The sequence below is a fragment of the Sceloporus occidentalis genome, unplaced genomic scaffold (assembly GCF_023333645.1).
Source record: "Sceloporus occidentalis isolate IW3139 unplaced genomic scaffold, rSceOcc1.0.p SCAF_24, whole genome shotgun sequence".
Taxonomy (NCBI): Eukaryota; Metazoa; Chordata; class Lepidosauria; order Squamata; family Phrynosomatidae; genus Sceloporus; species Sceloporus occidentalis.
The window spans coordinates 12,012,734-12,156,912 of NW_028317004.1; the positions used below are offsets into that span (position 1 = coordinate 12,012,734).

General features: G+C 39.4%; 1 protein-coding gene across 9 annotated transcripts; it reads left to right on the forward strand.

Moving 5' to 3' along the window:
• The first annotated feature begins 56,605 nt into the window (after positions 1 to 56,605).
• Positions 56,606 to 117,660, forward strand: LOC149300633 (SWI/SNF-related matrix-associated actin-dependent regulator of chromatin subfamily A member 2-like). Of its 9 annotated transcripts, none has more exons than XM_089485212.1 (34): positions 56,606 to 56,830; positions 57,455 to 57,587; positions 63,032 to 63,338; positions 63,792 to 63,802; positions 64,275 to 64,376; positions 65,516 to 65,765; positions 72,617 to 72,743; positions 73,309 to 73,482; positions 74,870 to 75,043; positions 75,177 to 75,344; positions 77,634 to 77,687; positions 78,391 to 78,521; positions 78,654 to 78,711; positions 79,970 to 80,070; positions 80,245 to 80,392; positions 80,859 to 81,022; positions 81,744 to 81,810; positions 82,305 to 82,415; positions 83,201 to 83,443; positions 83,862 to 83,975; positions 84,286 to 84,393; positions 84,680 to 84,766; positions 86,623 to 86,669; positions 87,023 to 87,189; positions 88,354 to 88,517; positions 91,314 to 91,541; positions 100,787 to 100,864; positions 103,601 to 103,819; positions 109,256 to 109,473; positions 114,627 to 114,732; positions 114,877 to 114,978; positions 115,431 to 115,563; positions 115,946 to 116,088; positions 117,625 to 117,660. In XM_089485212.1, exons 1-34 carry the CDS (start codon positions 56,606 to 56,608, stop codon positions 117,658 to 117,660), a joined length of 4,698 nt encoding a protein of 1,565 aa, XP_089341338.1. The 9 variants fall into 9 exon arrangements, with proteins under 9 accessions (XP_089341338.1, XP_089341336.1, XP_089341333.1 ...); XM_089485210.1 differs by lacking the exon at positions 63,792 to 63,802 and adding an exon at positions 63,584 to 63,609 and having other exon boundaries at positions 63,032 to 63,335; XM_089485207.1 differs by lacking the exon at positions 63,792 to 63,802 and having other exon boundaries at positions 63,032 to 63,379; positions 64,293 to 64,376.
• The last annotated feature ends 26,519 nt before the right edge of the window (positions 117,661 to 144,179 follow it).

Consider the following 144,179-nt stretch of genomic DNA (forward strand, 5'->3'; position numbering starts at 1 on the left):
CCACTGCTTCCCTCTAAAACAGTCTGCCTGTGCCACCACTGCCCATAAAACAGCCTTCCTGTGCCACTGCTGCCTTTAAAACAGCCTGCCTGTGCCACAGCTGCCCCTAAAACAGCCTGCTTGTGCCACTGCTTCCCTCTAAAACAGTCTGCCTGTGCCACCACTGCCCATAAAACAGCTTTCCTGTGCCACTGCTGCCCGTAAAACAGCCTGACTGTGCCACTGCTGCCCCTAAAACAGCCTGCCTGTGCCACATCTGCCCCTAAAACAGCCTGGTTGTGCCACCTCTGCCCTGAAGCAGCCAGTCTGTGTTACCACTGCCCCTGAAGCAACCTGCCTGTGCGACCCGGTGGGCAGGCAGATCCGTGGGCCGGGCGGCCGGCAAACTAACAGCTGCAAGCGGGATCGGAAGCCCGAAATCTAATCTAAACGGCCGCTGGATGCTGAAATTAAAAATGAAAAAAAAAATAGTATTGAAGCAGTGCCGGCCGGCGGCATCAGCACACAGCGACCGTGTGCGATGGCCGCCTAGTGATGGGAGCAGCGTGAGGGGTGAAAGCTCCGCCCCCTCGCACGGACCTTTCACCCCTCACGCTGCTCCCATCACTATGCGGCCATCAGATTGCTGGAAATCTAATCTAAACGGCCGATGCGTGCTGATGCTGCCGGCCGGAGCTACCTTAATACTTTTTTAATTTTTTTTTTTTACTTAATATGGCAAGCCGATCCAGCATATTAAATACAAAATTAAAAAAAGTATTAAAGTAGCTCCAGCCGATGGCATCAGCACGCAGTGGCCATTTAGATTAGTTCACCCTCCTGATGAGTGGAACCCGGGGCCTTTGGGGTCTTTAAGAATTCTGCAAATACTGCATTTCTATACGAATAAGTAATATAATGCAGGTAGATTCATCACCTCAGGAGGTTCTTACTAGAAAGAAGCCTGCAAAACAAAGGACAACATGGACATATGTTGTCCTGCATCATAAAGAATCAAAAGCTATGCCCAAGGTGCAAAGCTATACTAACACATGATTTAAAATGGAATTTATGAATTACTACATATATTGTTTAAGTGTGATTATACGTACAAGGGGTAGAACATTTGTTGTCAAAATGGAATTAAAAAACATCAACACAGTAAATCTAATTCTACAGATCATGTATTCACATGTTTTTTGACATAGCATCATTTAGTACAAGCACTTTTTGTGTAATCAATATTACTTTCTTCACATGACAAAAAGATGGTCTTTGGCACATTACAGCAATTAATACTCGAACTGTCAGGATTAAATACAGCAATATTCTTAAACACTCAAGACAACAAAGTCTGTAAAGAATACCTTTCAATCGTAAGAAAATTTTCTGATTTAACTCTGTTTTTTGTTCCTTATTGTGTAGGAAAAACATTTTGCTGAATTAACCTCATAATCCCTTTACTGACAATGACCATATGAAGACACTCTAATGTTACTAAGTCTTTGTACTCTGCACCTGCTGCCTCACTAGATTTTGTTCTGCTTTTTTTCTTTACCAAAGATGAAATTTGCCCCATTGGATTACATTATTATTATTAATTTATTTATTTATATAGCGCCAACAATTTACACAGCGGTTCCTACAATTCATACCGTATTTGCTCGAATTTGCAAATGCTCTGAAAAATACCCGTCGTCTTATAATCGGGGTCATCTTATAATTAGACCTCAAATAGGTCTGATTATGAGACTAAGATCCAGATCCCCCGCAGCGCTGCAGGGGACCTGGATCCTCCTGTCTTATGCCCCCCCATTTAACACTCCCCCCCAACTTACCGGTGCGTCTGCTGGTATGTAGTAGGCAACTTCCGCTGCAGCCGGAAGGAGGTGCCATTAGCAGCGGGGGTTGTCTGCATCCGTCGCGCAGACCTTCCCCGGCTGTCAGAGATCAGAGTTCCCCGCACCGCTGCGGGGAATTCTCTTACAGCCGGAGGGTGTATGCGCAATGGACACAGACAACCCCCACTGCTAACCCCACCTCCTTCCGGCTGCAGCGGAAGTTGCCTATGCGAATCGCGTAGACACCTACCCGCTGCCCCGACTACATACCAGGAAGTCAGACACACCGGTAAGTTTGGGGGATTTGGAGTGTTAAATGGGGGGCATAGGGCATTTCTGTAGGCAGAGTGTTCTATGATATGTCTTTTAACCCCCTTAATTCCACTCTGCCTCCAGATATGCATTTTAACGCCCTTTATGCCACTCTGCCTCCAGAAATGCCTTATACCCCTATATGCCACTCTGCCCCATAATATGCCTTTTAACCCCCTAAATGCCAGAGTGGCATATAGGGGTATAAGGCATTTCTGGAGGCAGAGTGGAACATAGGGGGTCAAAAGGCATATCATGGGGCACAGTGGCATTTAGAGGGGTAAAATGCATATCATGGTGCACAGTGGCATATAGGGGGTATAAGGCATTTCTGGGGCAGAGTGGCAAGCCTGGGGGCAGGTTGGAAAATAAAAGGAAATAAAAACAAAAACTTTTTTTTCTCAATCATAGCTTTTATTTTAAAAAAAATAGTTTACATAGTTTACATGAATTAACATTTACTAGTAAAACTTTTCTCCTATAGGGTTGTCTTATATTCAGGCTTTTTCTTTTTTTCCTAAATTAATATTCAGCTTTTAGGGGTCGTCTTATAATCAGGGCAGGGCTGGCAGGGCAGGGCCGGCCCGACAATGGAGTCGAGTGGGGCAACTGCTCCAGGCGGCACTTTTGAAGGGGTGGCACTTTGCTGCCCCAAGCCCTTTTTTTTTTTTAAAGCGGAAGAGAGAGAGAGGGGCGCCGAGTGGTTTTCGCTTACCAAGTTGTCAGTACCCGCTCGGCGCCCCGCTCTCTCTCCTCTGCGAGCCCTCTAGCTCGGTCTCGGTGCCGGCTTGTAATGCTGAGGGCGGAAGATGACGTCATTTCCAGCGCTCAGCATTACAAGCCAGCACCAAGACCGAGCAGGGAGACTCGCCGCAGGACTGCTAAAAGATAAGTACAAGGGGGGGAGAGGAAGGGTAGATAATGGGGGGGCGGCAGGGTGGGAGAGGAAGGGTAGATAATGGGGCATTTTGTCTTGGGCCGGCCCTGGTCACTGGGTTAGTAAGCCCTTTCTCTGGTATATAAAACATTCCCCTGACAGTGCCACAGAGCTTTAAAGTGGTGCTGTGTTGGAAGTGGAAAGTAAATTAGCATATTTGGTAAAGGTGATACATTAAATGGCTAATTGATGTACATTAGGCTGCGCAGAGACCTGAGTAATACTGAAAGCTTGCAATCTAATGCAATTCAGTAAGTCCACACATGTCTCACCCTTAAGAATCTTGTTCAGTGTAATGCCATGCGTAACCTTTACAACGAGAGAGCAAAAGCACCCAACACGCAAAGCCAGCATTTATGACAAGTGATAGGATTATGTTATAAGAAAATGAAAATTAGATGCAGTATTAAGCAGTTCTAAGGTATCCATGAATGTTCTGGTGAGCTATGGAAAGCTGACATTGAAACCTTTGATCCAGTAAAACTCGAGGTTAATTTGTGTTTTGCTGTGAAACATAATACACACTCAGCGTCTCGGCTTTGGAGGTTGGGGAATTTGACTGAAAACCATTACTCTGCTCAGAGGTTTGTATTCAAACCTTAATTACATCTGTGCAAATATTTATTTGCTTATGGTTACAGAGTATTTTGTGTGGTTAATTTGCATTCCCTGATGGCATATTTCCATTGTAAACTCTTTGATAAACAAAAGTGTGATTATAGAGCTAAAAAAAAAAAAAGTTTAAGGGGCAAGCATATTGAATAGAAATACAAATATTTGAACTGATTAGTTGGTATCAACATGCAAAAAGGGATTGTGTGAAACATCTTTTAATATTGTACTCAGATTTCACTACCTTTTTATGTTTTGTGTTTTTGTAGTACTGCAATAGTATTCTACTTCTATAATATAGAATGTTCTCAGTCATCCATCCTCTAGCTCAGACCTGGGCAAAGCACGGCCCGCGGGCCACATCCGGCCCGCTGAATAGCTCGGACCGGCCCGCAAAGAGTGTCCTGGTGACTCACCAATGAGTCCGGTGTCCCCCCCCGCCCCGGTCACTTACCTTAAACTCCTGTGTTGGAAGCGTTTGTCTCGGGTGCCGGCGCTTTACGCTGGGCGCCGGCATATGACGTCAGACGCCGGCGATCAGCAGTGAAGCGCCGACACCCGAGACAAACGCCTCACGCTTCCAACACAGGAGTTTAAGGTAAGTGACCGGGGCGGGGGGGGAGATCCTGAGAAGGGGGGGTTAGGGAGTTAGAGGGGAGATACTGAGAAGGGGGGTTAGGGAGGGAGGTCTTACTGTGTGTGTGTGTCTTACTGTGTTTGTGTGTGTGTGTCTCACTGTGTCTGTGTGTGTCTCACTGTGTCTGTGTGTGTCTTACTGTGTCTGTGTGTGTCTCACTGTGTCTGTGTGTGTCTTACTGTGTCTGTGTGTGTCTCACTGTGTCTGTGTGTGTCTCACTGTGTCTGTGTGTGTCTCACTGTGTCTGTGTGTGTATTACTGTGTCTGTGTGTGTCTCACTGTGTCTGTGTGTATCTTACTGTGTCTGTGTGTCTCACTGTGTCTGTGTGTGTCTTACTGTGTCTGTGTGTGTCTTACTGTGTCTGTGTGTGTCTCACTGTGTCTGTGTGTGTCTTACTGTGTCTGTGTGTGTCTTACTGTGTCTGTGTGTGTCTTACTGCGTGTGTCTTACTGTGTTCATAGCTTATTCAGTTATTGTAATAAATATTTTAGCCCATTTTTTAGCTCAAAATATTTTTTCCTTTTTTTTCTCCTCTAAAATCTAGGTGCGTCTTATCAGCAGGTGCGTCTTATAGAGCGAAAAATACGGTATGCACTCCGAAGCCTTGTTCATTTTGTTCACTTCTGTGCTGTGCTAATAGTTATTCAGGCCTTACTTATTCAAGCACCTCTACCAATGACGTAGGCTTGAATAACTTTATTAAACAGCACATAAGTTAACAAAATGGACAAGGCTTCGGAGTTTGTAGTTTGTAGAGGTCTGGCCCTCTAAAACCATTCCAATTTCTCATGTGGCCCCATGGGAAAATTAATTGCCCACCCCTGCTCTAGCTTGAAATCATGCCCTATGTTTCTACCACTCTCTGCCAAAATTACGGTACTTTATTAAATCACTTGACAAATAGTAAAACACACTTCGACCTTATCCTAACATTCGTTAGGATTCATTAGTTCATTAACTTTGATCTCAAACTACCAGCTTGTTAGTCTATACTTGTATATAATAATAATAACAGAAAGATCAATATATTTATCCATTCAGTGTAACAACTATGAAAAGTAGAACTGAAGAAAGAAGCACACCAAGGATTTCATGAAGTACCACCAATCTGTAAGTAAAGTTGTTCTTCAAAAGGAAAAAGTTGTTTGTTATGTTTTAACATATTAATCACATATTCAATAGGTGGGCTCCTGTATATTGGAGCCTCAGCCAAGACCTTTGGATTTGAATCCTAGTGAAATTTGTAATGCTTCCTAACAATTCCTAGAGCCTAATGTTTCTACCTCTCCTGCTGCTGCTCCAGTGGGCCTTGATACACCCAGACCCAGGTATATATCTCAATATATATATATATATATATATATATTATCTGAAACACTTCCTTTGCCTTGGATAGAAGCTTAAATTATCTGAATATAGGTAAGTAACTGTCAGGGTTACTAGGCAGAGGAGCCCAAAAGGCGAGGAGGCTGGGTGCGTAGTACCAAGGGGTGAACCAAACTCATGTCAGTCAGGAGAAGGTTGGGGCTGGCAGTAAGGTTTACAAAAGGTACATCAAGCCAAAATCCAGAAGGTCAGACCAAATAGCAAAACACACTCTCTGGAGCAAGAGAACCCTGCAACTGAGCAGAGAAGAAAGGGTAGGTCACTCTATATAAGGAATGCCTTAATTACCAGAGCCAGGTGAAATAACGAGGTTTCAGTTAAAGAGGCGTGTACAGTGTGCATGCATGTGTGTATGAATGAACAGAAGCTGCTGCTGTCAGGTGCATGAGGTGATGCTCATACACCTCTCCTCAAGGTAAGGGAGGCAACTGGCGGTGTGTCATGCGGCCAGCAGAGCATCATTGTGTAGCAGGGTGCACAGGATGACACCCTTTTATTACTGAGTTGTTTGGCGTGACAGGCAGGCAGTGGTGACAGTAAAATCCTTATCTGTGTTTGTGTGTACTGTATGTTGGATGGTACATAGTATATGTGTAGTTTGCATTAAGAGGTATGTGTCCCTGTGTAAATATAGTTAGAGCTATGTTCCACTAACTACCGCTAATTCCTCAAGTCCTAGGTATTCATCCATTCCCCCCACATGGGCTTGTGTTCACTGTCACTGGCTGTGCAGGAACATATACCTAGCTGGTAAGAGGACTGCAGCCCTCAGACATCAAAGAAGCACCCTGAAGTCCAATGACTAACAACTCTATGTCAGTTTAGGGGCCTCTAAGTGCCTAGTTTTTTTCCTCCCATGTGTTGTGTGCTATGTGTCATATTATGTTATACCCTACATTATACGTTTACCAATTGTGCTGATATAAATAAGACAGTGTTAACCAGTGTGCCGGTTGCCAACAGTCTTGTCTAATGTCCCAACAAATTGGCACTTCATTGGTTGCATATACTCAGTGCCAGTGTATTCCAGTGAAACATGTGCAGTAGCCAGGCCTTAAATTAGCATGTGACATCACGAAAGAAAGTAGAGGAATATGTAATGTTCCTGTTTTTGTTATCTTTTACATTCATTGTGATTTATTTGTGCTGACATGGAAAAATATGTAAAAAAAAGAGTCCCATTTTGTATAAGTGCTCAGGGGCCCCCAAGATCCTTAATCTGGCCTGGCATAAGAGCCCCCTTAATACAGTTTGCAGGGTGTCCAATGTGTTATGTCATCGGTAAGGGTGCTGTTTATCAAAAACAACAGATTAATAGCATGCGTTCGCACTAGTCTGTGTGGATAACCATAAAGACACACACTATTGTTATTTAACAAATGTTAACAAGAGAATATCTTCTCATCCCTTTCATAAGCAAATTCCAAATTGCCTATGTATAAGAAAAAATGGGATGGTATTAAAACCTCAATTTTTTTGTGATGGGGAAGCAAACAAGTCCATTTGTAATTACTCATTGGCATTTCAGAATTAATTTAAGCTTGCTAAAAATTGCCAATACCTTTAAAATGACATATAATCATAATGGTAATAAAATACAAATAAAAAAATGTATGTAATATCTGTGACAATCCAAAACAGTGTATATGAGATCTCACCACCAAAGAAAGAGGAACTGGTTCTGCCCAGATAAAATTCAAAAGTTCTGCTATGAAGGATTGGTATGAGCTCAAGCTTTATATGTAATCTACAGGAACCACTCTTCAAATCAAAATTGGCAAAATATAGACCCTTTTAAGGTTTCTAGAAATTGCTCAAACCATACATTATCTAGAAAATAGAGCTGAGCTGAGCACAGACACTGGACCCTGGACAGTAGAATAGTTTCAGAAAGAGATACTGTATGTAATTATTATTTCTTCAAACTTACTAATGACAGATGAGCAATGATTGAGTTCCTTTTGGAAACATCAGTGGCTGATTACTCCATGGTCTATCTACTATGTCATATGTTTAGGTGTTACTTCAGTTTTCCATATTACCACAAGGTGGGAGTAAAAGCACATGCTATCCCACAAAAAATAAATCCCATCTAGAGTTTCACACATAAAAACAAGGCAAAGAATGTATAAAGGAGACATAAAAAGGTGTATATATATATCCATTGAATCAGAGTTCAAAGAAGGTCATTTAAGGTATCCATTATTATGTATACATCTATATTTTGTCCAATACACCATATTTTAAATTGGTCACTACAGCTTGCATTCTTTAATTCTAAGTATGGTATGTGAGGAAGAGGCTCCAAATTATGACATTTCTGGGACTTTACAGTGTTTCCTGCTGACAGGTGTCACTAAACATGTAAATTATTATTATACTAATTGTATGTTTTGCTAAGAAATTGTTGCTTTTATTACAGGTAGTTTGCATCGTCCTGATGACCTGTGTAAACAGTTTGGGGATTTAGATCATGATTTATTGATGGCCAGTCTAAAACAGTTAATTTTTCCATTTCAACCATTCTTTTGGATCTCTGCTGTGGATCATTGTCCTGCTGGAGGACCTATGATCTTCAACCAGTGTGAGCATTGACAATTTATCACAAGTGAGTCTAATTTCACAGCAATTACATTCTAGTTCAACATACATCCCAAGTGTCCCTCTTTATGAGGACAAGACTCTTTGGGATCCAAATCCCCCTTGTCACCCTTTTCCCTCTTTTTGTATGCCTCTTTTTGTATGTCACAGTTGTAGCCCTAAAAGTCACAGTAATGTGTATATAGGATATACTAAGAAACATGTTCATATGCTCAATGTGTAAATTATGTGTAAATAAAATACATGATTATTTAAAAAATTAGTACCTGTTACTACCAAAATCCAGTTGCATATTGTATCCCTTTAGACAAAAAACATGTTAATATTGCACAGGTATAAAAATCTGTAAATAGCCACAAAAATTCTAAGGTTTTTTCAATAGAAATAAATAACAATTGCAATACATATGTGAAAATACACCTTAAACACAGTGTTAAACATAATGGTAGTTTAGGGACAGAAAAAAGTGAAACACAAATGTTAATGTCTATTCCTACATAAAAAAAAGATATAAATTGCAATTACCTCACTAAATCAAAGAAGTTGTTAAAAGCTTGTGTTTTCTTCTTTTCTTGCAGCTTTTTAAAACCCATATTCATATACAACCTCTGAAGACAGGCTTCTGTGCTGCAATGTAGCTAAGGAACTCATTACTCAAACATACCATGAACATCTGACATTTTAGAGACATTTTAGAGGTCAGTAAAATGATGCAACACATCAAGTTACCTTCCAAACTATCCTTTCCTAATAATGGGGAAAAAATGTGATCTAGATCTAAATTAATCTCTGGTATCCGACATGAACCTTCTAATAATTGTCAGCGTGTCAGGCAACTCTCATTTTGAAACTAGTGCCCTCTTCCACTTTCTTGTAGTATCTGTTCACCCTTGTGTTCCCTCATTAATGACTTCCTATGTTTTTATTAAAGAACAGACCTCTGGTGTCCCTAAAAGCTTTTTCTATGTTGGCCCAACCTTCAATCGTTTTAACTAATCATATAATTCAAAAATACTTATTGACATCTTCTCAATAATTTAGTAATTATCTGATGCACTCATTTTATCAAGTAAGCATCAAGAACATTTTACATTGCAATGTATCGTCATTGCATACTTACAAGACATATCTCACTCTGCATTATATTGTGCAACATATTTTCTTCCTTTTTTGTCTGATACTTCAGACATGTAATGAAATCTTGTTATTCATAGAGATTTGTGAATGCTGTATTCTCTTTTTTTTCTAACATGATTTCTGCACCTGCCCTTCTGAGCAAATACTTGGAAGTTTGTATATCTCACACATATATATATATATATATATATATATATATATATATTTCAACACATCTGTCTATCCAGGAACAGACTATGGAAATAGGCAGTGACCAATAAATGACAGGAGTTGAAATACTACACCCTTACACTTATGCAGCATATAGCCAAATACATTCAGTAGGTGACTGCACACTAAGACATTGGATTGGTCCTATGTGCCCAATGTCTCTATCTATCTATCTATCTATCTATCTATCTATCTATCCTCTGCTTGTCTATCAACCTATCTGTCCTATTCTTTATATTGTCACTTTTCTCCTGTACCAGTTCACACAATGGAAGTAAACCAAGACACAATGTTATATCTTTCTTCCTTCAGTCAATAATGATTCATGCTTCACGTAATTGCTCATAAGTTTCACTCTTGAAAATGACATCTGAAGCCGAAAGGCTCAAGCAGGACCCAATAAACTGGCTAATTAATAGGCTAAATATAAGCATTGCAGACTGAACAAGCCCCTTTAAATTCAATCAGAACACACAGATTGCTATTTATTTAAAAAGAGGGAGTGTGACAATAAAATCATAAAATGTCTGTTTCTTTGGTGAATATGTAATTAATTCCCAAGGCAAATGTATTATAAAGCGTGGGGAAGTATCAGGAAATAGGTGTGAGGAGGGAAGTATTGTAGGTCTCTGAAGACCATGAAATACAAGGGGCTCCAAGATTCAGCCTCCCTGCCCCAACCATCTACCCAGGTTGATGCTGGCACGAATTACGGTATATCTACTGCTACTGACTTTAGTAGTTTCTATGATGTATGCCACGTGTTTGTTATGAACTTATTGAATTTTTTTATGTAAAATTACATCTGAAACAATATAAATTCACAAATCATATAAATATATATATGTGTGTATATATATATATATACATATACATATATAAACTGTAGACTTATGCAATCAGATTCATACAAACTTTAGTTTTTATCAAATGTTGCCTATTTTGTGCGGTCATATGAATCTCTGATAACAAGGAAGGCCCCCAACAAAGCAAACAAAAAAAAAATGGTAAAACCTCAGACTTTTAGTTAAGATTCATTCATTTGTTTGCCTGCTGTAGTCATCTCTCCCTCTCACTCATTTTCTATGAGGGTTGTCAGTTAATTAGAAGATGTTACTTTTGTAGGGTTCAGCTAGACCTAAACAAGCTATGATTGGCATCTTGGCAATGTTCCCAGAAAATGTGGTTAAGGTTCAAAGTGAGTATTCATAAGTTCAATAAATCTATCAGGTGCTGCCTCTTAAGTATTAGCAAATGCAAACATCTCAGGAAACAATCAAGCCCAGGATGCAAGAGGTTATATACAAAAGGAAAAAAAAGGCTATAGTTAACCATTTTTTTATTCTGTGCATATTTGAATGTTCTGACCAACTTTACAGTTAAAGTGTAAAGAGGTCTCATTGATTCAGCCATGGAAAAATGAGATACGACTCCCCAAACTAGGGGTACTTTGACAAAGTGGTGGGTTAAACAATATATGGCCACATAGTGTGACTGAATCCCCAATATTTATGCCTTAGATAGGTATTTTTTGAATGACGTTTATTGGGTATGCATTTAATTATTACTTTGTTTTATGTATTTATCAATCCTTTTATTCTAGCAGCAACCCGAGAGTCTGAATGTGTATGCCTTTTATGCTTTTTAGGTTGTACACTCCTCTTTTTTGTATATTTTCATTAAAATATTTCTTTTATTCCTCCTTTATCAAAAAAGGGAAGTTTATGAAAGAGTTAAATGACACTTCGAAAAACCCAGCAAAGAGATTTGAAGCTTCTCTGCTCAGAATACATCAAAGGGAAGAGTGACATGCCGTGCCCTAGAGCTCTCTGCAGCATACTTTTTAGGTTTTAGAAAATTCATTCTCCAGCTTATGGTGATTACATGAGAAAAGATAAAATGCCTGCTTTGAGCATCGTTTTGGAAGGAGATGTAATAAAGAGCTTTGGCTTCCTATTGCTCTGAACTGGGATGCATGCAGTCTAAGGATATCAGAACTGAGTTTGAACAGGGGTGCATTTTCTTGTTTTAAGGGAATAATCTAAAAGCTATATTTATTTACTTTTTCTTTTTTACAAGATAACCGGTTTTAGTTGATGCAAAGCATAGGTTTTTATTCACTAAACAGTAAGTCTGTATAGCGAGTTGTGACAAAGTGAAACATTTCAACTTAAATTAAGTATGCATTATGGAATGCACAGTATTCATCCTCTGCTATTCTTTAGTCCATTAATTTTGGGTTGTTTACTTACCATTCTGAATCATGGACCCTGACTGCTTAAATTACCCACTACCCCTGCATTCCGGCACTGGTGCCCCTTACACAATGTACTGGCCTTGTTACAGAGTCTGTAAGAGTAACCTATGCCATATGTCCGATATGCATGCCAGCAACTCTGGTATGCACCGGAACCCTGTACCAGCTCTTACAGTCTCAGAATTGTCCTGGAGTAGATGCAATAACCTATGGTTTTATTGTGGGAAATCTGGGCATTATATTGGATATTGCACTATTCCACCTCCCAAGTCAGAGCAAATGAGAGAAGCATCAGGGCTTTTGAATAAGCCTACTTCTATTGACTATTGACTGTCAGTGTTGGGTGAACGGAGCACAATGCAGACAGACACCCTAAATAAGGAAGGGCCAGACAAGGAAACGATTCTCCCGGAAGGGTATTTATTCTGATAGTTTCAGGCAGGTAGTAAACAGAATGTAGGTAAAACAAGCCAAGGTCAAGGGTAGGAGAGTATCACAAAAGTCCAGTAGTATAGCCATGGCCAGGGATTGGAGTGTATCACAAAAGTCCAGTAGTATAGCCATGGTCAGGGAGCGGAGAGTATCACAAAAGTCCAGTAATAAAGCTATGGTCAGAGATTGCAAAGTATCACAAAAGTCCCGAAGTATGGCCGTGTTCAAGGATTGGAGAGTATAACAAAAGTCCAGTTGTAAAGCCGAGGTCATTCCACCCTGCCAGCATGGACTATGTAATATTTATACATTGTCATTGTGATGGTAGCCGTCTGAGACTTTTGGGCATACAAGGATTAATGTGTGTTTTGTATTTTCAAACTGATGTTCCTTCTTTGTATAATCCCTTTATGTTTATTGGTGCTGCTTCCTGTCTGTACTGCCATTATCTGGAGCTGATGTTATTAACCCTTTGTTGTGGTGTGAACTATTGTATCCCAGGATGTATTTCATGTGTTTAAAAGTTCTTCCCCTGTATAATCCCGTTATGTTTATTGGTGCCGCTTCCCGTCTGCAATACCATTATCTTGAGGTGATGGTATTGATCCTTTGTTGTGGCGTGAACTATTGTATTGTATTAATGAAATGCCTGAGTTAATCTCCTTATTTTAACTTTCCTTTTGTATACAAAGTACTTGGTTGTTTGTAGTGTTTTACCCACCCCTTGTTTTCCTATATAACCTTGTATGCCTTGCAATAAAGAGAGAAGTCTTCCCCAAGAGTTTGGTGTGCGTCCATTTCTTGGGAGGGTTGCGGCAGAGTCTTCGGATCTGTCAGCATTGAGCTTAACACTTGGCAGCCTCTGTAAGGGCTGTACTTGGAGGCAGAGGGATCAATACCTGCCTTCCTATCCAGTGGTTAAAGGACTCGATGCCTACCCCAGCTCAGGTCAAACCTGCTACCGTCTACTGACCCTTCAGCCTCGCTCCAGAAGTTTACCCTACTGAGACCAGCATCCTGGGGGAGATATAGTCACCGACTTGACCCCGGTCTCAGCAACGCTCCTTTCTGGACGATACATCCTGGGGGAGAGGCTGCTCCAGGTATCCGTATCGTCACAGTCATGTCTACCTCCACCCACTACTGGCCACCGTCCCCTTTCAGGAGCACACTTTTCTAATTACTTGGGACAGCTGAGCCATGTCACCCAAATGTAGCCCTGCTCTAATATGCCTGCTCTGCCCTTCAATCTGGACCTTTTTATTGTGGTGTATTCATATTAGCTGTTTCTCTGCTTCCTGGCCCTGTGCTTTTTTCTGTTGGATTCTACCCATTTTGACCTGACTTATCCTGATCTTGGCTACTTATTTGGCTCATGTGATATCCTGGTACTGACCTGGTTTGTCCTGACCTTGATCTTGGCTTCTGATTTGGCTCATGTTCCTGTAATCTCCTGGTACTGGCCTGACTATGTCTGCCTTGCCAGAGGGCTCCCTGTTGTGTGCTCTGCCGTGAGTACAGTGCCCTACCGGTGGGCTACTAGACGTGTTCCAACCATGTGCTCTGGTCTGTGGCCCCCTATCCGAAGTCTGTATCCTGCCGTGACGCATCTGCCTTTATCATGCTTTTTGACCAGTCCTGTTTCTCCTGTCTGTACCTACCTACCTACCTACCGGGGATTCGGACTACACCATGACTGTGAGACCCCTGGACGGAGGATCGGCCGGACGGCGGCAGCAGCAGCAACAGGAGGGGATCTCCCAGTCTGATGGCGAAGTAAGCCAGGGGCCTGACATTGACCTAACATTTCTGCACCTTCCATTATTATCAGGACTGCCCTAGTTGCCTCGTAGCGACCAAGTGCTCCATTTATTTCCAACTGTGAAGAACCTATGCTGTCCTTGCATAAAACTGCTGCTTTGGCCTATGCATCCAAGCTCTTTGGTTTCCTATTTTCTCCAAACTTCTCATCAGATTAAGAGATGATTGCTCTGCAGGCCAATCAATATACAGGTCCTTCTGCAGCAAGTTCTACAAAGATACAGAAGGAGAACAAGAGAAGAGTCCAAATATCCATCCTGGGTGCCCTGTGCTTGAGCCTTGAGAGGGGATACCTTCATGATCTGCTGGGATTTGGACCCTGACTTCTTGGTTTGCTGGTGCATTCTCCTCTTCTGAACGTCACCTGGAGGTTTCATTGCTTGTTGCAAAGGCATTATGTTCTCTGCCTGTCCCCTCTCGCTTTCTCTATCTGGTCAGGTGATGTTATTGCTTATGAAGCTCTTGGGTTATATAAATCCCATCCTCCCAGCAGCCAGGCTTGGTACATTGTGCTAGCTGCCTTGTATTTTTGGATTTGCCTTATGTTTTTTGTGAATTTGGCTTGTTTTTTCAGACCCTCCTACTATTCTCTAGTCCATTGATCCCAGGTTGTTTTCTGACCATTCTATATCATAGACCCTGAGTTTGCTCCAGTTATTACTACTATTTTGCCTGCCTATAACCTGTGGGAAACCTAGCAAGGCCTCTGTTTGCAGGAGCTTTAAATATTAAAAGGATTTAACAAAGTACAGGAGGAAAGTTTTTTTAAAAGGAAAAGAACAAGAGGTCATAATCTAAAACTAGAGAGTCAGAGGTTTATATGTAATGCAAGGATGTTTAACAGGCTCCCATCTGTAGTAGAGGCTAATATAGTGAGGGACTTTAAGGCAAGACAAAGGATTGATTAAGGCATGAGACTCTACATTATATTTAGTGGCCACACTAGATAGGCCAAATGGTTTTTATCTGCTGTCAAATTATGTGTTTCTGTGTAAGGGTCAGTACTGCAGGTGAATATTATTGGGATATACTGCAAAAAAAAATAAAGTAGGAAATATCCAATTATTTAAATTGTCTCTGAACTCTTAATTACTTAAGAAAAACACTTGTATTTTAGAGGTTACAAACTGATTCCTAAGAGTGGCATTGTCTAGTGGCCTGATTGAGGAAAGAGATTTTAAGTATCAGAGAGGACTGGTGTCTGTAATATGTTTGGAAAGAGACTTACATTCCAAAATATGTGAAAATTACAGATATAGGTGTCACCATTAACCTTATGTTAAATATCCTTATTCCAAAATGGCAGCTAATCTGTCATCTGAATATTCATTTTTATATTATATTAAAAGAAGACTGTTATAATAGTTTAAGGGCTTAAGTGATTCTGTTTTTGCCAACTGGATAAAAAGTATGTATTTGGTGCATTTTTTTTGAATTTTTCTGACATTCTAATTCCAGTGAGTTAACTAATGAAAATTATGCTGTTACCTTATTCTTCACATTTATTTGTTGCCTATCTTATCATTTATTTCAATAGGACTATGCCTTTGTTACAGATCAAGCAACAAGAGCACAGGGGTGATGTTGGAACAACTCACAAACCTATTATTGGGCTTCACAGATGAATAAAGTTTCAGAGTCAGCATTGAAGTATGACACAAAAGAACAAAACTAACACCGTGGAATAAAAAGAAAACGTTCAGTATAAAGAAGGTAACTCTTCTGGAGGTGGCATTTCTCAATAGCCAGGGTCAAATTTACAGTGTAGATCCCACGGACTGGCCTGCTAATAAGCATGCTTTCAGCTCACATCTGTCAAATGCTGTAGGTATTCACACAAGTATAATGAGAGATTGAACAGAACCTTTAGAGAACATATTACCGTATTTGCTCGATTATAAGACGACCCCCCAAATCTGAATATTAATTTAGGAAAAAAGAAAAAGCCTGAATATAAGACGACCCTATAGGAAAAAAGTTTTACCAGTAAATGTTCTCAAAGAAAGTGAAGCGTTTCTGGAGGCTCCGCCATTTTGCTGAAGTACACTGGGAGGCCTGGTTCAGGACGAAGCTTCCCTTTTCATGGAAAGATGTTTCTTTCTATTAAGTATAACAGAGTAATACATTTGAACGATGCTACTAATGCCCTTAATCCTGCACATGCACGCACAACATTAAAAGCAAATATACTACAAATGAAGCCATTCTCTCTCTACCAGAAAGTGGGTAGAATCTACTGGTGACTCATAACTGCAAGAAAACTGGTAATACTGCCCATTCAACTAAAGTCACTTGTAGTTGCTTGGTATAACCCATTAGATCACAAACTGCACGCAGAAGGTACAAACTTGCAATATACCTATCATGATCTATTACACTAAAGAGAGCAGTCTCTCAATAGTTCCTTGATTTAACTTTCAAGCAATTATAGGATTTTACCGAATAAATAAAATGAATAATTCAGAATTACACACTTCATTTGAAGCCCAAAGTTAATATTAAAACTTGAATTTAAATCCTTGGTTCAGAACCTGTATTAAATATTATATATTGAAACTGAATTGAGAACATAAATAAAGTAACAAGATTTTTGGAAATGCATGAGAGATTGTAATATAAAGTACACCACAATGAAATATTCATAGCTCAAGCTTTATGGACCTCTAGCACTTGATGATTTACCGAATTTTCATATGTGCTGGACTGTAGAGATGGAAGACAGCATTAGCATGCAAGTGCTTCCATACCAGGTAACGATAAAAGGAGGAAATATATTAAAGACTTAATTGGAAACTGCAAGCAGATGGGATGTTATTAAAACTTTGGGTGTAATGGTAAATACTAGACATTTTTTTGAAATGGGCCAAATTCTGTTTCCTGCCCATTCGTTTTGGATGAAAATCGGGAGGAGGGCTATTTAAATTCGGAAACAGGTTTTGTAATTTGTCTCCTACATTCACTCTCATTCTCAAGACTCTCCGCGTCTTGCAGCCCCGGGGGAGAGGATGTCAACGGAATCAACGCCATTTTTGTGGAAGTTCAGAGGAGGTTATCTTCAGGCAAAATGGCAGAGCTTCTGGGCACACTCTCTCCCCTGATCCACCAATATGGTGAGAGAATGTGACCAGAAGCGTTACCAGTTTTGCAGAAGTTCACCAGCAGGTCATGTCTGCATGCAACTGAAAAAGGAAAATGGAAGACTGAAGAGAGAGAACAAGAAGATGAAGTGAAAACGATGCTAGAGAAGAAGCGGAGCTGCAAGACATGGAATAGGAAGCAGAGAAGGTAGGGAGACATTCATAGAGTGATTGAATGAGTGTAAAAAAAATTTTTGTATTCTGTCCTATACATATAAACACTTTAGGCCTGAATGCAAACAGAGTGCTAGGAAAATGTGTTAGCAATCACGTGACGTAACTGATAGTGGGCTTTTATTTGTAATGCAAGTGTATTATATGAATGGTTCAAGAATACAGAGCCTACAGCACCTACAACCATCCTTTGACTTCAATTAGTGCTGTATGTATGCTACTTTATTCTAACAAATAGACCTATTTTAGAAGACTTAGAAGCTGTGGTTTTGATTGCTCTTTGGTCAGGGAAAAGTTTAGATATTTAAGACAAACAAATATCTAACAATGAGAATGTGAGAGAATCTGAATGAGAGTGTGAGAGTGAATGAGCCCACAAAAGACGAATCATTTGGACTGTAAGGGATTTTCAAGTAAAGCATGGAGAGAAAATGGGCAGGACAAAACAACAATATATTTCTAAACATGCACGAAGACATGGTAAAAATTAAATGGCATATGGGCAATGGAATTCTCATCCTTTCTCACAGGCTCTTTAAAAGGATACATTGTAAAAACACGCAAATCTGGCCCTACTTGCATGGGGTAGTTTATTTGGTCAGCAGAATGATTACATACTTTCTAAGCAAAGTGATTTAATACAATTACAATTATCTAAGGTCAGAGTCCCCTTTAAGAGCTGGTGATGTAATTTGTGGATTCAGGGAACAGAGGAAGAAGTGGAGTGTTGTGGTCAAGTCCTAACATAAGCCCTTTAAATATTGAAATATTTTAAGAAATACCTAATTTCTAAAATTGGGAAAATGTCAGAACAGATATCCATACAAGAGAAGTCCAACACTATTATGAAATGGGAATCCGATTCAGCCATCTTCTATCCGGTAGAAGTCTGGTATTCCGCTTGGGCTAATGTCAGAAAAGCTATGCATTGTATAAATCTTCACGAACAGTTTTTCAAACTATTGCATAGATGGCACTATGTTCCTTCTACTCTATTTAAAATATCAGGAACTAACTCCAACAAATGTTGGAGGTGTAAAACTGAAGTAGGAACAGCGGCTCACATTTGGTGGAACTGTGATAGATTAAATAACTTAAAACTTGAACTTATGAATCTTTTAAAAAATGTATTTGGAACACAATGGAGTCTTTCTCCTGAATCCTTTCTATTTCATATAGATATACTTCTTAAAAATAAATCAAATCTTTATTTAGCTATCAATATATTTGCAGTGACTAAAATCTGTATCGCGCGTAATTGGAAGTTAGAAGTAACATAGTAACATAGTTCATAAGGTTGAAAAAAGACCAAAGTCCATCAAGTTCAACCTATATACATATTGTGTCCCTACTGTGTTGATCCAGAGGAAGGCAAAAAAACCCTTATGAAGCAGATGCCAATTGCCCCATACCAGGGGGAAAATTCCTTCCCGACTCCAAATATGGCAATCAGAATAAATCCCTGGATCAATCGTTATACCCCTGATAGTCGTCAAATTTGAATGTGAATACAATCTGGTTGTAAGTTAGTTTGCCGTCTGATGAGTGAATGTTTTTTGGTTTATTTTAAGTTTTAGAAGCATACCCAATTTGGATATTGAGGAAAGATATAGGATATATAAGTAAATTTGTTTTATTGAGAATATCTCATGGACAATTTTGATGATGTGATGTATTCTTAATTTTTTTTTTTCTTATGGAATGTATGTCGAAAATATTTAAATTTAATAAAAAGAATAAATTTAAAAATAAATAAATAAATATTGAAATATGAAACTGAACACATGACATATTTAATTGGGTGCAATTGAAAACGCTTGGTTGATAGCACACATTTTGTTTTTCTTTCATCACAGTTTGTTTTCACTATAAAATCTTGCACTAGACAATAGTATAGTTTTTTAAATTTTCCCATAAAAATGCTAAAATCAAAAAGCTGGGTAAATTACTCATTTAGTCCTTTTTGTTCACTTGACATGAATAGCACTTATCTGGCTTTTCCATGTGGAAATGTAGATGCTATCTGTGCCTTCTAGATTCCCGTGAGGAAACATAAGGGGGCACGGCAGGAGGAAAAGAAGAGAAATTCTTGAAAAGTAAATTGTTATTTTTTTTATTGCATTTCCTAGGCTAAACTCCAGTTGTGTTTCCATTCTAATTAACAGCATTTCTGGGGTAATGTGGTAAATGCTACCAATAACCTATTCCTGTTGATTGCTCTATTTTCATAGCAGCGCTAGAATTGATCTCTATAGATAACCCTTGCTGTCTTTTTGAAGATACTTCACTAAATGCTTAAATATGTTCATGCCAATTATGAGTGACGCACTACTGATCTAGGAAGGCCAATGTATTGTTACCATTATTATTAATTATAATGTGCCAACAACTTTAATAAATCAGATTGATAGCAAGTACATGGAGTAGCCTATTTTGCAATCAATCTAGAGTAGATAAGGGATAATGGAAACACTGGGAAAAGAAAAGATTTCCGGGGATGAAGGAACGTTTCTATTGCATTGTCTTACACATCACATCTCTGCTCTCTCTTCCTTCTAAGCTATGCGTATTGAGATTTCCTTGTCTCTTCCTGAAAGTGTTTATAATACTACCGTTTTAGTATCTCTGATCTGAACTCTAGATGTGTGCATTTGGATTCATACATAAACTCAGCAATTCGTACAAAGCCCCAAAAATAGGCCAGACCCATCATGAATGGGACAAACATGAAGCAAAAAGCTCAGAAATTTCATAGGATGTTCGTTGGTCCATATTCACTTACACTCTCTCATTCTCGTTCACTCTCTCTCTCACACTCTCTAAAGTCTCTGCCGACCACTTCCGCTTCTGCCGACCACTTCTGCTTCTGCATTTTCTTCTGCATCTTCTTCATCATCTATCTTCTCCCTTCTCTTTTCTATTCTATCTTCAATCCTTAGTCTGCTATCTTCTTCTTTCTTGGTGACTTTCGCCAAAATGGCGGCACTGCAGTGATGTCCTCCCTGATCTTTCAATCGGGGAAGAGGACATTACAGCAAGCGCTGTTATATTGCCCTCAGTTCACATGAGGGCAAAATAACGCGATTGCGGTGACACCCTCTCTCCCGTTTGGAGGATCGGGGAGTGTATATGTCAGGATTCACAAACCAGAATGAGGCATGCATGCAGTTAAATGACCTCTATTAAAAAAAATAACAAAACATAAGCCAGAAACGTGGTCTAATACAATGACAGGAGTCATAAGCTGAAATATGTAGTCAAATGAGCCAGGATCAGGATACCAGATGTCAGGAACGTAATCAGGATCAGGAACCCGGAGAAGGGAAGACAGCCAGGATCATACACAGAGAAACCACAGTCTAAAGGAGTAGGCACAAAGTAGTCAGAGCACAGCAAGGAAGGGGCTTGCTGATTAACAGATAACCATGAAGACAGAAAAGGAAGCTTCTATGACTGAGCTACGGCATGACATGAACTTCCGGTGCTCTACCATAGAACCCCCGGCAGAAGTACCGGCCAGCAGCAGCGGAGGCTGTCTATGCACATCATGGAGATGTTCACCGGCTGCCAGAGAGGAGGATCCAGGTCACCTGCAGTGCTGCGGGGGATCCTCTTCTCAGCTGCTACCGGACACTGCACATCATGCCGGTGCTCCGTCATAGAAGCCCCGTCGTGATATGACCATCACGCAGACGCCCACCGACTTGCCCCATTTGACACCAGGGAGTCTAGGGATCCATCGGTAAGTCGTGGGGGCATATGCGGGGTATAAGACATATCAGGGAGGCAGAGTAGCAAATAGGGGTATATAAGGTATATCTGGTGGCAGAGTGGCATATAGGGGGTATAAAGCATATGTGGGGGGGCACAGTGGCATATAGGGGTATAAGGCATATCAGGAGTTGGGGCAGAATGGCATATAGGGGGAAAAGTGGCATATCAGAGAGGCAGAGTGGCATACAGGGTGGAATAAGGCATATCTGGGGGGCAGAGTGGCATATAGGGGGTGTAAGGAATATCAGGAGTCGGGCCAGAGTGGCATATAGGGGGGCAAAGTGGCATATCAGAGAGGCAGAGTGGCATATAGGGTGGAATAAGGCATATCTGGGGGGAAGAGTGGCATATAGGGGATATAAGGAAAATCAGGGGGGCGAAGTGGCAAATCAGGGAGGCAGAGTGGCATATAGGGGGGGTATAAGGCATATCGGGGGGGCAGATTAGCAAGCCTGGGGAGCAGGTTGGCAAATAGGAAATAAAAACAAAAAAAATTATCATAGTTTTAATTAAATCTAAAAAAATTGTTTACATGTGAATTAATATTTACTAATAAAACTTTTTTCCTATAGGGTCGTCTTATATTCAGACTTTTTCTTTTTTAAGTTAATATTAAAATTTGGTGGGTCGTCTTATAATCGAGCAAATACAGTATATTTTTGACTAACCTCTGCTGACCAACTGCCCCGCAGAGTGTGTGTGAAATGTATAATTGTAATTGGGTCCTGGAAAACATTGCCAATGTGGCTATTCTATCTGGAGTTGGCTTCTTTATATTCTGCTCTGATTCAGTGATATCAGAGTATAAAAAAACGTTTGCTGCTACCCGGCGCTTCTGCTGGGGCTTCTATGATGGAGCACTGGATGGTAATGTCATGCCGGCACTCGATCATGGAAGCCCCAGAGGAAGTGTCTGCAGCAGTGGAGGTTGCCAGAGTGGAGGATCCAGGTCCCCTGCAGCACTGAAAAAACCTTGTCTTATATTCGTACAAATACGGTATATATTTATATTAGAATTGTGCATTCAGATTCGTACAACTTGCATATTTACAGATTTCCATGAATCGGATGAAAACAAAGCAAAAAACTTAAAACAAAAATAATGTCTGAAATTCGTGGGCCCACGTTTACTCACTCTCTCACAATCCCATTCTTGTTCACTCTCTTCTCACGTTCTCTAAATGTTTCCTTAACTTCTTTGCCAACAACTTCTGCTTCTGCCGAACCACTTCCACATCGTCTTCTGCATCTTCTTCTTTATCATCTCTTCATCTTCAATCTATCTTTTTCCACATCTGCACAGACATAGAGAGGACTTCACCTAAACCGCTGTCATTTGCCCTCACTTGAACTCAGGGGAATATGGCGGCGCTTACTGTGACATCCTCTCGATGATCTTCCATTCGGGAAGTGCAAGCGCAGCCGTATTCACCGCCCCTGGTTGGAGGATGAGGAGAGGGTGAGGAGAGGACATCACCGCAAGCGTCGACATTTTAGCAGAAGTTTCCATCTGGTTGTGTCCGCAGAGATGCAGACAAAGATAGCAGATTGAGACAGAAGATAGAAGGTGAAGAGAAGATTGAACACAAGATGATGATGAAGAAGAAGGTGCGGAAGAAGATGCGGTCAAGAGAAGCGGAAGTGGTCGCTAGAGAAGGTAGGGAAACATTTGGAGAGCATGAGAATGTGAGAGAGTAAGTGAAAGTGTGAGAGAGTGAATATGGGACCTGGACAACGAATTTGCTTCCAGAACTTAAAATGCCCGCAAATTTTCAGCTAACCAAATGGTAAGGGAACAAAATTTGTTGCTGGAAAACGAATGATCCAAACATGAACTGAAAAATCCTAATACTGTGTAGGTCCCCATTTTGCCGCAAAAACAGCCCTGACCCGTCGAGGCATGGACTTCACTAGACTTCTGAAGGTATGCTGTGGTATCTGGCACCAAGACGTTAAGTCTAGTAAGTTGTGAGGTGGGGCCTTCGTGGATGCATCTTGTTGTCATGTCTTCTCCAGGTAAGCGACACACATGGCCATCCACGTGATATAAAGACAATGTGATTCATCAGACCAGGCCACCTGTTTCCATTGCTCTGGGTCCAGTTCTTATGCCCACGTGCCCATTGTAGGCACTTTTGGCAGTGGACAAGAGTCAGCTTGGGCACCCTCACTGGTCTGTGGCTACGCAGTCCCATACGCAACAAACTGTGATGCACTGTGTGTTCTTAGTAGACTTTTGTATTTGGAAGAACACGAAAACAAACACTGTTCAAACCGAATAACTAACGAATATGGCGGCGGAACAACGTACACAAAGACGAAGGCGCAAAACACGAAGAATCTTTGTTTCTTCATGTTTGTCTTTGTAAATATCTCCTAGCTAATATCCCTGGTCTTTTCCCCTATACAAGTCACTGCCTCTAACCTATCTAAAGTCTATCTTAAGCATCTGCCCTTCATTGGTTGATGCCAGATGACCCCCCCCCCCTGCTGGCGACCAATAGAGTCGCTCTTACAGATCTTTAAATCATGGCGACAATGCTATTGGTCACCCCAGGCCAAGTTGTTCCGAGGTGTACTTTGCCCTGCCCTTTGCCAAGGCGACTAAAATGATAATCCCCGTTCCCCCAAGGCCAAGTTGCTCAGAGCAGTTGTCTCCCCTGTTGGAAACATGAGCACCATGAAGACCGAGTAGTTCCTGTGGCTACATCCTCAAGAGCAGATGTGAGGTTAGGGCATGGCATGTTTGAGATAGGAAAGTGAGCAAATCGGATGAGAATTAGGGTCTCCGGTGAAGTCAGGTTTTTGGGAGACAAGGGAAAGAGTAGGAGGCCATAGGAGAGAGGAAGACAGAAAACAGTGGTCAGAGGATTAAGGGGGATTAGAGAAGGTAGTGAGAGAGCACAATACAGTAGCCTACACCACCGGCTGTCAGTGTTACTCAACTGTTGATTAACGAGCAGGCCTTTCTTTCCCTGGGTCAGGGTTACTCAGCTGTTTGATAACCACCAACGCCTGTTTTGGGCTATTACCAGCCCTCTTTCTACTCAGTCCAGGCTACTTAAGCAGCAAGGCTTATTACCTCCTTGCCTTTGTGTTGTTTCCAGATACCAAGTCCATTTCCTGCTATTTAGTATATTCCTGTGTATGATCTGGCTTGGCTGACTTCCCTTCTGGCTCCTGACTATTAGTTTTAATTCTGACTTCGCTGATCTCCATACTCTTGACCCCGGCTTGTCTGATTACCTAGCTCTGGCTAATATAACCCTGGCTAGTCTCTTGGGTCACAATATATATTTTTATTATTAAAGGTGTTTTGCATCTCTGTCTAGTTCCTGGTCCTTAACACCGCCCTCCCTATCATCAGGTCTGGGAGTGTGAATGAGATGGAGACCACCGTACGAGAGAGCAGTGTGAGAGGCAGTGTTACAATAGGTTATCCAGGGTTCCGTTAGAGTAAGAAGGTGCAGGGAACTAGAGGTGAAGTGGTTGGTGAAGTGGTTGTGTATTGCTGTTAGTGTGTTACTTATAGAATGTGCATTCCATAGAACAAAGGTAAAAGGAGGGCAAGAGTGGCAAGGTATATGGATGACATGAGGTGTTAGAAACCTGGAGTGGCAATAGAAAGAGAGTGGTGAAATAAGGTAGGCCCAGGATCAGGGGAGATATCCCCAGCTGCTAAAAGTAGAAGAGAGAGTGAGAGAAGGTAGGAGTAGGACTTGTGGGAGCGGAAAAAGTGTTGAAAGGGGGGGGGGGGAGTGAAGGTGAAAAGTGTCTGAGATCAGAAAAGGGGAGAGAACAATTGACGAGGGAGCAATACAGATACAGTGTAGTGGTGCTGGATACAAGTTCTATTGACAATAGAAGAAATTGAGGGAAATTTTGGCCATGGTACTTGGAGAACAATGGTGATGGGAGCGAAACAAATTCAAAAATCAGCATTGTAGCAGTTGATGATGGACGAGACGTTTTGATTGAAGGGGTGCTTCCATGTTCCTCTTAGTCATTGCTTCTAGCCCTTTGGTAAGCTACTAATTAGTGGCACTTAAAAAACTTGCACTTAGACATAATGTGGCTTATGTCTCTAAAGTCAGTTCAGATATAAGGGATGGCTGCTTTTTAGGTATTTACTAGACATGTACAAATGATCTAAAAAATTATTCGGACAAAATTAGTTGCTTGGTGCCCACATTCACTCTCTCACTCATGCTCTCTACATGTTTCCCTACCTTCTCTGCCCATCACTTCCGCATCTTCTTCTTCTTTTATCTTCTTTCTTTGTCCTCATCTCTGTGGACATAAGCGGGCTGGAATTTCTGCCCAAATGGCAGCGCTTGCACTGCAAGTGCTGTAATTGTGCCCTCACTTGAACTGGGGGCAATATGGTGGCGCTTTGCGGTGTTGTCCTCTCTGCCGGGCAGAGAGGGCTCATGCATTTAGAGCAAAGATCATGCATCCAGTTAAGGGCAAGGCAAATTTAATCTCACTGACCCAGAATCCACACCTGAGAAATTATACACTACATAATTTATTTGTGAACTTCAAAATCTTTTTTCGACATGCTAGCGCCTTAATATAAAGGAATATTGAAGACCCCCACCCTGAGCATGGTGTGTTCCATGTGAAACAGTATGGACAGTTGCATTGCTACACGGCTGTTGTTTAATACAAAATTGTCTTATGCATTGATGTAACATAAACAATATGGAATGGGGATACCAACCTTGAGTAACCATGCTGAAAATCGCTACTGTTTGAGCCAACCCTTTCCATTTACAGGCACTCCAGCCTTATAGCAGGCTACCTAGTAAATGTCATAGAGAAGCCAACTAGCTGCTTCAGGAGGATTATTTATTTGTGACCATGCACCAGGGCCAGCATCAAAGTCCACCAGAGTCCAATACAAACCTGAAGACAGGGCCCCCATTCTGTCCTCCTCTGATTGCTTGCATTGGGTCACCAGACCTTAAATGAGGTGCCCCTTCTGAAATGGTAGAATGTAACGACACACGAGAACCATTCGGGTCATCTATTCTGCCCATAAATTTGTCTTTGGTCTCATCTTAGATTCTTAGTACTTTATGCCCCATCTTAGATTCATGTTTACATTTCCTCAATGTATTCACCTATACAACTATGAAGATGACAGAAACTCCCAGAGATCTAACCCTGAAAGGGTTCAGTTACATAAAACAAATAAACTCTTAAACGGCCTCTTTTAGTTTGTACGCCTGCTTTTATGTCACATAACAATTTAGCATTCACTCCAAGATCACGGGATGATTCATGGTGTGTCTATAGCACATTTGTGCCTAGGGGCACCTTGGGTGTAAACAGAGCCCCTATCTTTATCTTTGTCCTATCTTTAGGAGAGAAGCCAATCTCACAAATAACACAAAAGGTGACATTTCTGCTTAATCTGGTGGTTCAATGGAAACAGATACAGGAGTTCCCAGTATGCCAGATGTGAGAAACAAAGAGAAGAAAGTGTATATTGAAGGAAGTGGTCTTACTCTACAGCCAAAAGTTGTTTCTAGGATATAGTTCCACCTGCTGAAAAAATGCGTGGAATTAAAAATAATCTGACTCATATGAAAGTTGGCTGAAAGCAGCTGCCATGCAAAGTTAACAAGTGCAATGTTCTCTTCAGCCCAGAGGCGTATCTACCGAAAATAGCGCCTATGGCAAGCACTGAAATTGCGCCCCTGTCCAAATATCCAAAACCCATTTATTAGCCCCTGCTGCCCATATATATATATAAATATTAGACTATGCTGCCGATAGCAGGTATAGATCAACACACAAACCCAGATCAATTGAAATTCACTTGTGTTCTCAGCACTGACGGTATATATCAAATAAACAGAATCAGACATACAAGTCCTGTATTTGCAGGTATACAATAATAATATATGAAACGTAGCATCGCAGGTATAGATCAAATAAATCTGTGCCATCTTTGTCCCATATACACCCTGCCTGTGCCATCTTGGTCCCCAAGGCTCAAACCTCCTGCTAGTGCCATCTTTGCCCTTCCACAATTATACATCTATGATACACACAAACACTTTTACAGTCACTCACTAATTCACACTTTCATTCAGACAACTCATCCACACATTAACTCATGCTCTCCCTCATTCAGACAATTCATCCACACATTAACTCATGCTCTCCCTCATTCAGACAATTCATCCACACATTAACTCATGCTCTCCCTCATTCAGACAATTCATCCACACATTAACTCATGCTCTCCCTCATTCAGACAATTCATTCACACATTAACTCATGCTCTCCCTCATTCAGACAATTCATCCACACATTAACTCATGCTTTCCCTCATTCAGACAATTCATCCACACATTAACTCATGCTCTCCCTCATTCAGACAATTCATCCACACATTAACTCATGCTCTCCCTCATTCACTCATGCACATATTAATCCACTCTTTACTTATATCACTTTCTAACCCCTCTCCCTCCCTTATCACTCCCTTACCCCTCTCCCCCCTTATCACTCCCTTATCACTCTCTAACCCCTCTCCCTCCCTTATCACTCTCTAACCCCTCTCCCTCCCTTATCACTCTCTAACCACTCTCCCTCCCTTATCACTCTCTAACCACTCTCCTTCCCTTATCACTCTCTAACCCCTCTCCTTCCCTTATCACTCCCTAACCCCTCTCCCTCCCTTATCACTCCCTAACCCCTCTCCCTCCCTTATCACTCTCTAACCCCTCTCCCTCCCTTATCACTCCCTAACCCCTCTCCCTCCCTTATCACTCCCTAACCCCTCTCCCTCCCTTATCACTCTCTAACCCCTCTCCCTCCCTTATCACTCCCTAACCCCTCTCCCTCCCTTATCACTCCCTAACCCCTCTCCCTCCCTTATCACTCCCTAACCCCTCTCCCTCCCTTATCACTCTCTAACCCCTCTCCCTCCCTTATCACTCCCTAACCCCTCTCCCTCCCTTATCACTCCCTAACCCCTCTCCCTCCCTTATCACTCCCTAACCCCTCTCCCCCTTTGTAGTTCTCACCTTGGGGTCCAGCGATGGGAGCACGAGGCTTCTGCCTTCTTGCACTGCTGTGGTGCCCGCTGCTTCACTGCTGAGCGCCTTAATATGACGTCATATTTCGGCGCTCAGCAATGAAGCAGCGGGCACCAGCGAGCGGCTTTTAAACGATGTCTTTTTTTTTTATGCGGGGGAGAACGAGAGGCGCCGAGTGGTTGCTAGGCGCCCCTCTCTCTCCTCCGCATCAGAAAAAAACAGTGTTTAAAACCCGCTCAACATGAAATGCCAGCACCGGGACGGAGGTAGGGTGCTCGTGGAGGAGAATGAGGGGCGCCGAGCGGTTGCTAGGCGCCCCTCTCTCTCCTCCGCATCAAAAAAAACAAAAAACAAGACAGTGTTTAAAACCCGCTCGCTAGTGCCCGCTGGTGCCCGCTGCTTCACTGCTGAGCGCCGCAATATGCCGTCATATTGAGGCGCTCTGCATGAAATGCCGGCTACGGGACGGGGGTAAAGGGCTCGTGGAGCATCAAAAAAACAAACAAAAAAACAGCGTTTAAAAGCCGCTCACCGGCACCCCCTTTCAAATGGCGCCTATGGCACGAGCCATAGTTGCCATACCCTAGATACGCCGCTGCTTCAGCCCGAACATTGTTTTCAGATGCCAATACAAATGAGTATCTTAAAGGAGAAGCAAATGCACTGAGAGTCAGGTCTACCATCTATGATCCAAAAATCTTTAAGTGGTTATATTGTTTGCTCCAGAAATACTGGACCAAAATCAACAGAAAGGCCTAAAAACAGTAAGTGTTACTAGAGCTGAAACACCAAGGATGAATGTTTACAACAAATATAATTGAGAGCCACCTGCAAAGATTGTTATTACAAAAAACAGCTTATGCCTATTTAGGGGAAAGAAGAATATAGGGATACAGAAACCAGAGCTTCATCAAATTATTGTCAGAAGCCTAGCTTTGTGACTACTTCTGAAAAAACCACCCGAACCACAGCCGGGTCCACTAAGCAGACTTTGGAAGGCAAAGAATAAGACCAAATGATGGCGGTTTTCTGTTATTGCCTTGTGCTGGCATGCATCTATGTTTAAATAAAGCATTTAAATACTCTCTCTCATTGCAGATGTTTATATAGGACAGATAAACAAGTGAAAATATCCTTTCCCACACCATTTATTTTCAGTTTTGGAGTTGACTGTACACCTGTTAGTCATCAGTTCAGTAAGACAAACCACTCTACTGTACCTGGCCAAGCCAGTACATTAGTACCGGACATATGCCCTGATGGTGGCCGTGCTATGCACTATACAGGCCTAAAATATGTAAGCAAGCAGGTGCTGGTTATGTTATTGAGCAAAGTTCTTCTCTGAAAGGTTAAAAAGACCCTCAGTTTATTTCACAGATTCCTTTTAAAAAAAAAAAGATGGGCATCCCTGGGCTGTGTCCTTTTCGTCCACAAGGTGTCACTGCAGAGTGTCTAATTAAAATGCAATGTAATTCTTACCTAGAATAATGTTACAGGAAATATCAGTTGTGGGTCAAAGTTTCAATTTACTGACTTCACTTTGTGTTAATATGGTTCTGCACTAGAACATTTCCCCTGGGTTGAGCTGGCCATGTATTATGTACAGCTCAATGAATGAGGTACCATTCAAGAATTCTCCCTTATTTTACAATGCACTAAACAGCACTGTCCAAGCTCTTCTTGCAGGAAATCTTCAATTCCCTTGCAAACTTACCTGCAAGCTGTCACCTTAGTGGATAAACCCCATAATATATAGTTTATTCATAATATATTTTTTAAAGAGCCACTATATCTAAAAAAAATATTAAAGGGACACTACAGTGTCCAAGGCCAGATTAAGGAGCTTTTGATCCTGGAGCAATTTCACATGAAGGGCCCCTTCTCTGGATTTCCTCTGCACACACATACTGTACAGTATATACACAAATACATAAACACATATGCACAGAGACACCATATGGACAAAAGTATTTGGACACCCAATCATCACACCAACAGGGACTTTTATGACATCCTATTCTAAATACATAGACATTAATATGTAGTTGGTCGCCCCTTTGCACAGCTTCCACTATTCAGGGAAGACTTTCCACAAGTGTTTCTGATGGAATTGTTTCCCATTCATCCAGTAGAGCATTTGTGAGGTCAGGTGCCAGGGCCTCTTCATCATTGCCACTAACACTGGTTAAGTTTACTCATTAATGTTGACCAACCAGGCTCTCTGCTGTGCAATCTTTAATTTCTGGACAAGTTTCAACTACGTGGCAACTAATTTTAGAAATAACTAATTTGAACAATTTTTTAATGACTTAGATCAAAGGTATTTAGTTGTTTTGTCATAAAAACATCTCTAAATACAATTATGATGAGGTTGTAATAACATGGAGCAAAAATAACCCTTGCGTAATTGTAGGACAACTTTAGCAATAATTATGTGAAGCTTAATTAACAGCCTCCGTTGTTGCACGCCACTTTAATGACATACTGCATTAAGTAGGATACACTATGTGATTTATTTATTTTTTACATCTGAATAGCTGTGATTGCAGCCCACAAGGAAAATATTTAAGATTTATTTTTTTCTAACAGTACTTAATGTCAAATGAACAGGTATTACCCACATCTTAGAGCAAAGGGGTTTTTCTGGTGCTGAATACCATAAAATTTGAAAAGAAAGGTATGATCTGACTATTAATCAACACGTATTGCTGTTAAACTGAATGTTTGAATGAAAGTGACAAATTGTTATTGCACTATATAATGAATCATTTTTTTATCATTAGAGTAGGAAGCCCTCTTAGTTTTGAAGATTCAATGCACTGACATCATGAGTAGTTGGATCTGATGATAGAATTTATCAGTAAACGCTGTATGAATGTTTATCTCGCTTGGCATTTACAAAACTTAAGTTGTACCCATAAACAATTAGTCTATATAAACACAGGCATGGCTGCCAATGAATAAGAGCTATACTTGAGTGAAACGCATCAGGTGAGGTCTATCTGTCCACATTATGGTGTTCGCTGAATACTCCAAAAATAAACTTCTATCATTGGATGAATGTACTTTCTGAGTAGGAGAGTGCTTTGTTTTCATGCTTCATATTCACATTTCAACAGGATAAATACAGTCTCAATTACCTGCAATACCGATGAACTGTTGCCTACACATCTTTTAGCATTATTAAAATTAGCTACAGCACATGTATCTTGCTTCTGGATCAAATGTACCTGTTTGGAAATATTTGGTGTAAAAGTAAAGGACCATTTTAGCATGATGAATATGAGTTCCCTGGTAGCTAGTGGTAAAACAAGTAAAATTAATTAATGTCCACAGGGTGATCATGTTGGCGAGAGTGGTCGATTGGGTCAGAGGGCCCGCACATAAACTGTGGGTTAACTTGGAACAGAACACATCTCGGATCCCCTTGAGGGTGCTCCCTTGCATAAGTAAAGTGCTCTGGCCAAGCAAGGCCCATCCAAGGGTATCGCCCACACTAATGGTCTTAGATAAGCTAGCCATAAGACAACAGCTTACTACCTACCCCTCCCCGCTTCCCCCTCTGATCTCTAACCCTGATTTCCCTTGAGGAATGTTGATGTTACCTGCAAGGCATTTATTTTTAAAGCTACCACAGAATTTAGCACAAATCACCACACACAGGTATAAAAACATGGAAAGAATTGGTAGCATTAACCCCACTTCGACCCACCGATGCTCTTCCCTATTTACGACTTAAACACTTGATCCTCTCACTACCTGCTTAGGAGAGATATCTCTATCTCTATCTATTTGCTCAGATGAATCCACCCACTCAGAAAGGTGCTCTTGCTATACAGAATTTTTAGGAACGTACCTAGTAATTTTATACTGATGTATGTAGATAATTGTAGCAGGGAGCTCCCTCACTGTGTCACAGTGGTCCAAAAGATTTGATATTACAACCCACTGTTCCATCAGTAACCGCACACAGGAATCTGCATACAAACTGTTATTACTCCACCGATGTTACATAAAATCTACCCACATACACCTAAGAAATTCTGGAGATGTGAGGAGGAGACTGGTACCCTCATGCATTTTTGGTGGGGCTGTATAAAGATTACCCTATACTGCTCAGTAATCCATGACATTGCCAAAGAGTTAACGGGACTAGATCTGGCTTCAGAGTTCTTCTGCATCACATCTCACTGTCAATGAAAAACCCTGATAATCCACATACTGAATACAGCCAAACCATTGCAATTTGGGTTGTCGCACGTACTCTTAGTAAATACATTACATTCATTTACATTACATTCATTTATAAAGCGCCGGCAGATTCCCCAGCGCTGTTACAGTCAGCAGAACAATTTAGAAACACATACAATAACACACACAATAACAAACTGGTGCAAAGGAGAAGAGGGTCTTCTCTTGCGAGCTTACAATCTAATCGGTGGTTGAGGGGCAAGTGAGACAATAGGGGAGGACGGCTTGGATGGGGATGAGTTGATCTGGTTCCGATGATGTGTTGAAGCTGTTGATTGTTCAGATGGCTTTGATTAGGATAATGTTTGGGAGTAATGGGAAGGAATGTTGCACGCTTCCCTGAACAGGTGGGTTTTCAGAGAGGTTTTGAAAGTTGCGTACGAGGCAGAAAGTCTGAGGGAACGGGAAGGGAGCGGCGCGGGTGAAATCCTGAATACGGGAGTGGGAAGAGGTAACAACAGTAGAAGATCTGCAGGTCGTGAGAGGAGCGAAGGGGGCGGGTAGGGGTGTATTTGGATAGGAGGATAGAGATGTAATGGGATGCAGAGTTGTTGAGGGCTCTATAAGTCAGGATCACAGACGGACATACATCTTCTCTTTTATGACAAAACATGACTGGTAATGTAAGATGGGACATGTGTTGTACCAATATATTAATATGTTTTATTGATTTTGAGAACACCTGTATGTGGAAACTATGCAAAATAGAAGAATTACAAAATTAATTAACGTTCTTCCCTGGAGTCTCCTCCTTTCTCCCCATTGCCTGTCTGAGTCTACCAGAACCAACAACAAACGAATTGAAATTAAGTATTTTCTTGGAAGGCTGCAACAATTATTTTTTGTACAGAAATATTCAGCAGCTTCTCCATTCCCATATACCGTATTGGCTCGAATATAGGCCGCACTTTTTCCCCCCACTTTAAGTCTTTTAAGTGGGGGTGCGGCCTATATTCGGGGCCTAGCGCCCGACGCCCGGGACATGCAGTCCCGGGAGCCGGGCAGGCAGCAGGGTTAGGATACAGATCCCCCGCAGCGGTGCAGGGGACCCGTATCCTACTCTCTGATACGCTCAGACAGCCTCCCCTGCCAGCACTTTCCACGGGGGGGTACCGGCACGGGAGGTTGTCTGAGCGCATCGTGCGGACCGTCCGCACGATGCGTTTTACCTCGGCCCCCTCCCCCCGACTTACCGGAGCAGACTCCCGAGTGTCTTGCGGGGCCGGCGGGGGACATCTACGCAATACGCGTATACAACTTCCTGTGCTGGCACATCCGCTGGGGGGGGGCAGAGGAGGACAGTGGCAGCATATTCCGGGGGGGGGGGAGGGGAGGAGGACAGTGGCAGCATATCTCGGGGGGAGGACAGTGGTAGCATATCTCGGGGGGGGAGGAGGACAGTGGCAGCATTTCTCGGGCAGGGAGGACAGTGGCAGCATATCTCGGGGGGGGAGACAAAGTGGCAGCAAGTTTTTTTGGTGCTTTTTTTAAAGAAAAAAACTTTTTCTTTAAAAAAGCACCAAACTTTTAGGGTGCGGCCTATATACGGGGGCGGCCTATATCCGAGCCAATACGGTATATATAAAAGGAATGTAACTCCCTGTTATTAAAATCGCATGGACTTCTTTCGTCTCTCTCTTACTCTTTTTTTCTTTTTTCATCCTATCTCACTATCCTTCTATCTTCTCTCTATTTTCTTCTTTCTGCTCTTTTTCCTTTCCTTTTTGCTGTATTACTACATATCCTTATATTCTCTTTTTATACTCTCCCACTCTATCTCCTCTAACTCCCATTCCCTCTCTTTCTTTTCTGGCTTCCTTTACTTTCCTTTCTTTTCCTTTCATTTTTCTTTCTGTCTTTCTTTCTTTCTCTCTCTCGCTTTCTCTCTCTCTCTCTCATCTTTCACAATTTCCTCTCACCCTCTCTTCCTTTCTTTTCTCTCTGTCCTTCATCTCAGTCTTTGCAATCTCCTTCTTCTAACCCCTTTCTCCTTCTTTACTTTCTCTCCATTTCTTCTATCCCTTTCTTCCCTTTCTTTTTTATCACCACCTTGCACCAAGCACTGTACAGCAGACCCTTTAGCACTCCCACACACACAACACTTTCCTACAAGCCCTCCCTCAGCCTACACACAACACTATGCAGGTGCCCTTCCCCCACCCGCTCACTACACTTGTAGTCTATCTCTTCTCTATGTGCGCAACATGATCTGTTCATAGATGCCAGTGCAACAATGTTGTAATCTCCTCATACTAACTCATTATAACACTGGTAAAAACTCTGGTATTTCAGATTGTAGACATGACCCTCCACAAAATGAGCAATCTTTTGTTTGCTTGTCCATGATATGAGTAACTGTCTATAGAAGTTTGTCTGAACCAATGAACAGTAGTTTTAGAAAAATAATTTTTAAGCACCCTATTGAATCTAAATATGTTAAAATATTGTTTGTCAAGCTCAATGATTACCAACTTCTTGCATGTTAATTTTTATCTCGTAGCCTGAGAACGGGTCAACTGATCTGATTGACCTTGTGAAGCCATCTGTATTTAGTTATAGAAAAAAAAAAACAAAGACACATAATGATCTGGTTTCCTCTGTCACCTAGCTCCACTCCCTCTACCATGTCCTACAAACTGCTGCACTAATTGTGAGAGCTTGCCTCCCAGACACTGCGCAAGTCACCATTCCAGCAAGCTTTGCATATACTCTGTGTGTGGGTTTTTTTCATATGTGAAACCTGAACAATCACTTTAGTATGAGACACAGCGACGAAACCAGACACAGATTTATGCACCTGGTACTAAGACTGGGCCTGTAATTACATTTTCTCAATACAGAGATATATAAACCCATGCCTGCTTTTTTACCTACTCCTGGTTCGCTGTTACGCTACTTTGGGCTATCTGGATTAGCTTTGCTTTGAATTTGTTTATCAAGTTTAAATGGCTGCTCACATTTAATCTTTTGAGTCTACTTTTACATCTCAGGATACTGTTTGTTTGCGTGTTACCCTTATAAACTACTCCTCCTGATCTGCAAATTAAGATACATTTTAATGTTGTGGGTTAGGTGAAGGTACATGGGTATAAATGACTGCATTGTTCTAACGATATAATTGTGTTAATTAATTTGTTGTAAGTACCATCTGACTACACATCTTGAAATATATTCAAATCTTTAAATTAAACAATGCGAAGCTCTTTTCTTGAAGTTGACCAAAAGAATTTTGGTTATCCCCTAAAGATCTAGATAGTATCAAGATAGTAACAAGATACTCTCTAAAACACGCCAAAATATATGATTAAGAAATAGTTTTCTTAATCAATGCAATCTACCATTCTTCACCAATTTCAGGTCATATATTTATCTTAAGTGTATATTATAATGACACTATATTATATATTTTTCCCAAATCTGAAAACTACTTCCAAGTTCTGAATAGCAAATGTTTGACCCTGTTTCTCCGTCTTGGATATTTAATTATTCTACTTTATTTGGCTGGTTACAGAGTACTTGTGTTGGCAACACTGGTATAATTTTGGGCACTTATAGTGTCAGGAATGCAACAAGAAACACACGAGCTCCAGGTTAAAATATTGGGCTCTGTCACTCTCTACTAGAAAAGTGAACTTCAACATGACCTTGGGTTAACTTTTATTGTCATTTACATCTAAAGATGTTTAAAAGCAACCTACACTTTAACCTCATGCTATAGCACAAAACACCTATATAGATTTTCCATAAAGATCCGTTGTCAAGAAGAATTAGCATATAGTAAGTATCTTCACAGTGGTACAATAAGATCTACAGGTGAATTGTAATTAAAAAGGGAAATGGTCTTATCTGAGATCTCTGAGTCATTGGCGTTAATAGTTTTCCATTATAAACAATGCATTTAAAGAAACAGACTAGTCTCCAAAATAGTGGTTCTACTTTTAATGGATGTTGGAGTTGATATTGCCACCTATGCATTTTATTGTATGCAATTTAGTACGTGTGTTCTTTAGTTACTGGACTTAGAAAATGAAACTTCTTTATCCTTTTAGACCTCCACTGGCTGCATCTACTGAATGCAGTGAGCATTTGTCAGTACACTTTTTACACACTGTCAGTATTTTGGGGACTAGACTGTTCTGTTCCCTATGGGCTTGCTTTTTCAATTGTCCCAGGGTACCTTGTAATAATAAGAAAGGTATAAAAAGTGATTCTTGTGAAAAGTATAAAACAACTTCAGATAAACTTTTTATATAAATACCTCTAGTTTAACCCTTGTTATTTAGTGCATAGGTGCATATGAGCCTACATCAAACCAACCAACAAGTAACACTAAAAAAGTAGCACGTTTTGTTGCATGGTACATTGTTACAAAAAACAAATAGGATAAACATATACAAACTGAAACTTGATTATATATACCTTGAGACACCCATTGTTACATACAAACCATACAATGCAATTTTGTTGTCTGTCTGTTCTCTAGGCCTATTGGTCTCCATTGAGATGGAGAAAGACAATGCAGTTTCAGCAAACAAAAATATATTAGGGATCTCCTTCCTATTTTTTTACACTGCATGTATATAATACGAGCGCCAGTATAAACCTGGGGAGGGGAGGGTGTTAAAGCCATTTAGCTTTTTCTAGCAGACCCTCCTAGTAATCTTCACAACCGTTTACAAACTTTGAAGCATGTCTATATTATATCTATATGGTACGAAATCATATGGCTGACAATGCAATTACTTGGTTTGACTAACACTAATGGAGCTTAGTTGTAGAGCAATTAGCAAATTGTGGTCAACAGCAGGGGGTGGAAAGCAAAATCTTCATGAAAGCCTCATGTACAATAGGGAACTTCAGGAAACAATGAGAAACAACAATTTCCTACAAGCTACATTTCCAGCAGTCTATTCTACAATTGTCTTTTTGATCAGACAATTTAAAATGGAATAAAATTTTGATACACTTTCAGACATTCCACTACAAGTGGGGAAAAGGGCCATGCTGTTGTGTGCTTTACAATGTATTGATTGATTAAGGTGCATTCAATATTATTCCTAGGGAAGGCACTTGTTTTAAAGATTGGATTAGACATGGGTCCCTATCAAGAGCTGAAGGCATTTAGGAGAAAAATACTATATTTTATTTACACAAGTTACAAACACATTTCAGCCATTTCTATACACAGTGTTGTGACTTTTAGGGCTGTATATCACAGTCATACACTCACACTCTGGAAAAGAGGGAGAGCAGTAGAAGAAAGAAGGCCAGAGAGATTTAAGATGGACTGTGCCTCCTAAAGGGGACGTTTGGTGGGTATGTACTAATGCATGTGCTAATGTACATTCACTGAATGCAAACGGCTCACTTCTAAGACTGTAAGCACTGAGCAGTTGTAATACACTAAGCCCCTGCTGATAAGTGACTTGTTTCCTATTCAAGTGCAATGAGCTGGATAATTGTGCCAAGGGGTCACAATAAACAAATAGTCCCCATTTTCAGAGATCAAAGCTTTGCTGACCCTTATAATAGACTGCAGAGTGAAGCTGTGACAGTGACAGACCTCCGGGGTTGCCTGTAGCCTGTGTGCGGTTGTTCACAGCTCCTCTTGTCCAACTATGTAGGAGTTGAGGTGTTGGCACCCTCTGCACGGAGGAAGTGGCGGAGCAGAGGAAAACTACAGGCAGCAGGATTAAAAATAAAACCAAGGAGGCATAGGGAGGGGTTGGCAAAAGGATTCAGCGGGAGGGGAAGAGGCCATGATCCGGATAATGAGCTCATGACCCGGCTGCCAACGAGGGTGGCAGCCCCTCTGAGTGACGGGGTGTCTGCAGCAGTGACAGGCAGGCTGACTGGGTGGTCAAGAGGTGCCGCTGACCACTAAGAGCGGCGGCAGCTGCATCGCTCTCACTCCTCCTAGTGCCTCTGTGAGGGTGACAGAGCGCAGGGACAGTGACATACGTCGCTAAAGCACGACAGGGGACAGCAGGCTTTGCTTCTCCGGTAAGAGGAAAGGGGAGATTGGGATGGGAATGGGAGGAAGACCGGGTAAGGGCATGCCATGCATCACCTTTTGTTACCATGTTGCTTTGCCAGCCCTGCTCCCTCCCATCGATCTCCTCCCTGTGCCATTCGAAGCATGTTGCAGGCTGTACGGATACCTGATATACATTCCCCAGATGATCTCTGCCTCCCTTTGCCCTCTGCAGTGCTGCGGTGCATCGCTTTAAACTTGCAGAATTTAACCCCTAATACGATGGACTTTCGAATGCATGCACTTTAGGACAGGGCTGGTAGGCTGGTAAGTGGCACGGGCATATGCAGTGCATTGCTTTATACTGGGATGCCACAACCTGTTCTAAATGGATGTTTAACGTGTAACTGGTCCAGTGTTATTCAAAATAAAAAACAACATATTAACCATTTAGTTGCAAGAAGGATTTGTAAAGCTATTGCTTTAAACGCCCCTTTGGCACTCAGTGGGCGAAAGACTGCTTGATGGCAGATGGCATTGCAGGGCAGTAAAGCTCCAGTAACTGCATGATGCCCATGCACTCTGGAGCTAAAAGGGATCTGGAAAATACAGCTACGCATTTCCTTCTCTCCTTGTTGGCAATGAAGTTTTCTGGGAGGAGACAATGAACTTGGCAGATTATTCCTTCCCATTATTCTGTATCAAGCTGAATCTGTAGGGGACCGGTATAGGCTTTGGTTACAAATTCTTCTCCCAGTATACAATAGAAAGGACAGCTAGAGGTATGTATGCTTATTATATGTATCTAAATCGAGTCCGTCACATGCAATGTATTAAATAGATGAATGGAAAACCTGCATACATAAGAAATAACTGCAAAGTTGTGACACTATGATGAGACGGAAAGTGTAATATTTATGGTATTGTAGCTGTTTGATATTGCAGCGATTTTAAATTCATTTCAGTCCATTTTAATAATGTATACAGTGATCTTCTGTTTCCTACATATGTTGCCTTCATCATGTCTGAATCCCTCTCTGCTGATCACTACAATGTATTTACTTTTGAAGGTTGTGTGCCATATACAGTGTCCTGCTTTACAATGCTGGGGCTACTTACTTGCATGTCTTATAATAATCAGGACCCTTGCGTTGGATTTTGCAACTTCCACAGAATATATCTGTAACATTTGAAACGATCTGTCTTTAAATTCACCTTTAATATTTGCTTATGCTTTTATACTGTGTGTGCGCAGATCAGTGACAGTTTGCCTTAAACGTTGCCAAGGTAGCAGTCCATCTGATGGCGAAGTACAACTCCCATGACTCACAATCATCCTTTTGTTCTCGATAGGGTGGCTGGCGGTGCTAGGGGGAAAAAAAGCTTCAGCAGAAATCTGGGGAGCTACTTGTTGGATATGTTTGGGAATGCAAATAGGAGTGTTTTATGTAGGGAGAAGATTTAAAAACAATATATTCTCTTGGTATACATAGACATGCCAAAATGTCGCTACAATGTCCTACTGTAATAAACATTTTGAATGAGTTATTCGTTTACAATTTGAGCCACACTTTCTTTATACAGATTATATTGTTGTTAAAGATTATTTGAAGGTATTGAGATGTTTGATCACCTGCCCGAATGCTGCCTTCTTGCATCGGTCATGGTGATGTGGTGTGTGCAGCGCATGTTATAAACTCTGGCAGCCTTGCAATGGTTGCATTTGCTGTGCACAAATATCACGGGCACACGAAGTGCCGCCTCGCCTCCCGAAGCCCAGTTCTTCAGCCGGGTTGTGTTGTCCTTGTGCCTGTACAGCGGTGTCAGTGTGTGTGTCGGTGGTAACAGTGCACAGGCAGGCCTGCAGACACAGGCTGAGTTTGTCAAGCAGAGCAGAATCAGGAAGTCAGAGGGAAAACACACAGACATGTTTGATCACGATGACATGACGGAGGGGAGGAGGAGGAGGAACAGGAACAGGGCCTGAAGCTGTACCTTCACACTCAGAAAATACACCCACACATTTAAGGGCTGTTGTGTCCCCCCCAAAACACCCGGATCTGCTGAGCAGGTATGTTTCGTCAGCCTCCCCACCCCTAGCACTGACTCCTCGTCGTATTTTGCTGCCCTCTCTCCCCCGCAGCATGGCAGAGCTGCCATCGATCGCCTGTAAAAACTTTCCGGAGAGAGGGGAGGGAATAAACATGGCTCTCGTTGCTTCCTCGCCACTAAAACCGGCTTAGGGGCCCCCTAGTACATGCGAAAGCCCGTGGGATGCTGTGTGCATAGATGTGGCTGGCACGGAGCAGTCCCTGCAGTTGGTGAGGGGGTCCCCTAGCGCTGCCCACCCTGTAAATGAACAGCGGTTTAAAAACTTGCCATGTTTAAGGGGGGGGGGGGCAACTTATTAAACTGAAGCTCCGAAAGTCACGGAAGGCGGCGTATTATTCGTAAGAATAACATCTGGAAGAAATCCTACTCGGCCTCAAATGACACAAACACATATATCGTATATCACACAAAATGTATCCCGTATGCTGATCGTAGGTCTCTCCCGCAGCGCGTTTTTATGACGTGTTATGCATGTTGTGTTAAATGTATGCTTTATAAATGACTTTAGTTGCCCTGCTCAGGGGCTGGTTGCCCTGGGCTCGCCGGCGAATAAAGCCACAGCTGGCTTAGAGGGGTACATTCATCTTAAGCTGCTACAAGTGATATGTGGAGTCACATGGTGGCTATATCCACCCTCCATGAATCGGTCACCTAACCTTAGAAGGGGGAAGGGGCTGTTTATCTGTATACTACAGACTGGAGATTCGGTGACATTATCACATAAATTATTAGAGTATATAAATTATTATTCATTATCGTATATAAATTATTATAGTGTTCGGTTACTCTGGAGGAATGTTAGCAGGTCATGTGAAGAATAGTGCTGCACTTGACAGAGATCTTGAAGTAAATTTTTTTTCTTTCTATAGTTTTGAACTTTATAGTTCTGAGCCAAGTTTATGGTTCTTTACACACTGTAACCCATTAATGTTTTTTTAAAATTATATTTTACTCTTCAAGAAAGCAGTTTCAGCATTTAGTCATTAATGTCCCTCTTTCTCATCTAGTCTGCATACAGAAATATGGGGTTGTGGAGTTTTTGTTAAATTAAGTATATGTTTGGGGACTAAAATTTAAATAGTGCGCAAAAACAAAAACAGTCAGCAATTTTGCTTTAGAAACTTTCCACAGAGGGTTTTTTAATGGAGGGCTAAAAATCACCCTTGAACACTGTATCTACATACATATGCCGGGGCATTAAGGGTCATTGAGCTGTATATAATATAATCAATTACTCTCTGTTACGCTGACAGAGCCTTTCATACGTGCCAGCACTGACATTGTAAGATGAAAATGCTCAAACGTGTCCATGGGCATTAAAGTATGGCCACCAAGTTCTATTACACATCATTTACTACAACACTGCAGGCATCAAAATAGTGCATCATTAAAGGGGAACTTTCTTTTTTCTAGTATTGCATTAGAAACAAGTTTTGCAAGTTATTGGGTTGTTTTCTATTTTTATAATGTTTCTAATGTATATGTAAGTTACATAAAATGTATCCTAGTCATTTGTGTATGGTCTTTTGCCCGATCTACTAGACAAGCATCATAATCCCTTATTTTACTACCTTGCAGTAAAAAAAATAGAATGGCTCAGTTATAATCACCTATACATTGGCACCCTGATTAATGAAAGTCTAAGGAGGAAGAGAAGTAGAATTTCTTTATTATTGCCATCAGATCAGTGTGGTGTTTGACCAGGGAAAGTAGATGAACGTATAACATGGTATTCTCCAGGCCTGCAGATAAAGGGACCTTATTGGAACAAAATTTTTTTAAAAAAAGAGTTGATCAATGTTAAACTACATTACTGTATACAGAAAATAACAAATTTTTTTCCCCATGGAATTTCCCCTTTAAGTGCATTGGCTTGTAACATTGTCTTAACTTTCCTATCAAGTATTAATCTCTATGGTTTAGTTATGCATGTTATATTATTTATGTTATTATTTATTATTATTATTATATAGCTATCATATTCTGCAATGATGTACAATAAGTTAATGGGACATATCAAGTAGTGCGTCCCAAAATAATTTAGGCTTATTAAAACAAAAGGTGAGAAGAGCTCTGCTCACATGAACTTTTGAGGAGGTAGGGTATAACGTATACAACGCAAGAATTTCATGTGTAAATGTTTGAGGTGGAACAGCAACACAACTGTATCTCAGTGTAAACATTGTTTAAGTGAATTACAGTTGAGGCCAAATGTTTATATACACCTTGGCTAAAAACTTCAAACTCAAGTTTTCACAACTCCATACATTTCTTTTGGCAAGTCAATTAAGGCATGCACTGTTCACATCAGATATAATTTTAAAACACTCAATTGCAGCCTTCTTTTGGAATATTTTCTGCTTCAATTCACTATTCAGCAACATTTATGATGGATTGTATAGGGGAAAGCAAGCACACGTGGGTTAGGATGGTGGTTGCACAATTGACATTGAGCGAGGGAAGATAAAAGGTTTTAAAATGATTTGAGTTTTGGGAAATGTGTAAAGATCCAGCGGCAAGGCAATTAGTGTCACAAAAAGAGAAAGATCAGGGGTAGAAATGTCTAAATGCCCAATGTTTCCCAAAGGAGACAGTGTAAAGTGAGAACCGAAGGGATCATAGAACTGAGCCTTGGGATGTAACAAATGTAGAGAGGATGAGTAACTTAGGATAGTGAAAGGTCCAGGAGGATTACATAATAGCTTACATTGAAAAACAAGACACAAATCCATCCAGTTCAACCTTGCTATTGAAAAGTGGCCCTTGGATTCAGCAGTGAATATATTGATGGTCACTTTACTAAGAGTGGTCATAGTATTGTCAAGAGCCAAATCGAGTAAAAAGCTGAAATCGAGAACTTTAGTTAGCTAGATGTTTACAAGCCATTCAAGAAGCTTCGAGGTACCGTATTTGCTCGAATATAAGAAAAGGTTTTTTTCAGAGCCTCGTCTTATATTCGGGGTCATCTTATAATCACATCTCAAATAGAGGTCTGACTATAAGACTAAGATCTGGATCCCCCGCAGTGCTGCAGGGGACCTGGATCCTCTTCTCTGGCAGCTGGTGGACGTCTCGTGATGCTCTGGTAGAAGTGCAGGGCAGCAGCAGAGGTTGTCTATGCACATCACGGAGACATCCACCAGCTGCCCCCGCTAGACACCAGGTTGTCTGGAGCACGGGGGGTTTGCAAGTCTGGAGATGCATTGGTAAGTCTGGCAGAGTGGCATATAGGGGGTATAAAGCATATCTGCGGGGCAGAGTGGCAAGCCTAGGGGTGCAGATGTGCATAACTGGGGACACAGGTTGGCAAATAATAGGAAATAAAAACTATGCATTTTTCTCAATCATAGTTTTTATTTTTTCCTATTGGGTAGTCTTATATTCAGGCCTTTTCTTTTTTTCCTAAATTAATATTCACATTTTGGGGGGTATTATAATTGGAGTCATTTTATAATCAAGCATATACAGTAAAAGGAAATAGAAAGATTGGGCGATAGTTTTATAAACTGGTTGGATTCTGGAAGGGTATTTGCAAGATGATACTTGTGGCAATGGTGAAGGATGGTGGAATGGAGGAGGAGAGACTGAAGATGTTAGGGTAGGGGCAAGACTGGATAGGAGATTGGCTTAGATAAGAGGTAATATGATCAAGGGGACAGGTGGTTGGGCAAGAAGAAGAGCACATATAACTCTTCTTTAGTGAATGGAGACAACTGAAGGGAACAAAAAAGGAGGAAGGAGAGTTGAGAGTGTCTGAAAAGGGAAAGGGAATGTGGACCCGAGAGAGAGTGCGTAGAGAGGTTTCATGTTTAATTGTGTAAATTTTATCTTAAAGCAAGATGCAAAGTCAGAGGCTGTAAGACCTAATGGGAGGGATGGTTTAGACTGGGTGTAGTAATGAATTGGGGGATTTAAGATGACCAGGAGATACGGGATGTCAGACTCCCTTTGCAAAAGCTCAATACAGAAGTGATATTTCTGTTTTTTGGATGTACCAGATGGATACACTAAACTACAAAAATAGTCATCTAATGAAATAAAAGAGGGGTGACCTGTATTTGTAACTTCTGCATTCGAGACACTGTTTAAAGAACTGGTTTTATTACTGTGTATAATTTTGAACAATAGAAAAATATAGTAAGGCAGTGAAGCTCGAAGCAGGATGTTTTTCTCTGTAGTGGGATTTGAAGATAATGCGGGAGTGAGCCGTGGCAAAGTTATGCATTAGGGGAATAAAAATAAGCATGTTAATTATACACTTGATGTTTATTGGCAATATCCTCTGCGGAGAAGTGTCTTGGAATCAAGACAATACACTTTTGCAGCTGGTTGCAAAAGGCTAGCGGGGTTTTTCATGCCTAAAAAGTTCACAGAATTAGATTATGCTATTGCTTCTTTTGTAAATCCTTATTAAAACATACGGTGCCATGACAGCACTATTTCTTAAGAATGACATAAATTTAGGTTTTAAGGGAAATAACATCACAGATTAGCTATTGACTAGCCAGCAATGGAGGGAGGTTATGGCTATAACGGAAAGTGTGGAGATTATGAGCATGCAGAAGTCCATGTTCTTTGTCATGGCCGTTGAGGAGATTCTCCCCTCGGCAAAAGAAAACCCAGCTATATCTGCATATACAACTAAATATGACTTCCAGGTACTCCATATTGAATGAAAAAATATAAAACTTAAGTGTTCAAGAAGCAGTTATAATCAAATATAAAAAAAAACAAAAAAACTGGAAGCCCAAAAATATCAACAAGCTATCAGTGCTATTGATGTGCTGACGTAGTAGAGGGGCTAGTCTTCTGGTACATAAAAATGGTTGGGACTCGGCTGCCTGCTAGAGGTTTTCTATATCAAACAAAAGACAACTATACTGTATTGTTAGCTTCTTTGAATAGGGCCTTCCTCGCCTTCTGTTTCTATAGGTCCAAATTGTTATGGCCTGTTTAACCCCTGTACAGTGCTGTAGAATATGATGACATTATATAAATTAATATCTAATAATAATGATGTTTGTGAAGCTGTTCAATCCAGACACTTAAGATGCCTGTTCTTGCGTTTCACATCAGAAACAAGGGGGTTTATTCGCTAACAATAAAGTTGGCAGTAGAGTTGTGGTTGCAACTACCTGATACTCTGATATTATCTATTGTGAAGGACCAACACTATCCTACAAGAAGGGCTAGACTGGCTCTGTGTAATGCATAATTCATTGGATGACAAGACTTACATTATAAAGGGCAAGCCAAGCTCTTCCTGCAGTGGGGTTAGACTTTTTTTTAATGTATAGAGAAACAATGGAGGGAATAGGTCCAAAAATGTTACCGAGATGGAGCTCTATTTGTTTGAAGCCTAAGAACTACCTTTGTTTAATACCTTTGCATCAATAATGCAAGCTATGTATTGCACATGGCTTTTGTAAGCGTAAATAAGGAACACTACAATACTAGCTGGTCCGTAAATATGGAATACGTTGACCTCTGTGCCAAACAACCGTTGGTAGCTCTAGCCTAATTATTACACTACATTCTATGTTTCCCTTTAATCTCCAATTGATTCTTAGTAGCATAGTTGCATGATCATACATGTCGTACAAATACTCTTTTACAGGTAGATGTAACTGAGTACATTTTCTCTATTATGGATTTTCCCCCTGATGCTTCAATTGCTTTTCTGTCTGAGTACCTAGTTTGGCTCTGAAACAGCACAAACAGCCCTTCCATTATACCTAATTCAGCACTTCATCATCCTCCATCTGCATTGTCCTTATGAGCCTTTTTACACCTGTATATCTAGAGCTTTTAAGATGTTTTTTTCCCCAGCTCTTTAGCACATACTAAGAAGTGTACACAGCATTTTTGTGAAAAAAAATAGAAGGAATGGTTTAATGTACTTTAAGGGCAGAGACTGGGGGGGCATATTAGTATATTTCAGTGTTAGGACAAAGGGTCGGAGACTTAGATGTAGCATAAGGCAAGCAAAGGAATTTAACAAAAAAATTAACATAAATGTGCATACAGACTAACACACACTTACTTGAATGCTCTCTCACACATGCATTAAGAACCAGTTACCCTGTTAAGAGTGAATAAGTAAAAATAATCTAACCTCTTTGTGACCGTTAGGCCGTACAATTATGTCCTATAAAACATGGTTTATGCGTCCAAGGATGTAATAATAAATTGTATGGATTTCACCCCCTCCGCTACAAAGGAGGTTTTCCTGTGGTCTCCCCAATCAGCAGAGCCCAGCATTGCTAGCTTCCAGCTGCCTGTAACGATGCTGTGTGTGAGCACCGGTTACACCGGAATACAGGAGAATGCCCTGACAGCACCGGAAACAACATTAAAAAGGTTCTCAGACGATCTATCTAGACCCTCCTAAGACCACTGATGCCCCCAGCAATTTAGGATAATGGAGCCCTGCTTACTGAACACTCATTTATCAGCAGCAAAGGGCATATAAGTGAAAATATTAAAATAAATAAAAATGTGTAGTATGCAGGGGACCATTTTGCTCCCATACAAAATTAAAAACCTATGCATGTGAGATATTACTCTACTCTAATTTGTGGAAATGTTAAGTAAAATTGGGGGGGAATTCAAATCCCTTTTCTGTTTTATGACATTTAAGTCATATTAAATGAAAGCATGTCCAAAAAAACATGGTACAAAGAGAAAGCGCTTTCTGCCCTTAAAAAAACAATATATAATTTGTGTGGGTACATTATAGATGGAGAAGGGGATTTGTGTTTGAACAAAGTAAAAAGGCAAAAAAGCAGCGTGACAGTAAAACCCTAGTCACGAGGAAGTGAAACAAAGGACAGATGAGGCCAATGAACATCACTATCTATATGTATATATATAAAATAGTAATTAGTAATGCCATGGACAGTAAATGTTAGTGATGTCAGTAAATTACTGAAATTGGCAATCGTGATCATATTACTATTTTACTTGATTGTATTATGTTCATTTTTTATCATTTGTGTCTGTCACTTTATGTCAGTGGTGAAAAGGTTTAAACATATATATTTTCAGAGAATTCATTATATAAAGCACCATGAAGTCAGAGCATATAATGCCATAGACAATATGGTAAATATATTTATATCTTGTTGTCTTTATGGGTCACGTTATATGAGTTGTCATTTCTCTTGGGCAGTTACTGTCTTAAATGTTCAAGTCTAACAGAGAGCCCACACCTCAATCATTCCTCACAGGAACAGTATAAAGTACGTACTAGAGTTCGACCACCTGCTGCAGGGAACTCTGGCCTTGGACCTGGTAGGATGCTTGTTTGTTTTTGAAGCTATTAGAGGCAGAAGGTGTTCATTTGTGCACCCAAAGTAACCTGTAGACAGACCCTTTCATACAGTGGTGTCATCTCTTGCCCAGCTTCCTTTAGTAGCTAAGCTATATGGGTTATGACGAACAGTTTGTTATAGGGCTCATGGTGGTTTGGAGGAAACCTATAGGTGTTGCTGTGACACTTTTAAGGAAAGCCTTGAGGCCTTTTCTGTCAGTAGTAGAATTCATGAGAAAGACGTCTTGATATATCACATAAAATTATGCTGTGGGGGCTTTATTGTTGGATCTCTCCAACAGCTATGCCAGGCATAGAAGACCCAAGTCTGAGGCATTCTGTAATAATTAGATATTGCAGTTTGAATTACTTTGCACCACATAGTCCTCTGAACATCTAAAGTTCCATGTGGCTTGCTCCAGGATGTTAGGTGGCAGGCTTCGCTCAACATAATCATGGAGTTTTACAAGTAGGAAACTCATGTGGGTCCGTGGACCCTGTGCCTCTGGTGAACATAAAGGACCAAAGCCACATCCGCTCTTTCAAGCTCAGCCTTCTGCCACCTTCAGTGAATTGGAGAATGCACTCTGCATTTTAAAAGCATGCCCCAGTGTAGGGGCTTTGTTATGTAGCATCCCAGTGAGCAGTTTGCTCATACCTAGGCTATTGGGCAGGTAGCAGATTCTACATCACTGTGGGCTGAACATTTCCCAATAGTTTTTTATTTATATCACACATCATTCAAGAGCTTTATTATTGTTGTTTTTATTATTTTTAGGTTGCATATTTTCCTACATAAGTTCACTCAAAAGCACTTCACTATTCAGCTCAAGGTGAATGAATTGGTGCATGCTTGGAAGGTTAGCCATCCTGCTAATTAGCAGACAGTGCCTTTAATAATATACTTGATTTACCAAGGACTCTGTATGCATGCCGTTAAGGAGTGATTAGATCCCAGACAGTGAGGTGAGCTTAATGTTTAACGCTTCATGAGGAGCATGTGACACGTTGTACTTGCATGTGAAATATTAATAAGATTTAATGTAGACAAAATAAAGATTTGGAAGCTATGTAGAGTAGTATCCAAGTATGGCATCCAACATACAATGATGCATTAAAATATGGGATCAGGGGCATACCTAGAGTATTTGGCACCCGGGGCGGATCCTGTAAGTGTCACCCCCCCCCCACCAAATGTAAAGACATCTACAAAATTATGTTAAGAATATTTATTGCACCAATTTGTAAACTGTATTTCAACTGTAAACAACAAGAAATCTGAAAAAATTAATTAATAACTTATAAGTAAAATAAATACGTTTAAATAACATTTACTGAACATATAATAGTGCTTTCTTTAATAACCCTCCAAAAAAAACAGCGTCCACATTGCCCACATTGAACCTGACCAGCACCCAAATTACACACACATAGGACGTGCCATCTTTGCCCCCAAACAGCCCAGCATGAGTCAGCATTGTTCCCAAACAGCCGAGTGTACGCCATCTTTGTCCCATGAACACGCTACCTGTGCCATCTTTGTCCCACAAACACCCTGCCTGTGCCATTTTTGTCCCATAAACACCCTGCTTATACCATCTTTGCCTTTTTGACAAATCAACTATACACCTATGATTAACACACTTTTACAGTCACTCACTAATTCACTTTCATTTACACAATTCATTCACACAATCATTTATTCTTTCACACAAATTATTTACACATATTCATTGATGCATTCTAACAAATTCTTTAATTCTCTCACTCATTCAAACAATTCATCCACACATTAATCCATTCATTTTCACTCTCTCATTCTGACTCTTTATTTCAATATTCTTGCTACCCTCCTTTCTCCCTATCTACCCATTCTCACCCCCTTCTGCCCTATCTACCCATTCTCACTCCCTTCTCCCTATCTACCCCCTATCCCCCCCGTCTCACTCCCTTCTCCCTATCTACCCTCTCCCCCCTTTGAAGTTCACTTACCTTTCAGGAGTCCTGCGGTGGGGGTGCAAGGCCTCTGTCTCCCATCTCTGCCACTGTATGGAACAGTATAGAGTGATGGGAGTTATGATGTACTTTAGAGCATAATTATATAATGAAAAAGACATTGGAAATGGTACAGCATAACACCCATCACTCTCACACATTTACCAATCCACATTTACCAATCCACACTTACCAATCCACAGATTCCACACATACCAATCCACACATACCAATCCACAGATTCCACACATACCAATCCACAGATTCCACACATACCAATCCACAGATTCCAAACATACCAATCCACACATACCAATCCACAGATTCCACGCATACCAATCCACACATACCAATCCACAGATTCCACGCATACCAATCCACACATACCAATCCACAGATTCCACACATACCAATCCACAGATTCCACACATACCAATCCACATTTCCCAATCCACATTTCCCAATCCACAGATTCCACACATACCAATCCACAGATTCCACACATACCAATCCACTCTCACTGTCACTCTCACTGAACGATTTCCTACCTTTCCTCTTTTCTTCTTACAGCAGTAAGCTCCTTTTCTTCCTCTTCGCTCCTCTTCTTCTGTCTTCTTCACTCCTTCTCATCTTCTGTCTTCTTCCGGGTCAGAGGGCACTGTGGGCGCGGCTTCAGTGTTGTGCGCCGGGATCTGACAACAAACCCCGGCGCACAGCAGCAGTTGCCGCGTGGATCGCGAGGGAGCGGTATCGGAGGTCTTTAACAGACCTCCGGCTCCCTTGAGTGATTTTAAGCCGGTTCAAGGGAACCGGCTTAAAATCACTCAAGGGAGCCGGAGGTCTGTTAAAGACCTCCGATACCGCTCCCTTGCGAGCCTTCTCCTCCAGCGGCGGACATTACTGTCCGTCTCTGGAGGGGTGCCGGGTGCCGGCAAGTTGGCACCCCCCTGATCAGCGGCACCCGGTGCGGACCGCCCCCCGCTAGGTACGCTACTGTATGGGATGTTTGTACAGTAATGTCCCCCTTTTTGTAGTATATCAGGCTATGTTTTAATGAAACGATCATTAGAATACATATTCTGTTTTTTTTCCAGGGTTTATAACAATTATGCATCACCATGAGTCGCAAAGGTATTTTTGTTTTTACATATTGTTACAACCAGTATTACCATTTATTTACCTGAATTTTGTAACAAGGATTCTCTCTGGGTGAAGCTGAAAATTTTTTTCAATGGCTTCTTTATTCCATAGAAAGATATAAACTACATGTTTGGAGACTTTCCAGGTTTTTTCTCTATGTTCTGTTTTTGCAGTGTGACAACTATAGAGACAATAGGAATACAGTATCCTTGTTAGTATTACAGAATGGAGTCTTGAATATGAATAGATATGATTAGAAAAGGAACCCCCACCATTTTACTTAAAATTACTGATCTTATTAAGGTTGTGCTTAAAACTGTTCTAGTTTCTGCACAACATGTTTTTTTTTTTTATGTAGCTGTGTATTAAATATGTGCATGTGTTCTAGCTCTGTTATCTTAGCCGAGTCTACTAGACCATCACCTTTACATTTACCCATGTTGCTTGTGATAAACAATAACGGGTCTTAATCACTCGGCCAAACACTCTCTTGAATGTCTATGGAGGAACAGACATCATTAGAATTGTCATAAAGAATCAGCTCAATGCAATGTCTGAGCAGGGAAAGTCACCAAAAATATCACATGACTGCCAGTGATGGCCAGTATATAAATTAAGTTTATTAAAACCAAATGAGATAAAAACTATTTTTTTTCTCAATTCTAGTCTACAATATGGCACACAGCACGGTATTTCATGCTCAAGGAGAAAACAACTTTTTTTCATGGGGCCATTAAACAAAAGAAATCATGGCTTAACAAACGCCGGGCTGCCATCATGAATCCGCATGTTACTTGACCTCGCTGGTTGCCTCATGGCACTTGCCTCTCCACACCTCCTTTAGGAGTCTGTGACTGTGTATACTGTAGTATGTGTATAAATATATAGTTCTAGAGTCAATGTGTGTGTAAATATATAGTGCCAGAGTTGGTATGCCTACTGTATTGTAGTTCAAGATTCAGTGTGTATGTATCCATAGTGTTATAGTGTATAACTTTATTTATGTATATTGCTACCCCGTGTGTGTGTATGCACATGTGTATAAGAGTGTGGTACTAGCATGTGTGGTGTTTATGATACAGTATGGCATTAGCATGAGGGTGTATGTCTGCATATAATGTGTGTATTAGTGTATGGTGTTGGCATGTGTGACATGAGTGTAGAAAGTTAACGTGTGTGTTGCTGTAAGGTGTTAGTGTTCGTGATCCGAAGATGTGTGTCTGTTGCGGTATGGTGTTAAGAGTGTGTAAATATACGTTAGTGTATGGCAAGGCCTGACAAACCCCAGGGGCCAGGAAGATAAAACCATGATTGGGGAAGAAAAAAGTTGAGAAAAAAAACAGCTGGCTCCTAACTTTTTTGATCCAAACCCAATTTGTTGACCCCTGGTATAACATTTAATCCTTCAGCATATGTAATTTGTGGAAAAAATCAATTGACCCTTCCATTTAAAAAAATAATAATTCTTTAACTTTACTCCTGGTGGACATACCCCACTCCCCCTACCAAGTATTTAACTAAAAAAAATAATTTTAAGTAATGGTAATATATAAGTTCATTTGTGATTCTGTTGGACAGTGACATGTTGATTCTTTATGATTACGTTTATTAATCACTTTGAGAGTATTGTTATTCTGGTATTTTTTGGTGCCTTTTCTATGACAGATACAAGTTTATTGCAAACATATGCAAAGTTCCTCCTGCATTTGCATCGTTTCACAGATCACAGCTGCCATACTTAAGTCACCCACAGTTAACATATACGGTAGGTGCCCACTATTACAGGGAATAGAAATACACAGATATTTAAATTAAACATTTAGCAACCTTAGTAGGTAGACATTAATCTGCATAGATCAGTGTATAGATATGACATCATAATAAAACAGAGTATGATTATTTGGTAATGTTTTTAAACATTAGGGGCTTTTTTTTATATGTGTAAAGCTGAATTTGGTGGTATATGGCAAAAGTTGGGTAGCTACTTACTGTCCTGCATCTCACTCCGGCTTGCTGTATCAATTATTTTTTTCATGGTACATTATTCTGCAGGTTGCCGATCACCACCTATAGTGTTACCATGTAGCACATGGGATATATAAACTCACAGAAGGAACTCAATTACTTAATCAAGTTTATATAGCGCTCATGATGCAGAAAAGCACTATGGTCAGCATAATGTAAAAACTAGTCACATGTAGTCACAATCTAAAATGGCAATATCGTAACCTCGTTATCTCCTAGGTTGTTTAACTTTACAGGGAGAATAACTTAAGACGGAAGAATAATCATGGATTGGTCAACCATTTGTATGTCTGTTTTATGTTTTGATAATGTATATCTCCAGCTTCCCAGAGCCCTGCATAAAGGGTTTCTATGAGAAATCCTGTGTAGGTCTACTAAGCTTCACCTTTCAGTTCTTTGCTGATGGCATTGAGGAGGTGCTTGATATACAGTCAAATTGGACATATAATAATAAAAAAAAATTATATATGAATAACGATCACACCTCTTCTTCTGCTGACAAATGAAAATGCATTTCACATTGTTCAAGTGTGTTCTTTGTGCTTTAGGTGATAGTTAAAGTAACTTTGACTTTGAAGTCATTTTGGTAGGGTTTTGCTGGTTTCCCTAGGTTACATGAGGATAGCTTCTGAAGAGCCAGGGGTTTTATAAACCTCTGCGGTTTTATCCAGCTGCGTATGAGCTAGAGCAATGAACAGCAGGAATCTGTATTTGCAGTGCTGTCTGAATTGGGTTCTGAGTTTAATGACATGAGTTTTTTATTTCAGCTGTAGGCTCGGCATACCTGTCGAGATGTCTCAAATCCACAGGGACAGCATCTGGCCAGCAGAGGTTTATGTAAGGTCACACATTTATTGGCATGCAGTCCTATCCTTCACTCCAAAATATCAAACCTCAGACGTCTTGCTGGAGTAAAGACATTTGGCATTGGTTTACTGAAGTATTTTCTGCAGAGCATATTAAGAATCATTTTTTAGGGGGACGTGTGTGTGTGTGTGTGTGTGTGTGTGCATGTTGCATCCGGCACACTGATAATACAATGATTTTCAGTGAAAAAAATGTGGATTACAGTATGTATCTGTATGTGTGTGTATATGTGATACAGATGTAGTGTAGTCCACAACAGGAGTTGGCAAACATGAGTATAATTTTGGAGCCAGCCAGAAAAAGTTTAAGGGCCCACCTGATTTCCATACAAGCAAGTAAAAAAAAATATTGGTAATAGTAATAACCTGCCATGTCTTTTATAGTCAGCTCAAGTAAAAATGTCTGCTGCAGGGTTGAAAATCCCAGGATCCTTTGTGCCATGGCTCGTAAAGTAGAAGCTGATTTCTGAGACACAAAGCCTACAAAAATTCTGGGATATCTTTTAAACCATCTGCTATACTGAAGTTACACACACACACACATATATATATATATATATATATATATACACAAACACAGAGTTGTGCAAACGTTTTAGGCTGGTGTCAAAAAATGCTGTAACAAATGCTTTAAAAAATAAAACTTTAAATGATAAAAAATAAACTATTAAGAAAATGCAAGGCGAGTGAACAGAAGAAAAAAAGCGTAATCCTTTGCCTTCAAAACAGCATCACTTCTCATAGGTACACTTGCACAAAGTCTGAGATTTGAAAGGCATATAGTTAGGCATATGATTAAACAATTATACCAAACAAGTGCTAATGATCATCAATTTAATATGTAGATTGAAAGACATCAACTGAAACAGATACAGCTGTGTAGGAGGACTAAAACTAGGTGAGGAACAATCAAACTCACTAACAAGGTGAAGTTGGTGAAGACAATTTAATGTTGAAAGTCATATACTATGGCAAGACTGAGAACAGTAACAAGGCACAAGGTAGTCATACTGCATCAGCAAAGTCTCTTCCAGGCAAGAATTTCAAGGCAGACAGGGATTTTCAGAAGTTCTGTTTAAGCACAAAGAAATGTGCAATGATGAGGACTGTAGACGCAGTGGTGCACCAAGGAAACTGCAGCAGATGAAAGACACGTAATGCTTACTTCCATTCGCAATTAGTAGATGTCTGGCAGTGCCATCAGCTACCCTGGTACATACCTTTGACATGGAAAGACCAAGCAACTCCGGTTAGCAATAGGTAATTTGTTCAGAGAGCGGTGCAAGAATAAGTGTTTGCAGGCAACAGGCGGAGTTTCCTGCAAATTAAGTTCGGGATTTGGTGAGAATTAATGGTCTTTGTGCTGATAAGTACAGGCAGATACTCATCCATCATGCAGTACCATTAGGGCAGCATCTGGTTGGCCCCAAATGTATTCTGCAGCATTAGAACAACCCAAGATACACAACCAAAGTCATTAAGAACTGTCTTCAGCATCATGAACAAGGAGTCTTGAAACTGATGGTATGACCCCCGCAGAGCCCTGGTCTCAACATCATCAAGTCTCCCTGGAATTGCATGAAGAGGGAGAAGTAGTTGAGGTGCCTAAATCCACAAAAGAAGTATGGTTAGGTGGAACAAGTCTCTTAAATAAACTGTGTACATTGCTGTTGTTTTGAAGGCAAAGGGTGGTCACAACAACTATTGATTTGAACTAGATTTTCTTCGGTTTACTCACTTTGCATTTTTGTTAAATCATAAAAATAAACTAATATTTCTGAAAGCATTCTTTTACAGCATTTTTTTCACACCTGCTGAAATTGTTTGCACGGTACAGTATATGATTGTATATGATATATATATATATATGTATGTGTGTCATGGAAGCCTCTGTGCCCTTGGCTCCTGCAGGGGCCTGCGGGCCAGCCTTCTCCCTACAGACTATGGGCCCTGGCCTTGGAAGGGGTTCTGTTTTTGAGGAGGAGGGTAAAGGGGGTCCATTTGGAATACTTCCTCCTGGTACAGAGTACCACGTTTCCCGACTACCAGAGACACTGGAGCTCGGACACATATGATTTTACTCTCAAGCATCTAGTCTTGGCTGATTTGCAAAATGGACCACGTGAAAAGTTAAAATGCCCACACACCTGTCAAATGCATTAAAGTGCGTATGTTGACTGGAGTGTCAACCTTTAACAGTTACCACTGATGATTGTATGTTAAGTAAAGATGGCAACTTTAGTCAAAGGTGACATCTTTTATGGGACTAAAACACAAAAAATGTGAAATCACATGAACTTTTTCTTACCTAAAAAGTCTTTTAGGATCATCTCTGAAGTCCCAATTCATAATTTTTAATGTTGGCCCAATAAAAATATATCACTATCCACTGAAGATTCTGTCTTGGACTAATACAGCTGTATGCATTTTCCTTGTATTAAGTAAAAACACTGTCAATTATCAATGTGTTTATGTGCCAAATCTGCAATTAGTGTTTAAAAAGTCATTAATTGTAATCTCATGTAGAGACCAGTATAAAACTAGTAAGAATAGTGTAAAAATGTTGAGCTCATTTTACTCCATGTAACTGACCATTTCATTCATTTTATTAGGCCACAGATCATTCAATGTCCACACCAACAGATCCGGGTGCGATGCCCCACCCAGGGCCTTCTCCAGGGCCGGGACCATCTCCAGGACCTATACTAGGGCCAAGCCCAGGACCGGGGCCATCTCCTGGATCAGTACATAGCATGATGGGCCCAAGTCCCGGACCACCTAGTGTACCTCACCAACTTCCCAACATGGGCCCGTCAGATTATCCACAGGAGGGCATGCATCAGATGCATAAGGTAAAGTTGCTCTACCTGGTTATCTGTTAGATGTGCATTAAGAGTTGAGGAGAAAGCAGCTTGTATTTTAAAAGTTTCAGGATGCTTTCCCTGATTGACCCACATTGCCTGAGTGTGATCTAGTCAGCTGTGCAGTTGCTTGCTTTCAACTTACGTCAATAGAAAGTATCTTAACTAGATACACTGTACCAATATCTTGGAAAAAGAACTGTTCTTCATATGCTATTTAGGATGTACGCATCAATGTATGCCTTTAGTTGAAGAGCAGAGAGGTAGATAGAAAGGAAAATGTATCTCATTTCAAAGGAAACTCAACAGTTTCTGAAATGTTCCTAATTCTTTAGCAGTTGTATCAAATGTCTTTGCACCCTGATCTGAGATCCTACTCACTACTTCAGAGAAGCCCAAGAGATTTGTCTGCATGATCTAATCTTCATTAACACATGCTAATATTTTTTTTACTTAACAAATAAACCAAAGTGTCATCACTTATTATCAACAAATGATGTTAACTTTAACGGTCTATAGTTTCCAGTTTAGCTTTTATATATTTTCTTCTTATTATGTTTTCATTGGCTAATAGTTGTTTTGTTTTTCTTTTTAATCTTTTTGCCTTCAATTTAGCCACCCATTGACAGCATGCACGATAAAGGAATAGCTGAGGATATGCATTGTGGGACCATGAAGGGTTCAAACATGAGACCACCCCATGCAGGAATGGGTCCTCCTCAGAGCCCCATGGATCAACACAGTCAAGGTATTACATTTCCCAGAAATGTACATGTTGGGGGACACCAAAATGTTCCTTCTGATGGTTACGTTACTTTACAGAAACACAGTTTCAGTACTGCTAAACGCACAAAACCTTTTACAAATAAATCTGTAATCATGTAACTGTCTTTTTCATTCATGGTTTTGCAAGGATAATTTATAATTGTCATGTCACTGATAGGTTGGTGCCATAGAAATCGAATAACATTGAATAATTGGCAAGGTTTATTTTGAACATTATAAACTGTGCATTTAATTATCAATATTATTGTGATTGCTATTATTACCCTTTTATATAGCACTAACGATTTACACAACACTTCTAACAACACATACTTTCAAAGGGTATGACGTACGAGAATTGACAGATTAAATCATCCCTATGCTTTGGGGTTTATTCATTAAAGGAAGAGTTTGCAAAAGAGTTTCTGCTCCTTGACTTCACTATACATTATGATGGGCCAACCCCAGGGAGCTTCTTCTACAGAAAGAGCTTGGCTGGCCCTGTATAAAGTATAGATAAATAAAATGTATTGAAAATCTCCTGAAAATCTCACTGACACATTATACAGGAGAAATAGCTGGAGAAACTTGCCAGTGTTTTGCCTTTCATGATCAACAGTGAAGTGAGAGAGTTAAAGCCACAACTCGCATGCAAACTGTCCTGACAACTCTCCCTTTAGTGAAAAGACCCCCATTGTGATGGTTTGCCCATCCCCAACTCCTTTTCAGGAGATCTATTTGATCAAGAGGATCTCCTACTATGCAGTGTGTGCTCTACTGAGACCCCCTGCACACCTGCACATTTGGCATTCCCATTACTTTCAGTGGGAGTACTTTCCTGCCAGTGATTGGCAGCTTCAAGCAGACAAGTCTGCCAGGAATTACGGACAGCAGAGGCGTTACAGTGAGGTGTTTTCAGCAGGAGCTTTTTTAAGAACTAAAAAGCATATAAAAGTACTAATTACTTTAATATGCATTCATGTTTGATCTTTAATTAACAAGGCCCTGCAGTCTGATCAGGATTTAATTTACTACAGTTTGTGTAATAGTGATCTCCTGTCGTCAAAGCATATTGTGCAAAAGCAAGAAACGTGAAGTGTCGCTCTCAAAGGTTGGAATTTAATTATCATGGAACACGGGCTTACAGAGTGCAGTGAAGTGCGTGTCTTCATACACCGCTGGAAAGTGATATTGGTTGTTTTTTTTTGTTGTTGTTCTTTTCAGTTTCCTTATTTTTTTTGTAAGATGTTTTATTTTTATAAATCAAATAAAAGCTGCGTGTTATAATACAGTTATCCTTTTTGGAAACCATCCTTCATATTACACATTTTAGTACACTTCCCTTTTTTCTGCATTTTGGACTGTTACAACATTTTGGGTAAACTGGTGTTATGGATAAGGACAATTCCCTTGAGCGACTTGAGCACATTTTAAGGGTTTTCAGAGTTCCGTCGAATAAACTGCCCTTTACGCAGATCTGAAAATGTTCCATGGTACAGGAGCGTGTATTAAGTAAAAGACTGTTCATGTTTGCAAACATGTGCTACATACTGCCCCATTAAGTATTAACTTTAATAACATCTGTACTTGTGGAATGGAGAAACTTTGGTACGGAAAGCACAGTGGTACATTTCTGTGTAGAATGATTTTTTGAATCTTTTCTCTGTTGCCGGGTAAAGTCACCGGAGGAGGACAGTTCATTGTAACTTCAGGCTGCCTAGTAATGGAGGCCATCAAATACGACAAAGCCCGTTTCTCTTAACACACACATGTCCTAGTTCATTAGGATTTACATCTATATGAATCATACACAGCGGGCAGCGTGAGGATATGTTATCTAAAATGTATCCTCTTCTTAAATGTTAACGGTTAATTAAGTGATATTTTTTTTATCACTTCGTTAAGTTCCAGTGCTATTTAATACACTAATTAGTGATCTTATTAGTAGTATCCTGTGGTTTCTTTGTAAAACGGCGTGTTTTAACTTTCATTGATTTACACTGCTCTGATATTAGGTAGCTTCTTGATATTGTCTTAAAAGCCTCAGCACTCTTTAAGCGAGTGTGTATGTCTGCTTTGAATTTGTTGATCTTGTGTGCAAATGTATTCCATATTTAAAGACAGCGGCTAGAAAGTTGCGTGTAAGGTGACCAGAAATTGGATATCGGCTTTCATACGTAGGAGAAGCTCCAGATGTATTTTGTGTATATTAAAGACATTTTGGTGGTGCGTGACTAAACGTCATATCACTGTTGTGCCCTCATTCATCTCAAGGTGTCCTGAATCTGTATTTAAAGCTTAGAGAAGGTTACAGAAAGAACCTGGAGAAAACCCCTCTAGCAAAGGTTCTCTGTCTTATTAAGTATATTTGTTATCCTGAAAATGCAGTTTTTGGGTCCAAAAATGGGAGTTTGCAGGAGAGCTGCAGTTTCATTAGTGAATAAATCCCATTCATTTTTAGAGCTAGCGACTTTAGTCTTCTCCAGCCCGACTGTGCTGTAAGGATGGAAAATTGCTTTTCTTATGGTGAAAGACATAGTAAACTTGCATACTTAACATTTAAGAAACAAACAGACAAACTTTATGTGAAAAATAAGGTTTGCACAACTTATCTTAAATGTGTCATTAAAAAAGCAACCTCTCCAACTGTCGATCTCTTCTTCATGCCTCTTTCCTCTCACCGGCAGTGTTCATAACTGTTGGTAACGAGGATCCGGCAGTGCATGTGAGCACTACCGGCACTACCCATACTATTTCTGGTGAGAGAAAGCAGGCGGCCGGAAGGGATTGGCAGTGGGTAGGTGATGCTAGTGCTTTACAAAATGTTTACTTAATTGCTTCCTTGTTAATAAAGTCTACTATCTCTTTAACATACATGATACACAGACGTAGGCACACTCGCGAGCATGTAGGTGGCAGCGGCAGCCAGATCATGTTGTCTGTCGTTCTGTTGTGATAGGGATTTCTTCTAAATGATATTGTTTAAAATGCAGGGCTCCAGGCAACAATATTTGACCAAATGATTCAGATACTTTTATTACATGTTTTGCCACCATTCTGAAACCCTAATCTGTGCAAAAGCACATGGCCTGGAAAATGTCAGTGAGGTAATGTGAAAAGCTTTGTTTCAAGGGATGTTTGAGAAACCGCTGCCAGTGCTGGAGAATGTCTGGTTTTCCGTCCTCTCTGCTGGAGACTTGTTTATGATTAGTGTATAGCTGTACATTCTTCTTTCTTGACTACAAGACAGATCTTCACATGTGTTTCCTGCAGTTGTTTTGCTGGCGGTCTCCAGCTCTGCTTGGTGCTATAGGTGCTTTATATCACGCTATAGTGCTCTAGAAGGCAGGTAGCTATCCTTTGAAACACTCTTCTATCAGCAGACATCGAGGGGCTCAAGGGAAACATTGTTACGTTCACGCTCTGGAATCATCTCTCAGTTGTAGTGTGTATTACATTCAGGTCATATCTCAACCATATACTTAAAAACTCAATAGAGTCGTTTACATTTCCTATACATCCCTAAAACTAAAGTTCACCCTATAAGATAAAATTAGTAGTAAGTATTGAAAGGAAATTAATTCTTTTTTTTGTTTAACCAGACCCGAGTTGTTGAGCAGTAAGATTCATGGTGGCTTCTTGATCGATAAGTAAGTTGGGGAGAACGGCCATCTCCCTAGTTTACTTGCACTAGCTGGCATACCTCCGTATTACCTTGTACACTGTTCTGCCCATCCTTTAAATTCTTTATGACATTCAGTGCTGTCATGATTTTGTTGTTTAGAATAATAGATTGATAAAGCACGATCATATTCCACATTACTGCACAATTTTCACTCACAGAAACAGAAGGTAAGGAGGACACTGCTCAAGCAAGCTTTCAGTCTAGATTTTCTGGTAATGTTACATCCATCAGGGTAACCTACCATCCATGCCAACAGTCTCTGTCTCTTTTTCCACAGCTCCACTTCTTCTCTTGCCTCTTCTTGTTCTTCTGTCTTTTTATTTTTTTTTTTGGATTCTTTTTTGGAACGTCTGCTTCTGCCATTAACCAGTCGGCTCAGTTAATCAGGCCTCCCCAAACACTTTCACCAAAGTCTGGATTCTCCACACACACCCTGCCCTGGCTCCTTCCCTTTGCTCCAAGAAGCCAGAATAATGCAGATGGATTAGAGGAGAAAGAAGAGTGCAGAAATGCTTTTCTTTCTCTGAAAATCCCTCTACAATAATCTTGAGTACTTCCACAAAAGGGCAGAGCCCTGGCGTGCCCCTTGGGGAAAAGGGTTCGTGCAGAGGTTCTGCCATCTTGTGCAAGTGCGCCAGGATACCTGGTTAATGGAGGTGATACCGAGAAGAAGCAGGAGAAAAAAAAAGACAGAATAACAACAAGAGGCGAGAGAAGAATTGAGCTGGGGAAAATGAGACAGCGACACTGAAGTGGTGGCAGAGAAGGTAGGGAGAGAGCATGAGTGAGAGTGAAAAAGCAATGAAATCCAAATGAAAATTTGGAGCTCTCTGCCTTGTTTTCATTTGTTTTGTTGGGGGTACCTGTTAATACAAATTAACAAAATTGGCAAGTTTTTGTTAAAATTTAAATTTTGTATAAATCAAATTGCACAAATCTAGTGCTTTCACAGGTTAAATGCAGTGCAGGTGAGCATTACGATGGCTTTGATTCGCTAAAAATCTTTTTTTTTTCTGAAAAAAATATTTTTGATCCCCCCCCCCCCTCAATCGTTAGAAAGCATCTCTATACATAAAATGTGAATCTTTGATCTAGTGGCATTTAATGGCCTGTTAGAGAGTAGTATAAAAAAAGACTTTTGAATATGATGAAATGCCAAAGTAATTGTACCATGGAAGCCTGCGAGACCAGATGGGTACTAGCACTTCTGTATAGCCTTTCTTATGAACCCACAGCAGAGTGAAGTTCAATGATTAAAAACAAACTAAATTGTTCACTGTCCCTTTAACATTTTGTTATCATTAATCCAACTATAAAACACAGAAATATTGAATTTCTACAACATATATTTGGTGCAGTGGACATTTCTTGCAGACTTCATCTGTAATCCAATGATGTCATTATTACAGTCTCCATGACCTGACACCATCAAGTATTTTACTTTTTTGGCTTCTTAATGTGCTATTGTACAAAGATGGTTTCAGCCTGTGCATGATGCCAAGCTAAAATTTAGCTACTATTCAGATGTAAGGCAAATCATTACATGTCAGTGTCTTTAACGGGGCGTTGATATCCATTTTTTTATCTTGCAAAGATCAGTTAAGCATATTTAGCTAGCTGAGGCAGGCTATCTGTCTTGGATCCAATCAATGTTTCAAAGTGTGTTGAATTTAGCATGTTCCCTGTACCTTTTTCCCTTTAGCCAAATCCCATAATATGGTTCTATGTTTTTGTTGTTCCAGGATATATGTCACCGCACCCTTCCCCTTTGGGAGCACCTGAACATGTATCCAGTCCAATGTCTGGGGGTGGTCCAACTCCTCCGCAAATACCACCAACGCAACCAGGTCTCATAATGCAAGGAGATCCACAAGTTATAAGTCAGCCAAGCCGGGGTCCTTCGGCATTTAGCCAGGGCCAGCTTCATCAGCTAAGGGCTCAGATTTTAGCCTACAAGATGCTGGCGAGAGGACAGCCTTTGTCTGAGAACCTGCAACTTGCTGTACAAGGGAAGAGGACACTGCCTGCCATTCAACAGCCGCAACCGCAGCAGCCGCAACCGCAGCAGCCACCGCCTCAGCAGCCCGCTGCTAATTATAACAGGCCACCTGGTAAGGGCAGTTATGGCTGATATGCACATCATTAGTACAGCGTCTTTAATGCTCTTGAGCTGTGCTTTGTCTATTGTTTAGAACGTCATGGCTTTGCTCCTTGCTACATTTATAATGCGTGCAATTATAGTAATGCTACATCCACCGGTTCACACAGCAACGTGAATGTGTGAATGAAATTAGCCCAACAATAATTAACATAAGGTCAGGTAACATGTATATTTACTATTTCTGATTTTTGTTATATAACTACAACCAGAAAGCTATGTAAACTTGGTGGAAACATCTCCTCTAGAGGATAACAGCTGAGGAGTGTTGAGCGCTTTTACTAGTTTGAAATATAATGCATTTCAATCAAATAGCACTGCTGTAAAGATTTGTATTATCCAAGGCATAGGTGGTGTAGAGCTGCTGTACGTGAGGTCTGCTGGTGAGATGGGTTTGTGCGGTGAAAGCACTTTGGTTTTGCTGAGCTTCACCTGAGCTGGAAGCTGTATGGCCTCAGTGCCTGCAGAGCTCCGGGCTCTCTCCTGAAGTTTAGTGGTACTTGGTCTGTAATGTATCCATGCAGAAAAATTGCACCAGTGAAATCACAGTATTTTCTTACTTGGTTGTGTGCCATCTTCATTGACTGAACCACTCTGTCATTCTGCTCCCTCGGAAACTGCAGATGTGGTTAAGCAGAAAAGAAAGATACGTCTGTGCCCATCAGTTTTAAAGTGCATGTCATCCTGCTTGTAACATCGTTTAGATATCTGTTTTACGAAGACCTTTTTTCTGATAATGCTTTCAGTGTTCTTTCAGTATTTCTGGTAACACATCATACATAGCTGAATGTCCACGCAGTTGTGGCTCATTGTGATGTTATTTGTAGGTATGGGAATGCATCCCATGGCTGTCCCTCCTACCGGGGCAGGACCAGCACCAGGAATGCCAGGACATGCTGCTAGTATGACTCCAAAACCTTGGGCAGAAGGTAAATCTTATGCCATTTTAGGCATGCCTCACGCAAATATTTAAAGGGTCTCTGCTTAAAATACAAGTTTGTGACCTTAATCTAAAAAAGTTTTTTGTGCTAATACAGACTGGCTACTATTTCTGATACCAAGAAATTCAACTAATGTTACAATGAACATGTACTCTCATAACATAATGCACCATAAACAGAAAGCTAGCCACTAAACAAGTGTACAATTTACTAATACCAAGTGCCTAAATTCACTCACCTGCAAATCAGACCAAATCCAAGTTAAATGCACAAGCCACAATCAACAACAGCAAAGTGGGACGAATGGAAGGCACTAAGCTTCACCTCTTCTGACAGTTTTAAACTGATTTCTTCCATTAGCTTTCGGTTTGGCTCATTAACACCGCCTGACCTGATTGTGTTTTCTTTTGGAAAATGTTGTTCTCTGATTGAGACTATGGAGAGGGTCCAAAATACCTTTCCTCTACGATGAATCCTTTGACAAAAAAGAAAATGTATAATGATACACAAGACCAGTATGCCCAGTACAATCAAAATGCATATGGTAGTATAGATTAAAATGAAAAAAGTTGGACCACTTATGAGATTTCCAAAAATTAACCAATGCTTACATTATTATTAGATAAATTTAAGTAGTTTTGGTATGTGACCGAAAAGTTGATATTTCTACCTACGTCTTGTATACTCACTTGCACTCAGTTCCAATACTGGCTTTGCTGAATGCTGCATGCAGTGGTGTGTTTATATCCCAGTGCACATCCATGAAGTCTTTTCATTGATTTCAAGGGGAGCACTTTCCTGCCACTGATTGGAAACTGTTAATGATTGGCACAACATACTCCCATTCATTTTATTGGAAGTACTTTACTGGTACTGATTGACAGTTTAAGCAGCTAATGAGTGTTCTTCGAAGAATTCATATTAAAGTACTTACAGTGGCTTAGGGTTACTTACAGAGTATTTTAATGTAAATGAAATGTCGGGGACATTACACTGTCCCTTTAAGTACTCCAATCAGGATGTTCCTTTTTTCACATTGACCTAATTTTGTGTGACTGAAGTATGGTGTGTTAAAACAGACGTATGTCTGTGTTGTCTTAATGTATTTTTATTGATATTTTTATCAGGACAATGTTCTGACATGAGTGTTCCAAGCACTCCTCAGAAGCTTGTGGTGCCACCTCCTAGTGGGAGACCTTCTCCTGCTCCACCAGCTGCTCCTCCAACTGTTGCTCTACCTGGTCCATCTGTTCCTCAGCCAACTCCTGGGCAACCAGCACCTATTATTCAGCTCCAGCAGAAACAAAATCGGATTAGCCCTATCCAGAAGCCTCAGGGCCTTGACCCTGTTGAAATACTCCAGGAAAGAGAATACAGGTAAAGAAAACCCCTACTAACAGTACACCTTTTAATGTTGACTCTAGGCAGTTGTGTGCAATACACCTTCAACAATGTTTTACATAATGTAGAGTGTTTTCAAATTACCCTCTTCCCCATACAGGACTGTACAAAAAAGTTTCATATAAATAAAAGGGTTAAAGTCCAGGGCCCTCCACCAAGAGAATTGTCCTTGCCTCAAAGTTTAAGAATGAATGCATATATCCATCCAGGCATGTACAAAGTGAAAATACAACACAAGCCTGTCTTGTGCAAGACAGACCAGGTTAGATTTCCTGCACATAGTGGCCCCTGTTTAGGTCCTACACAGCAATTCTCAGGAGAAAGGCAGGATTGCTCCCCCATAGTGCGTATTACATTGGTGAATTGACAACTCGGAATTCATTAAAAGAACCACACTAAGAGTCATATTTAGCTAGTCATTGCAAGTGGTGGCATGACTGTGCACAGTTTTATTGGACTTAGAGGCGTTTATAGGTGTTGCCAGGCCATTTCTATTAAGGGGGGGGGGGTTGCATCGTGGCAAATCCAATCACCCCTGGAAACATTATATAGTTTTGTATTGCTTCCACAGATAAAGTAATCAAATATCTCCTAATGCCTTTGTGACTAGTGATAGTCATTCATCAGTACGTGACACAGAGGAAAGTGCCGGAGGTTATGAATGTGTCCCTGCTCGCCAATATTCTGCCTCTGCAGATTGAAAGTACTGCACTGTGGATCATCACTGTCATTCATGAGTAAAATAGTGTAAAGTGATTTCTCCAGCAGTCTACATGGTGGTAACCCTTACAGCATACATGTTATAGCACACATGTTATAGCAGGGTATTTTGTCATAGAATGTTTCATGCTAGCAGATGAATGGGCCCAGCTGTGTCTCTTACTAGGCTTACTTTGTAGGGCATACTCCAACATATAGAATCTTATACTGAGATAGAATAGTGGTGATGGAGTTTTAGGAGCCAGACGGAACCCATAACATGAAAATCGATCAAATGTACTTACCTAATTTTAATTTTAAAAAAATGTGGACATTCAACCCCTTTTTGTCACCTATAGATAGATTCATCAGTATAATACACTATAAGATTTGTATTTCCAATTCCTCTCTCTTCTGCTGAACCAATGTATCCCAGCATGCATCTGACCTCCAAACATGGTTGACCAGTGTTTTTTTCAGTATTTGCTCTTTATTTATTTGTTTGTTTATTTATATAGTTGTTTATCCATACTATATACATTTGTAAGCGGCAAACAATAAACTGTTAGCTAAAGCAAGTAGGCAGGGTTGGGGTTTTGAGCTAAAGGCAAGAGAGCGTCGGGATGTTTAATGTTTTTCAGCAGAGTCCAGTGGCAGCAATGAAGTTTGAAATACATCCCATCCATTAATAAGAACTGTGTACCCCGGAGTGTAATATTCAGTTCTTCAGATCTAAATCTCTGGCTCTTGGCTCATGCATCAGGCACATTTAGAAGAGCAAAGCAGTAGTAAATCATGCATGGAGGGGCCGTGGGTGGGTGGGTGTTAAAGCCCATCAGATTTGTCAGTCTCAGCATTGCATTGAAATACCTGTGCTGCATTTCTTAAAGCTGTGAAAGGCGACTTATTTTATGTTCTGCAGTGTGTAGAAGGTCTATAACTATAAAGAGCACCTTGTCTCAAATGTACATCAATGAGCCTACCGAGATGCCGCTTCACTTGGTTTTATTCTTTAAATGTTGTCTAGGTAGGAGTCTGGTTGTAGGACAGTTGCTCTTAACGTAGATAAAACAAAAGCCATTATCTCCAAGGGAACATTCATTCTAACCTAGAGGGCTTCATAATGTTCTCTTACAAAACAATTAAAGGGATACTATTCTCGGGACATCATTTGTGCAGTGTATTTGTTAAACAGAGAAATAAACAACCTTAATATTTCACATTGAAATGATTCCTTTAAAGGAAGTGCTGCCGAAGTTTTTTCCTTTCATTGTGAATTGTTTAACCCTTTATACGTTTTTAAGTATTCATTGTAAAATGATGTATGAATATCGTTAAACAGTTGTGAGCGACTGGAAACTCTACATTTATACATTGGAATACATTTATGTTTGTTCTGGTATACCTCTTATATATTACGGTGATTAAGTTGTGATTAACATAAATCTCAAGAGCGCTGCTATAATTAGAAATCGCGTTTCAGATTGCGAGTGGGGAATTTTGTCTCAAAAATCAAACCTATAAAACAACTTATATTTATATACCTTGGAATGTTACCAGGGAGGCATCCTCGGTAATTTGGATTTCTCTTGTGACAACCAGGGCTTTGGGTCTCGTAACAGAATAATAAATCTGCTCTTAAAAATGTAAGAAAGAAAGAGGATCTGTGAGTGGATTTTAGTCAATTATAAGGAAAATGAAGTGGATTCTGTTGTAGTTTATATCAATGTTAGTAGTCAGTAGGCTCGTTTTTTTTCTAACCATGCAGAGTAAACGAAGGTATATAATATTTCAGTGGTTTACCCGGGTCACTAGTGGCAAAACCATGCCTTATCTATGTAGAAGCTGCTGGTAGTAGACTTTTGATCAGGATCCAGCGCTGCAGGCGAGATGGACAGCACAGCATCCGCAACGATGAGTTAGGGGACTGTTTGTTTTGCTATACTGAAAACGAATCAATGTAATTTGAAATACTCATTCCATTTACATTGAATGTGTATAGAATATACGTACCGTACTAGAAACCTTGGTTTTCATGGAAGCCTTTATGCAGTTTGGCAAAATGATTGGGGGGGGGGGGGTTCAGCAGTGTAGCAGCCTTATGTAGCAGCTCCCTTGTTGATCCCTTGTTTAGCATCATTAGAATTGTGTTTTGCTGGTGATCAGAGCAATTTGCTCTAGAGAAAGAGAGACACATAAAGAGATGGAGAGCTGCAAACAGAAAGAGAAGGAGGGCATGAAACACACAGAATGTTGGCGTGCAATTTGGGTATACAAAGTGAGACAAACCGCACCAAGAAAGCCAGACAAACAGACAGAGCGATCACCGCATTGAGAGGCAGGTGGCAGCTAAGTGCACCAGGTTTCTACTGTCAGTGGGTGTTAGTGTGAAGCACTAGACTAGATTCACTACCCAGACAACAAAATATACACTAGATTGTGGAGGAACAGGTCAAGTGCACGAAATCTTATATCATTTCCCAAAATCTGATCTGGAAATCCAGTGTAAGTCGTCTCCAGCGCTGTCTTAGAAGCTGATGCCAGACAGAGGTCTGCTAGATTCACAGAAAGCATATGTACTAATTTCAACGACAGTGCTTTCCTGCCAATGATTGGCTGCTTCAAACTGCCAGCCAGCGACAAGAATCAGGTGACCACGGTGGTGCTGCTTCTAACTCTGTTAAGTGCTTTCTTTGTTTTTGAATAATGGATAGTAAAGTGCTCATTGGTTGCTGCCATAGGAACCGAAAAGCATCTTTAAAATGTTGTGTTTATGCGAGTAGACATTCAAGACAACTAATAAAATGACTGATCTGCTGTAGTGTATTTGCTTAGCATGTAAGATGGAATTAATGTTTTGTCTAAGTGGGACCTTATCTTATGGTGGATTAAGGAGATTTTACTTAGGACGGTCCTTAATCAATTCTGAATATTGGCAGAAAGTGATGCATACAATTTCAATTTAATATCCAATATACAATTTCATTGAATAACACATTTAAAATTCACACTTCTGTAACACTAATTTCTTTAAAAAGTTATACATTTTTGATGTGTACCTTTTTGTCTAATAACACCCTTTTGATTATAGCTTGTTTTATATAACATTACCATGGGATATTAAGGTGTTGTAAAACACCATAAGGTGGTAAGCAATAATCCAAAGGGGGTTATACATTGTGAATGTTTCTCTTTTTCATCTAAATCTTGTGTGAAGGACCCACAAAGATGTTGGCTGGCTGCTCAGTTCATAGATTGCCTTTATCTGATGGCTTTGTCGTTTACTTTTATTATAACATCAATGACAGCCTCCCGTTTTGCAAGATAAAGGAAGATTATTGGAACAAGATGAGATAAAGCCAGGTTTTTGTCAATGCTATCCTACATTACTGTATACAGAACTGTATTTTATGATCAAAGAGCAAAAATATTTCCAGTGAGACTCCTCCTTTAAGTGAGATCTGCCTTAAAATGTGTTATAAATTGCTCTTCTATAAATATTGTAATTTTGACTTGAACAGGGCATCTAAAAGCTTTGGCATACATTTCATACTTTGTATTTACCCAGGCATTCGGAAATAATTATAATGCAGGTACTGAGACATATTTGGGGGGGGGGGGCAAAACACCCATTTCATCATCACTGCCTCTAATGTAATGTATTGCTGTGTGCCTTTGCTGTTGCAATTTGTGTAAGGAAAAAAGCAGGTCATCGGGATGCCCATGAAGGCCAAACTTATTTATTGATCTTTTCATACATTGTATACAAGGAAAATGTCACTTTTTAACGGCTACAGTTCAGTTTAATATTTATTTGCATAACAGAAGCCTTAATAAATTACCTTAAATTTTTTGAAAAACATACTGAATTCATTTATTCAACTTCCACAAGTACTTTATTGCTAGTTTACATCTCTTACTGTACTATTAGCCCTACCCTGTTCTTTGTGGTATAACCTTTGTTTTCTCTTCCCCAGTTAATCCGTTATCTGAAAGGCTATAGCTAAAAATCAAGGAGGGTTAGGTAGTATTTCTCAGTGTTTCAAGATACATCAACGCTCACTGTGATATGAATGTATGAACAAAATCAGATCCTTTTTTTATTTTTATGTTTTTAATGAAGCCTGTAATTTTGCCACTTTTTGAGGCTCATCCAGTTGACATCATTTCTAATGAGAAAAGAAATCCTCATGGTATCTCGCACCCCTTTATATGTTTCAGGGAGGAGCTGTCACCATCACAGCTTTTAGCATAACTAAATTTAATTGATTAAAAGCTAGCAATTGTGAGTATAATTCTTTTGGAGATGTGCAGTTTAAATGTAAAGGACAGTTTTGCATCGGGGAAACTAAGCTGTGTGGCAAAAGCATCATGTTAATTAGCTTCCCATTGCAATGGCTAACAGAACCAGACTCTATGGGGAGGAGGAATTATGCAGGTACTAAGGACGGGACGTGAAGAAGGCTACCCCGAGGTATATGATCTACATAGGTTAACCTAGAAACATAGCGTTTGATGGCAGGTAAGAACCATTCAGCCCATCTAGTCTGCCTGTTTTACCCGATGTAGAGACTCAAACCTCAAGATTGTAAGCTTGCGAGGAGGGCTCTCTCCACCTCATGAATCGGTTTGTCTTAGTCTGTCAATTCTCGTCTTGTCATAGCCCTTGAATATATGTATTGTATTAAGCGCTGCGTAAATTGTTGGTGCTATATAAATAAAAGATAATAATAATAAAACCCTAATCAGTCCTTGGTCTTGTCTTAGATCCGCGATGGCTTTATTCTAGGTATGTTAATGTTGATTTATTCTAGGGAATTTAAAATATAGGATTTGCATAAGAATATGATATTGCTTCTGATACATTGTAATGTGTACACTTTTCAGAGTATAGCAGCAAAATAAATAGAAGCAAAACCAAAGAAATTTAAGCAAATACGGTGTCTCTGCAACAAACATTTTATGTGTCCCGGCAGGGATTATCAGACTTATATTCTGTGTGTTTGCACGAAGGAGCACCTTTTTACCTTTTTATTATTTTTTTTTGCTCTATAAATACACAACAAAAAGAGAAATCTGGATTGTCTGGTGAAGAGATTTGAGGCTTTGAAACACCCCCAAACCACAAGGATGTAATTCTGCATCGCTGCAGGAGACCCATTTTCTCTCCTCTAGAGTACAAAAAAATTGAATCAGAATTAGGTCAGGTTTTTCATAGAGATTGAACTGTAAATCAAGAGAGGTTACTATTCTGGCAAGAAAGAGACTTCTATTACGAGCAACAGATATTTGTTCTGGTCCTAAGAAGACGTTTATGACTTCTGTGGGAGCGCAGTGTACACACACAAAAGTTACTGGTGTACTTTGATGGGTGGAAGCGACGGATGCTTTTCATGTGACTCGAATATGCCAATATTTTTATTGCATGGCATATAAGGATTATATTATATACGTCTTTCCTCTTCTCTTAACACAATAATGTATTCAGAAGACGTACTCCTTTTTATATTCCTTTTCCTATTGTGTGCCAGTATTGCACATTAGCAGTAAATAATCCATATCTGAAGACATTGTGCAGTTGCTAATTTGCATTTCTTTGGCTTCCTTGTAGTACCTAGTTGCTGGCACACCGAGAAACTTACAAATCACTTGCTTATTATTTTTTTCTTCTTCAATGCCTTAAAAAAACCGAAGTAGAAAAAAATTATATTGTGGGTACTGCTGTTATAATTTACATTAAAGATAAGATATATTCAGGAGATGATTTATAAATAGATAGACAAAACCTGTTTTTATATATACTGTGCAGTTTTAATTCTTCAGTTAACACAGTGGGCTATGTTTGAATGAATACATTTTTTACCATTTATGTAAATTAATTATACACACTGCACATGAATTGTTTTTCATTAATGCATTTAGAGCAAAAACTCTATAAAAGTTTTGATATTGGCCAGTATTCACCACTTTATTAACCTATTAAGTGAAAGTAAGTAAAAAAAGGTTAAGGCGTACTCGTTCGCCATGCTGTTTGACTTTGTCGACCATAATTATGTGCATTTGGGTCAATAATACAATGTAGCAGTTTGAGTCAAAGTAGGAATTAAGGTTCGTTTTTTGCATTCTAGGCTTCAAGCTCGCATTGCTCACAGGATTCAAGAGCTGGAAAACCTGCCAGGATCCCTGCCTCCTGATTTGCGAACCAAAGCTACAGTGGAATTGAAAGCCCTTCGACTTCTGAACTTCCAGCGTCAAGTAAAATCACATAAGCTCTATTAACCCGGTTTACCTAAGTTACATGTGCTCACATACTGCAACTCACAAAGCAAATTGTTTGAAAACCAATTACCCCCCTTAATAACAAATGCAAAAGGCAATGTTGGTCACCAGTTACCAATGACACCCTCTTTCCCCACGCATAAATATTCCTTAAAATATGATGGACGTCCTACCTGAATCAAAACCAGCAATTAACTTTAGTTCTAGTTGTATCTGCCTTTTTGGTTCCCTTGTTATCCTACTTTTGGTACACCAGGATACAGATACAGGACTGTTATATTTTAGTATGTTTTGCCATTCATATTGAATACATTAATGTAGACTCATTTTATGCCTATGCGGCCACTGTGAGAAGGGCGCCAAGCCATCTGCAGGCACTGGCCACGAAAGCGATCAAAGGCCCCTTTCCTGCACAGATCTGTAGGAAAGAAACTCTGCATACCACATTCAACATTACATTATCTTCTTCATTCAATATTTTATGAGTAGCAGTTTTTTTGTCAGCTTTATACAGTATTCTCCTTTTTTTTTTTAAATATAGCTAAGGCAGGAAGTTGTTGCATGCATGCGTCGGGACACCACGCTCGAGACCGCCCTGAACTCTAAGGCTTACAAGCGAAGCAAGAGGCAAACTCTGCGTGAAGCCCGGATGACTGAGAAGCTGGAGAAGCAGCAGAAAATTGAACAGGAAAGGAAACGTAGACAAAAGCACCAGGTACAAATCCTTCTTCGTTTTTAATGGCGTCTACTCTGCAGAAGAAACCATTGCTGGTGATGGAAATATTAATGCATTCACCAGCACCTTGACTCAACAAAAATGGCACTTAAGTGTTGTTCAGCCTACTCCGCTGACTTTTGTATAACTAAAAGCAGCATTACAACTATCATTTCTAGTATTGTTTAAATGAAAATTTTGTAACTTTCCTGTGTTTTGGCAAAAGCATAGGAGATGATTTCTGATATTGTTTTTTGTTTTTTTTTAAACTATTTTTAAACCTGCCAGTAATTGAAATTCTATATCTCGTGCATTTTATGTATCAGTGGTTACATGCACTGCCGTTAATAGAGAGAGGAAAAAAAAGACATTATTGATTATGCATTTTTTTTTGGAAAGGAACAAGTGGTTCTTATGAGACAGTTGTGATGGTTCACAAGTTACATTTCGCTGTGCAGCATTCTCCATCATCGCCTTGTTTTGGTTTTAATTGAGTGGCTTTTAAAAGCCAAGCCGGTGAGCTGCAGCGTCACCATGTTTCACAGACAGTCAGAAAGCAGCAGGACATTTTAGATACAGAAAAGATTGCTTTCCATATGTCTTTGATTCTGATGTGTGATACATGAAAGAGGCTTGCACAGCAGGTCTGTGTAGAAAAAAAAGAGGCAGGCAGGACAATGCATGTTCACTGGATATGTAGAGCAAATGACAATGGTAATCAAAAGAAAAAAATGGAAGAATACTTATTTTTCACGTAAGCATTCTTTGCACATATATATTGGATACATAATAAGATACGGGAGCCCGTTAACCCATTCAGCATGTGTCAATATTATAAACATTCAAATTCTATTAACCATCTATATATTGTATAATAATGTAACCATAAGCAACATATTTGTAGCTTTTGTACTTTTAACACATTCCATTTCCACGTCTGTGAAAAGATTTCTTAACTTCTTGGGGTTTTTTTGTTTTCCTGTCCATAAATCATGTTAGTCTGAAGTTTTGCAATGCAGTACACAATGGGGGCCTGTTTCTTGCTTTAGACAAAAGGGAAAGGTGTATTTTTCGCCATAGGTCAAAGTCCTCTTTATGGTACAAAATAACATTTATGTTAATTTTCAATGTGAAAACAAACTACTTTCCAGCATTTTTGTCCATGGAAACGTTATTGTCATCCATGGCCATGTAAAATTGCTTGCCATTTTGTCATAGTCTTATACTTTTGTTTTTCCTTAGGTACCTCTTAGTGAGAAGCCGTTACTATGTTGTGTGTGTTAACGTGTAAAGTAGCTATTCCAAGGGACAGCGGATCCAGGAATGGCTACTCTGCTTATTGTTCCCACTTACAATATATGCCTTTTACATTTATTTATCGCTACAGGAATATCTCAACAGTATATTGCAGCATGCTAAAGACTTTAAAGAGTATCACCGATCCGTTACTGGGAAAATTCAGAAACTGTCTAAAGCAGTTTCAACATGGCATGCAAACACAGAGCGCGAGCAAAAGAAAGAGACCGAGCGCATTGAGAAGGAGAGAATGAGAAGGCTAATGGTAAGTGGCACATTTGAAAGCATTGCCAACGCCATTACCTGTACGGTTTAAATATTGATGATATTTTAGCACCTTTTGTGTGTTCCTGGGAAATGCGTAGATAAACTCAATTTGATCAAGTCTCTGTCAACAGGCAGAAGATGAAGAAGGATACCGTAAGCTGATTGACCAGAAGAAAGATCGGCGTCTGGCCTACCTTTTGCAGCAGACTGACGAGTATGTGGCCAACCTGACTAGCTTAGTGTGGGAACACAAGCAAGCACAGGCTGCCAAGGAGAAAAAGAAAAAAAGGAGAAAGAAGGTAAAGTTACTGCCTCTCCATATTAAATTAAAACTGAAAAACTTGAGTGTTTTATTACTCAAGAGGATTTGATGCTGCTGAAGAAATTCATAAAGGGGCTTGACATTTACCAAGCCAAATCAGATCTCTTTTGCTCATGTTACGAATGCCACAGACATAAGGAAGAAAGCTCATCTTTAATTTCAGAATAGTGTGTTCATGTATCTTCCTCTGTTGACTGCAGTAATGTAGAAAATAAATAACCAGCAGAAAAAATAACTCAGCTTGATATCAGGTTAGTTAATGATCCAATATTAATATGATCTGCTGGGTTATAACTCATCAGCATCCTTTTGGCTTCAAGAATGTGCCAGTCAATCCTTTTCGTTCATGTCTTCTGTTCAACAGGTATGTTTGTACACAAAAAAAAATAAAATAGTTATGTTACTATTGGATTTGCTTGGCTGCTCTTGTCCTTACTTGTAGAGTGGCATGAAAAGATTAGCACCAAAAAACAAAACTAGGTAAATTAAATATGACTGTAAGAATGTTTGGTAGATTAGGACTCTTTTCCTTTCGTACAAAATATTTTTATGTAAAGAAGACCACCCTTGTACAAACATCAGCCTCAGCATAAGTATTTTAATGAAAAATCATCTTTTTGCTTCTTGTACATTTCTACACAATGCCTTCAAAGCACATCCATTTACTCATTAAATCACATGTTCTCTTACATGCCACTGTTAAAGTAAAAAATAAATAAAAGATCTCATCTCAAAAAAAACCCCAATAGCCTAAAAGCTCCTTTTGAAGTCTCTTTGAAATAATGGACTGCCTACGTGCAGCTTCCAAACAGGTAAATGACAGTGCTCTTAATGGTGACTATGGATGACTAGACCAAATGCGTCCTGGATGGGCTTGCTTTGATGTAAAGACAGACGTACTAAATAATCAGACGCTAAAAATGTTGCTTTTAGATTTCACGGTTATTTTTTTTTCCCACATGTAATGAAAGAGCATCTGTGATTTCAAAAACCAGCCATTTTTTGTACTCTGTTATTATTAGAATAATGTAAAGTGTGAAACAAAAATAGTTAACACGTATTTACTGTTTTATTTATTAATGGATGCATACATTTTGCCTAAATTGATCATGCTTGAACTTTTCAAAAGGAACATAATTTATTTTATTTAGTCTGAATATTAATTCAATTAATTATTACACATTGTAAGAAATTAAGGGTGCCTTAATTTCTTACAACATAATGATTCAAAATCTGAATTTCTCACTGGTTTTCCTTTTTGGTACCATACCCCTTCTCCTCCTTCCCTGCTCCACACCTGCTTTTTGCTATTTTTTTTTATTGTGGTGCACCTCTTTAATGTTCAGCATTTTTGCCATAGGGAAAAGGTGCTAGCTGCCAAAATACTCACAGTATACCACTGTGACTCTAATAAGATGCATATAATAAGATATGCACATCCTAATATACAAATTAAAGTTCAATTCAGTTAAACGAGTTATAGATTCTCTGTAAATCTGCATTTATGGGTATGAATAATTTATATATGGGTATCAATAAATAAGTTGGGGTCATGCCAGAAATGTATCACTTCTTAAGTGACTTCAAAAAGAATAGAACATGTATTCTTGTCAAAAACACTTTAGTAGCTTTTGAAGTGGTTAATTTAAATTAGAAGTGATACTTTCCTTGGCAGAAAGCCCAGAAATGTTTCAAATATACGAGCGTATATTTCAAAAATATACAGTACAAACACTAGAATAAGGTTTAACATTTAACTTTCTCAATTCTGTTACATCTATATTGAGTTATCCATAATATGGTTAATACCAATAAAGGTTTAGAATAGGGATAGGCAAAGTGTTCGTACACGGCACCAGTGTCCATGGCAAGGTTTGTGAAGGTCCTTAGAACCTCATTAAATTGTCCACCACAGACCTTAGTAAATGTCTACCAGGAGCCATGTTGGTACCAATCCCTGTTTAAGAAGGATCACTGAATCAAGCCCATAATGCCTTTGCTAATTTCCAATTTACTTAGCAGAAACAGTGTCATGAATTGTAGCCATATTCATACCTCCACATACACACTTTAAATAAACATGAGGATCTAGTGCTGTATTGTGGCCCTAGCATGGAGCCTCATCTACCATATCAAGGCAACCCATAGTAAATGAGAGAAAAAAACAAACATTATTACTCAGTGTTACCAAGCTATCATGAAATTGATGGATTGATATTCGATGCTCGATATGACACAACTGAAAACACGTTGTTTCTTATTGCAGAAGGTGGAGGAGAATGTAGAAGGAATGGGATCTGGCCTTGGTCCTGATGGGGAGGTATGATGCTATTGTCTTCTGATTCAGGGTGTGAAACGCTATTATTAGTAATATAATATTCACCATGTTCAAGCAAGCTTAATATCTCCTTACACAGCTTTATTTATATTTATTACACAACATATTTATATTTTTCTTAGTCCTGTGATGGACTTTCTGATGTACGTTGATTCCTCATCATACATTTTAAATTAAACTTTTTGGTGTGCTACTAACTACCACCTTCGTACACATTGTTAAGGGAATGTTTTGCTTTCTGAAAGTTAATAAGAACAGATATTCATTGACTTTAAAAGAGAATCTTACTATTTGAGCTCATTATTGTGGACTTGGCTAGTTTTGGGCACTGTTCTATAACTTTATGGGCAATGCCGTGATGCCATGCATGCAGTGTTGTATTTACCTTTGGGGCCGCCCTAGGCCTGACCCAGGGCAGTGCCCCCAGTCCTCCGGTGTCCAAATGCAGTAATGGGGCTGTGCGCCTTTAAGAAACAGCGCCGGGATTTGACATCATATCCCGGCGTGGCATGCCTGAAACCCACGTCACTTTTTAACAACGCCTATGAAGGCTGTGCTAAGCCGGCACAGCTTCCAACACTGGGGGGCTTGATTGCCCAAGTAAGCAATCCGCTACACTTTAACTTGAATAAAGGTTATATAATATGCCATAGATCATATTTTAATCTCTGCTTCTCGTACCCAGTTTATAGATGAGAGCAGTCAGATGAGTGACCTGCCTGTGAAAGTTATACATACTGAAACAGGAAAAGTACTGCTTGCACCAGAGGCACCCAAAGCTAGTCAGCTTGATACATGGCTGGAAATGAACCCGGGGTGAGTGTACATTTTACTTTACCATACATCTTAATAACTTCTAAAAGCATCATTTTGTAACAGTAGATGTCCTCAAAGTTTTTCTGTTTCATAATTAATGTGATTTTTTTTTCCTGTTTTCTTTGGATCAAGATATGAAGTTGCCCCGAGGTCTGACAGCGAGGGCAGTAGTTCTGAGTATGAAGAGGAGGTATGTTTTATAATGCTATCCACATAAAAAGTGACCAGAAAATGCTGCTTCTTAATATCATCATTTGTTTTAACCAAGAAGTTTCAGTGTTTGGCTGTATTTTCCATATAAAAAGTGAACTTGAATTTAAAGATGTAGTCTAAATGGTAATAACAGAGACAAGTGGAAAGTGATGAGCCTATATTAAACCAACACAGAAAACAATATGAAAAGTAACAATCGTTAAGGGAGTTTAAACTCTCTTCTTTAGATGAAAACATCTCTGAAGTCTTAAAGTAGCTTTTTCTGTATTGGCCCATAAAATGGGCCAACACTTGACTAAAGACTCCACAGTCTGCACTGTAACAAAAATAAAATATTAAGTAGCTAGGTATATTTTCCACATTACTTGTGATAATGTGAGATATATTTATACAGTACACATTGACATAATTCAAATTTAGTTTAAATGGGGGGCATAAGGCATTTCTGGAGGCAGAGTGCTCTGTGAAATGCCTTTTAACCCCCTTAATGCCACTCTGCCTCCTGAAATGCCTTAAACCTCCCTATATGCCACTCTGCCCCATAATATGCCTTTTCACCCCCTTAATGCCAGAGTGGCATATAGGGGTATCAGGCATTTCTGGAGGCACATAGGGGGTCAAAAGGCATATCATGGGGCACAGTGGCATATATGGTTAAAAGGCATATCATGAGGCACAGTGGCATATAGGGGGTATAAGGCATTTCTGGGGCAGATGTGCATAACTGGGGGGGGGGGGGATAGAAGGAAATAAAACCAAAATATTTTTCTCAATCATAGCTTTTATTATTAAAAATAGTTTACATGAATAGTTAACATTTACTGGTAAAACTTTTTTCCTATAGGGTTGTCTTATATTAAGGCTTTTTCTTGTTTTTCTAAATTAATATTCAGATTTGGGGGGTCGTCTTATAATCAGGGTCGTCTTATAATCGAGCAAATATGGCATTTCCACAAACTTAATAGAACATCTACTGCGTATGTGTAAAAACAATATCGAGATGCATTGATTAAATGAACAGCATGTATAAATGTTAAAATCAACGACCAGTACCCTACTAGTTTCCCTGGTGGAGGTCTCGCAAAAGGCTTGTGGGTCTAATCTGTCGAAGAACTGTAAACATTTGTAGTCTAGTGAAGGGCAGTCTGGTGAATATAGTGGTTTGTGGTCAAGTTTTTTGCTCATTTATGCCATAATATATCATTGATAGTGTATATGTAATTTCTCATTTGTAGGAGGATGATGAAGAATCAAATAAAATGGAAACGGATGAGAAGAAACACTTGGTTCTGAATAAGGAAGACGTTGAGGAGAGCAGTGCTAAGCACATCATTGAGTAAGTCTGCATTAACCGGCACAGATTTCTCATTGTAAGAGAAATGTCATTAGCCGTGGATGGTATACAGAATTGCACCTTAAGTCAAGTCATTTTTTGTAATATGCATCCGTGTTGAAGAAGCTTCTTGTTTTACCAATACTGACATTTGATAATTTTTCAAAAATAATCCAGGACAGCCAAGCAAGATGTGGATGATGAGTACAGCATGCAGGCAGACCCTCACCAGTCTCAGTCCTATTATGGGGTGGCTCATGCCATCATAGAGAGGGTAGAGAAACAAGCAAGTCTTCTTGTCAATGGAACCCTGAAGCATTACCAGGTATTGTATTCCATCTTGGAAGTTTGTTTGCTACACTGAGAAAAGCACGTTCATAGTAGCCTAACGCACATTTAAGGTTTTTTTAAACCAAATGGTTCGAAACCATCAAATTCTATGTTTCTCTGCGTTAAAAATGCTATGGAAATATCAGAATATTATGCTATCAAAATATATGCTGCCGTTGTGGTATAAATTGTCATTTCAGCAGACTCTCTCCTTTACATTTTAATTTACTGTTGTGCAAGCCTGGAGCTCATGTGGATGGATGTGCTGCATGTTACCTCACACTTAAATGGATACTTATATATCATATATTATCGTGACATTCTGTACCTTTCCACAATTTTTTTTGCAGTACTTTTTGTTTCATTTGTTAAGTTATTTAGTAACTGGTACTTGGATTTTGCTAAGCTTGCAAATTTTTTTATACCTTGCTAATTTAGTGTTTTGTTTTGGGTTTTTTTAGATTCAGGGCTTGGAATGGATGGTTTCTCTATATAACAACAATTTAAATGGCATTCTTGCTGATGAAATGGGGCTTGGAAAAACAATTCAGACTATTGCACTCATAACATATCTGATGGAGCACAAGAGGCTTAATGGCCCTTATCTCATTATTGTTCCACTTTCGTAAGTAGCAAATGTATAAACTTTGGTGAAATTCTTCCTCCCTGTTAACTTAGCAAATGAAATGTCTTTAAACCGTTAAGGGATAATGGATCAACCACCAAGCATGAATCTTTAAGGTCAAAATAGCCTTCTTCCCCATCTAAGAGGGGCTTCGTCCAGTGTTCCAATCCATTCCTGGTCCTCAAAGAAACTAATTCAGGCACTGTTAACTTGGAAACAAATGGTTGATTTTGAACTATTACAAGACCATCTTCTCAGCAAATCAATCCTCTGGATACATCTAACAAAACGGTTATAAATATATCGACATTGTGATATGTTCTACGGTATAAAAGGAAATAAATTAGTTTCGCTAATGTACGTGGCATCTGAAGCAGGCCACACACAACCTTTTACTGAAGCCACATGGGCACAAATGTTATCCCTTTCTAAATGTGTTAAACCAGCAATGCCTTTGTCTGATTCCGATATGTCTGTCAGAGCTTTTCTTTTCTCCCCAGCTGTTGGTACTCTCATGTAGATGTTCTCAGTCCTTCTCCATCATTCTCTCCCACCCCATGTAGTATGCTGAGAAATACTCGGTTTTCCCCCGGCTGTTATCGAACTTTTTTCAAAGCTCATGCCCCTGGTTTGGTGGAAAAGGGTAACAAGTTTGCGCCATTATTCCTGCTTAGGCTTGCCATGTTTAATACTTGGATCTTTTCTTTTTCTCCTTTTCTAGGACATTATCTAATTGGCAATATGAATTCGATAAATGGGCTCCTTCTGTCGTGAAAATCGCTTACAAGGTTTGCAGTGCTCATTTTACAGTTCGAAACCTCGTCTTCTGCATACATTTCCTTCTGTGCCAGCATCAATGTGTAATCTGTGGGGTGCTGCAGAATGTGACCATGTACGCCGCAGTGCAAGCTAATCATCCCTAAGAGACTGCCGCACTAAAGACTAATTACTTTCAGATGGGGAGATTCTGCAAGACTGAGAATTATCATATACAGCATATTTCATAAGTGGAAATGTTGCCTGACATGGCTGAACGGAGCCAGATTTCTTGATATTTGGTTTAGCAGAACTAGACATAAAATGAACCAGTCTTCGTTTTTAAATATTGCTTCTCAGTTTGATTAAAGATTTTGAAAAAGTCACCCTGCATAGAATAAAAGCTTCGCAGCAATTGCTTTCATATTTTAAGCATAAGTGCAGTTTGAATTTGCACGTTGCAGTGAAATATAAATACTGGGATTTCCAGTCGCTTGTGATAATGTTTCATTCTGTGCTGTTTCAGGGTACACCTGCCATGAGACGCTCTTTAGTTCCCCAGCTCAGGAGCGGGAAGTTTAATGTGCTCCTGACAACCTATGAGTACATAATCAAGGACAAGCACATTCTTGCAAAGGTAATTTGTTCATCCTCTGTTGTTAATTCTTAACGTATAACATTTAACGAGCAACGGTACATGAATTTAGTTAGCTCATCACAGCTGCGTGTGTTATATAGATTGTCAAAAAGTAGGATATTATTGCTTGCTGCCTCGTCTTGTTAACTGCAGTGTGAACCAAAAGCAAGCAATTTTGTTTTATAAATAATACATTTGTCCTACTGTCTTTGTTTTATAAGCTCATCTGACAAGTCAGTTGAATGTCTGTTTTTTGGGGTTTTTTTGGTCGTGATGAATTAGAATTGAAAAAAGTGGTTTAAATCCTTGCAATGGATGTAGTTGGTAGGAACTTTGTATCCCCAGAACAGCGCAAGCAGAAACACATAGAATGCACATATAATTTCCTGGTTGGATAGGTCTCCTCGCTTGCACGAGGAGTAAGGTATTCTTGGCAGGTATATTCAGAAAGTTGGCATTATGCGTAGGCAGAGAAGAGTAAGGTAGCTATCCAAAAAGCTCATATGCAGCAGGATAAAGCTAAAAAGCTTTATTCTCTTTATAACTCAACTAAATTATATTTGTGTGGCTTCGCATTTGAGATGCAGCACATTATGTCTATGCCACCAGTAAATTCTAGTTGCTCGTACAAGTAGTTTATCTATATTCCTCCTCTGTAAAATACGCTGACTGTGCAGAAGTTTTTAGTTTGGTATTGAGCTAAATTGTTGCCACGAATAGTGTCTGTTTCAATGCATTACAATAGCTTGGTTAACGAACACTGGAAATGAATTTCATGTGCTCAGATCCGATGGAAGTACATGATTGTGGATGAAGGGCACCGGATGAAGAATCACCACTGCAAGCTCACTCAGGTCTTGAACACCCACTACGTTGCTCCAAGACGCATACTGTTGACAGGAACCCCTCTTCAAAACAAACTTCCAGAGCTGTGGGCCCTTTTGAATTTCCTTCTGCCGACCATCTTCAAAAGCTGCAGCACCTTCGAGCAGTGGTTCAATGCTCCTTTTGCCATGACAGGAGAGAGGGTAATGTGTTTAACGCAGCTGAGCGTGGTATATCTGAATGAGGCCTAGACAAAAAACAGGCTCCATTAGTCCATGCCGGGATAGTACCTGGTATAAGGTTGCTGGCTCTGAGTGTAACATTAGAGCACAAATGGCTGTAGTGAACCAGCTAGGATAAGTTACGTTTAATATTTTCTAGGCACTATAACTACTAAATCAGCTTCTGCTAAGGTAGACCCCAGTGCTTACTTATAAAAAGTAATAGCGTTACTACCGGTTACTTGAAACAACTGCTACAATACTGATTTTTCTTTTTTTATGGGTTTCTTTTTTTAAATGGTCCTGTGTTGCCAAAAAAAAGTTTAAACATAGTATTCCTTTCTGTTTTTTATAGTAGGAAGCATGGCTCTTCATAACTTTTTTTTATTAATTCACACAGGTGGACTTAAATGAAGAAGAAACCATCCTGATCATAAGACGTTTACATAAGGTGTTGCGTCCATTCTTGCTGAGGAGATTGAAAAAGGAAGTCGAGTCGCAGTTACCTGAAAAGGTTGGTTTGTTCGCTACTGATTGTGTTTTGGCTCCATTCCTCAAGGACATGCTTCAGGCCCGTCTTCAGCGCACTTACTCCTGCAGCACAAGTAGGCCAGACAGAAGGTCCGAGTCATAAATTAGGCTACATGATATCACAGGAAAGCAGCTGTTTCCTTACAGAGACTGCTTCTGTGAAAGGTTCCTGCACAGCGTCCTTAGGAGAGATAAATTATCACAATGAACGTGCAAAACCGAGTTTTTATCCTTTTTACTTTAAGCCTGTACGAAATACTTGTGACACTATTTTACATTGATATATTTTACAGGTGGAATATGTCATTAAATGCGATATGTCGGCTCTTCAGAAGATCCTATACCGACACATGCAGGGGAAGGGGATCCTTCTTACAGACGGATCAGAAAAAGATAAGAAGGTGTGTTGAGTATTGTGAAGAATGGAAAAACAGTTATTATATACATTAATCAATGATTGTAAATTAGCTGTTTGGATATTATTAATAATAATCCCTGGAAAGAAAGTGTAAGGTAGGCATGGACTCTTTCGTAGGCTGCAAGCTTGTTTGAGTGGTGCCCTACTCGCCTTTATTTCAAAACTGTATAATGACACAAATTTCACTTTTTTTTACACGTTTAATATGTCGGTGGTTAGCTGTCTTTTAACATATTATTATTTACAAAACTATTTCAAATGTCTTTTAGGGCAAAGGTGGAGCAAAAACCCTTATGAACACCATCATGCAGCTAAGAAAAATATGCAACCATCCATTTATATTCCAGCACATTGAGGTAAGTTTGTTTTGTGTTATATATTGGTAGCTGGTTACAAAAATTTTGCAAAACGTATTGCATTATAAAATCCACAATGGGGCTGATGTCCAGCACCTTAAAATACATAGTAAAGCGATTTGCCAATTTCCCATTTATTATTGAAATATATAATACTACCGTGTTTGCTCGATTATAAGATTACCTCCCCAAATGTGAATATTCGTTTAGAAAAAAAGAAAAAGCCTGAGTATAAGACTACCCTATAAGAATTTTTTTATTAGTAATTATTAATTCACATATAAACATTTTTTCATATTAAATAAAAACTCTGATTGAGAAAAATGCTTAGACCCCTTAAATGCCACTCTGTCCCCCAGATATGCCTTATACCCCCATATATGCCACTTTGCCCCCCCCTATATACCACTCTGCCCCCCCACATATGCCTTATTCTCCCTATGTGCCAATCTGCCCCCCTGATATGCCTTATACCCCCTATATGCCCCCACGACTTACCGATGCATCTCTAGAGTTGTCCCCGTGCCCCAGACTCCCGCAACGCACAGACGGTCACCAGCTGCCAGAGAGGAGGATCCAGGTCTCCTGCAGCACTGTGGAGGGGGAGATCCTCCTCTCTGGCAGCCGGTGAACATCCGCGCGATGCGCGTAGACAACCTCCGCTGCTGCTGCCAGGTACTTCCTCCAGGGCTTCTATGGTGGAGCACCAGAAGATCATGTCACGCTGGCGCTTCGTCATAGAAGCCTCGGCAGCGGCACAGGTTTGTCTGCGCGCATCGTGCAGACGTCCACTGGCTGCCAGAGAGGAGGATCCAGGTCCCCTGCAGCGCTGCTGGCGGTCTGAATTTTAGTTCTGAGGTCTGATTATAAAGCAACCTTGAATATAAGATGAGGGGTATTTTTCAGAGCATTTGCTCTGAAAAAAACCCAATCTTATAATTGGGCAAATACGGTATATATTGTGTGTATGTGTGTGTGTATATCTATCTATATATATAAATATATATATATATATATATATATATATATATATATATATATATACACAGTCTATGGATAGTTACCAGCACTCTAGGTCTTTTTCCAATAAATACAGATTCCTCTTTTACAGGTCAACATTTCAGTCTTTATTTGACTTTCATCAGGACACATACATACATACATACATATATATAAAATATTGGATAACGTACTGTATGTCATTCAAACGGGGTCACAAAAACCAAATGAATCAGTAATACAGTGTAGATATTATTTATTTTGTAACTGACTTTTGTAGCTGGAAACAGCTGATTTCTAGTGAAATATCTTCATAGGCTACAGAGGCCCTTTATCAGCAACCATCACTACTATGTTTCAATGCCACATTGTGTTACTAATCCAATTTTAAGTTTAAAAGGGTAGTTGGTCACCAAAAACCATTTTGCAACTATGTTACACAGCTACAGATTTTCTTGTTTTCCGTAAATACAGTTTAGTGACCCCAACACTTTTAAATGGTAGTTTATATTAAGTTCTAAACAGCAGCTCTTTGTTCATGTCCCTACGAAATCATGCAGTTCAGTGGATGAACCTAATCACTCGGGAGAATTAGATTGATATTTAAATGTACCCTCAATGCACCCCCCTGGTGGCTGTGTTTAGCATAGCACCCTATGTAACCGCCTAGCCACAGACCCTAGTACATCATGCAAATAGAAAATTAGCTTTGTATTATTTCCTTCCCTGAAAACATTGTGTTGTCTGTTACTTTACTGGTGCAAACACATGGCTTAGAAAATAAGAGTTGACCCTGTGCAATTTTCACAAAGCAATATGGGAACTGATATAATAACTACTTTTTTTTTCTTTTTCAGGAATCTTTTGCTGAACATCTTGGTTACGGCACTGGAATCATTAATGGGTATGTTTTAGTTTTAATTTCCATTTCTTTATTAAAATGGTAATAAGATGCAGGAACGCTTCTCATGCCTTACTGACACTGTTTCCTTACAGTCCCATACATGTGTTTTCTATGAAAGTTCTTTTGGCTATCAACATTGGAATTAAATGTGATACTATAATAAAGAATAGGCATAGCAAACATTGAAAAGCTCTGTTATGAGTTACTTTTGCTGGATATTATAAAACAACTCTTAAAAGACTCTTGGGTGAGTTTTTTGTGTTTGCTCCAACTGGTGATATATCAGGACTGTTGGTGACCTCTGGATTTAATAGATTTAAACTGATTGAAATTATGTTTCCCTTGGATCCTAGGCCTGATCTTTACAGAACCTCAGGAAAGTTTGAGTTACTTGACCGAATACTACCAAAGCTGCGAGCCACAAATCATCGGGTTCTACTTTTCTGTCAGATGACATCACTCATGACTATCATGGAAGACTACTTTGGTTTCCGGGGCTTCCTTTACCTGCGACTAGATGGTTAGTACCTTTTGTTGGTTGCCAGGTCAGCTGAATTTGCGTATGTGAATTTTATGATCAACAAGATTATTCTGCAGTATTACATTTTGATATGGTTTATTATGTAATTTCATTTGCAATAAATTAACTTGCCAACCAAAATGTGATAAATAGTTGGCCAAGTGGACCCTGTAGGCTTACCACATAATCCCGTAGATGATGGTACCTTCACCCATCCCCTCACAAGTGATTTTAAGACAAATATTTCTGTAATGCAATGGGGTTGTCAGTAAGCAGCCATGTCACTTACCTCAGAATGAATTGTTATGTTTTTAAATGTACGTGTAAGACTCGGTTTATAAAAGTGAGCGTTGCTTTTATATTGAAACAGGAAGGTCTCTTTCTAGCAAAAAATAAACTAATAAACTAATTTTATTTTATAAAAATAAACTAATCTCTGGCTGCAAGCAGAGACCTGACTGCTTATTGTGACAGGTGCCTATATGTATACAGTGGCAAGAAAAAATAAATTAAATAAATGATCTGTTTTTTGCATTAATTGTTTATAAAATATTATCTGATCTACATGTAAGTCGCAAGTATAGACAAAGACAATGTGCTTTAGCACTGCACTGTTTTTTATTTTTTGTACTCTTCATGACCAAGGCTTCACCATTGGGATGACGTTTTCATGTCGTACGTAGTGCTGCATGTTCTTCCTGAACTATTTAACCTGAGTTTCATCAGTCCACAAAACATTTTCCCAGTAGCTTTGTGGAGTGTCAAGGTGCTCTTTGGCATACTTTAGGCGAACAGCAATGTCCTGCCATGAACTTCATGCTTGTTAAAAGTTTCACATATAGTAGACTTATGAACAGATAGGTTAACCAGTTCCAATAAATCCTTTAGCTGTTACTCTAGGATTCTTTTTTTCCTCATTGTGAATTCTGCGTAGTACCCTTGGATTCATCTTGGCTGGGCGGCCACCTCTAGGGATAGTATCCAAAGTACAAAACCGTCTCCATTTATAAACAATTTATCTAACTGTGAACTGATGAACATGTAAAGTCTTTGATATTACTTTAAAACTCTTTCCAGCTTTATTCAAATCAACAATTCTTGATTGTAGGTGTTCTAAGACTTATTTTGCAAAAGTTTAGACTTGTTTGTTTTACATTTTTTAAGGTACAACCAAATCAGAAGACCGTGCTGCTTTGCTGAAAAAGTTTAATGAAGAAGGCTCTCAATTCTTCATCTTCTTGCTGAGCACCAGAGCTGGAGGCCTTGGTCTTAATCTTCAGGCTGCAGACACAGTCGTCATATTTGACAGCGACTGGAATCCTCATCAGGTCTGTAGGAAGTTTATTTTTTCATATTTATGTTTGTTACACTTACGGAAATATATATATACTCTATATCAGGGGCGTCCAAGTTTTTTGTGCAGTGGGCCACTTCATCAGAATTGTATACGTGCGCGGGCCGCACTCATTTTTCACTGTGAGAAAATATGGCCTTTAATAATATATGCAGATTAAAATAAATTAAATGACACAAAACCTTTACTTTTCCTCTCACTGATTTCTGGACCTAGAAAGTTTTGTGACTACAAATGCAGGATTCTGTATAAGTAAAAATAAAATAGTTCTATTTATTTTAGCGATGCACTAAAATGAAAATTCTGGACCAAAACCGAAAATTCAGGGTTCACTTAGCCGAAACTGAAAGTGACCCCCCACACACTTTTAATAAAAGTAAGTTACACACCAAAATTGTACAAAAAATTATATATTATGATTGTTAACAGCAATCTCAGGCATACCCAGATTCCAGCATGTACTGGTTGGCTGGGCATTGTATTTTTTGTCCAATTTTAGTGTGTAACCACACTTTTATTAAAAGTAATACACCACAATTGGACAAAAAAAAATCAACAATATGACTTGGCATGATAGGAGTCTGATTGCTAACAGCAAACACACTCTTTTTATACCCAGGCAACCAGTAAATGCTGGAACCTAGGCATGATGGGACTGTGATAGCTGTTAGCAGATTGCTGTTAGCTGTTAGCAATCACACTCCTATCATCCCAAGTCAGCCAGTACATGCTGGAACAGGGTGGCTGTAAGTGCAGACCCCATACTGCTGGCACCATCAATACATAAGGGGGACAGCTAGCCAGGTTTCAGCATGTACTGGCTGACTTGGAATGATAGGAGTGTGATTGCTAACAGCAAACACACTCTTTTTATACCCAGCCAACCAGTAAATGCTGGAACCTAGGCATGATGGGACTGTGATTGCTAACAGCTAACAGCAATCTGCTAACAGCAATGACCCTCCTATCATCCCAAGTCAGCCAGTACATGCTGGTACAGGGTGGCTGTAAGTGCAGACCCCATACTGCTGGCAGCACAAGGGGGCAGCTAGCCAGGTTTCAGCATATACTGGCTGACTTGGCATGATAGGAGTGGGATTGTTAACAGCAATCACAGTCCCATCATGCCTAGGTTCCAGCACTTACACATCCATGCTATCACACACACAAATTCATTCATTCACAGATTCATTCCCTCAATCAGGCATACTCATTCAAACACACTCCCCCACCCCCTTACCTGCACTACAGCTCTCTCAATGCCGATCACAGACTCCAGCAGGGGGCGCGGCCTCCCTCGTTCTCCCCACAGAGGAGGCAGGACTGGAGCAGAGAATAGACCCTCCCACAAGTAAGCAGCAGGGCTCTTGTGATCCTGGCTGCCGATCTCACGCGGCCCGCGGGCATGTTGGACGCCCCTGCTCTATATGGACAAACATATTGGGACACCCCTCTTAATTATTGAATTCAGGTGATTCAATGAGACTCATTCCCCAGGTGTATAAAATCAAGCACCTAGCCCGTTACAAACATTTATTTAACAAAAAGGGTTGTTCTGAAGAGCTCAGTGAATTAAAACATGGTACTGGGATAGGATGCCACCTTTGTATTAAGTCAGTTTGTGAAATTTCGTCCCGGCTAGATATTACACTGTCAGCTGTAAGTGGTATTATTGGAAAGTGGAAGCATTTTTAGGTACAGAGGCCACAAAGCCGAAGACCACGTAAAGTCACAGAGTGATTGGCGCATGGTGCGTAAAAAGTCACCACGCTCTGGTGATTTCATAGCTGAAGAGTTCCAAACTTCCACTGGCATTAATATCTCAAAAACTGTGCGGTGTGTGCTTCATGGAATAAGCATTCATGGCCGAGCAGCTGCATGCAAGTTTAACATCACTAAGTACAATGACAAGTGTTCGAGTGCATGAGTTTGGTGTGGAAGAACTTGACTGGCCTGCACAGAGCCCTGACCTCAACCCCATCGAACACCTTTGGGATGAACTGGAGCATTGATTGCAAGCCAGGCCTTCTCGCTCAACATCACTGCCTAACCTCACAAATGTTCTACTGGTTGAATGAGCAAAAATTCCCACACAAACTCTCCAAAATCTTGTGGAAAGCCTTCCAAGAAGAGTAGAAGCTGTTATAGTGGCAAAGGGGGGACCAACGAATTATTTATGTCTATGTATTTAGAATGCAATGTCATAAAGGCCCCTGTTGGTGTAAAGGTGAGGTCTCCATATAGTGTATGTGGGTGTGTCTATATATATATATATATATATATATATATATATGACACACACAATTGATTTTGAGGAACATCTTTAATTAATCTTAGATAAATAAACTACCTTCCAAGAGTTGTCTTTTTTCAAGCACATCTATAATAAAACAAATAGTAAAAAATAAAAAGTAGCAATTGTATGCATTGCCCTAAACAAATTAACAAATCAATAAATTGATATACCGTATATTTTACCGGTGAGATGAAAGTTTACCTGCACATCTATGGGTAACAGGACTACTTTAATGTGGAGTAATGTGGTAGAGATAATATGCATGGATAAAAAAAACCACCGGTCCAATGCTTTTATACTTTTAAAGTTTTAACCGTTAGCATTTGCATGACAAAATGATTTACTTGAGTATATCTTAACCACTCATGCAACAAACTAGTTATTTTGGTACTCAACTAGTAGTTTGTAATGGATGTATTAGTCATATGTCATAATTTTTCCATTCATTTCTCATAATTGCATTTATGTGCGCAGGACTTACAGGCACAAGATCGAGCCCACAGAATCGGGCAGCAGAATGAGGTGCGCGTGCTACGTCTGTGCACCGTCAACAGCGTAGAGGAAAAGATTCTAGCAGCTGCAAAATACAAGCTGAACGTTGATCAGAAGGTTATCCAAGCTGGCATGTTTGATCAGAAGTCCTCAAGCCATGAACGGAGGGCGTTCCTTCAAGCTATATTGGAACACGAGGAGCAAAATGAGGTATTCATCTTTTTTTCTATTGCTGTGAATTTGTGAGCCTATTTACATTGTATTTTGGTAACACCCAGGCCTGAACTTGCCTTTGGCCAAACCGGGCAAATACCTGCCATGTTCTCATGCTGTCTGATCCCTTCTTTTAGTTTGCGGCCGCTAACTGTACACATGCAGCAAATGTATAAGAGTGTAGCGTGCTGCTATTTTGGAGTTGTAGCGTGCTGCTGCACACGTATTGTTTATCAGCTGCTGGCCTTAAACTGTCCTAAACATTTTGTTGAGTGATGCATTAGCTGCAGGTCTCTTTGCCCAATGCACACGGCAGGCTTATTTGCTACATAGATGCACGTTAATCAACAGCATGGGTAATGTTTCAACATTCTGGGGTATGCCAAAATAATTTCAAAGTTCTATAAGTACGCTTCCATTAATGTGACCCTGAATAATTTGGAACACACACAGGGGCGGGCTGGGCAGGGGGGCAATTGCCCCCCAGGCCGCCCGAAATATAATCTAAACGGCCGCTGGGTGCTGATGCCGCCGGCCGGCGCTACTTTAATACTTTTTTTTTTTAATTTAATATGGCAAGCCAGATCAGCTATTAAATGAAAAAAAAAATAGTATTAAAGCAGCGCCGGCCGGCGGCATCAGCACCCAGCGGCCGTATGTGATGGCCGCCAAGTGATGGGAGCAGCGTGAGGGGTGAAAGCTCCGCCCCCTCGCACTCACCTTTCACCCCTCACGCTGCTCCCATCACTATGCGGCCATCAGATTGTTGGAAATCGAATCTAAACGGCCGCTGGGTGCTGATGCTGCCGGCCGACGCTACTTTAATACTTTATTTATTTATTTTTAATATGGCAAGCCAATCCGGCATATTAAATAAATAAAAAAAAGGATCAAAGTAGCTCCGGCCGGTGGCATCAGCACCCAGCGGCCGTTTAGATAAGTTTTCCAGCAGTCTGATGGCCGCATAGTGATGGGAGCAGTGTGAGGGGTGAAAGGTGAGTGCGAGGGGGCGGAGCCACTTCACTTGACTTGCCCCCCAGGCCTTAGGCTGCCAGCCCTCCCCTGAACACACACGTGCATGTACAGTATATTCATACTATATACATACTGTGTATATATTAGGGCTGCAACAACTAATCGATAAAATCGATAATAATCGATAATGAAAATCGTTGCCAACGAATTTCATTATCGATTAGTTGAATCGATTATTATCGATTATTAAATGAGGGTTTTTTCAGAGCAAACGCTCTGAAAAATACCCCTCATTATATAATCCGTTTCAGTGACTCACAGCAGCAGCTCCTACTTACCAGTCCCTCCCTGTAATCACTGTGACAACTGGCCCCGCCCCCTTCCTTCTCCCAGAAGGCCAGAACCACATGGCTGTGACACTCATCTAACTGTAAGTATAAAATTAATATTTGGGCTGCTGAAAGTTAGGGGAGGTGGGAGTTAATTTAGGGGCAGTTATGGTTAATGAGGTGTTTAGGGTTAATTTAGGGGCAGTTATGGTTAATGGGGTGTTTAGGGTTAATTTAGGGACAGCTATGGTTAATAGGGTGTTTAGGGTTAATTTAGGGGCAGCTATGGTTAATGGTGTGTTTAGGGTTAATTTAGGAGCAGCTGTGGTTAATAGGGTGTTTGGGGTTAATTTGAGGCAGTTTTGGTTAATGGTATGTTTAGGGTTAATTTAGGGGCTGTTGTGGTTCATGGGGTCTTTAGGGTTAATTTAGGGGATGCTGTGGTTGATGGGGTCTTTAGGGTTAATTTAGGGGCAGTTATGGTTAATGGGGTGTTTAGGGTTAATTTTATTAATTTATTAAAGTTAACTTAAGGTGCAGTTAGAGATGAAGGGGGGCAAACTAAGGGGAATCTAAATCCTGGGGGCAGTGAAGATTAACCCAGTACTTATTTATAAAAGTATGGTCTGTGACTCTATGAGGGGACTATGAGATATCTGGGGGGTATAAGGCATATCTGGGGAGGACGGAGTGACATATCTGGGGGTATAAGGCATATAGGGTATATAAGGCATATGTGGGGAGGGCAGTGTGGCATGTCTGGGGAGGACAGAGTGGTGTATCAGGGTGTATAAGGCAGATCTGGGGCCACAGTGGCATATCTGGGGATAGAGTGGAGTGGCATATGTGGGGAGGGCAGCGTGGCATTACTGGGGAGGATGGAGTGGTGTATCGGGGTATAAGGTGTATCAGGCACAGTGGCATATGTGGGGGTAGAGTGGAGTGGCATATGTGAGAGGCAGCGTGGAGTGGCATGTGTGGGAGGCAGCGTGGAGTGGCATGTGTGGGAGGCAGCGTGGAGTGGCATGTGTGGGAGGCAGCGTGGAGTGGCATGTGTGGGAGGCAGCGTGGAGTGGCATGTGTGGGAGGCAGCGTGGAGTGGCATGTGTGGGAGGCAGAGTGGAGTGGCATATGTGGGAGGCAGAGTGGAGTGGCATATGTGGGAGGCAGAGTGGCATATGTGGGAGGCAGAGTGGCATATGTGGGAGGCAGAGTGGCATATGTGGGAGGCAGCGTGGCATATGTGGGAGGCGGAGTGACATATGTGGGAGGCAGCGTGGAGTGGCATATGTGGGAGGCAGAGTGGAGTGGCATATGTGGGAGGCAGAGTGGAGTGGCATATGTGGGAGGCAGAGTGGAGTGGCATATGTGGGAGGCAGAGTGGCATATGTGGGAGGCAGAGTGGCATATATGGGAGGCAGAGTGGCATATGTGGGAGGCAGCGTGGCATATGTGGGAGGCGGAGTGACATATGTGGGAGGCAGCGTGGAGTGGCATATGTGGGAGGCAGAGTGGAGTGGCATATGTGGGAGGCAGCGTGGAGTGGCATATGTGGGAGGCAGCGTGGCAAGCCTGGGCTCAAACGTGCATAAATTGGGGGGGGCTGGTTGCGAAATAAAGGCAAGAAATGCATTTTATCAAAGTTTTTTTATTATGCTGTTTGTATTTAATATAATTTGTTTATTACATTATTTTAAATAAATGAAAAATTGACATTCATTTTTTTATCCGATTAATCGATTAATCGAAAAAATAATCGGCCAACTAATCGATTATGAAAATAATCGTTAGTTGCAGCCCTAGTATATATATGTATGTATATATATGTATGTATATATAAATTAGATGTTACTAGTCCTCCTAGTTGTAAAACATGAAAACCACAATGTGCAAAATTAAGAGGTTAGGTACATGCAGAGAAGTTGCTCAGGATGACGAATGTGCCAGTCGGCATAGCAAGTGCAAATCTAATATGTTATAATTGTAGTTGCCTGTCCTATTTGGAAATAAGTTCAATTATTTGGATGGATTTTCATTCTCACGTGTTCAATATGTATCTGCGTCATCTGAGTTTGTACGGCATACATTACTGTCAATGTGATCTTATAGTTCGGATATGGTGGCAAAATGTTTTTATAAGATACAGTTTTCATAATTTGTAAAAAGGTTTCACAGTTTAATAAGAGGCATAACGGTTTAAAGCAGCCTTTTTTCACCAACTGTTTTGTAGTGCTGGTCATTTTACATCTTAGGTTTGTGACAGAGTAACATAGAGGAAAAGAAGAGTAACTAGGGCTTTCCTTTGAAACCATAGTCATATGTAATGTATTTGATAGAAATAATAGATTGAAAAAACACATTTTTAGTAATTTGCTGAGGATTTTATTCAGTATTATGACCACATGCCCAGAATACAGCACTGTTTAACCTTTTTTTTGTTTTTTTAATGTCTCAGACAGCTAAAATACTCGTTTATACACAACACTATTGTTATTGTTACGGGACTTTTTTTTTTACTTTTTACTATTTTTTATTTATTTCATTTTTACCTTTTTTACTTTTTAATTTTTTTATGTTTTTTTTTTTACTTTGTGATTTAACCTTCGCAGGGAAGAAAAAAAATGACAGAAATGCTAAGGTTTATTTGCTTCATATACCAAAAACATTTATGTTTTTCGTCTAAGTGAAGCAGCACCTTTGAACTGAACATATATTTAACATGGAGTTAAAAGGCATTAATCTTTTCCTGTGTTACCCAAATTATTATTTGGAAATGTATTCCGACATCTTTATATACATCGATAAATGGTAATAAATTATAGTTCCTTTTAATTTCAAAGGTTTAGATCTGCCGATCCCTCTCCAGAAGGATATAGACATTCTGGAGTAAATTCGAAGGAGACCTACAAATTTCAGAAAAAAGAAATGTGATCTCAATATGCACAACTTGGAGGATAGAAGACATAGATGAGATATAAACATATCTCCTAGAAACATTTGAATACATTTAGGGATCAAAAGTACAGGAGGGAAAGGTAATTCAAAGGAGGTTAAATATTAGAATACAAGGTCATAATGTTTTACTTTTACCGAGAGGGTGGTCGATACGTGGAAAAGCCTTCCAGCAAAAGCAGTGTCGGTTAACACAGTAAACATGCATGGCTATCCTAGAAATAAGACATGGCAGAGGACTGGTTAAGACTTGATTCTTCAGTGTAGGGAAAAGCGGGCAGACTAAATGTGGTGAATGGTTCCCATCTGCCATTAAATTCTTTGTTTCTATACAGTTTGAGTGATTTATAAAGGTAACACAAGTGCAACATGGTCTAACACAAAGCCTAGTATCTCACTTGAGACTTCATGATATGTATAAATAACAACATGTGTTTCATACTTATGTTGCATATGGAATATAAATCATGACAAACCCCTTTATGTCAAGTATGGGCAGCACATTTATAGTCTATTTAAAGTGCTAGTAAACTTTAGAAATAACTTTGGCTTTGTGGGTAGATGCCAAAGTAATTTTTCATCTGCCATTGGAATTTTCAGAAAACAAGGTGTATCTACGGCGGTACATTTTCTGTAGCGACAGCTGATTGCCTGCGTACACATTTCAGTGTTGCTGCAGAACACGAGGTCATAATCTAAAACTAAAGGGTCAGGGGTTTAGATGTAATTTAAGGAAATTTTACTTTACAGAGAAGTTGGTAGAGAAATGGAACATTCTCCTATCCGTAGTGATTAATGTGTTGTACCCCTGGGCGTACTGCAGAATAGGTTGACACTTTCGAGGAAGAAGAAGAAAAAAAGTAACAATATTTTAAAGGCATAAAAAAAATCCATCAATTCTTGGGTGGTTTTGGATTAAAGTACAGATGCGTCATCTTAGACATGTGCCATCATGTTCAAGTTAAACCTTGGTGTGAACCCAAAATGACTGATGGAATGATGTAGAGAATATGTGCAGAATATAAGCATAATGTGTTTGATGCTGTTTATCTGTATTGCTGAAATATGAATAACTTAAATATTTAATGATTTAAAACAAAAATGTTTATATACATTTTTCAGGCCTTCATATTTGTACACTAGGATTATAGAATTCTAGTGTACTTCACTCACTGCACAATTCTAGCATTTGTTTTCTTGTGGACTTATGTAGTGGGTATGTATATTTAAAAAAAAAAAAAATAAAACGATTCTGGTACAACCTAAAAAATAAAAGCTTGTCTACCCATTGTACAGCGCTACGGAATTTGATTGCGCTATATAAAACAATAAATAATAATAATAATGAGTATAGCAGTCAATTTACTAGGAATGGAATGTTACAATTCAAACACACATTTGTGTGAATGCCTGGAGGTTCCTGAAGATGGCGCCATGTACAAATGCATGGGACACTATTATTAGGCTGCAAATTTTACAATTTCCCCATCAAGAAGTCTAGGAAATGTGGAAATCTTCAAAGGATCCTTGTCCGTTCTCTGAGGCATTTTATTTACTATATATTAAAGCTGTGTGGTGTTTCAGAACTCTCATACCAATCGAGCTTCAAAGCTGCTGTGCCACAGACTCTAGATGAATGACAGCTTTTAAATATGACAGCAAGTTCGGTGAAGATGATACCTTTATTGGCTAACTGAAGTATAATGGATTGCAAGTTTTCAAGACTATCTAGGTCTCTTCGCAAGGCACATATAATATGCCTGAAGAAGAGACCTAAATAGTCTAGAATGCTTGCAATCCATTATACATCAGTTAGCCAATAAAGGTATCTTTACCGAATGTGTTCTCTCTCTCTTTCTACGGCTAACACGGTACAACGCTAACCTTTAAATAACTATACATATAGTAGCCTGATTTCAATATCATTTGAAGAAGCATGAGGCGTTAGACCCAGCAGTCAGGAAGCTCCCCACCGTTGATCATCTGGAATATACACGCTTTCTTTTAGGGTTCCACATTAGAATCGTGGACATTTTGTAACAGATCTCAACCCGCTGGTTAGTTGACCCTCTATTATTACGTACAATACTATGCCACACAAAGATATTGCATGCGTACAGGAAGGAAGGGCTGAACTGGCCCTTTATAATGGAGAGTTACCATGCTTAGAACTTCTTGCAGAGAAGATCAGATGAACGTGCCCCTTGCAATGCATAGTTTGTTAAAATAATTAGCTCACCTTTAACCTCCTGGTATGGTGGATAGATGTTATATTTTCAAATTACCTTTGAGCATGCCCTACCTTTCTAAAAATATCTGCCAGTGGAAAACACTGAAAATGAAACAGAATTAAAACAGTCAAATCCTATGCCCGAGAGGCCTTAGTCGAGGCTATGCAAAAACAGGCCATATACTTAGGTTTCTATGTGTCAACGTACGATGAACACCAAAGAGTGAAAGTAATGTGAACTTGTTTTCATGATCCAAGCTATACCTATGTCTAATTTAGTGTTGTACTGATTGACCTAGAGCCAAAAGAAAGATGATGTTTCAGGAGATAATTCTCAAGAAGGTGCCAGCCAGGTTGGTGGTTTTAATAGTCTGTTACAGTGTTTGGTCTATTTTGCACGCAGTGCTTGTCATTCATGCATATTATGTGTTCTTTTTATTTGCATATTGCATTGTGGTCATTGGCATTGCAAGTCACTTTGCAAAATGGGCCAAAATAATTAACAACAGTACCACCAGCTTCTTTTTTCTGCTTAAGTGTAATTATTATTTTGTATGCACACTCATCTTTGTGGTAGTTTCCTTTTCGTCTTAGTGTTTTTTTTTCTTTGCTTTGCTAAAAACTGGACAAGGGGTCGTTATCCTGTTGAATATTTTATATGTGATTGTAAATGTGACAATCAAGATAACAGAAGGGTCTTAAATAGATCTTCCTATATGCTAAAGTATTTTAGCAGGCAAGTCTGGTTTAGCTTGTATACCCCTTGGCAAGCTGGCCCCATGGCTTGGCCACGTACTCAACACCATGCAGAAAATGATTTAGTAAATAAATATGCTGGTGTAATGAGACTGACATTTAAATTTTTCCTCTTAGTAAGATTGGTCTACACATTAATAGAAAAACCACTGTTTGAGTATCACATCGGTTTTGAGTATTACAGCGGTTTGAAACAAAACTTAAACACAATGTTGTTATCCTAGTCCCTGATTAGTCCCCCCAGTTTTGTTAATGGGAATCAGTACTAAACAGAATACCAATTTTCTTCATTGTGATCTGTAGAGCCGCTTGGACGCCCTATACAGTAGTACCGGTATTTTAGAGTAGGTTATCACATCAGTGGTACAGTGATAATTCAAGGTCACCTTTTCTAGAACAGGATCCATTGGGAAAAGATGAACATGCTGCGTATGGGTGTGCAACAGCCCACGCATCAATGCCCAGTAGTGCTACTTGACACAAATAAGGAGGGAGCCACCTGGAAAACCTTGGCTGCTTGTTTTACCACTTTCAAAAATGGACATAATGAAGGATTTTTTGCCAAAAGTGTGTGGGACAAGAGGGTGCCAATTTCTATGTAAGACCATACAACTTTTTGTTTTGTTAAGTTGCGGATTGTTGATTGGTTCAGGCAGCCCTTGTTGGCGAAGAGGATGAGAACTTAAAGACAACAATTGCTTCAATAGTGCTGATCCTGCAACAGGCTGCTGCCAATCTCAGCATGCACAAGATAGCACCCTATACTTAAAGTGTGTGGCCGCCTGCATGAAACGCATGACATAAGTATAAAAATGGAAGGTGCGGCTGCACATATCCAGCCAGCAGCGTCACGTACACCATTTGGTCCCCACTGGCCTTAAAATGCCAGGGCCACTTAGGCATCCCTACTCCAGCCCTGGCACACGCAATATGTAGTTTATAATTTAGTAGTTCTGAATTTACTAGGCTGGGTGATGCATGATAAAATAAGCACTGCTTAGTTATTACTGCCCACTGTGGTATCTTAGAACTAATGTGCTATAAACATATTGGACTATCATACATTTTTATATGGCTTCTATGTTGTTCGAGACATAAACAGGCAGAACATGTAGCAGGAGCATGAATATGACTTCAGGCGGGTCAGAGCTGTCAAGTTGTCCATTAAATGGAAATTACCTATTTACATGTTGTGCTGATACAAGAGAGCTGCATGTTAACATAGATGCCAATGTTGGGTGCACACTAAGCTTATCTTTAGTACCAGTATAATTACCCTGTATTGTGCGGACAATTTATCAAAATTTTAATCAAGCTGTAGTTAAATTCTTTGACCAAATATTTATTTTAAATCGGGAACCTCTCTCGGAGCCTGGATTGTTTACTTTTCTCTAGTTATGTATTCAATGGATTGTCTGCGTTAAAATATAGAAATCTGATGTGAGCTATTGTGTCTTAAGATGTTCTTTGCATTGTGATCTTGCCAGATTGTTTTCTTGTTTTTGTTTGTTTTTGGTAGTAGGCACAGTGTGTAATGGGTTTTTATGTAAGAAACATCACACTTTCCATTTACAACTTGGACATTGCTTGCTCTGGTCTGTGAATCTCACCACCTTTCCTTGGGGAAAGGCTGCTGTTTAGACACGCAACCAACATCTGAACTCTATTCCCTTAGAATTTTAATCAAGTGTCTGGCCTCCGTGTTACCATATCTGTGCTCTTGATGTTCATTTATCAGGCATTTCTTAACTGGCCTTCAAGAATGACTGGACGATACATAAATCTGTGTAGGCCCATACAAATTTTAGGCTATACATATTGCTAGCACATTGTATGGATTACATTTTCTGTACCACAGTATCCAATCTGTCCATGATTTGTTAACAAATTCTCTTTATTCCCAGTAGGTGCTCCTGCACAGAATAATTCATAATTCAGCTCGGGCACTTTAATGTTCATGTTATATCTGTCTTTTGTTTCCTTCTGCTATGCAAATTCAGGAAGAAGATGAAGTTCCTGATGATGAAACTCTGAATCAAATGATTGCACGAAATGAGGAAGAATTTGAACTTTTTATGGTAAGTCATGTTACCTTTTAGATACTTTTTTTTATTGAATTTTCAGTAAACACAAGACAACATAAATACAATACTTTGTTCAAAAACAAACCTGCAGCACAGGAAGGTTTCAACAAAATGTGCGTATACTGCATGAAGAGAATGTTTGTACCCTTTGATAGCAGATTTATTGCCGCTAGGTAGGGCTGGTCATATCTTATCAGAATAAAAGTTTTACAAATGATCACTTCAATCACTTTTAACCCCTTAATGACAAAGCCCGTACATGTACGGGCTCAAAATGCATTGTTTTCAACGGATTTGAAAACTTTGTCCTTAAGGGGTTAATAAATGGCTAAACACAGCACCATATAATCTCAGTCTTTGTTATATATATATATATATATACACTATATGGACAAAAGTATTGGGACACACCTCTTAACAAAACCCTGACCTCAACCCCATCGAACACCTTTGGTATGAATTGTAACGGAAATTATGAGCCAGTCCTTCTTGTCCAACATCAGTGCCTGACCCCACAAATGCTCTACTGGATGAATGGTCAAAAATTCCTACAGAAATCCTACAAAATCTTATGGAAAGCCTTCCTAGAAGAGTGGAAGCTGTTATAGCTGCAAAGGGAGGACCAACTACATATTAATGTCTATGTATTTAGAATGTGATTTCATAAAAGTCCATGTTGGTCAAGTGTCCCAATATTTTTGTCCATGTAGCGTGTATGTGTGAATATATCAATATATGTAGTATTCTGCCAAAGTTTTAATGCCATAAACTAAGAATGCTTTCATAAATGGACATGATATTGGTTTATATTTATCATTTAACAAAATGAGTAAACAGAAGAAAAATCTAAATCAAATAAATATTTGGTGTGACCACCCTTTGCCCTCAAAACCGCATAAATTATTCTATGTATACTTGCACAAAATCGGGGATTTTTTAGGCATATAGTTTGGTGTATGATTAAACGATTAAACCAAACATATGATGGAAGAATAAGACTGAAGGAGGAGCAGCCATTTTAATGTCAAAAGTCATACACCATGGCAAGACTTGGCAACACAAGACACAAGAAGTTACACTGTATCAGCAAGGTCTTTCCCAGTCAGAAATTTCAAGGCAGACAGGGGATTCCAGATGTTCTGTCTAAGGTCTTTTAAAGAAGCACAAAAAATGGGCAATGATGAGGACCGTAGACGCAGTAGTCGGCCAAGGAAACAGCAGATGAAAAAAATCTAAATTTGAAATATTTGGCTGTAGCAGCAAGCGGTTTGTTTGCTGAAGGGCTGGGAAGCGGTACAAGAATTAGGCAACAGTGAAGCATGGTGCAAGATTGAGGCTATGTTTCTGCAAATTAAGGCCTGGAAGTGATTTTATGCCCCTACAGGGCCCTGATCTAAACATCATCGAGTCTGTCTGGGATTACCTGAAAAGAGAGAAGCCGCTGAGGTGCCTAAATCCACAGAAGAACTGTGTTTAGTTCTCCAAGATGTTTGAAACAACCTACCTGTCAAGTTCCTTAAAAAAAACTTTGTACAAGTGTACATAGAAGAATTGAAGCTATTTTGAAGGCAAATTGTTGTCATACCATATATATATATATATATATATATATATATATATATATATATATATATATATATATATATATATATATGACCCAGGCAACAGCAGTATAAACTGACTGTGACAAAAGGGCAACAAGACCTGGAGAGTACTAATATATTGGTCCTATTTTGGGGTTGGGTGATAGAGGAGCCAGGGTATATACTTACATTACAGGTTATGTTAACTAGGTATGTTTTTGCTCTTCCTACTATTTACTGCCATTTTGAGCTTTAAGTGAGGCTAGCCATAGATCTCAGCACTACTTTGTATTTTAAATAAGCATAGGTCACATAGGTGTTGCATCAGAACCTCTTCTCTAAGGAAGCCCCAAGCAGCTGTTTAATCTGCTTATATGATAACATCACCCCTGTTTGCAAGTAGACCATGAGATATAAAACCTCCTCCCACTGAAAAGATACTTAAATGGGACAAGGCATCATTAAATTGATTTTTACAAAGTGGGTGGAATAATATGCAGATGGAGTGAGAAGCGCTAAGGAATGGATGGGCAGAAGGGACTGAACTGTTAACAAAGTAAAAAAGGGTATCTGGTATAATGACATAAATCTAGGGGCAAAGAAGTTTTGGGAAGGGAGAATAAATATATGGTTTCACAGTATAAGCATTTTCTAGATTTTCACAATAGCAGTTTGCAAGTAAAACAAGTTGGATAACTGTATGCATAAGGAAATGTATTATTTGCATGTACGTGAATGGCAAAGCCGTCTTCAGTGACCAATGTTGTCTATACATATGTGATTAAATGACTCTCTATGGTCTCTTCTGAATGCGTTGCATTGCTTCCTGGATTGGCACCAAGTGCTTAATAAAACGATATCCATCAAATGCAATAAGATACTAGGTACTGGTTCTTCGTTTATTATAGCTTCTTTTGCATTCTGGTGCATGTAATATAATATTTAGTACATTCTCGTGTCTTTTAAGATGACTGGCCATATCATAATTTTGTAGTAATTCTAGGTAATCATTGTCTTCCTAGAACATGTGCACATGGAGGGTAGTGTATCCATCATACTGTGTGTCATATCTAGGCAAGAACATTACATACAGAGCTTTTGCATTAAGTAATCCTTGCATAACCTCCATTTTACCTTTAATCCATAGCGTATGGACCTGGATCGGCGTAGGGAAGATGCCCGCAATCCAAACCGCAAACCACGTCTGATGGAAGAGGATGATCTACCCTCATGGATCATTAAAGATGATGCTGAAGTTGAGAGGCTCACTTGTGAAGAAGAAGAGGAAAAGATGTTTGGAAGAGGCTCTCGCCAGCGTCGAGATGTGGATTATAGCGATGCCCTCACGGACAAACAGTGGCTTAGGGTAAGCTTTTTTTGGTCTTGAAAGCTTGCAGAAGAGGCAGTTAGATCGGTTGATTTTGCACCATTGTTGTATAATAACAAAGACCAGAGAACAACTGGGCACAAATAAACAGAGGAATATAAGTAAGGTCTGGTGATTTATAATGTTAATTGGTTTCCAGAAGCTTCGAAATATGTGTCCTGTTGATGTTTTTTTTTTGTTTTGTTTTTTGGAGACCAGTCATAGTGTCAGATTTTATATAAATATTATAAAATGTTACCCACACACTTGTTTCTTGTTGACAATTTTCAGGGAACGGGACTGCAGCCCAGACAAATCTAGAGGAAAAAAATTGGCTTCAGAATTTATAAAGAGCTCAGCGATAGATTTTAAAGGGATATTTTGAGTTCTAACTCTGTCCTGTGCTGTTGGCTAATACACCAAAGTATATGTTGCAGTTTAGTATACACTGTTACTGAGTGCATGCGTTCTCTTTAATGTCTGCTTTTCCCGATATGGCTTGTCTCATATTGGGAAGTACTAGCTATACAAGTTCTGTCTACACCAAAGCTAAAACTGCAGAATTTGTCCCACAAGATGGAAGTATTGGTAAAGCTACTATATGTAGCATATGCCAAAGTTTCTCTGGGTACCTATCAATGTCAGTCTAAAGCTCAAGTTGAAACCAACCTGACAGAGACAATCACAATCACTTGTAAGCAGTAACCCATAAATCCTCAGTATATCATCATCCAATATGCCTGTCTGCCCCGACAACCATTGTGAAAATTTCAAACATTTCTCCAAATATGTTTTAGAGTCATAAAGCACTTCATATTAGGTCATAACCAGATTATTAATTGTATTATTTGTTAATTCTTTCAGAAGAAGTGTCTACGTTTTTCTGACTCATGTACTGAAACATTTAAAAATGATTTTCGCAAAAAGTTCAAGTTTTACAATGTTTCTAACTCAATATAGGAAGGTTACAGGCATGATGTGTATCTACCGATTTCTATACACTGGGCAAGCTCAACATCTGGGTCTGCCAGCCTGTTAAAGGTGGAGGACATTGAGTCGGTGCCAAACTACTTAAAACACCCCCTCTGTTTTGTAAGGGGCTCATGCTTATCGTAAAGATGCATGCACAGACTGACTGTATGGAGTAGAGAAGTCCAGCTCTGCTAGCACATGAGACTGGGGTCTATCTCTGCCCCATCTATCTCTAATGCAGACAGATGCAAAGCTTCTCTTTACTGCGAGAGGGCTATTTTTCTTAAATATGCATTGGAAAATAGTAGCTCAATAACTGTTAAAATTTAAAAGAAAAAAGTTTTTTCTTCGCACATTCTATAGAGTAAACGGCTATTGTTCCAGCATTTTGACGTCTAATGATGACCTCTATATGTACCAGGATTTGCTGAGTATGAGAAACCCAACACTAGGTTAAGGCTTTTACTGTTACTATATGTAAATGTCTAGCTTTGGGGAAATGTTTTGAGTTGGAGTTTATATTATTGACATGAGTATTCACTCAGTAAACTTGTTTGTGAATCATACAGAGAGCATAGTTATGTCAGTACGCTGTCTACATCATAATTGAGAGTACTTAATTGAAAATATAGACTATGATGACCTGTATATGTGTAAGGAAATGGCAAAATTGTTTCTGTGTTTTTGGATGATTTATATCGATTCATGGATTGACCTTGCTTTCTTTGTGCAATTGGTTCTTAGTCTCAGGGCTGATTTTCTGAAACAAAACATACCACATCTCTTAGTTTTGTCTACTAGGCATGGCACACGCTTAGGTTTCCCTTATTCACTGGTGTCCCACACACAGTAAGGTCTGATGGCTGCTGATGAACATCTAGCGAAAAAGCAACTATGCTTGGTCCATCTAATGTACTACATTTTGGGACAACAGTAGAGTGATTCTAGTTAAATATTGTGTTTTTGTGTATGGTGCACTCATATTGATGCATAAGTGACTAAGATACTGAAGAATGTCTCCTGAAGTAATTTAAAACCCATAAAACCTTTCACATCTGGTTCAGATTATGTCCTTATTACCATATTAATGGTTGAATTGTGTGTGTCTTGGCGGATACCATATAAATACAAATGTTATAGGGTCCTTATTGTTTCTGTAATTATAGCACAGCTTGGGAGCTTTGTCCTGGATCCTCGTTCTGTAATATACATGTAGACTGAGACTGGATCAAATCGTGTTGTCTGCGTCGGTCTGCAAGGGGTTAAGCCTTTTTCCCGTTCAGTCCTTGTGCCTCCCTTTCCATTCACCTCGCTAAATTGGGAAGCCGATCAGCAGGAGAGGCGTCACCGTGTTGAATAAGGTCTCGCTGCAGCACGTCACCAATCAGAAATGTGGGATTTGTCTTTGTGATTTATAATTACCGTGCTGAAGATTTGGATGGGCATTCTCTGTTCTCTTTCTGTTTTGTTTCATGGCACCCTTAATCACTGAAAGTCTAGCCTTGTATAGTAAGTTGTTCTTTGGAGTCCAGTTGTCTGTATCGTATACACACATTATCGTTAAAAGCATCATATCGTGCAGCGAGGCTGCAGCCGTTTCCATTTTACCGTCTCCATGGCTTACAAAGAAAGCATGCATTTTTCAATATTACACCCAAAATCCAGCCTTTTTTTTTTCCAGCTATGTTCAATCAAAGGGATCATTTCTGTTGTCATTTTAATGTCCCTGATTGCTAAATATTTGCTGTCAGCCTTAATATTGTGAATAGAAACAGGATTAGCACACCGTCTTTCATGCACATGCTGTTGGTTAGTTATTTCCACACGGATTTGCATGTATAAATAGCGGCAAATTAAGAAAAAAAAATCCAAAAACTGTGCTTTTGCAAGACTGAGGGGTTTGTTTGTTTTTGGTGGGGACGGTAGAATATTAATCCAAAACAAAAAATGCCTAATTATATTTTGAACGATTGTCATCCAAGATTTTTTTTCCTTTTTTAGTCTGTCTATAGCTGTGTGTGTGTGTTTGTGTATTTTATTATATGCACACAGTGTGTGTGTAGGCATGCATATATTATGAATATCTGCATGATAATGACGTAATGAGAGCAAGGACGAATCGTATTAAAAATCTAAAGTCGGATCGCGTTGACTTTTTAAAATAAGGGTAGCTTTTCAAGTCACCTCTTCCCCTGCTCGAGAGATCGTGCACCTGTTCAAAAGTGCACAGCTTTATGGAAACAAACATCACTTTAACAGTGCTGAAAAACTATGCCCAAGGTAACTATGATACCCCGCCGCCCGCACAAATATTTCAATTGCCCCAGGTTTTCTTGTCGAGCCGATGTTAGCCTTGCGTCTCTTTGTCATTAAACGACTGGTCCAAAGAAGGAATGCCCGTGATGCTAATCTTATTCTTGTGCCTGGAATAACAAGGATACATATGATAAGTAGTTGTCAATATTAAAGCAGGGCTGTAGGGAGAAAGCTTTAGGCCTTGTGGAAGGTAGAATGAAGCAGCAGATTTGAGTATCACAATGCTCTGGGTATTACATTTTCAGTAAAAATAAAATTACTTGTATATGAAAACATAGCCTTTCCCCGGCTCCTTTTTTTTTTTTTTCTTCTTCCTGATCAGCTGATGAAGAGGCTAGCAGCTCGCTGCTTTGCTGGCTTGTTAATTTTGTCCCCACTAACTGTGATTTCCGATAGCCGGCCTGCCGATAGTGGTAAGGTAAATATCCTCCTTTTTTTTTTTTTTTTTTTTTTATTGTCTCGAAGATTCTCGCAGAAGTTGTATCTTCAGGCGTGTGTAGGTGTGTGACACACGAAAAGCCGGTGTTCATTTGCTGTTCATCTGAGTGCTTAAGGAGAGCAAATCGATTAACTATTCACCGCCTAGTATGCTGCATTTTGTACTAGAATTTCAGGCTACCAGACATGCAGGGTATGCTCTCCTTCTCTCCTATTATTTTCCTTTGTTTGTAATTATCCGGTAGATGCAGTGACATGGGAGGTAGGGTTTTAGCCACATGTATATTAATGGTATGGTCTTTTTAATTTTTTTTATTCTAATTGGTCACATTTTAACCGTCTATGGCGATGGTGTCTGAAATCTAGACGCACGATGGAAATTGACTTTTGATTATTAAGGCCTAGTCTCGAGATGTCCCAGAGGATTTGCTGTACATGTTTCTTCACCGGGTTTAGACATTGCAAGAATCCATGGGAACAGGTCTTCTGTTAATCTGCCAGGTCCGAGGATTTTCCTCCATTTGTCCAGCTTTGTCTCTCTTTTTTTCTCTCGTCTCACTGATAATTTACACAATTAGTTCTCCGTAGGCATCAGAATATTGCATGTGAAGCGAGCGTGGTGCGTTCATGTGTATTCGTTTTTCTCACTTGATGGCAAATAAATATTGGCCATGTTTGGTGCTGTGAAAAAGTAAAGGTAATTGCCTTTTGATTAGGCTTCTTTTCAGCGGCTGTCATCCTCTGATAAACATTTGTATGCAGACAACAATATTTAGACTTGTGACAAATGTGTTTGCATTATATGCGTTCGAGTTTGTAGTGTGTGTGCAGAAGTTGCAGTTGGCAGATAACCTCACGTAACCTGTGTGTAGAACAACACATATATTTTTCTCATTTTTCATAGATTAACTGATGCAGCTCACATTTATTTTTTGGATTAATTTAGTTCTATGTACTGTCAACTTACATACTATATGTTTAGGTAAGAATGTTGTATAGGGATGTAGTAGAGCTGCTCATGTGGAGTAAAAGATATCCTATGATTACTGGTTGCGCAATTAACACAATTAACATATTAGGATCCAACTATTCACGTTTCTTCTTGCAATACAAGGGAAAAGGTTATTTCGTGTCTACGTTGTGATCCGCCAGTTGGAAGGCATGTTGCCATTATTTTTCATATATATATATATATATTCGTGGATATTGATATCGGAAACTTTCCTTTAGTATGTATGATTTAATGTTTCAAGAAAGTGTGTCTCCAGCCCTTATGTTTTTGGAACACCAAAGTTGATACAAGATCCAGACAACGCTTTAATGTTACCTTGTGGGTGTATCCTGCAAAAGTCATCATTCCCAGAAATTATTATCTAATTAATATGTTTTGCAGTATAATGTCCCATATATAATTACTTACCCTTGCATACTTTACTGAAGAAATTGTGTAGGAGTCAACAAATCATTGGGTGCCCGAGCATAGGTTGTAAATGTGAAAATTGCAATGTAATTAGTTTTTTTTATATATACATAGTATTCCATATGTTAATGCTTGAGTACTACCTTTGTATATTAAAATGTGTAGGATTACATTGGAAATATGCCATACTTGGTAACACAGTTTGTAAAGATGATAAGAATAAGGTCCGTGGAGACATCTTATGTATGGGAAAGTTGTATGTCTTTCAAATACAAGCTTTATTTCTTCAGGCTATCGAGGACGGCAATTTGGAGGAAATGGAAGAAGAAGTACGGTTGAAGAAGCGCAAGCGAAGAAGAAATGTTGACAAAGATTCTGTTAAAGAAGATGGGGAAAAGATCAAGAAGAGAAGGGGGAGACCTCCTGCCGAAAAATTATCTCCAAACCCACCCAAGCTGACCAAACAGATGAATGCTATAGTTGATACAGTAATAAACTACAAGGATAGGTAACCATGTCTTTATTCATAAAATCTTACGTAAGGTTTCCATATTGAGGAATATACAACATAACCTTTAAAAATCAGGAATAATTGTATGATCCAGTAAGGTGGGTAGTAGAGGTGGAAGAGCCAACCCCAGCATGGCACTGTCTGCACCATAAATGAACCTGGGTTGTGGAGTCATGGAGCAAACTGAGGCTACTCATGCTCTGCAGTTTTATGTTCTAATAGAGTCCTTCAGGAGGGGGAGATCTTTAAGTCAGTTCCGACTTGCACTTCCCTTCCTGCAGACGCTGAACTTGCACTGGGCTCACCCAGAATTAATAGGTAGGTGTAAATAATATGATTGTTTTGTCCGGGTGAGCACTTTTAGTTTATGCAATAGCAGCAGGTAAGGGAATGTTAACCCAAAAAAAAATCAATTTTAGATCCCAAAACAAAGGTAAAACACTAATACTAGTCATGTTAGTTGGAGACATTTTGCAATATACATATTAATAATGTAAATATATTTAAGCTGTTCTCAAAACATACCCAACTGTTTTATTGTGTTATTCTGTTCCTGTTGTGTGTAAGGAGAGGTTATGTTTATATTAGCTGTTATCTTACACATACTACCTATAGTAGACTTTAAGTCCAGTGAAAACGTATGTAACCTTGTAGATTTCTGGAGCCCTGCGAGCTATATTTATATGACATGTTTGATGGCATTCCGACACATTAGTATTTTATAGTTTGGTAAACCGACATACAAAGCTGTTAAAAAGTATTTACCCCTTCCTGCGTCACATTTAATTGTTTCAAATTATCCAACTAATTTTAATATAAAACAAAGACAACAGTTGATAGTTTCTTTTTATTAAAGGTAAAGAGTTAATCAAAACCTGTATCACCCATGTGAAAATAATTGCCGCCTAAACCTAATAACCGGTTAGGCCATACTTGGCAGCAATAACTGCAATCAAATGTTTGCTATAACTGGCAATGAGTCTTTTACATTGCTGTGGAAGAATTTCGACACTCTTTTTGGCACAATTGTTTTAATTCAAATACACTGGATGGTTTACGAGCATGAACTGCATTTTTAAGGTCATGCCACAACATCTCAATCGGATTAAAGCCAGGACACTCCAACGCTTCATTTTGTTTCTTTTGAGCCATTCAAAGGTTGTCCCACAGCATAACCCAGCTGCGTGCAGAATTCATGGCTCCATCAAATATATCAAAGTCTCCCAGGTCCTGAAGCAGCAAACCAACCCCAGACCATCACACTATCACCACCATGTTTGACTGTTGGTATGATGTTTTTTTGTGTAATTTATGTGTTTGCTTTACGCCAGATGTAACAGGACAAATATCTTACAAAAAGTTCACCCATCAGTCTACAGAATAGTATCTAAAAAGCAGTGCGGGGTCATCAAAAAAAAAAAAAAAAAATTGACAAATTTGAAACAAGCATTGTGTTCTTTCTGGTCAGCAGTGGACACAACTCTAACATGGATACCCTTTTGGCAGAGTCCTTCTTATTGTGGAATCGTAAACACAGACCTTAACTGAGGCAAGTGAATCCCGCAGTTCTTTGAGTCATCAGTGCCTTCTTGGAGGAATTTTGATAGGCAGGCCATTCCTGGGAAGGATCACCACTGTTCCAGGTTTGGTACACTTTCCAGACTGATAGATGTCTCTCATCTGTTATTGAATTTCCTTGGATTGCGGCATCATGTGCTGCTTTTTGAGACATTTTAGCATACAATGGTCTCATTAGACATTGTGCATAATTCCCTCATGCATTTAAAAGGGAAACAACATGGGAATTTAAGGTTGACTTCTCAGCTCTTTGTGTGTGCAATGTGCCCAGAATTGGACAGAAAGCCGTGTCTACTAGAGTTCCCTTCATGAAGCCAAGTTCTTAATGGGGAATACAAATCTGAACCTTAGATTTGGAGTTTTGAATGACAGTTTGTCACAAATCAGCAGCCAATATTACCAAAGCTGCCATTTGGTGCCTGTTGTTTTTTTTGTGTGTTAATACACAGTATGCATTTTCCAAAACTGCGTTAGAATCACTGTTCAATGCCATGCGTCATAAATTAAACAAATATTGAACTTTATAGATATGATAATCGGTGTTGGGCGCAACACCATGTCCTAATATAGCTTGAGTTGTTAGAACAGACATCTTGGGTGATGAAGCACATATCTTACCAACAAACCAACTAAGAAACATCAGTGAACTGCAAGATCTGTATTATTGAATGGTGACCAATAATGGATAGTGGAATCTTGCTAAAAGATTTACAATAACTCATAACGAACCCTGTCATAAGATTCATTTTTTGTGACCTCCTACTGCACTGAACTGAAAATGTCGGTGCTTTGTCTGTAGGCAGATCCATATGTTGTGTGTTTAAAGGTTTGGTCTCTCTCAATGGGGTTACATTTAGCCCTCTGTGTGCCAGGTACATAGGAGATAGCAGGCAAAGTGGGCTCATACACGCAGCTACAAACCTCCCTCTCAACCCTTTTGTGGGATAGGACGTACTATTACATCCTCTAAAACATGCTTTAGATAACAGAGGATGTAATAGTACTATGTTTTTTGCACTTCATGGAAAGTACACAAAAAACAGTGAAAAGGTTCCCAAAGGGTCTGTCCAGACCCTCCAGTAGCCTCTACAGGCTGATCAAAGGTAATGCGAACATCAATACCTTAGAAACAAAAAACCCTTCTATAAAAAAAAAAATTGGGGGGCCCAATCCAAAGTACAAAAACTATAATAACAGTGTAGTATATAAAAAACACTACTAAAATAATAACACATTTGTTTTAAAAAAAATTAAGAACAAACCTTGTGCCCCTCCAACTACCAATATACCTTTTTTTTTGTTTGGTTTTTGCCCCATGCAAAGTTCGAGAATAATGAAAAAAAAAGTTTAGTGTGTAAAATAAAAAAAACTTTTCCATGTTGGGTATTAATCTACTCGGGGATGTTGATAAACATAAATAAGGGGGGGGGGGTATCAGTAGGACCTAATCTGTGGAAGTAATCCTAAGTAATTTTTTATTTACATAGCCAGTATTAAGAGGGAGCTCCATCTCAAGTATCTGTCTAGTTAGTAGTAAAGTAAAAAAAAAAAAAAAAAAAATAGATCACTGCCAATATGCTACCATGGTAACCAATTACTTTTTTTAGTGGTTGACTTCAATTTTTTAGGGATTTTTTTTTGTGTGTTTTTACCATTATTTCTTGTGATATGTTGCCTTTGGCTGCAAATGTTTTTGTTGTTTTGCTTTTTATTTTTTTTGTTGCTTTCCCAAAAGCCTGAAAGACTACAAATGGCTCAAAGACTTTCAAGTGCCAGAATTCACATACTGATTTAGCTATGTGTTATTGTTGTCCATTTTTTTAAATGGACTAGAGGATATTTTTGACCGTATTCTAGAAGAGTTGTTTTTGAATGTGTGTTATCGCACCTGCTATTGTATTGTTTATATTACTGCTTTTCTTATTTGCTTAGTGGGGCCCCTTAAGAGAACAATACTTGATATAGAATATTTTCCGTGGCCAAATATCTGTGTCTTTTGGAGTCACGGCATTTACTCTAGTGTGAGTTCAATAGTAAATTTTATTATATTTTCTGCGTTTTCTTTCTTTTTTTCTTTTGCTTGCATGATTACAGAATTTAACACTTTGTTTTGTATGTCTAAACTGTCTTACATTAAGAGCTGTGTCTACAACCACATTTATCGGATAAATTTGCCAAGGAGCTTTAATCATAATTATTTTATTCCTCTTACATTCTTCCTTAGAATTCCCCTTTGCATGAACTATCCGGCTATCATATCAATTAAAAAATGAATAGCAATATTTAGCCACAGACCAAGCAGGTGAAATGATTCATTGTGGGTTTTTTGTTTTGTTTTATGCATAGACCTTAAGGCATTATGTCTTTGCAATTGTGAACAGACATATCAGTCTCGTAAAAGGACTGAACATTTGTGCACTCGCCCTTGTGGCCATTAATGCGTTCACCTCTTTTTATGGCAGGCATCTTCCTGTTGCCTGGAAACCATAGTTGCACTGCAGCATGCGCTACCATGCGCTTCCCATGCACACTGAAAACAAAGCAAGAATTTGATTTTTTTTCAGCAAATTGACATTGCCTATGCAGCCATTTATGCTTTGTTATCCCAGCATTATACCCATGTTGTATATTCAAGGAGAGACACTAGAATTGTTTTCCCATATAAGGTCAGAATTTCACTTTCTTACAAACCATAAAAATCCTCGTAGATATATTGTTTTCCATGTCTCATATTGCATTATATGTGTATTTTTTTGCCTTTTATGCAAGATTATTAAATATACCTACGCCATTTTAATTATCAATCCATTTTCTGTATGTGATGACAGTATACAGCAGTGGTGTGCATAGACACGTACACTTAAGTGAAGCACGTCTTCTTTCGTTATTGTCACCGTTTATGTATCTGGTGTTTTAAAACCGGTGCGCCAGGTCCATTCCTGCTATTGTTTGTTGTTGAAAGGATGTATTTTGCGCATCTAATCAATGTTTCATCCTGTCTACCAGGAGATGGCGTCCGTGGCAAAATAATTCTCCTAGTGACTGTATGTTGTTGTTTGTTTTTTTTAACTCATTGAAGATTTTAAATCATTCAAGTAGCAGTGTGTTTATTGCTTTTGTGCTGAAGAGAGTGTATATGTAGGTATTTAATTTAATCTAAAGGTTTGTGCTGGGCAATATGAGGGTCCAGATGGGGCACCGCTCAGTGCATATGGTACCTCTCCTGTTCCAGGGGTATTTGCAGGCATCCAGACAGACTCTATTTGTGGAATATGAACACCTCATTTTGCTTCACGTGACAGGATGAGCCAGTAAGAATTTCTTTTATATAGCTGGAAGTTACAGTCTGTAAGAGTGGAAGCTGTGTGGGTCTCTGCTTGTTAGGCTCGGAGTTGATGTATCCCCCCAGCTAGCAGTCACAGGAACAGAGATACTACTGCATTTTTTTTTGCAGCCAATATTATGGAATGTCACCTGTAAACACTAATAATTTCGTGAAAACGGTTAGCCGACTGAACAGTTACTTCATAGTTATGTCACAGACAAAACATTAAACATTTATTTTCTTCCAGCTCTGGTCGACAGCTGAGTGAAGTTTTTATACAACTTCCATCTAGAAAAGAATTACCAGAGTATTACGAGTTGATTCGAAAACCTGTTGACTTCAAAAAAATAAAGGTATGTATGTGTTTTTTAAAATCAGATTAAATAGCAAACCAAAATTGTTTAGTTGCACTTATTTTTATCTGTCCACATAACCAGCCTGTGCATGTGTGTGTTTTCATTTGTGTTTCACTGTTTTTATTTTTTTCTTGCCAAAAGGAAAGAATTCGCAATCATAAATACAGAAGTATAAGCGACCTTGAGAAAGATGTCATGTTATTATGCCACAATGCACAGACGTTCAATTTGGAGGGTTCCCAGGTGAGTCTTGCATGTTACGGGGTGCGGTCATAGTCTACCTCCTTTCTTCACTTACTAAAGAGTTCCTGCCTTGTAAAACAACTTCATTTGTGTTTTTTTTATTTTGCCACATGACCATATTATACCTTTAATAGTATGTAGCTTTATTGGAAGTTGACAGCTTTTGTTGTGGGTTTTTTGACGGAGATTATTCTTAATTTTGCAATAATTACATGGATAGATTTTTTTCAGTTAAAAGATTCTCCATAAAAATGTACCTTATTTATAACACAGATTTATAGAAACAGAAATGGCTTTCTGCTTCTGTACACAAGCCCATACAAATCTATGACCCAGGTCAATAAATAGTTTAATCCCAAAGGTATTAAATGCATGGAACCAAAGAGCTTTGTTTATCGATTATAGGACACTGACCTTAGCCAGCGCTGAGTTTATATCCTACTGTATTTTAGATCTATGAAGATTCCATTGTCCTACAATCCGTCTTCAAGAGTGCAAGACTGAAGATTGCTAAAGAGGAAGAGAGTGAAGATGATAGCAATGATGAGGAAGATGAAGAGGATGACGATGAATCAGAGTCTGAATGTACGGACACCTGTTTACATTTTATGCCTTCATAATTAATATATGTATTGATGAGCAAATGAGTAACAGTTTTTTCCCTCCCTGGCCCCCCTGTTTAGTCTTATGTACACACATTTTTATTGGGGATATATATATATATATATATATATATGTCATTAGACTATTCTGTAGATAACTCCCATTTCCTTTTGGAATTGTAACTGCATTACAATGTTTGCTTCATTCAGGACTACATGTTTAATTCATGAAAACAAGTTAAAAACCTAGGAAAGCTGTCCATTTTCTATTCCTTTTTATGTTTTTAAACTATATTAGCTGCAGAGACATCATGGTTACAATTACAAAAAATTATTTACAAATTTCTGAAATGGTCTCCCAACAGCCAAATCTGTGAAAGTGAAAATTAAATTGAATAAGAAGGATGAGAAGACCCGCGACAAAGGAAAAGGAAAGAAACGCCCCGGTCGTGGAAAAGCAAAGCCGGTTGTGAGTGACTATGACAGTGATGAGGATCAAGATGAGAATGTAAGTTTTATGTATCTTAATTTTAATACCTGCTTTCATTATTGTTCTAGGATGGCAAGCTCAGTGTTTTTGGTGTTAAACAGTCCTAATAGCCAAGAAGAAATAGTTTATTTTTTTTTTAGTAATGTATTGAACTACTTCAGTAGAAAACAAATACCGTATTTAATCGATTATAAGACAAGGTTTTTTTCAGAGGTCTGACTATGAGACTAAGATCCAGATCCCCCGCAACGCTGCTGGGGACCTGGATCCTCCTGTCTGGTAACCCCCCCCCCCAAACTTACCGGTGCTTCTGACTCCCTGCGGTGTTGTCTGAGCAGCGGGTAGGCAACTTCCACTGCAGCCAGAAGGAGGTGCGGTTAGCAGTGGGGGTTGTCTGCGTCCATCGACTTCCCCGACTGTCAGAGAGGAGAGTTCTCTCTGACAGTCGGAGGGTGTATGCTCGATGGACGCAGACAACCCCCGCTGCTAACCGCACCTCCTTCTGGCTGCAGTGGAAGTCAGAAGCATCAGGGAGGAGTGTTAAGTGGGGGGCATAAGGCATTTCTGTAGGCAGAGTGCTCTATGATATGCCTTTTAACCCCCTTAATGCCACTCTGCCTCCAGATATGCGTTTTAACCCCTTTTATGCCACTCTGCCTCAAGAAATGCCTTTTAACCCTCTATACGCAACTCTGCCTCCTGAAATGCCTTATACCTCTCTATGGTGTTAAAAGGCATATCATGGGGCACAGTGGCATTTAGAGGGTTAAAGGGCATATCATGGGGCACAGTGGCATATAGGAGGTATAAGGCATTTCGGGGGCAGATGTGCATAACTGAGGGGCAGGTTGGAAAATAAAAGGAAATAAAAACAAAAAATTTTTTTTTTTCACAATGATAGCTTTTATTTAAAAAAAAAAAATAGTTTACATGAATTAACATTTACTAGTAAAACTTTTTTCCTATAGGGTCGACTTATATTCAGGCTTTTTCTTTATTTATATTTTGGGGGTCTTATAATCAAGCAAATGCGGTAGCCTTTGCTAGCGAATAAAAGTAGCTGACCGGAAAAAAATCATGGAAATCAGACTTTTTTCATGTTAGTGGATAATGTCCTCTAAATGTGTTAACTTATTGTGAGTATTTGTATTTGTGTATCACAAGTTAACTTACATATTAATTGTAGAGATTTTTCCTTCATTTCAAAATTGTGTCCCAGCAATTTAATTTGTTAAACAGTCTTATGTAAGTAAGAGTTGTAATTGAAGTTAGAGGAAAGACATATGAGAAGACGTCATCTTGAAATCAACTAAATTATTAATTTATATTTTTTTATTGGAGGTTGATATGAACCAGTATCTCAATATTGTTGTGCTTACATTTACTGTTCCAGACTTTGTTAGTAGCCTAACTTTCTGTCTAATCCTGTTCTTATTGACCAATGTTAATGGCAATAGGTAATTAAGGATGCTGTGTTTCACATTGTGCCTGTAAGGTTGTGTATTATATTTCTCTATATAATTTACTAATAGCTATTTTCTTTATTTTCTCTAGGACCAGTCAGAAGGAAGTGGAAGTGATGACGAGTGATCTTCTTATGGCCCATTTTTGGGGCAGAATTCAGTTTCAACCCATTCTCTGTGTTTTTTTTCTAAAATAAACAATGGGGTTGTTTCTGTATGTTCATCGTTCTAGAAGTTAAACTTAGAATAGTGTCAAACAAAACTGGTATCATTGTGTAAAAAAAAACTAAACATCCTTTGTAAAATATTGTGACCAATACGGGCCAGCCAACATGAAACAAGTTTTTGATGGAAAACTGTGGATCGATAGTATATTTCTGTGGTCATGTTCAATGGGGGGGAATGGTTTCTCTCTGCCTGATTTCATACATCGAGGTGCAGCTATAACATCACAAAACTGAAGACATGAGATTTTGTAGCAGTGTCTATCGGGACAAAACAACAAAGTAACTGGTTCTTTTATTTTTCGTCAGGCAATTTTTAGCGGTTTTACGTTGCTGTGGTTCAGTATTTTTTATTGTTATTGTATTTCGTCTTGTTTTTAGTTTCCCATCATTATTGTGGTGCATGTATGCAACTTTAAATGCTAGTTAACCCTTTTGGTGCTGAATGGGCCAACAGTATATTGCTTTGAATGCATAGGCTCAAACAGCTTGCTCAAACAGGTGTTAAAATGCAGTAGTTATATTCCATAATGTTTCCCTTCCCGTTTTTTCTCCTTCCCTGTTTGTTTTTTCATTTTTCCTTTTTTTAATTAAAACTATTTGATTGCAGTTTGTCTAAAATCTATATAAACTAAATAATCAGTTGTTTTTTTCTTTCGTTTTACTATTTCTACTTGTTATGAAGTTCGGATAAACTTGTTATTAAGTGTTGCAAAATATACTTAGTGTAATGGAACGCTTATCTTTGCCCCCCCTCCCCTCCTCTCCTTATTCATACTGACCTTTGTCACCAATGTGGATAATCAGCTTTTCCCTAAAGTGTACTTAATCTTTGCTTTCTTTGCACAATGTCTTTGGTTGCGATTCATAAGCCTGAGGCAAATAAAATTCCAGCAATTTTGAGAGAAAAATACCTTGTGCTTTCTTTCTAAAAATTAAACTGACATTACAACTAACATTGTTACTAATTTATAGTAAAACTGTTTACACATCTTTCACCCAAGAAATGTGATCTGCAGCTAACTGAGTTGGCCACTAGGGGCTCTGTTACACCTGCAATTGTATGTGTTAGTATTCTTATTATTACTTATTTATTCATTTATATAGTGCCATCATATTCCACATTGATGTATTCTTATTTGTTGAAATTAAAACATAAAATAAAGTATAGAGTGACATCAAGTTATGGCTATAGAGCTCTGTAATACACTTATACCCAGCAAAAACACACACAGAAAAGAGGCACATCAGGGCACAAAAGAGAGACAGGAATTTGGCTCCCAAAGAGGAACTGCCTGGGGAGGGGGGGGGGGCAAATAAAGCGAAGTGTCATCCTGTACACCCTCTCCCCAACGCAAACACTCACTAAAGAGGGATACTTTGGATGTAAGATTCATGAGTATGTTTCTTCAGTTGTTGATAATAGAGTGATTTGTCACATGACACACAACGTTTCTCTTTCACAATGTAATTAATTACAAATGAATGTGTTAAATCAGTACTTCAAAGTAGACAAGACTGACCATTGGATGTCCTGTAGTCAACGGTGTTTGTGTTTTCAGCGCTATTCCAAGCAAAAGCATTATTTGAATAAACCTTAAGTCTAAGGTCCTAACCTGTCCCAAAGAGACTTTTATGCCATGTTCTGTTCATATATTAAACTGCTGCCATTCATGTTCCTTGGTTTTTTTGTTTTCCTAATGTTATCGATATTTCTGAAAGTATACTGTGTTTGTCATAAAAAGGCATACATGCACCATAATGTAACATGTACAATAACCTCAGAAGAACCCTTCAAGTGAAGTGAAAGATCAATATGTAAGAAATTTATGGCACACTTAAACAGTGGCTTAACCAAAAGGTGAAAGGGTTGTAAAGTTAATTTTCAAAATCACGCAGGTAAGCTCATTTTACACATCTAACATGTGGAAATAGTTTTTAGAAACTGAATTGGCTCCTTTTAACATTCGTTTAGTAAAACACATAAACGGTCAAGTTTGTTCTTCTAAAAGTGTTACAGCAAAACTAATGGTGTTTTACTTCATCATGGCAGTATGCATATTTTTGTACTTTAAAATGTGTATGTTTTCAGGTATACATCATCATTTTATATTGTGAATTTACAAAGTGAGAATGGGTAGTAGGTATTAGTGATATTAGTTTTATTTATGGAGCGCCACCAGATTCAATAGCATCCCCGCAAAAGGTGAGAGAGCAAAATTGCCAATAACATAAAAAAAAGACAATATACAAAGTTAGCAATACTATGGACACCTTAACATGTATTGGTACAAAAAGAGAAGTGGGTCCTTGCGAGTTTACCATCTATTAATCTGATATGGGAAGAATATCAAAGAAATATTGCATCACATGGTTGGTAACATGAATGCAAAGTTGGTGGATCTCTCATTGAAGTTAGTGTAAGTATACATACATTAAAAAAGTAAAGATGTAGTTACAGAGACTTCCAAACAAATCATCACTACCTGGTAATTGTCATCACGCCGCTGTGTTCCAATAATCTAATGGGATATGCTTTGTTTTCTGTAGCTGTTGGATTGACAAAGAGAACCTTCTCTCATCACCCATACATATATATATATATATATATATATATATATACACACGGACTATATGGACAAAAGTATTGGGACACCTGACCATTGCACCAACAGGGACTTTGCGAGGTCATTTGTGAAATAGACCTAGGGCCGTTTTGAGTATTAGACAATCTTTGAGATTTAGGGCTGAATTGAATTTTTTAAATCGTTTTCTTAATTTTCTGAGACTATAGTTTTCCACATTCTTCTATCTTCTTCTGTTATGATGCTAGGACTTTCCACAACTGCGCGTAGATTTTGTGTCACGTAGCTGGATGGCGGTTCCTCCAGGCCCTCGGATCTGCAGCAGCCACGGAGAAGGGGGAGACCCCCCGCCTTGGGTCAGCAGCTGCAGCCGCCGTGGAGAAGGGGGAGGCCCCCCGCCTCAGCACAGCAGCTTCAACCGCCGTGGGGAAGAGGGAGACCTCCCGCCTCCGCGAGACAGCCTCCACCGCAGCGAGGACGGGGAAGACCCCGCAACTCCGCACGGCAGCCGCCACCTACCGGAGCCAGGTCCGGACCTGCCGCGTGCACACGTTCTGCACGCCACCTAGTGGCACCAGCCGGTACTACCGGTCCTTTTAGGAACTTGCGATCTTGCCAATCCCAAGATGGCCGCGGACGTGACGTAACGGCACTTTGGAAATTTGGCGGGAGAACGCTAATTAGTGTTTGGACTTCCTGTGCCTATTTAAGAACCTCAGAAACCTTCCAGCTTTGCCTTTTGATGGTTGTACCTATCTTGCATAGTGTCTTCTCAGTACGCGTTCCTGTTAATTTCCCGTTACCGACCCGGCTTGTTCCCGTTACCGATTTCCTGGCATTTGACTCTGGCTTTCCTCACGACGATTCTGACCTCTGGCTTCCTGACCTCGGCTTACCCTGCAACGATCCTGACTTCTGGCTTCTTGACCTTGGCTTGCTCATCGGCTATTCTATACTGGACTCTGGTGTTCTGTCTATTGGACTTGCACACGCTGTTCTACCTGATTACAGGTTCTACCATACGCTGTGCGTGACATTTTGTAAATAGAAAAAAAAACATTTATATTCAATTTGACAGACATGCGGCAACCATATTTTTCTTTGTTTATTGGAGAAAAAAAAGACGTTTGTTTATCTAGCAGTAGACTACAAGGGACGTTTTTTTAAAAAATGACTAGGATTCTATATTTAGACAATCGCAATTTGCACACCAGTACAATGTTCTCCCTCCACGCCTAAATTACACTTCTTTGTCAATATAGACTGAAGATCAATTCACTGAGAGCTATGTTACTTCTGTAGTCTGCAGAGACTGGAATACTCCTCCAAGGTAACCCCATACAATCGACACATTTGAACGATAAATATAATGTTTGACAGGTTGTTGGATTAAGTCATGAGGAAGAAGATTTAGCCAGTGCCTGGTCGTGTGGCATAATTGGATATTGATGTGACAGCTATGTGTGTTTATTTGTATTTTTATCCGATGTGAATTTATTTCATGTTATTGTGTGCAATAACAACTTTATTCCCAGTAGATAGCACTGTGAAAAATTATAATCCCCTATTCATCTTTTTGTTTTGTCCTTTAAATATATGGCAAGGAATATAATTTGTTGTGCGTTTTGCAGGGGAGATGCTAAAATGAAGAAAAAAAAATATATATATATGTTATGTCATATAGTTCCTCATGAAGGGTTAATGACCTTAGCTATTTGATTTAATACAACACAGATATATTGAACTCGATTCAATGCCCCTGACTAAATTTGGTATAGTCTGAAAATACAGAATATTTGTTCTATATAGATATGTGTGGAGCAACTCAATGTCCCTGACTAAAAGATCATAAACAAGTGTCTGCAGCCAAAATGCACATAAGCAGTAAGTGACCGAAAAAATATAGAGGCAGAGTTCACACTCGAGGTAAGTGTAAAATTACTTCTAACTCACTTTCTAATTTGAGTTGGCAGACATCCCAGATTACAGCTGAGAGCCCAATGATTGAGTTGGCTGGAATCCGAGAATAGTATCTTGGGATCTCAGACAGCTTAAATAAGAAACATGTGCCTCTTATGATTATCCTTTAAGTCTTTTATTCACAGAACTTTAAATAAAACATCCTTGCTAAAGTTTTTGCTTTTTTTTCGTTTTTGAAATGTACAGGTAATATAATGTATGAACTTTAGGTGTTCGTACAAACTGCACATCTCATTGAATTGCTTTTAGAAAAGGATACCATTGAATATTTGCTTGTTCTATGAGGTTAAGTCAGAACATTGAATTGCTTGTTGTGTTTTTTAAACTGATGAAAACAATTAAGGACCCATTATCCCCAAATAGATTTGATCAATATTCAGTAATTAGTTTTGCTCAGAATTTCAGTATTTAGCTTTCACAAAGAAAGATTTGCAAATCCAAAATCCAACAAACGTATTGAAGCCGATAAATATAGAACTAATATTAAGATGAATTAAGAACTCTTGTTTATCATCAGATTCTAATCCAGTTAGAGATTAAAATAGATATTAGTAAGTGGAGCTGTCAACGTCACAGCTTTTAACATGACTAAATGAATCTCATAAACCAACCATTGCTTATACTTATTGTTGTTTTTTAATTAGATATTCGGTTTAAAATTAAATAACTATTTGAAATTATGGAAAATGAGGCCTAGAAAATAAATCCATTTTTTTTGTCCTGAAGTTCTCCCCCTTCTTCTCCCCCATCCTTACCACAATCAGCAAATAAAACATGAGTAACTTAGTGTTTTAACTATTTGAATGTATATTTACGCTAGCGTGTTTGGGAACACTTAGAAATGTCCTTGTTTGTCAACATATGGCAAATTTTGTCTATTAATATAACATCAAATTGATCCGAAATACAGTTTAGAGATTCTTAATGTTGTAAATGACTATTGTAGCTGAAAACCGCTGATTTTTAGTGCAATATCTTCATAGGCTACAGAGGTCATTTATCAGCAACCATCACACCCGTGTTCCGATGGCACATTGTGTTACTAATCCAAGTTTAAATTTAAAAGGCTAATAGATAATTTGAAAAAACCCTTTGGGATTATTTATCAAAACTAGAAATGTCATGTAAAAAAAATAAGTGACTCCAAACCTTTGTATGGTAATGTATAAATATTCTAAATATTCTTATCAGTATTTTTGAAAACCTATTTAAACTTAAGAGATAGGAAGGTGAAATGTGACTTTTGTATTTACATTTACCCCCTGGGTAAATCAGGTGTTTATTCTTTAAGATTGTTCAGTTGTTACCCCTCAATTTAGTCAAATAAAAATCACTTTCTAGAGCCCAGTTGTCAAAGCAAAGTGTGTCATTGTGTTTAATTCATTATATAATGGCCGTCGGGGTGTAGGAACTGGTATTGACTTTAAAATTCATCCCTGGAAATGTTTCCTTTGTGAGAAGATGAAAAGAGATTTACATTGATCTCTTTAATTCACCCGTAAAAGAAATAATGGTATTATAAATACACAAAGACATTTCTGTCACCTTCAAATATATATCTATTCTTTCATATCAAACTGTTTTAGTGTATCCATGAAAGAACTACTAAAGAATTGTAGACAGCATTAAATGGTCACTTTGTACTCCTCGTAATAGAACAAAAGTGCGTGTTTTGTTTTCTCCTTACAGAGAGTGAAAATTGCATTGATTGACTGGTGCATGCACTAAAAGAAGGAGGAAACCACTTTTTAATAAAAAAATAGTAACATTTATTTTCATGTTTTGTAATTCTGCTTTGTAAAGGCAAATACTGCAACATTTCCATTATTCCATGCTCAGTATCACTTTGACAGTTCTGTGAGAAGCATAACATTGCCTTTCTTTGGGAAATAATGGCTCATTAGCAATAGTAACTATAATGCATTTAATAGGGCATAAACACATAACTTAAAAAGGAACTGTGACATCTGAGAAAAAAAACATTATTCAAGGCTGGTCCTAGAACACATGGCAGCGCAGGCAAAAATAGCCTTGGACGCTCCCACATACACACAAAAAAAGTCACAAACTCAAAAATGCTTTGATTTCTACTAAAAGAAATGTATACACTACCATACACAAGTTTTGGGTCCCTTAGCAATTGAGCATAATCTGCTGCAGTTCCTTATTTTATCCTATAACGGTGTTGGTCTTCAAGATGTAAAACTTCGCTGCTACTAAACCCGAGCTAGTGAATTAATGACATCTATGTTTCTCATATCGTCTTGGCCTAGCCGGAACAGTCTTCGTGCTGAGTGTCCGCCAGAAAGTACAGTGGCTGGGACGCTATCATATGTCTGTTTCTACCTTAAACACGTCTCTGCACCCACTAAGGATTTTAATCCTTATAACGAAAGCTCCAAGTACTTTGGTGTTTTTTTGTTTTTTTTTTAAATCCCACTAATTTTTACTTCTCTTATCCCATTAACCTTAATGCAAGATTTGGGTGCCAGCAAACACAATGGTAAAAAAAAGGAAAACACTCTAATGAATATTGCTCAACTACAGATATTTCAAGAGGAAAAGCTTGTGTCTACTCTGTTACTGTATTATTCATCAAAACCACTTAATTCTTAGGAGCGTTGAGTGTTTCATGCATATGTATTTTGAGTCTCACTTCTTTTACTTTTTCCAGTATTTCTATAAGCATCACAGATTTAATGAAATCTTATTTTTAGCTAGCTACATATATATATATATATATATATATATACATATGTATAGAGCGTCAGACCTTGATTAGTCCAGTGTGATGGGCATCTCCCTCTTTAGTACTACAAACATCTTCTTAGGTGTATCTATGGAAACAGGTGATGAACATGCTGAATTTTGCCATGTTGTACCATTGCCAAAATATCAGGATAGTTGCTTGCAGCAATGAGTTGGCTATAAAGCAAAATCCAATACTAGCAAAAAAATTGAATACCAGCAGACAGATGCAATCAGCAGTAAGGCAGTCTACTGCTCAAGCTACAGAAATGCTATTAATGTGGCACCTTGATAGGCTTCACTATAGTTGCATATCAAGTCTACTCACAGATATGGTTCTTAGAAGAAGATAAGTCATCAGATATGTTTAACATGGGGAGATTTTATTGATTCTTTTGTATTTATATAGCACCATCATATTCTGCAGCACTGCAATAGGTCAACAGGACATACCAAGCAGTGTGTCACATAACAATTTATACAGAAACAATAGACAAGGGGGCTTCTGCTTAAATTAGCTTACAATATCTCAGGTTTCTCCTTTTCTCACACAAGAAAAATATTAAATACTAATTAATTTCCTTGATTGCTGAGTTCTTAGGACATGTCAGGTTCCATCTAGAGAGCAGCCTAAATTAAAATAGAATCCACTAATGAATGGATGCTCCCAGTACAATAGGAATTATGCACAAATATTGAACAGGTCGTGATTAGAGATGGTTTTCAGCTGGATCATGCCAGGCTGACAACCCAGCCTTTTTTCTTGGTAATTGTCACAGTAACCCCCTGAGGCTGAGCACACATGGGGGTATGCTTGAGTTTGGGACAAGGCTACTGATGGATTTCTGGGGAGACTCCTTGCCTGCCTGCCTGCCTGCCTGCCCGGTCCCCTCTGTCAGGCCCCATCCAGGCTGCAGAGCTGCATGTCTTTTGTTTCCCCGTCTTGGTGTGGTGCATTTCTGGATTTCCGTATGTTCTGTCCTGAACCTTTGATTCCTTGATTCCAGTCTTGCTCTTTGCTTCAGCTCTGTTTCCTTTATAAGGTGTTCCACATACATGTTTGTCTCAGTCAGCAGTCGAAAGGTATGTCCTTCTTGGTTTTGTGTATAGATTCAATGTTCAGTTTATTAGTACTTCCGTAGGCAGGGTTTAGCGTTAGGACCCACCGTATATTGGAGTACTTTGGCGTAGCGGTGGGCTAAGCATACTATGGCCATATGATGTGACAGAATCTCCAATTATTATCACATAGTCCTAGGCTAGTCCTGTATTTGTGTATGCCTTGTCTGTTATGCTCCTTGCTCTGTCCCCCTTGCTTTCTCCTGTACTCTGCTTAGCTTCCCTACTCCCAGCCTGCAGCATCCTGCACATGATTCTAGTGCTATGTCTCATGCCTGCTCCAGGGTGCATGCAGGATATCTCCAAGTTCTGCTCTGTTCTGACAACATCCGCTGCTATGTCAGGGCGCTGGTATATGGCTGCACAACCCTAGGTGCTCAACACCCTGCACCAGGCCCTGTCCCACTCCGCTACTACACAATAACTCCTGAACTCCATCTTTGGGCGCTCTGGGTCATTACAGTTGTCTGTATGGACCCAGTTCCTGACACCCTCTTTGGGGGGGGGCACGGGGTGAACGGGAAACTCCGTCTGGTCGGCCCTAGCCAGACTCCCATGGGGGCTCTGCATGGCCGGAAACGCTCCATACGCCTGACTGGCACCTAGCTGCAAATCCATGGAACTGTGCGGCGGCTAGGAACCGTGGAGATGCCCACCAACAATTGGAACTGCGCTGCTACAGACTCCCTTTGTCCCACCACCTAGCTCTTTTGGGGTTATACTATGCTTGTGGTGGGCAACACTCGGTGGTGGTTATGTGGAGGGAGCTCATTTGGGAACCCTGGTTTTATTACAAATCTTTAGGACCGGGGTTTACCCAGCCACGGCTATGGAACTCTCTCCCGGCTACCATGTGGACTATTCTCAGGGACATGTCCTGAAGTCAGATCAAGTCGCTTTTTGGACCATAACATCCTCAGACCCTGAGCTCTCCCGACTCTTTGTAAGGTGGGCATTGCTCGCCATAGAACTGTAGGGAGGTGGCGGGCTGTCTGGTAGTTGACGGGATTAAACCCCTAATCCTATCATATTTGGTGTATAAATATCTGCTCTGTCTTCAATAAACTAAGTACTGTATTCATCCCAACATGAGTGCTGTCTGATGTGTGATGTATCAATGTGAGAAAGTAGACATCTAACAGTGACATCGTAGACATTTGCCTATCTCCCAAGTGTACCAATCTCTTTCTCTTCTTATGCTGATGTCCCTCTTCTCTAGAGGTTATGAGTTTCTCAATAATGGGTATTGAAACATCAGGAATGGGGATATAAATTAAATTGAATTGTAAAAATGAAATATTTTCTAAATGTCTAGCTCATTCACATAAATAGGTATCAATGGGCTGGGGTTTGTGAGGAACCTCAAGCTTTGGAAAAAAAATCAATAGGGCATAAAATCTCATCAAAAGGTTTTATAAAACCATGCTTAGCTATACCTCTAATAGCACTTCATAAAATAAAAGTGGGAAGTCATTGGGAACTTAAGATGTTTGGAGTTATATATTTATACATGAGTATGACTCTGACACTGCTGTCCACATTAACACAGGGGATAATTTATTAAACATAATTTCAACTCACTATCTTGGCTACTCATTAACAAGAGGACACTTGCCCTCCTTGCAGTGAAAACATGCAGAGGTGGCACATCATAATGCTTAATGAAGTAAAATTGGTAAAATTATTTTTTTCATCTCCCACGTATTTCCTTGCAACACATTTTTAGTGATCCAGCCACACAGTAAATTGTGAAACATATAGTCACTATAGGCATTTAATGTATGGACTTTAATTAGTGCAACATTTGAAGGCTTTTCAAGATTAAAAGAAGGTCTGAATATATAGCAGGCTTATGTACTGTGCATAGTATTCTTATGTAATGTGCATACTGAGAATGTATGCAATAATTTAAAAGAAAATATGCATACTTGTATTTTTAGAATTATACATAATAGAAATGCATACAAATAATTACCATGTCTACCGAGGAGAATGGCCTATTAAGGATATAAGTGTAACACACTTGTGTGTCTGAAATGTAATCTCTCTGACCCACACCATATTATAACAAATTTTGAAGGATTGTTATTTTACATCTTGATTCAGTGCATGAACTTTGGAAATTATCTTGAGAGGCATCTGCATGGTTGCCCGCTTGTGATTACATTAGATGACAGACTGTTGCATTTACCCCCAGGCTGGAGTGCTTTAATGTTTCAGCGTCAAATTGACCGTTTCTGTTTTGTCTGATCAGAGTTTACAAAGTTTTAATTGAAATGTAGGAGCTTAGTTATATTTAGCCATACATGTATATACTGTGTATGTAAAATTAATGTGTCATTTTATATCTCCATCCACCCTCTTCTCTATCCCTCTTACATCCCTCTCTCCCTCTTTCTTAAGTCTCATCCTCTGTTTTTTTCTTGTTCTATCTATCTATTCTTCTCTCTCCCTCTTTCCCTTTCTCCTCCTTTATTTCACTCTATCTTGTTTGTTCTTACTCCTTTGGCTATTTTATGATATCTCCAGTAGGGTTCCCCTTAACAGCAATCAGGGGGGTCCCCAAAAGAGTTCCCCTCTACAGTGGAAGTTTCCCCTTTACATCATTTAGGGAAATTCTATGGGGAGCTTTGTGATTGATGTTTACACCCCTGTGACAGCTCTGTCTTTAGGGCTGCAAAATTCACACATATCTACAATTACCCTCTTTTTTTTATCTGTACATGGTTATTTTCATTTAAGATATTAGTAATATAAAAACAACTGAAAATATTCTTAGTCTGCAAAGTGTTATATTTAGACATGAATAGTTGATGCATTTGAGGATATTATAATGCATATTAAAAAGTGTAAAACGTAGAAAGAGAAAATATGGAATGTTTATGATATTCAAATAATGTAACAGAGAAGGACTTGGCTTCAAAAGTCAAGATGAAAAAGAAAGCACACTATCTTTGAATTATTTCATTTTACATATCAGGACATAATAACAGGGATGTTGGCTATGTTGCTTCAATTTATTGAGGTTTGTGGGCATTTGTTTTTGCACAGCTCTCTTAAGGTTCTCCCACAGGCTTTCAATCGGGTTCAGGTCTGGACTTTGACGGGGCCATTGCAACACCTTGATTCTTTTCTTTTTCAGCCATTCTGTTGTAGGTTTGCTGGTGTGCTTGGGATTATCCTAATTTGCATAATTAATTTGATATGCGTGACATCACAGAAAGTGATATAAGACATACTATACACATGCGGAGGAAATTTTCCTAAATCACACAAACAAAAACATTCAAAGAATAAAATCACATAATTATAAATAACATTTATTGAACAAAAACTAATAAATAAAAGGGAACACTAAATACAAATCCATCTGACAACTTCACCAAATGCAAACATTTAAACAGCTCCTATGTATCCAGGCAGGAATAGGGACATAAGGCTTTTCCTCCAAAGGCAGCGAGCTTACAGCGAGTCCGTGGATGCTGCCAGACTCCAAAGTGCGGGGGGAAGTGACATCATGAAATGAAACATCACTTCCCCCCAGTGGCCAGCGATCAGCCTCAGCAACACACGTGGCACCGGCACATAGACATAGCACTGCGCTAAAGACGGAGGAGCTTTTGGCGCTCCCCCTCTTGCCAATCACCCTGCCGGTCTGACTCTGCAAAAAATACCAGCCATTGCATTGCCAGTATTTTTAAAACACCGAGTCCGGCAGGGTGCCGTAAATACCGGCCTGTTGCATGACCCAATTTCGGCCAAGCTTTAGTAGAGGTGGACACACTTGCTGATGATAAATTAATCAAGGGCATTTGATTAGCAGCACCTGTCTACTCAGTATATTAATTCCTATGGAATCATTGAGTGTTCTTTTTTTGGACATTACTTTATGTTTGTTGAATAAACCATCACACAGTATAATATAGCATGTGTTGTTGTTCATCCGAGGTTGTATTAACCTAATTTTTAGACCTGCTTAGGAACAGATGGTGATGTTACTTATTATGTCCTGATTGTAAAACCATAGAATTCAAAGAGGGTGTACTTTCTTTTTCACACTATAGATGTTAGGTGTTTCCTATCCCCGTACCTGTAACATCTAGGGCTCTCAATATCATTGTCAGTATAAATGTTTCATTGACTGGATAAACACATTGTACAGTGCTAAGGAATATGTTGATGTTATATAATTCAAAGATAATAACACTAATAACAATGCATTGCATACTACAGCTGCATACTTAGTAGAATTCCCAGCCATGTAAAAACCTACTGGTTTGTGTGCTATGTGCTATTGGATCCCTGAATCTCAGGAATAAAATCCTTTCTCCTGCATCCCATCAATTGCCATAACTACAGCTTGATTTCTTGGTCAGCGCTTTGGAGAAGAGACGCTCCCCATCACTGGGTATGGTGGCTACAGGGACTAACTGATCTGAACTAGTGTGACTAACTACCTGTAAGGCTTTGCCTCAGCAGCTTGTTTTTTGTTATCTTTAAACTGGTATTTATGAAAATAGTTCTACAGTGGCTAGAGTTGAGACCCAAGTCACAGAGATGCTGGTGATTAGTAAAGTTAAGACACTTTATCTCCTTGCTGAAAGACAAAGTGCTGTTCATCAGGGGATATTTAACAGACATCAGTTCTGATGGCACAAACAAAATGCTGTTCGATTCAGTGTGAAACCAGCCACAAGAGAAAATGCACTGACAAGTGCAGCATTTGTAACACAATATGTTGTAGTGTTTGAGACGTTAATAATACATGATTTCAGCCACCCATTAGTGAAGCCTGTTCACTTCAGGTGTTCATCTTACTCTGATCTGGAAGGACTAAAGATAATGTGCATTACAAATGGCCAAAAACGGACACATTGTTTTAGGGTTGTGTTGAAGATGTGAGTAAGGGCAGGAATTTTATGTGACTTAATCATAGTTATTTGTGTAAGCGAGAAAGACATTTAGAGGAAAAATATATTTTAGTTACACAATTTAGCACACAGGTCGGCAGCCGCCTAATGATGTAAGTGCAGCCGACGGCTGGATACGACAGGCCGAATGTTCTAATGCTCATGTAGTGTGGGGCATATCCCGGCTACCGATCTACTGAACCTTCGCCTGGTTTGCTAAATGACCTGTTAGAAACCTCTCTTGAACCCAGTGTTTCCCAGAGCAGGGAGTAGGCAAGTGGCAGAGCCCCGCAAAAGAATGCAGAAGAAATGACCCCAAACAAAACTAACGTATTAAGATCGAAAACATCAAAAGTAGCAACAGACCTTAAGCTATACTGAAAGAGTTTACATAAAGCCTGGTTATCCACTTGGCCATATCGTTTTATGCTTTACAAGTATGACTTTAGCATCAAAGGATCCATTCACCAGCTTGCACTTCAACTTGCTTTAGGTTTCATTTCACAGTTTGTGGTTTGGAGGCACAGCAGCTTTATTAAGGCGGAAATCCAATTTTGTAATTTGGGAATAAATATTCATAAAAAATAAGAACAAAGTGAAAATTGTATTTCTGTCTCTGTAGATGGGCATTCCACCATGTTTACTTTTTTTTATTCAAAAACATCTTTTGATTTGTGGCTCTTTATCAACTCGCATGCAGAAACACACAAATCGACTTGTTTTATAAAGGGCATTCAGTGACAAGGCTGAATAATTAGTTTTTGATGACCAATACATCTCAGATCTTTTATTCAGACTTCCATCACAGAAGTAACTTGTCCAAAGATTAAGTTAAGTAATTATCCCAGATAGAAAAATCTCTGCAGCCTTATGGTCCAAGTATTTTCTAGCTTTGAGTTGTGCTATGAATTTTAAGTTGCAGCTACCTTTACATGCCCTTCATATTCTCTAAAGATACAAGACATGTGTTTAATCTTAATGGCACAGTTCAGTGCCCCATTAGGCTTCGGGAACAAAGATGAGGGTCGAACCTCACAACGCACCACAAGGAAAATCTCCCCTGACTGGCGGAATGGGGGAGAGGTTGTCCCCGTGGTACGCGCAGAGGCTTTGCCCTGATGCCAAAGTGTTCCAGGAGGCCCGGGTAATGCAGCGGACCACCAGAAGAAATGGATCACTGGAGAAAAAAGAAAAAGTAGAGAACAGGAAGCAAAAGAAGGAGAAGCGGAGAGGAACAAGCAGAGCTGTGGAGAAATGTAGATGGTATGGAGACATTGTGAGAGAGAGTGAGAAAGACTGTCACAGAATGTGAGTGAGGGTAAATGACAACAAATTTTGTTTCTGAAAAAAAAAGCCCCTGAATTTTGTGCAAACCAAAAGCACAGGAAAATTTGTTGTCTGACAAGAAATGGACCAAAAAGGAAATAAAAAATGCATCTGAATAATTCTTGGTCCGTGTGCACAAGTCTAATGAATTATTGCTGTTATTGATAATATTTTGAAAAGTAATTAAGTCTGTCCTGTATTCCATGTTACTGGATGTTGTCAATTACATGATATTTTGCCATATTTAATACGCAAAGAAACAATAATTACTAGAGCTGAAACCCACACTTGCAAACTAAACAATTATTTAGTAGGACTATATTTTGGGCAAATCTTACCTGCCATGTTAAAACACCCTGTGGGAAGTAAGGGAAGCACTGTTACTTTGCAATACAAGGCTAGACCTCCTCATTATCCGTGAAAATGGAGGGGAAAAAATTATCAGCATTAAGATTTCTAGTAGTCCATGTTTAATAATAAGGTGTGATAATAGTCTGGCCTAGGCTGACCAGGCCTAGTGCTACAGGTCAAGGGGAGGGGGGGTGCAGCACAATAAGGAGCCAATCAACCTCTTGGGTGATGAAACACCCTGTAGCACCATTATTCAATGGGCCAGTTAAAAAAAAGAGATCACTGATCTCTCTGACAGACCCATTAACACTATGGGTCAGCATAGCCTCCACAGTATGCCTCCTAATAACTGGGTGAAGCATTGGGATATGACATGATCTCAGCAGTAAGGACAGTGGCGGGGAAGGGAGCGACCTATGGTAGTGCCACTGGGTACAGCAATGAACATACTGGTACACCTGATTAAATGAAGTAAAGAACTTTCTTTAAATCATGCATGTTTCAAATTCTTTATTTTTACTATTTATTAAAGTAAAACTGGAAATTCAAGTTGATTTGTTAAAAGAAATGCTTAGTATACATCTATGAACACACTGCTTGTAATAATTTTATAACTGTACAAATGGTAAGGTACAGCTGCTTTGACATATATACACCTTCATTTGCTTTTGCTAATTCACCTCTATGTACTAGATACATAAAGTCATTATAATTCCACAGATGACCAGGGTTACTCGGACCAAGAAAGCGCATTGTCTAGATATCCACAAATTATTTACTTTCATTGCTCAAGGAAAAGCTAATTTTTTTTAATAAGAAAACTGGTTTAATAGCAGAGCAATAGTGAAAATAGAGGTAATTGTTTAAGCTTCTACACACATTATGGAGACATTTGAAGAATGCATATTATTAGTGCTAATGCCATAGTGATTCTAAGATCGAGTAATTTAATTTAGAAGAACAATTTGATGTTATTTAACTCAAATCACTAGATGCCAAAAGTAATGAATATGGCTCCTGCCAAGCACCACAGAAAAAGATACAATTCAGTGGTTTATTAACCAAATGCTACAAACAGAAAACCAAAAGATATTATTTTTGTTTGTATAACAAAAAAAAAAGCAAGCTCACAAGAGAGGGTTTTAATCGTATATGTTATGTCACTGTTAAAATCTTTCAAGCGCAGGTCCTCAAGCAGCCGAGTCAAGCTTATGAATAGAGGTTTAGTATTGGTGACAGATCCCCCAAGGCAGCGCAGATGGGCTTAGGTAGAATGGTTTTGAGGAAATTTTCTTTCTTAAATATTCTTCATACATACAGCACAAATGTATTGATTTCATATAAAAACCAAGACGTCATCATATTGAGACCAAGACGTCATCATATTGATTTTTTTACTATTACATTCAAATACATTGCTATCTGTTTTAGTGTTTGCATAGTATACTGTTTTCAGTCAGCTGCATATAAGTCATTTGTATACGTTCTATCTATTAGGCCAATCTATTAGGCAAACACCCTGAATCCTTATCATACTACCTTGTGGTAAACAATAGAATGGCTCAGTGTTAATCACTCACATGGCACACTGACTAATGAAAGTCTAAGGAGGAAAGAATTTTATCAGACAAGCAGGAGTTATAGTGGATGGATACCGAGTTTCCATGTTGCTCTAGATGACCCTTGAGGAGCATTATTAGAACCCAAATTCCTCAGTTTCTCTTTCTTTCCCTGATATCCCTTTTTTATGAGCGCAGAATGTTTGGTGGGGATGAGTGTTCTTTACAGCGTTCTATACCCCTAAAAGTCACAACAAAATGCATAGAAGAGCAGCTAATATTTGTTTATATAAAAATGGCTAAGTGACTGTACTCTAGGACGCCATAGGTGCTTTTATACCTGTGAACACCGGAAAGTCCTCTGTAGGAGGAGATTGCAGGGGCAATACGAATTGAAACGTTTGTAGTTCAGGTAAACCTTGAAATGGGTTCTTCAAGGAACAGATGACTAAACCTGTGAGATGCCAAAATAGTTTTTTGGCCCACAGCTTGCTTGACGGGTGAGAGAACAGAAAAAAGACTGCCGCTGAAGGATTGGGGCTATCATAGGCTATCAATTATTTTTAATCCTGTCCTGTTTAGCCAGAAAAAATGTTTTTGTTTCTTTCTACTAAAGGGTTATATGTATTATACCTTTAATTCTTATTCTATCTCCCAATTCATGATAGTCCCAGTAATTGCAAGCAGTTCTATTCTATAACTTATATTTGTCCATGAACATGTTTTGTCTCTGTTATACCTTTGGTATAAAGAAAACCTGTATGATGTCTGTATGTTGCTTGGTAACTACAGACTATGACCCAAAATACACTGTAATACAATTTTTGATTGCTTAACTGTAAATTCCATCACAAGCACAGAGATAAAAAGGGGATGTTCTGACATTTAAAATGTAAATAGTATTTTTAAACATGACATGTTATTGCCTGAACAAGTCTGGATAATCATATGAAGCACCAGGTTGCAAGAACATATTTTCTACTTTTCTGAAGGTGTTCTAGAATTTGATTGGTTACCAGTGTTACTAAGCGAATGCTTCCAGATATTCTCAATCTTAAATGTTGCTAGGCAGCTGCCAGAATACATTAGGCACATGCCCAAAATACATGTAGGACCTTGAACACAACTGACCCATGGCGTTCACTGATGCAGAGAAGTAAAATACGGTAGTATGGGACTCTGATGAAAAAAATAACGTCAGAAAACATGGTTCAGAGATCAGACATGGATCAGAGAAAAAAATGGGTTCCAATTATCAATGAAAACAATATTGTCATTGGTTAATATGATAAATCCTTACTGGGGACCCAAACTCTTCTTACAGGTAACATCATGGACAAACAGGCTGATCAAGCGTAATGAGCATTGCAGCGCTAATATAGGTGTAGAGCTTCAGTTGTTTAATCTAGTTGCCCAGTTACTGTTGCCAGTGCTACTATCACACCATTGGCATTATAGTTTCTTAAACCCATATAAGTATAATGTTTTCAGTGCTCCTTTCATGATTTGTTTTAAAGATGCCTTGGTAATATTGTGTTCAATTTGTAATGTTTGTGAATGTCTCACATCTAAGCCAACCCACTGTTCCTACAATGTACAGGACGACGATTCAAATATAAATATTATGATATACTAAGAACTGCAAACACTTGAAGGTGCCACATTTTTGGATAAAAGAACCTATGATATTACAACCATGTCATAATAATAATAATTATTATTGTATAATTATGTATAATAATAATAATAATTAATTATTTTTGTGTGCTTATATTTCCCATGCAATGTTCTACTCCACAACATGTGAAATGGATATGTGTTCTGGGAAAAAATGTCAGAAGCAGTCACCCTTATTAAAATAAACATCTTAGATGCAATGAATAAAAACAAATTCTGCGGTGCAAATTTCCATTTCTTACTGATTGCTAAATCTCAGTGTTGAAGAAAAATTGTTGTCATGGTTTACCATATATAGCGCTTAGTTGAATTAAATTAATTGAACCCACACCTCTTCTACACCCACCTGTCAACTTTTGATTTCGTGTATAAACCTCAAAGGAACTGTTCGCAAAACAGGCAGAAATTTTGCCAAATCATGGATGAAAACTAAGCAGCTTGTTATCAGCCAAACACATTTTTTTGTTTTGTGTTTTTAGAGATTCATGCATGTGCACTGGCATTGGAAGGTGCTACAGTTCTCACATAGAAGCAATTGGTCCCAGTAGTTGTTCCATCTCTTCAACCAGTCTAGAAACCAAATACCATAAGCCTGGGAAGCTGCAAGTTTAATGATGCATGTAAAGATAATGGCTTTCCACATATTAACCCATTCCTGTTGTGCTCCTCAGTGTTCTTAGGGTGACTGTAAACAAATTGGCTAACTATAATACACATTTGATACAAATAAAAATGAATTAGCCTTTAAATCATTCTTACTTTAAGTTGGTGCTTGGGATTTGTGTTTCATTGTCTCCATGTGGCTATCCTGAATCTAAGTTGAGACTAAGGACTAGACTTAGGCACCAGGGGGCTCTTCGTGTTCGTCTTCGTGCTCGTCTTCGGGGGGGGGAAAAATCTTCGTATTCCGTGAATATTCGCCTGTTCCTGTCTTCTCTTCGGGCGAATATCCGTGGACATTCTTCGTGTTCGGTTTTTCTTCGTTTTCCCGGTTAAGGGGTTAATACGGGGTTAACGCAGCTCTGGCGCCAGGAGTTTAAATGTACTTATGAGCAACTCTATTGGTCGTCAGCAGGGGGCTCGTCTGCCATTGGTTGATGGCAGGCGAGCCCCCTGCTGGCGACCAATAGGGTCGCTCGTACAGATTGTTAAACTCCTGGTGCCGTCACTTACCCGGCACATCCCACTGGTCTCCCTCCCTGTTCAATTAGTTAAATGTTCGTTGCTCGTACGGACATTTAACTAATTGAACAGGGAGGGAGACCAGTGGGATGTGCCGGGTAAGTTGCAGCATTGGGGTTTTAAAAGTCTGTACGAGCAACCAACAGAGTCGCTCCAATGCTGCAACTTACCCTGTAGATGCCACTGGTCTCCCTCCCTGTTCAATTAGTTAAATGTCCGTAGGAGCGACTTTATTGGTCGCTCGTACGGACATTTAACTAATTGAACAGTGAGGGAGACCAGTGGGATGTGCCGGGTAAGTTGCAGCATTGGGGTTTTAAAAGTCTGTACGAGCGACCAACAGAGTCGCTCCAATGCTGCAACTTACCCTGCAGATGCCACTGGTCTCCCTCCCTGTTCAATTAGTTAAATGTCCGTAGGAGCGACTTTATTGGTCGCTCGTACGGACATTTAACTAATTGAACAGGGAGGGAGACCAGTGGGATGTGCCGGGTAAGTTGCAGCATTGGGGTTTTAAAAGTCTGTATGAGCGACCAACAGAGTCGCTCCAATGCTGCAACTTACCCTGCAGATGCCACTGGTCTCCCTCCCTGTTCAATTAGTTAAATGTCCGTACGAGCGACTTTATTGGTCGCTCGTATGGACATTTCACTAATTGAACAGGGAGGGAGACCAGTGGGATGTGCCGGGTAAGTTGCAGCATTGAGGTTTTAAAACCCCAATGCTGCAACTTACCCTGCAGATGCCACTGGTCTTAAACTAATTGAACAGGGAGGGAGACCAGTGGCATCTGCAAGGTAAGTTGCAGCATTGGGGTTTTAAAACCTCAATGCTGCAACTTACCCGGCACATCCCACTGGTCTCCCTCCCTGTTCAATTAGTTAGTCTGTGCAGGGTTAAATGTCCGTACGAGCGACCAATAAAGTCGCTCGTACGGACATTTAACTAATTGAACAGGGAGACCAGTGGGATCTGCCGGTCACCTGCAGGGTCTTCCTCTGGCATCAACCAATTGGTTGATGCCAGAGGAGGTCCCTGTAGGCGACCAATAGGCTCATTCGCACTGCCCTGTAACCCGTGACGGCGAACCTGCGGATTTCCACTTCCGGGAACTGCCGCGATGCCGCGAAGACAAGGTAAGTTAGAAGGGGGGGAGACTGGTAGACGAAGACAAAGACGATCACGAAGATCTTTGTGGTGTGTGTCTTCGTCTTGGCCTACGTTTTACCGCCGCTGTCTTCTCTTCGGAACGAACACGAAAACGCACTCTTCGTGTTCGTTTTCATGTTCGCCCGAAGACGAATGCACAAGTCTACTAAGGACTGCTTATAGGTTGATTCTTTACATCTGAAAATACAACAGGACTAGATGGACCAATTTACTAAAATACGCCAAATGCCTGATTCCCCTATACTGAACGTCAATGCTGTCATACAGAGATTGGATTAGGTGACTGGAGCAGTAGGAAACCCCTTGAGATGCTTATGGGAATACACATAGGAGGTGGGAGTGTATGGGCCATCTCCTCCCCTCCCCTTTTTTTTGTTTCTTCTGCTTTTCTATTTTCTCCTAAGTTCTTATTTTGCCCCCCTTGTCATCAAGTCTTCCCTGTGATTCACCTGCTTCAGAACCCTGATGACACCAGGGTGACAAAAAGAAAGTGTTGTTTTTTGGGGTATCTCAAACATTAATGCATCTTAGTCTGTTGACTGTTGACCTTTATGGAAACTATTGCATGGTAGTAACTAATCTCATGATGGTCACGTGTCCCCTTTTCCCTCTCTTTTTCTTCTGTATCCCCTTCAAAACCAATAAACCCCCAAATAAAAATCAGTTTACTCTTTCCCCCATATAATAAACAAAAAACTTTTATTAACATGTATAACAAAAGTTACAATTTATTATATAAACAAAACAGCAAATAAATGTTTTTTTATATATGAGGTATATGGCTCAAACCATTGGTTTTTGAAAACTTTTTGTTTTGGAAAATCATCAGCACATACATCCTACAAATGTATTTCTCCACATTGAGAGCATACATCTCAGCAGCGGGAAACACCCCCATTTGAAGGAAAAAATGGGTGGGGGGCGGGGAGTGTCAAGACCCCGCTCCCGCGGCCCGGAAGATTTGGTCTTGACCCGGAGAACCGGAGGAGCAGCGCCCACCCGGCAATCTCCGGGTCAAACCCGGAGAGTTCTCAGGTATGATCATTTAACAAAATGCAAAGTGAGTAGAAATCAGAATTAAATCACTGTTTGGTGTGACCACCCTTCAAAAACATCATCAATTCTCTTAGGCGCATTTGCCCAAAGTCAGGAATCCCCTAGGCATATAGTTAGGTGTATGATAAAACAATTATACCAAAACAGGTGCTAGTGGTCATTAATTTATTATGTAGGTTGAAACACAATCAGTAACTGAAACAGAAAAGGCTGTGTAGGAGGAATATAACTGGGTGGGGAACAGCCAGACTCACTAACAAGGGAAGGTTACTGAAGACAATTTAATGGCAAAAGTCATAAACCATGGCAACACTGAGCACAACAACAAGACAGAAGGTAGTTATACTGCATCATGAAGGAGAAATTTCAAGGCAAACAGGGGTTTCCACATGTTCTGTTTAAGCTCTTTTAAAGATGCACAAAAAAACATGGACCAAGGGAACCTAGTTCGGCAGATGAAAGACTCATTATGCTTACTTCCCTTTGCAATCAGAAGATGTCCAGCAGTGCAACATTTGCAGAAAACAGTGAGACCCTGGTACACTCATCTCTTGGCCTAGCCAGTCTAGTCAGAAGTGGTCTTCATGGAAGCCTTGCAGCCAAAAAGTTATATGTCCGATGTAGAAACACAGCCAAGCAACTCAACTATTTACAAAAAAATTGGCAACATGAGATCATCAATCTTCAAATATATCTTTTGCCAAAAAACATCAGGGGCTTCTGAATTACTGATGGCTGTTCTGTTACTCTTGTTACCATCTTTGACATTCGACTACTTTTATGCTTATATTGTAGTTCTGTGATAGTATTTTTACTTTACTGAATAGTTTTATAGTTATATTTTGTCGTTTGTGCCATGTTTTGACAACGATTGTGGAATTCAATGTTATTTAATACAAAGTTACTGCAAAGTACTTCTGTTCACAGTCTTACATGACTTGTATTAATAACTTATTTACATAATTAAATATTGTATATTTGTATGATTGTATATATCAATATTTATTGGGGGATTTTTCCCAATAAACATGGACCAGTTATACAAAACCCTTTGGCATGATATAGAGACCAACTAGAAAATGTTTTCATAAATATTATATCACAAGCATCTGAATAATTAGTGTGTAGGCAGAAAATGAAATGCCCTTAATTAATCTACTAAATCCAGTGTTACATATTAATTTATCTATTTATTTATTTTTTAATGAGCTGCTGCAATCTGTCTTTCAGAGCATGTTCTGGCAACTCTGAAAAGATACCAGACATACTGTGTGAACAAACAGAATGAGATACTTTCCAGTGGAACCTTTGAAAAGGGAATCTGGAATGTAGTTTGGCGATGACTGAACACATTTATAGTGAAATATAGGTGGTAAGCTTCATGTTTGCTGCAGGTTCACCTCTCCAGATGTGTGTTCATCAGACAGGTTATCTTCACCCATCAGGCCAATATTAAATGGAAACTGTCTTTGTCTTATCTTTGCAAGGGCATCTGGAAATTGAAAGAGGCCTACCGGAGCAGCAGTGGGGGAGGGAGAAAGAGTAGGCTGTTTAGAGCAAATTAAATAGAAAGCAGAAAAAAAACACCTGGTAGCCAGGGAGTGCAGCAAAAAAACTCCTATCTAATTTTGTATACTCCCTGCTGTCAGAGTGGTTAGGTCTAGTTTCTAGGTCTCCCTTTAGCTGATGTCCTCCCTTCACTTTAGCAGCTGTGCCTTCACAGGCACAGAGCCCCCGTCTGGGCAGTCACAGGGTAGTTTATTTCAAACATGTATTGCAGCTAGGGTAAGTTAATACTTTGGCTGTTGCGGAGGAGAGAGAGGGGCGCCTAGCAACCGCTCGGCGCCCCTCATTCTCCTCCACGAGGCCTCTACCTCCGTCCCAGTCCCGGTGCCAGCGACGGCATTTCATGCTGAGCACCGTAATACGACATCATATTTCGGCGCCTAGCAGTGAAGCAGCGGGCACCAGCGAGCGGCTTTTAAACGCTGTCTTCTTTTTTTTGATGCGGGGGAGAACGTGGGGCGCCGAGCGGTTGCTAGGTGCCCCTCTCTCTCCTCCGCATCAAAAAAAAAAAAAGACGGCAGGGTTTTTTTTGGCACCTATGGCCACCTATGGCACGAGCCATAGGTGCCATACCCTAGATATGCCTCTGGTTGGGACAGAAGTGAGCTTTAATGCAAACTACTGAATTATTTTATTGTTCTTTTTATTTTATTTCTCTTAATGTACTATTGCCAGGAAAGGGTAATGCACACCAGGTGCTTTGCTAGGTCTCCAAAAGATCCGGGGTTAGAGCCCACAGCAGATTTGATAGCAGTGGAGTCTGCTTTGGGTGTGGTCACTGCACACACTGCACAAATATGCACACACACACACACTCAAAATATTTGCTAAACATTTCTAACTTAACAAAATTAACAAAGTTTTTTCATTTCAAGCTAATTTTTTAAAATTGAAACCGGTCTATCTGCTTTAGACATCCAATTTTAACTCTATAATATGTCCATAAAGGCTTGCCCCAGCACCTGGATTGCACCAACAAGATTTGCCCCAGCACCTAGATTACACCCACAGTGGTCTCCTCTCTGAGTCTCAGGTCTCCTCTTTGATCCTCTCCTTTCTCATTATCTTTTCCACTTCTCTTTATCTCAGCTCTCTATTTGCTCTTTAACTCTCCCTCAAATCATCTCCTCCATTTCTGGTGATCTCACCTCTGATTTCACTTTATCTGACCCTTTTCTCTTCCCCACGTCCCATTATCTCTCCCATTCTCATTATCCCTTCTACGTCAGTTTATCTCTTCCCTTTCTCTCCATCTCCTTTCTCCTCATCTCTAATTATCTCTCCCCTCCTCTTTATCTCAATCGCTCACCTTTCCCCCATTATCTCTTCCATTTCATTATTTATTTATTTTCTTCCTATCTCTACTCGTAATCATTATTATATTTGGCATCTTTTCCTCATCTTTCCCTGCCTCTTCCTCTTATACTAACTTAAATATGCAGTGACACACATTTTACACACACTCACATTTTCACAGACTTACACACTCTTGCCAACACACATGCACAGATACTCACTAACACGCACTTACATACACACATCCATGGTCACACACACTTACACATCCATGGTCACACACATTTACACATCCATGCTTACACACTCTTACACATGCGCATTTATGCTCACACAAACATTTACACATCTATCCTCACACACCAATATACACATTTATGCTCACACACACTTACACATGCATGCTCACTTACACATACATGCTTACACACAAACATACATGCATGCATGCTTCTGCCACATTAGCACCCTAGCGATGCCCCTGATGCACACATGATTAAGGGTTCTTTATTATTAGGTAATTAGGCTGTACCTCTTCCCTGGGATGCATGTTGCTAGCCCTTCCCTGCTGGTCACTGAAATGTTTCCATAACAGAACACCATTTAGTAAGGCAGTCTAGTCCTATGGTGCCATATTTTGCAAACCATAAATGAGAATTTATATTGTAATTTAACAGAGTTAATATATATTGTTATTGCAGCTTCTGAAAGCCTGTAATATTAAACCAACAAAATTGTTTACCTCCATTCCAACACTCAAACCCTTTGATATTCCGTTCTAAATCCCATTATTTCTTCATATTGCATCTGGCCTATGATGACATTTTTCTTGAAATCAAGAATTCTTTATTACTATTATTATGTGTTATCTCTTTACACTATTGTCAGCTCACACAGTCTGTAATCTGGATCACCAATGCCGGAGATCCTCTTGATCTCCGCTGACCCAGGGAGCCTATAAGCAATCCAATACATGGTACCGGTAGGGAGTCAGACAGTCTAAATTTCATGTTAGACTTCTTCTTATTCATAAATGTTAGACAGGCATGGGTCCAGACAGGCAGCAAGAGTTATAGACCAGGGGCATTACAAAGGTCATAACCCGGGAATAATTGCTATAAGACACAGGCAAAGGGAAGGGACCAGGAATGCAGAGGTTGTGATATACTTCCACTGAGGTACTGGTATAACCAAGCACTGATGATTCTGCCTGGTGTTATTTTATGGTTTAATACATTTGTGCAAAATTCTATCCCTACATTCCTTTTGACATGATTAAACATAATGCTGTGTTGTATGATTAGAACTGAATATTATTTGCAATGCAGATGTGAAGTTATTTAAACTATATTAAATTATCTGTAGAGCGTATCTGTATCTTTAGGATTGTATAGCAGAATGATTATACCTATTATACACACTGCATGTCAAATTGTGAGACTGTTTATAATAAAAATGCAGACTCTGTCACAATGTTTAATATGCAGACAGATATTAAAATGATTCAAAATAAAGATGTGGTTCTGACTGTATGTGAAACTGTGATTCTTTATAACAATGCTACTGGTATATCAGATTTACAAAGACAATGAAATGGATTACTAGTCCATTTGTCCACAGTTCAGACTTCTAAGATTCATCATAGAAATAGGCCTCTCAAGTGACATGTTGAGTGACAAACTATCTAAACAATCAAACTCTAATGGTTTTCAGCTACGTTATTACCATGAGAGCATTTGCAAAACAGTCCACACAAAAATTGAAAGGGGTCACTAAGCTATTATATGCGTTAAAGTACATATGATGGCTGGGGTGTCTCTTTAAGGTATTACTAAACATGTAGTACAGCAGACACATAAAATGTCCCGTATAATTAAATTTCACATTTCTAAACTGT

Excerpts from the sequence above, each read along its gene's own strand:
- LOC149300633 (XM_089485207.1), top strand. The coding sequence starts at position 56,606 with ATGTCCACACCAACAGATCCGGGTGCGATGCCCCACCCAGGGCCTTCT. Across the intron at positions 81,811-82,304 it reads TCGTGAAAATCGCTTACAAG|GGTACACCTGCCATGAGACG; the intron begins GTTTGCAGTGCT and ends GTGCTGTTTCAG. Across the intron at positions 115,564-115,945 it reads CGATGAATCAGAGTCTGAAT|CCAAATCTGTGAAAGTGAAA; the intron begins GTACGGACACCT and ends GTCTCCCAACAG.